Source organism: Falco cherrug, chromosome 1 (genome assembly GCF_023634085.1).
Source record: "Falco cherrug isolate bFalChe1 chromosome 1, bFalChe1.pri, whole genome shotgun sequence".
Lineage (NCBI taxonomy): Eukaryota > Metazoa > Chordata > Aves > Falconiformes > Falconidae > Falco > Falco cherrug.
In genome coordinates, this window is record NC_073697.1 from 124643409 (window position 1) to 124762919 (window position 119511).

A 119511-nucleotide genomic window follows, 5' to 3' on the forward strand; every position below is an offset into this window, starting at 1 on the left:
TTCTCCTGTGTCTGCTCAGTCATTCCCATGTGAAATCCCCCTGTGAGTCACAGCAGCTGCTGGATCAGATGCTCCATGCTTTCCAGAAGGCTTTTCCACTCTTCTCTGCTCCATGCTGCTAGGTGATTTAATCATTATGAGTAATCTCTGTCATTCCACATGTTAGTATCAAAGTTATCATACCTTATGCTTCAAGGTATCAGCTGACAGCCAGAAGGAGCAGGGGGAGAGTTCTTCACGCATTTGCAGCATCTCATAATTTCAAGTGCTGAGGTGCTGTTTTGTTCTCTGAAACCAAGCTCAGATCCCAGTGGCCCTCTGAAATGGCAGAGGTGACAGAAACTCCAGTAGAACGGGCGGTTCTGGAGGCAAACAGCAAGAGAGAGGGAATTCAGAGTGGAGTCAGAGGAAGCAAGGGAAAGGACAGTGAAGACATGCAGGCATTTTGAAAATGCCAGCTAATAAAAGCGCTTCCATTTCTGAGAGAGACCGATACTGGCAGGAGAATGCAACCTCTATACGTGGAAGTAATCCTTTCGGACGTAATGTCAGGGTAAATAGCACGCAAAAAGATGTAGCTCATCTCAGTTTCTTAGTTTGGTAAGCAAACCAGCAAAACTTGTTATAAACTACAGATAGTTCCTCTGAACAGCCGTTTTCCTTCTCCCTCCCAGGTGGTGGAAGGACTCGGAACTGCTCTAGGTGAGGTGCAGACACTGGCCTGAGTAAAGGATCAATCACTGCCAGCTCTGTGCCCCACATACTTAAAGGAATAAAAATGGTCGTTTCATCCCAAAATACTGACTTTAAAAGTTCCAGTGAGGAATATAGGTGTCTTATCCATGAAAAACATTTGAAAACTGGGTCTAAAATGAATTCAGAAAGAATAAAATTTTCTTGCAGGAGATCCAGGAGAAATAGTTCTGAAGAGCTCAAGCTAAGGTATGAGCTCTTCAACCTTGCTGAACTCCAAAGCTCCCAGTAATTTTAAATCCTGCCAGCCCACCACAGACACTTCCTTGTAGATCAGGCATGGATTTTTCTCCATTTCTAGTCTTCTCTGACAAGCTAAAATAAAGAATATGGATATTTCTCTTTCTGTGACAAAGCTACTTTGTGTCTTTGCTCTAGAAGATGTCCCATGTAAATTCAGCTTTGTTAACATCTGTACATGATCCAAACCACCTAGCACAAAATCAGAGACGAACCGCATTTCACTTGCTGCCCAGGTGAACTGCCCCAGCAGCTAATGCTCTACAGCAGATCTGCCACGTGAAGCACGAGGCATTTAAATCAGATTATACAAGCTTGTGAAGGCTAGACACTCCAGGGCTTGCACTTGTGGAAAGCAAACAATTCTAGTCCCTGACCCAGTCTGGCCATTTTCTGTGTGAATTTGTCGGTCAAGAAAGCAAGGGACTTGCACAGTGGGGAACAGTGGCAGACAGCACCGGCAGCAGTGGTGCAGTCTCCCTGCTGATTTCTGGCTACCCAAGTTCTGGCTTTTTTGCACCCCAGATAACGAAGAAAGACATTTCCTGCAGAGTCCACTTTGCCTCCCAGTGCCTGCTTTTTACAGTAAATGCAGCGCTATTTATGTAACTGAAAGTTTACATGGATGTTCATACGCTATGCAGGCGGTATGTGACGCTATAGTGAAAATACACATGTGGTCAATGTGTCACAGGGCAACAGTGCACACCCGCACGCTCTCCAGGGCCCACAGATTCCTCTAAACCTGCACCTGAGGCCACAGGACGTGTCCCAGGTGGGGAAAGGTCTGGCAAGAGGTGAATTTTGTCTCCCTCTTCTCCTTGTGAAGCCTCCATAAGCTGTGATTGCTCTCAACAGGCCCGCTTGCAATTCTCAGCAGTTCCTCTTGTGGAACGCACTGCAGAGGGAATCCCCCCGTTTTTTAAAGATCACGTTTCCTACGCGGTTGCCCCTCCTTCACACATCAGAAGTTGAATCATACAACAAAAGAGGCATGCGGTGAGTAAACTACCTTTCTATCTAAGGAAACTGGGGACAGCCCTGAGGGGAAGGAAGGGGGTAGCATAAGTGAAGCAACAAGAATGGTACTGCAAGCGTGGCAAGCGGAGGCTGAATTTCAGTACACAGTTCCTTCCAGGAAGATTTCAAAGTAGTTTACCAAAAAAAAAACCCCAAACAAAGAAACAATACCCCACCACCAGAACAAAAAGAGGGCAAACCGTGGCACAGAGAGAGAGATATGACTTACTCTCAGGTCTCCCAGCAAGGCAATAGTTAAAGCAGTATCTCCAGAGTCCATTGTCCTGTCTGGTAGGGTGGTAGGGCACAGCAGTCAAAATGAGATGCTTCCTTAGCAGCCACATGGGAAGAGCTGTGAGCGCAAATGGGCAACATTTGCTTCCCGTCACTCCTGGACTTTCCAGGGACAGGAAAGCTTAGGAAAGAAGTGGCAAAGAGGAAGGAAAAAAGCAAAACAGAGAAAGACCTTATGCACCCTGCCTTAGAGATGAAGCCTGGCTGCTGGGGTAAGAGGATGCAGCTGGGTTAACACCTGACTCAGGACTGAGCTATTTGGCTTCCGCTGCTGAGCTGAGTGACGCTGAGCCCACTTCAGTGTCCTCTCCAGGGAACACCACCATCCTCAGGCAGGAATAGCCCTTTCCCCTCTGCAGCAGCTGAGAGCCATGCTCCTGTGCCAGGAGATGGGAATGGCATACCTAGGAGGTTTTGGAGGGCTCCCCAGACAATGGGAATGTGGAGAGGAGGGAAGAGGCTGGGAGCTACCCAAGACTCGGGTGACTTGGGCAGCTGGGTAGGTGGAATGACAGTATTAGAGAATAAGGTGACAAATTTGAGAGAGCAGGGTGGCAGCAGGCAGGAGTGGAGGGACCTGTGCCAAGAGGGACAGCAGGAAGCCGATGACTGGAGTGTGATGGTTACGCAGGGCAGCTGGAGGGAGAGGCCAGAACAAAGGGAGGCTTTAGCAAAGTCACCAGGTAGGCAAGTCCATGGGGAAAAGCGAAGTGAAAAGAGGAAAAAGAGGCAGGAAAAGGGCAAAACTGAGACTACCAGGGAGGCCAACCAGAGTCAGAAGCACAGGTAGCCCTAGGACAAGCCTGTTCGTCACCAGCTCTGGCCTCTGGCAAGAGATGCCTTGGGTTAGGAAGGTGATGCTGCTGTTGCCAGACACCAGAAAACAGCTTTTACTCTTCATTCATTCATCCTTTATTGTTGTAGTCCAGGTTTTAGGTGCATCTTGCTGCTGGCCTGGAAGGCAAGGACTCGTGCCACCCTTGTGCAAGCTTGGCTGTTTGTTATCTTCCCTGCTGCGCAGCTATGATTTTCTTAATCTGCTTCTACTGCTTATGGCACGTGTTTTTTTGGTTATACTTCGCTGGTAGGTGTTAATTAGCTTCTCAAAAAGTAAGCAACCAGTATTGTTTCTATGTTTTGTTCCTTTGTTTTTAACTTTCTCCTTCACTAAGAGGCAATAAATGTTCACTTTCCCTTAGCAAGAACTTTAACCTTTTTGAAGGAATGCAAAAGTGCTTTTACCAGTTTCACTTTGCAGACAAGAAGCACAAAAGGAGAAACTTTGATAGGATTTTCATTCACTGAAAACTACTGTTCTGAGAGGACTTGTAGAAACTCAGCAGTGTTCCACATTTCTGAAGATGAGATGAGAGCTGTGTCAAGACCGCAAAGATCACCTAGTTTTAAAACTTGGACTAGAGCTCAGGAATGACTGGCTTCCACATCTGTATCAAGACCACCAGGATGTGCTTCTTGGATGAGTATATTAATTTTATACCACATCTTGTTCTCCTGTGAGAAATGCTTTGCTTTTTTTTTTCTTTTTTTGTAAGGCCATATGGAATAATTAATGTGGAATTTATCTCCATGTGGGGCCGTTGTCTGTCTATGGTGTGAACACTGATACTCATTGCAGATTTTGAAGGTCCTTCCAGCTGACGCAAAGTGACATTGCCTTGTGCTAAACCCATCTCAGTTTGCTCAGTCATTTCTTTTTCTAAATTATTGTTAGAAAAAAAAAGCAGAAAAAAATTGAGATAAAAAGGAGCAGATATCAAAGTTAAGGAGATGTAAGGAGAGACAAATGTTTAATGTACTCTTTGCATATGTAATTGTGTTATGTGATTTCTGTGCTATAAATAGCCATGTCAGGAAAGCATGACACGGACATGCGTGCTTGCAGCTGAGCTACACCACACATGCATGTGTGCTTGCCTTTTAGTCATGTGTTTTCTCTCTGTCCTCATACCTACAGAACATAACCAGTGTGTCAGTGACCAGGGACGTGGGACTACAGGCTTGCTGATCTGACCAACGTGTTGTACGTAAGACCTCTGAGTAGTTTTGAAAAGTTGCATCGATACCCAAAGTAATACAAAACGTTACTGTCTCTTTTTGTCTTTCATTTTATGGACCTCATCTTCAGCCAGTCTGTTTCTGTGTAGGCAGTGGAGTTGTATCACCTTGCACTATGCTGGTGTAACTGATGGTAATTTTTTGCACAAATGATGAACCTAACAATTGTGCTCAGAAATGGGTCACACAAAGAGTGGCATTTTCAGTCCTTGTGGGTCCCTTAGCTTATAATTTGCGCTACCCCTTGGAAGGCTTGCCAACTTTTAGGAAAGTTTTACTATTAAGCACTTGAAAATTATTTGTTTTTTTTAAAACTTAGGAACGGGATAAAGAGCTCCCTTGGCTTTTTACCACTCTGCCTGCACGCAGTCCCTGCATGAGGCCCAGCAGCAGTGTGTTTGCTCAGCCTGGTGCTGTATCCTAGCAGTACTGGAGAGCTCTCCTCAGAGGAGCAAAGAGGAAGTACGTGCCAAACTGTTCAAAGCGTTCTAACGAAACTGTTTTCTTTTGGTACCGAGAACAAAAACTGCTTAGCTGGCAAGAGTCATCCTGCCCCCCCTGACCGAGGGCTGACCTCCCCCGGCCGCCCGCCTGTCAGCTCCCCTGCACCGGCGGCGGTGTCGCCGGTGGGACGGGTTGAGCCCGGGCCTCACGGTCCCTCAGGTGAGCACACGCCTCGCCTCGGTCACAGCTACGGACGCGGCCCCGCCAGCCTCACAGCCGGCAGCGCCCGCCGCCGCTTCCCGCCATTTCCTGTGAGTCGCCGCGGTGGGCGGGGCCCCCGCTACGGGCTGGAGCGAGCGAAGGCCACGTGATGCCTCCCGTCGGAGGCGGGCTGCGAGGGGGGGGGAAGCTGGGCGCGTCACGTGACGCGGGCGGCGGCGCGCGGTCACGTGAGCGGGCGGGTGAGGCGGGAGCGAGCGCGTGGGGCGGGGCGGGGCGGCGGGCGCGCGTGCGCGGGCAGAGAGCGGGCTGGTGCGGGCCGGGCCGGGCGGCCGCTCCCTCGCTGGCAGTGCTCGCTAAGATGGCGGACTTCCTGCCGTCGCGCTCCGTGCTGTCGGGCTGCTTCCCCGGCTGCCTGCTCACCAGCGGTGAGGCCGAGCAGCAGCGCAAGTCCAAGGAGATCGACAAGTGCCTCAACCGCGAGAAGACGTACGTGAAGCGCCTCGTCAAGATCCTGCTGCTGGGCGCGGGCGAGAGCGGCAAGTCCACCTTCCTCAAGCAGATGCGGATCATCCACGGGCAGGACTGGGACCGGGCGGCCCGCGAGGAGTTCCGCGCCACCATCTACAGCAACGTGATCAAGGGTGGGTGAGCGGCGGCGGCGAGGCCGGCCCGCCCTGCCAGGCACCGGGCCGGCGGCCTGCGGGGGGAGGGCGGGGGGGCGGCGGCCTGCGGGCGGGAGCGGAGGGAGGGGGTCCCCCGGGCCGGGGGGAGCCGCGGGGCCGCTGCCGCCCGGTCGGCGCTCTGGCTTGGGGCGCCTCACCCTTCCTCCCGCCGAGGGCGAGCGGCCGGGCCCGCCGCATGTCAGCGCCGCCGGCCCTGCCCCGCCGCGGGCGCTGCCCGGGGGCCCCGCCGTGGCTCCTGCCGGCGGAGCAGCGCGTTCGGTCCGTGAGGTCCCGGCTTGGCCAGGTCCCGGTGGCGCGATCGCGGCCATGGATGGGGGGCAGATGCACCTGAGGGGGCGTGAGGGGGAGCCGTGTCCGGCGGCGGGGGGCAGCGCCTCCGCACTTGGCCCTGCTGCGGGGAGCGCGGCCGTGGCGCTGCGGACGGGGCTGACACATCCACGGACGGAGCCCCCCTCACGGGTGCGCTGCCAGAACCGCCGCGCACGGGTAGGAGCGGCTCTGGATTTCGCTGCTGTCACCCTCGCTTATTTCGCTCTCTGATCTAAATCGCTCGTCGCGTTTTAGGTTCGGGCTGTGCGATAGCTGCACGGTCTCCGTGAGCGTCTGGGAGCAACGAAGGTTGTCAGGCCTCGGCCCCGCGCTTGACCGGAGCTGAGCTCCAGTGACTCCGAGGGAGAATGGTTATACAAAGCTGTTTACAAATCAAGCCCGGAAAAACTATAAATAGCAAGGCAGTAGAAATCATGAGCGTGTATGTTGACCAGGTTATAGTTTATTAATAAAGTAAGGTACTTCCTGCTCTGTGAAAATACACCGTAGGAGCTGCAGATCTCTTTTGGAGGCAGCTTTCCTGCAGTCATCGCTTTTGACAGTTTGAAAAATTATGGAAAGAGAGTGAAGCTTGAAAAAATACTTTGGCATTGAACAAATATGTTATTATAGAGTTGTTCGTTACTACATCTTAATGTTCTTATACCTCTCCCCATGTCTTTACGGTGGCTTATTCTTTCTGGAATTTTCTTCTTCATCAGTAAAATCAGTACTAGGATTAATTTCCCTTGTTAGTATGAGCAGAGTAATTTTTGATTTATTCCTTTATAAGGGAGGTTTAAAATACTCTGTTTCTCCTAGAGAATGTTTACCAAAACAACAAAAAAAGTGCAGGGACATCTTTAGGTGATGCAACTCCTTCTGCACTTCAGCAGTGAAACCATATTTTCTAAAAAGTGCTGTGATTTTAGTAAATACTGTCTTTGTATCTCTGAAAATGTTAAAGACAGTAGTAACTAGATGCCAAGTTTGTAAGAATACAAAAAGTAGGGAACCTTAAAATAAGCTGTCTGATGGTTTAACATACTCTGAAATAAGCTTTTAAACATACTTCGTTTGTCTTGTGTTCGTGCCAGGTAAAAGTTTCCTTGGTAGCACGGACTAGGGATTTAGTAATTAAAAATAGCACTTTTTCAGGAGTTTAACTTGTAGGATGGATATTATATTGTTGATCACGGCCATGGTTTTCAGATGGCAAATACCTTGTGTTTTGATATTACCTGAAAATGTAGCGCTTTGAATGGGTCTTTCAGAAACTGATTTCCTACTGGGTGGATAGTCCTGTTGAGCTTTGACTGTACAGAGTAAGTGCATTGTTTGAATCTTCGCAGATTTGTAGGCTAGTGAAATAGTAGATGCTGAGAAGCTCTAATTGCAGTGCTCTTTCATGTTGTTAAAGGTGTGAGAGTCCTCGTAGATGCCAGAGAGAAACTTCATATCCCTTGGGGAGATCCTGCTAACCAGAGTAATGGAGATACGATGATGGCTTTTGATACTCGGTCAGTCATGGTGGTGCAAGGCATGGTGGAGACGGCAGTTTTTTTACAGTACCTTCCAGCCATAAGAGCTCTATGGGCGGATAGCGGTATCCAGCATGCATACGACAGGCGCAGAGAATTCCAGCTGGTAAGATTTGTGTTTCAGTGTTTTTAATTGAGTACGTATGATTCTCGTTCCTGTGTTGCTTTTCTGTAAGACACTGATCCTTACAGACCTTAAACATTTTTGAGTGGCAGACTGTTGCACTGTGGTATTACAAACAGATGCATTTATCTCTTCCCCGCCCCCTTTTTTTTTTAAAAAAACCAAGAATAATAAAGAGCTTTTGACATAATTGTCCTCATTTCATATGTGAGAAAGCTGAAGTACAGAGGGCTTTTATGTTTTCTAACAAAGCTAGAAACTGCATAGTGTTTTTACCATATGGTTATTTCCACCCTTTGTTAACTAGTGTATCAACTTAAAACCAAAACAAAACAAAATGATTTGCAGTAAAGGAAGACTTTATAGTAACGTGATTTTTAAGAAAAGATATGCATGGGTTAATGAGAAGAATTTAAAAACCACTCCCTTCTCTATTCCAATTTGAGCAATCTAGCAAACATTCCCTTTGTATACTTCCTGTTTAATTTTGAATGTCTATGTTAATACTCATGTAATGAGATTTTTGTTATATCGGAGTTCTCAGCTGGAGATGGAGTATACAGTTTAATAGTGAGGCTGAGATGGAGTCAATAGTGGGGTTGGAAAGGAAGAAGTAACGTGTCTTGATTCTTGAGCTGGAGCTTTAACTGTCTGTGACAGCTGAAGTCCCTTTGCTCCATTTCCATGCAAGTGCTGCAAAAGGAAACAAAGAATTTAAGTTAAATTTGGTGGTTATTGGCTCATAGGCCTGTGTAGTAAATGCCACTGGCATAGGGTTTTGTGGGGGTTAGTGGTTGAGAACCTTAAAATAGATTAAATCTGTACTTGTAGGTGTCTTAAACCTAAGTGGCTTTGTGCTTTTATGTCTTAAAAATAACCTTTGTGTTAGTGTGAATCTGAACAATAGCTGATGATGTCTCCTGTTGAGCTATTAAGAATGTTGTGTAATCACACTCTGACTTAAATAGGTTGTGTAAATGCACTATAAATATGTATTGCACTGATCACAGAAAGTCTTCTAGAGATTGCAGAATGGGCAGGTGCTCCAGTAGCCTATCACCTGCCCAGCCTAGTTCTGAGCTATGTAAATAAGTTTCTAATGAGACCTGTTGCTCCTTGTGTTTTTCCTTCAAAGTGATAGTAAAAGGGTAATTGCTCTACTGTAGTCAAGATCCTTTTCTGGTGCATATGTCACTGTGCTGAAGTAATCTGTTTGAAAATCCGTTAAATAAAATTGTTTTGTCTTTGTTTAAGCATGTTTAGTGACTTCAGGCTAAGTAGTGAAGGAAAAGGGAGCTATTACTATTCTGTCATCTTTGAGTCTCTGAGAATTAGGTTCTTCCCATAACTGAAGCATGTACAGAGTTTCACTTTGAGTAGGATTTGAAGAATGTGCTCTGAATCTGTCCGGGAAAAAAACCCAACTGTTGCTTTCTTTTGGAAATCCCTAAATCTGTATGATGTTCTCTGCAAAAATATATATGGATCGTGTTGTGTTTTAGCCAGAACTCAAGAATATTTTTTTTAAGGGCTCTTAATAGTTGAGTACGGTTCTAATACTAATTTTTGAAAGTAAGGTAACTGCTTCATTTATACTTTACATTGCTTTATTTCCTAAATCCTTTCAAAATCTCAGCCTGACATATTTATGCCAAGTTATAAACATGAGGAAGAAAAAAAGCAAAGCTGAATGATGTCATTGTATTGCATGCAAGCAGTGTGATCAGTGCTGGCCAAGTGTGAAGTCTCAGTTTTATCCCAGTAAGCTTCAAGCGTAACTTATGACAGAGCTGCATGTGGGTGGCAGGATGGCGGGCGGAAAACTCCTGAAAGCGGTATGTATTTTTGCCGTACCTGCTGACAGGCTTTGGAGAAGAGTGTTCAGAGAGTTTAGATATGTGCTATAATATGGAAAGAAGACACAGATGGTTAAGGAGGGAGTGACAGGCGTACCCGAATCAGGAGGCAGAGCAGGGGGAAGTTGGAAGAGACACAGACGTTTCAGTTGTATCGAGTACGGACTCTTGAAGTAAGGATTCAAGACTGAAAATTTTAGCGTTGTAAAATGGGGAATAAGAGAAAAATACTGTTCTGCTTCCAGTTCAACTGCTTATGGCACAAAAATGTAATGAAAGGAGAGAGACCAGCAATCATTAGATGAGTAGGAGAGAGGGAAAAGTGGCATTAAAAAAATGTGTAAAATGCTGGGACTGAGCGTGGTAGAAGAGTATTATTTGACTCTATATCCTCTTGACTTCAGAGTGTTGAGTGAGTTTAACTTTTTTCACTGCAAGGAGTTTGACACTGCACTAAAAAACATGGTTCATATTAAGAGCCCGCAGGCAGGAATGCTGGAAAAGTATTGTTTATCATGGGAATAGGGCACTTTGGGGCAAAGGTAGAAGTGAGCAAATGAAGAACAGAGCAGTGATGGATAAGGAGTGAAAAATGTTAAAATTTACATAGAAGTTCTGGAGGAAAGGAAGCAAGAGTGTAATTGTAGAAGTCATGTGTAGCTTGGACAGATAGGAAGTACAGAGAAAGAGGATTTAAGATTAAAATTTCTGCACATATATGGTTAACACTTAAAGATGTATGTACTTTTGTGATGTAGATCATCGAGCTGTTCTTGCTTTTTTCATTTTCCTCCATCATCTTTCACTTACAATGCCAGAGATGATGCTGGGAGCCTGAAGAAATGTTGTGGTCTTTTTATAGCAGCATGAGAGGGGAAAAACAGAACTAGGTTGTATTTTAATGGAATTAGGAATCAGCATTTCCATGCCTAGTTTATTGGAGTGTCCTTCCTCATTTTGTTAACTGGAGTGGTCATGGGGATAGTCTATATGATTTATTTTCCTTGGTATAAAAATAGGGGCCTTCTGGCCACTAACAGCAGTATTACGAAAATTCATTAGGTCACGCTTGTATAGTGCTTTAAAACTGGAAAGAGCTAATTACAGCTTAGTACAATACATGCCACTTCAATACTTCTCAGGTGGTTAATATTATAATCCCTCAAATTTTATTACAAACCGAAGTAATTTGGCTGATAGTTCCACTAACACGGTTAACTAAAGACTATTTTGGTGCTCTGGCTTAGTCCCTGTAACTTACACTGAAGATTCCGCTTATCCTCAAGCTTTCTCTCCATCTACCGTGCTTACTTTTCTCGTGGCCTCTAGTCAGATGGCTAACGTAGATTAATTACAGAGTTAGTCTGAATCAGTCTTAACGGTTTCTGACATCTGATTAACATTTCAGGTTTCTCATTGCAAGTTGATTTCCAGCAAAAATCTCCTGAAATGACTTGGATAAACGTAGCCATTATCTTAACTCTGCAACATGCAAAGCAATTTAACTAGACATTTCCTAGCCTTGATGTTTCTACTCATGAGCTATTCAGCTGTGTAGTTGTAAAGGTTTGCTGTTCTCATTGAGATCTGCTTTGAGGCACTGGCAGCTGAGGAGCGTCTAGTGCTGTGCTGCTGCATATCTAATAACACCGCGAAAAGCACTTCTGAGTAAGGGTACCGTTGTGCGCTGCCTCTCACTTTGGTGCGTTTGCCATGGACTTGCATTTCGTGAATTTGCTGCGAGAGTTGTTAACAGAGAAGCGTTTTGAAGTAGTCTGCAGGAGTCTTTAATTCTCTGAGAATGGAAAATTGGGATGAGAGCCCAGTTGCTCAGACACATGATAAGCTTTGAATGTGTTAAAGGTTTGTTCTTGTTAAAGTTAACTTTTGGGTGGATTTGGATGTTTGCTACCAGCAGTTGTTGATCTTCAGGTAGATACTTGTCCTACTTGCAAATTACGCTGAATGTTGGTTTTATGCCATGAACCTGCAATGCACAGGGGCAGTGTTAACACTTTATTCTGTCCACATTTGCATAGAACTGCAGATGATGCAGTAAGGAAGATAGGATGATGCATTTACATCTGGATCATGTTTACTTCTGTGACATGTCTGCAAGTGCTAGATCAGATTATAGAAGACAGGAAAAGGCGTGTTCAGCTTGAAGTTACACTGCTAGTTTTGCTGCAGCTTCTCTGCAACATTTTTCTGTTGCAGGGTTGTATTTTTGAAAAGCGTTGTTCAGTTTACTGGAATATTGTATTTTAGCTTATTCTGGTTGGAATTTTCTGGGTTCTGTCTCTGAATACTGCTGGGGCTGTTGTACACATGAGAACATTAAATTAGTTTTACTGGAAATACTGAGTCCTCATATGGCCACTGCAAAGTATTAGCAAAACTTACCATTCTTTCAGGTGCCTAGGTGACGGGTCCTTGCAATGTGCTTGATCATAGAGTAGCGATCCTGTGGAGGTCAGCTCTGTTTGAAGCCAGACTATGTTGGTCATTGTTGAGGTCTTCCTCTTTCTCAAGTGTGGGTGCCCATCTTATGAAACAATAGTGCGGTCAGTCCCGTAGCGTCTCTCTGAAGTCACAAGCACAGAACCTGTAAAAAAGTATCTTACCCGTCATGCTTTAAAAGCATCTACACCATATTTGCAAGATTAAATTTCAGAAGCCTTTCAATAGCTTGTGCCCTCTGTAATGTGTTGATACTCCTGCTGGTATTCATCTTCTGCAGCCTCCTCACACCCCTAAGCTGGAGGATAGCGATGTCTTCCCCTCTTCCTTTCCCAGATCTCCTCTTGGTTCTGGGGTTGGGTGTTCAGTTGTCCCACTCTGTTTCTGCTTGAAGTGTGTAGGTGGTGCTTCTATTAGGACATGCTTGAGTGCATAAACTGTTGGTAGAAAGTTTCTCAGACTGATAGAAAATCTTTTTCGTTACAGACACCAGATCCAGTCACCCAATGTTTCTGTAAACACATGCATTGACTGTTTGGGCACTTAATCGTGTAATTCAGTGTTACTTTATTTAAATATGATGTTGTAATTACACTGAATATTGCTTAGATTTCTGTGGGGAAAACAAAAAGCTGCTGCTTTGTATGTGTTGAAATAGGAACTGTTTTTCCCAGTCAATAGGTTTGCCAAAGATCAAATCACAGGATAGCATGTGTACAGTGAGCATGATTCCTTAAAGCCCTTGGATAAGTTAGAGCTACTTGCCATCTTTCATCTGTTATGTGAAAAGGATTTATCAAAGATTGTTGCTATAACTATGGAAAGAAAAGTGCTTTGCAAATTTATATTTAAAAATGAGTCCTTCAAATCCTGAGAAAAGACTCGGAATTCTTGAAGGTTTGCTGTTTTTCCTGCCCCAATGACAAGATAATGCTGGCTTTGGGTTCGTATTAATAAGGCTCTGTATAGGGATTAACACTGGAGTCAAACATTAAGGAGGCTTGAGTTCCTTTATTCTTGGTTTGTTGCCAGAAACCCTTCAATGTGTATACTAGTGCTCAGGTAATGGGAATCGACCATAATATTTTAATCGAGCTGAAAGGTCTTCATGTGAACTGTTATACTACATTTATCATAAAGTGCCATTTTTTAAATTGTTTTCCAAATTGGGACTTGGAGTCACTGTGCCTTAGAGGACTGTTTCTGGGACTGCCGCCTTCTCTTTCCACCACTCTTCCTTTCCTGCCTGCTGACTGTTCTTGTTAGCAGTGAAGTATTGAAGTGTTTGGAGAGGAATGGTCTTGTATTGCCAATTGATGTTGTAGTGCAAGCTAATCTAGTTCTTCTGTAGAACATCTTTGCTATAATTTTTTCTGAGTGTTACTGATTTTCTTTTTTTAAAACTTTTTTTATTTTTTGTCACTATGATTTTTAAGCATGGATGTGGCTCTGGACTGAGAGGTCTTCCAGTGGGAGCTATCTTCACCTGGACATGTCACCCCAGCACACAAGCTAAATGGAAGCATACTATCTTCCAACCAAGATTGCTAGTTTAGAGTCCTGTGTGCTACAGTTAGCTTGTACAAGTGTATCTTTTCTGTGTGGTTTCAGTGCAGCCTCTGAGGATGGAATTTTTAATTCTGACTCAATCCAGATACCTGTTTATGGGGAACCACTGCTTTTAAAATGTGGACTTTCACAATACAGTGTGGGGGCAGAGCCATGTGTTCTTATACATACTCTGTCTTTTACAAGCTATGTCGTGTTGATAATCATATGCCTTAATTTTCTGAACCTTCTGTTGTGGAAGACTAAAAGGTGACCTACTTTTTGCAAAAATTTGGATTTCTATAACTGAGCCTTGATTAAATAATGGTAAAATATGTAAGTGCCCTTCTGAATATGCTGTGCACACCAACAACCTCTAACGACTTCAGAGGAAGAGCCTTTCTCAGCCTTTCACACATCTCAAATGTGTGAACCTGTTCTCAGCAGATTCTTTTGAATTTACGCAAATGTGTTAGATGCGCTTTTGCTGCTTCTGCTGCTTCCAGTGTAACATGAGACCTTGGTACAGACATTCATTCAGAGCCGATTCCTTGCTGGCTACTAAGGTGCAAGATACTACATGTTAGTACCTGTAGAACTGTCTCATTACATTACTTCACAGAATTTAAATGTAGCAATGGCTATGCCATTCTCTGTCCGTTTGGAAATGACTTACTAAATATAAGCCCGATCTACACTACAAAGTTGCAATATTCATAGCTGTCAGCAAGTCTCCATGCTGGCAAAACATGTGGTATGAATGCAGCTGTGATCTTCCATCTATATAGCTGAAATTAATTTTGCACCTGAGGCAAAGAATATAGAATGATCTTTTTCATATGTAAATATGGGATCCTTTAGGATTAAGATGCTGTGCCAGGGGCTGTGTTGATTTGTGCTGCTGTTCCCTAAGTTGAGCTTACTGTAACAAGACTTCAGCCTTAGAGGCTAGTTAGGTCTGCTCTCACTGAGCACATACTACACTCAGGTTGTATTTGGATGACTGTTTTGGCTGTCTTTATTGACCTAAACTTCAGTTAATGATAAATGCTATTTATAAGTTCTGAGTTCATGCTGTACCTCATGCAGAACTAGCAAAGTGGTAGGAAACTTTAGCTTGTGGTAGCTGAGGAAGTTGCTTAAGAAAATGTGAGAACGTAAGTGCAGCTGACCTTACTATGCACGAAAAGCAATAGAATAACTGTACTAGTTTTCATGTGGAAGGCAAGATACCATACCAGTGTTGTGCCTACTGGTGCTTAGTGGTTTTTTTGTAAGTATCTACATTTATTGCAATGTAGTTGAGAAGTTCAGAAGGTGTAGAGCCGTGTTACTGATGGTGCTAATGGAGTCTAGCTGATGCCAAGTGGTGTCTTGTATTGCTGTGGAATATGAAGCCTTTTTTCATATCTTAAAGATTATTAAATGGGTCATAGAACACAATATTAGTTAACTCTTTAGCCTCAAACGATAAATATATTTAATCCAAGTAAAAGTCTTGGAATAATCCCAAAGACTCACCGTTATACTCTACAACCCTTATACTCTGCAAACAAAGTAGTTTGATGGGTCAGATTTAAATTATTAATAAAATTCTTTAAGACTGTATCAGCAGCTAAAGATGGTCCTAAATTATTTCCAGTATCTTCTTCACTGGCATGTCTGCATTAACAAGAAACATCAGGTAACAGAGCTGGAAAAGTTGAGGACTTCTGAATACAGAAAATACCCCCAGTTCTTTATCATCACAATAATGGGCAACTTCAACTATTTCAGAGAATAATTTTTTTTGACTCTTAACAGGCAGTGAGCTGCCTTTTACAACGCTTAATTCACTGTACCATGTTGCACAGTTCTTAAAAATGCTTAAATGTTTTTCCAGTGCTTCATAGTCTCCTCAGTTAAAATAAGTGGATTATAATGTAATGTTCCTCTTCAGTGACATAAACAAGGAACTGGAAAGACCCCAAATTCTTTTCATGGATAAGAGGTACAGGAATGCATAATCATACATGAGTTTCTGTATCTTTTTCCTTTGTTCAGTGATGTCCGAGACATAATTTTAAGCAAACCAATGGGAGTATCAGCAGACCACCTGCAAGTGCTTCTCACTGGGCACATGATGGTATTTGATCAGCCACTGGTGACCAAATAAAGAGGACACAGAATTTCCAGGGGAGGAAACACAGTGGGCTGACACCCATCTGTAATTCAAAATACCTACACAGAGTAGCATGTAAAAAAAAACTTGGTGCAGGGTCATCTACTAAAATTCCACATGTGGGTGATATTGGGACCTTTCACTGTTTTCACTAGCAAACAGTTACATAGTTGCTTTAGTAATTTATTTCTAGTTTTTCTGGTTTTAGTTGATTTCTAGTATGACATTCTACAAGTGATGTGAAATGTTTGCAACCTCTTGGATGTTGCTGCTATTTAGGAGTCTTGTGTACCTTACTTTGAGTGCCTTAGACACAGGTTTTAACGTTTCTAAAAATATTAACATTTATCTAATGGTACATGCAGGTCTTTCACAAGACCTGGTAAATTATCACTGAATCTTTTTCAGATAGCTTGTAACAGGATCTTATATATTAGTATGTCACCCTTTGCAAACAGAAATACCCGAACTTAATTGAAATGGATTCTGCTAATTGAGGCAGAGGAAGGAACTAAAAAGCATTTGGTCATGAGCGTTTCTCATGAGGCTGAAACAGGCACCAAATGTACTCTAAGATTGAATCCTAGGGATACTTCAGTGCATGCACTGGTGTCTAGTGTAGGGTTCTGCTTTTGAAGTGTAGTGATTCAGTTTACAGTGTATGCAATAATGGGCTTTTCAAGCATCTTAAAGTTCAATCTGGCCACTTTTAGTGCCGATATGTTTTCCACATGCCAAATATTTGTCATGTTTTTGGGAGCCTTTGCCAGTCTTGTACAACTTGGAAGCAAGTAAAGCTCTAAATGATGGATGGCAGATTTACAGACCCACTACTGCTTCAGTGTTAGATTAAATGCAGTTTGAGTAGCAAACACATGAAGTCATGGAGCCAGTGGGTCAGTGCACTGAACGAAGAGCAAATGTTTACAGTCTGGTTCCAGTCTGTTTTGTGTGCAAAACATCTGAAGTTTATATAGATGCTTCCCAAAGTGTAAATAGTAATTGGGAGGTGGCTGTTTCATCTTGGTCAGAGCATGTTTTCATATGACTTCTAGGTCTGCGTGTGTGCCGTGACTTGGAATATTTGTTTCATCAGTGAAATTTGAAAATCTTTTGCAAAGTATCGGTGTCTTTCCTAAGGTAAACTTTCTGGAAGAGGAATTTAGATTGTAAATACTTACTAAGGGAGAGAGTAAAAAGATCTTTAAAGAAAGAAAGTGCACCTGATCTTGTGGACAGCATATCCTAATTTGTTTTCATGGTTTAATTTCTGTTCAGTTTCTGACAAACAGAAGCATCTTTATTAGAAGCTCTGGCTCTGCATGTGTTGTGCCCCATATGCTGTTTATTGCATTTCTTAACCTGGCTCTGATGTCTAGGAGGGGCTGCAGTAGACTTGACTTTGCTTCCTATTTGGAAGCATTGGTGATCCTAAGGAAAATTGCGTACCAGGAAGAATGCTATGTATTCCTTGCATTTTTAATTCTGGGAAAGAGTCTCAGCAGACTTTTGGGTTTTGCTCTTGATTTGTACAAATGGAGTATCACTTCATACAACTCGAAGCTATGCAGTTTCTTAAAATTCTGAGCTGTTTATAGAATAGGGCGCATCCTGGTTTCAAAGTAGTCTTTCAGAATTAGTTAGAAAGACAATAACGGAGTGCCTTGTGTGGAAGAAATTGTAGTTCTGTAGTTAATGGAATGCTGTTTCATGCCTAAAAGCTGTAGTGAATTTTCATATTTTTAAGCAAGCTTTGTTGAACAAATTGCTCTATGGTATACTAGTGCATGGATTAAGTTCTTAGCTTGATCAAGTCTTCATTTGGTTAATTAGAATAGCATGTTATATCTGAAACTATAGAAAGGCTCTGCTGATTGGAGAAAATCTGAATCTGACCTAAGTGAATGAGGCACTATGAAAGTAAGTGCAAAACTGAATTCAGTGCGAGAAGGAGAAACAGCTGGTACTGGAGCCTTAATTGGAGTATTTTGCTCGCAGCTGTCTGGGTATGGCAGCTGGAGCGATGCTCCTGGGTACCCGGCAGCTTGCAGATGCAGCTGGGTAGTTGTAGTGCGAGAGCTCACATTGGCGTGCTCTGTCTCCCTCCATTTGTTATGCACATTTTGAGAATTGTGGATTAATTGGATTACGTGGCAAATAGGGGATAATAGATTAAGGGGTTACTATTGGGTTAAAACCCTTCTTAAACCTCTTCACCTTTCTTTGTTAATGCCATTATGCAACATAAAAATGTCAGTCATGAAATAAACTTGGTGTGGCTCCTCCCTTTCTTGGTGTGTTTGTAGCTTCGTGCTATTGAGCACTCTCCACCCAATGTGATCCAGCTGTTCTGAATACAAATTCCGCTCTCCTAGCAAAAGATTTTGCAAAAGTTCACTTCTATGAGTCAGGACTTCAACCTTTCCTTTTTTTAGGGCAGATACTCAGTTTGTGTGACCCAACACGTCAGGTTTCACTTCTATGCCACGTGATGCTGTCCTGATTGCTTTGAAATAAGTCAAATACAACTTAAGCTACAAACAGGAAGCACTGAAAAGAGGAAATAGGTTAGTGCTCTGAGGTGGGATGAGCTGTGATGTCTTTGTGACGTGTATTGGTAGAGAACAGGATTATTTTGTACTTCTGTACCAGCAGATGTGGCCTGCATCTGAAACTCTTCGATCTTACCAAGAAGCGGCAATTAATCCCAATGTACTTAAACTTTACCTATGAAAATGGGCAGATCAGATTTGAAAGATTATTCAAATGGTTGAGCTGGAGAGAAAGAAGCTGGGAGATCCAGAAATGTCTGATCCTGACATAGGCTGTCTGTGCTTTAGCCCTTTGAAGTCTGGTCTGCTCATGGTTCCGCTGGCGGCAGTGCCATTTTAAAGCAGTTTGCCCTTCCTTCTTTGGGGGGGGGGGATTAGTTTAACACGGGAGCAGTTGGCTGCTGTGCACATGGCTGCAATAATGCTCATGTGGGCATAAATGGGGACTGCTTTGTTTGGCGGGAGTGCCAGTTTATGCTGGTTTTACCATAACTTTGGCCATAATTGACACTTAGAAAAAGGAAACATGCTTCTCTGCAGGAAATGTGTTTTGTGTTAGTACACTTAAGTATTTTGACCCAGACTTGCAGTTTGGTAAGTAAATGTACTGTTGCTTACCTCAACACTTTCCACTTAATACCTTTAGCACCCTTATTAAAAATTAGTTATTGTATATGCTTATTGTGAACTCTCAAAACACTGCTAATAAAATTGCTGCTTAAAGAGAGAGCCCTATATCTAGTGTTAGAGCATAGGAGTGGCAATTTGAAAACAAATTGTTTCCCTTTGCCTTAGGAGAACAAAGCAAGTTGCTGAATTGTTGCTATAAAATAGGGAAAGTATCTGGTTTTTCAATTTAGTTCCTTGAATAAACAAGTTATAAGTATGAATGTGTAGAAGTTTTGTCCTATTCTGTTGACTGGGATGTGTTTGAAAGAGGAATCCTCATTAGAAAGCTCTGGGAAGAATGACTGGCGAGACAAGTTAATTTGTAGAAACCTGAAAGCTGTGAAGGGGGAACCAAGATTATTTTATTTACCTTTAAGACTGAGGCCAGTTAAAGAAACCAAATCCATTCAAGGTCTCAACATAAGGTGTTTCAACTTCTGTGGTCTAACAATCAAGAAAATTGTGGATTTGAGTACAGTAATATAATTAGGGCTAGGTGCATTCATGGTATAAATGTATCATCTGGATCATCTGCCTCTTTTGTGGAGTGTTAATGCCATCGCTCATTTGGGTGGAGGGGGAGGACGTTGTAGTGCTCTGATACCTCTCCCACTAGGAAATCTGCAAGGGTTTGACTGAAACACTTCCTTATTTCTGTGCTTGTTACTAAAATTTCAGAAGACATCTGGTGAAACTTCAGTAGTAGCACTATTGATTTGCTATCAGTCAGCTATTTGCTAAAAGTCAGTCGTCTTTTGAATCAGCTTGGGGTAGGGTGTGAAGGAAAGAGATTCTTTTCTCTGGATTCTTTGCCAAAATCTTCAAATACAGATTTATCTGCATTGTCTCTAATAGAAAAAAACCTATACATAATGAAGTATGTGCTGTAAGAATTACTGAGGTGTTGTAAGATGCAGAATTTTAAGGCTCTGGTTATTCCTTCATCATCTTTCTTTCTTCAAGCTGTTTTTCCCATGTTGTGGATGGTTTGGTTAGCATGTCAATTTTGGTATGTACATGCCAGCCTAAAAACATTATAGTTACCCCTTCTTATGCTAAACTAGGCTTTTAAATAGCTTTTTTTGTTTGTTTCTTTTTAATTAAATAAAATAGGAAGTCTTGGTTTCTTTTTTCCCAGATACTCAAGTAAGGTCAGGAAGAGAAAATGTTTGCTGGTTCCTATAATTCTAGAGTTACTAAGTTATATCTCTTACTTTCTTTAAATATCTGATTTGTTCTTTCAGATACTTAGTAAGTCTTGTCAGTTCAGTATGTTCCATTGAAACTGCAGCCAAACATAGATGGTTTGATAAATTGTATGTTTCTTTCTTTAAACCTTGTGATGACTAAATCTTTATTTGATGCTTTTTTTTTTATTAGTATTAAGTGATTGCTATTGGAAAAAATGTAGTCTGTGTTCCCCTAGAACAGCTAAAAAGCCATTTGGCTATGCTAAGGTTTCAACAAATCATATTTAGATTGCTGACATTGTTATCATGGAAACCAAATAAATTGGTGCCACTTCCTGGGTTTAAAAGATGTGTTCATCTGTTGTGTATTTCATGTAGGGGTTTTTCTGTTGTTTTTTTCTTGTCCTCCCAAAAAATATTTTTGTGGTTACTTTGCTTTAGGCACTAACTAGCAACATTTTAGACAGTAATCTTTCTTGTTGCCATGTTTTGTTTATAAAAGATAACTGATCTGGTTTACTTCAGAAGGCCACACGAGCAGCTGCAATATGCTATTGTCTTATAGGTAAATGACCAATATGTGCTGTTATCCTGTCTTTGTAGAAGTGCATTATATAAAACTTGAGATATTTCATTGTATGGGCATGAGCAAGACTATTTAAAATAAATGTGATGTTGTAAGGGAAGCTGCTGTTGTAACCAAGTACCTTGATAAGAATATGAGTTGGTTGTGTTTTCTTGTAAATCATTTGTATGTTCATGATGAAATGACTTGGCTTGGCTTTCTTCAGTAAGGATCACAAGTCTTCAGGAGGCACACAAGCTGTTTTGAATCAAACCTTTCTGAAAATGGAATACTTGACAGTTATGAATAAAGTTATTTAACAGTCAACTTCCTGTGGTTTACATGCATTTCTGAATCAGGAGGAGGCTGAAGGGCTGCAGCTGAGATGTGTATAGGGAGTCCTGTACAAGCAAGCAATGTAATTGCTTAAATCTGGTATTCCGATAAGATTTATTTTAATACTGTATTAAAAGAGTAAAAGCATAGTCACCTAACACTGGAAGATCTTTGAAGCTACTGTATAGGCCATTCATTCTGTTGTATTGGGGTGTGTTCAAAAAGTTTGCTTTATTGCAGTATGTCAGCATGCATATGAGAGATGCGCTCAAGCTTGCACTTGACTTTGTCACTTCTCTTGGCATCTTTGGGCCTACTCATTAAGTAGAAGGAAGCGGGCAGTGAACGAGTAAGGCCCAGTGGTGTGGTTCCTGCAGTGTAACAGGTCATTGGTAGCCTTCGACCACACTGCAGTTCAGAACTGCTCAACTGTAAAAATTACTTTAAAGGAATCATCTGCATTTAAAAAAACCCCAACAAATCCACCATTTGAATTTCCATCGTATGTGCACACAGAACATGGGTGTGAAGACAACGGGAATGTAATGGAGAACTATAGAGTTTTTTAATGGGGGTAGATCCTGCAGTTCTCAGTGTCCTAGTGATTTTGTCCTTGGTGTGGCTCTTCTGTGGCATGACGGCAGCAGATTGACTGCTGCAACATTCGCATGGCAGGGGCTGGACGCGGTGAGCCACACTGGAGTTAGTGGGGCAGAGTGGGGAAACCCAGTTTCTTTTTTCTAGTCATCGGGTAAACCAGAGAGTTTACAGTTTGTCTAAAGGGAAATTTTAGAATGCGACAACTGTCTGTTGAATACAGCTGTTTAAATATAGCTGCTGTCATTGATTTACAGAGTGAGATCTAGTTCTGTATCTAATATCAAGAAAAAAGTAGCCTAACATAGAAACTGTCTTTGGAACTGTTGTTGTACAAGGTTGTGAACAGATAGTTTTCTCACTCAGTTTTAACGGTTGCTGGCATTAAAGCTTTCCTTTGTGTGGTAGGTTTTTTCAGTGGGTTTATCTTCATTATTGCGTAAAATACACAGGTTCACCCCTTTAGAAAAAGATCAGAAGTTTTGCTTTGTTGCATTGTAGTGCTGCCTTTTTGAAACTCATTTAAAATGGGACAAAACACTTCAGTTCTACAGTAGTGCATTCTGATAAAAATCTGTTGTGGTAGTTTGCTGTTCGAGAGTGTCTGTAGTTAGCAGAACTTAGCCTGCTAATATGAAGATGTGCAGGTCAGATAGAAAATTAGTGCGCTTGAAGCTGTTGTAAATTCTTGATGCCATGCAAATTTATAAAAGCCAATGACAGAACAACTTTCAGCCTTAAATACAGGGTTGAGTCAGGTTGACAGCATTTCTTGGTATGTTGTATTAGTTGTCTGAATAGCTCTTCGTAAGGGAAGAAGCCAGTGAGTGAGCTGAAGATGTGGAGGAGGGAAACTGCTATGTCACTGCTTTAGGAACTGTATTATGCTTATAATTGATTGCTTTTATAGTTTAATCTCTTAAGTTTCAGAATGGCCACCTTGATATTTGTCTACTACCAGCTTTGGTACATGACAGCCTACAAAACTAAGCAGTCTTCTCTGTGAGCTTTCTGGCAGTTACTTTACTGTTGGATGTATGGCTGTAGAGCATTGCTGTTGTTGCAAGCCGATGCATTTTGCATTTGTGTTTTCAGGAAATCCCTTCTTTTGGGAAGCTGCTTCTGGGTTTTTTTTCTGACCTTTACAGGCTGTGACTGACTTGTCTGCTCCGACTGCTCAATCCATTGTAATAGCAGTAAGCCCCGGGACTTAAAGGAGAGGTAGTAACTCATGCATTCCAGTACTGTGGAGTTAATGCTGGTTTAGGGAGTAGCCATTGCCATAAGTTGTATAAAAAAAGAGCTGTCTAAGATTAAAATATATATATATGCATACGCACACATACACGCGCACACTTACAGCGGCTGAGGCCCAGGCATTCTAAAATAATTACCTCCACTTAATGAGCCTGAAAGCTGGCTGTGATTTGTATGTAGTCCTGTGGGGGATGGACGGAGGGTTGCCAGCTCCTGCTAGGACCTAAAAAAGAAATCAAGTCTGACCTTAAATTTAATTTTGTCTTAATATTCAGCTACAAACAGTGGTCTTAGTACTGGGGAGGCCCGAATTTGATCCTGTTACTCCTGCTTGGGAAGCTTGATGGATTTGTGCATCAAGGTTGTGTATCTTTATTATAGGAATGCGCTTCCCTGCACGCTTCCCTTACAGGATTGAGCCTAGAATGGATTTCTGAAGTGCTGAAAAAACACACAGGTGTAATATACAGCCACCATCCTTGCAAGCAGTTGCTGGTGTGTGCTGCCAGGCTTTAAAAATGGTTAGTGTTACTGCTGCAGTTTGTCACCCTAGAGAAAATCACTAGCGTTAAGCCAAATACAAGGTAAAAAAATAAGGTGGTAGAACTGTGTTGGACTCTCCCTGCAGGTGTGTTGAGCACAAGACATGTTTCAACCAGAGTCCCAGTCTTGCCTAATGACAAGTTGATGTTCAAATTGCACACTTAAAGGTGTGGTATCTACTTGTATTATGTAACTTTTTTTAGTACCTGGAAAACTTGCAAAGGTACCTGGCTTATGTGTTTGCCAGAACCCTTTTTGGACTGTTACTTATCCTACACTACTTAACTGCTGCTTAGATGACGCAGCTTAACAGTTGAGGTTTGATATTTTTCCTAGCTAAGTTTGCAGAGTTCAGATTCGAGTAGGGGTGCGGAGGGAAGTCATCATCAGGGTGTCATTCTTGTTCTGATTCACTTGTCTGGCTTAATGTAGTCACCCCAGCCTTGGATGCTTCTTGAATTTCTCATCAAGAAAATTCAGTTAGAATTCTTGCTCTTCCATCCAGAGAGTGAAAACACAGATGGTTTCTTTTCTGTATTTACTATAAAGTAAATAAGCTACAGCTTGGTAATCAAGAGCTTTCAACAGGCAGCATGTTTCTGCTTCTGTGGTGATGCTGAGAATCCTGAAAAGGTACTACTTCCCTTTGCAGTGAATTCAGTTAGTACATTACCTATTGCAAGTGAACTCGGGTTCAGCAGCAGCCTTGCAAGAGTTCTTCCTTGATCCCAGCACCTTAACGGAGTTCTGGAAAGCTGACTGTAGTTCAGTCTTTAGTTCTGCATTACTGGAGGGGTTAAAAACTGCAGTTACTGTTTGCAAGGACAGCGATGGCTTGAACCAAGAAGATAACCTGTATAGTAGATGTGATACCATACAGTATGGCAGCACAGAGCTCTGTTTGTTACTCCCAGAGTAAGGAGTTCTTGTCCAGCTTGGTCTTTGATAGGAAACTTCAGTGAAATGCTTCATCTGTTGTGGCTTCTTATCCTGTAGTCTGCTAGTCATTTGCCATGTTCGGGGGAAGTACCTGTGTGAATGGGATTGTGTGGCAATGCAGTTAAATTAATTTGCCTCCAGTGATTAATCCCTGTACCTGTACACCTCTATGTGCAGACTCTACAAAGGGTTAGAAGACTCTGTCTTTTCATAATGAAGGCATGGTTGTTTCGTTGGTACTCCCTGTGGATAACACTGTAGAATTTATTAAGCAATTCTAAACTTGGAGACAATTTAACTATTACAAATGTGCCTGCGCATGCTTTTACGCTTAAATGTTAACTGGCCTAAGAATAAAATGTCAGTTGTATTCTTTGGATAGCCGCTTTAAAAAAAGGGTAGCGATTAAAGCTTAAAAGACTTAAATCTAGATTTTGGTAAATTAACTGGACTTCAAAACGTAAACTATTGGGATCAAGTATGCTGCTTATTTAAAATAACTGTTTGCTTTGTTTTAGGGGGAATCTGTAAAGTATTTCTTGGACAACTTGGATAAACTTGGAGAACAAGTAAGTGTGGTGGGGTGGGGTTTTTTTTTTCAGTCTTGAGTTTTAAGTAGTCTTTGTGATCTCCGAGTTTTAAACAGATGAAATGTAATCAGTTTCTACTCAGATAACTTTAATTAACTTTGACTGTCCCATTATCTCAGCATTTCATCACTGACTGTCAGTAACACAGGGCAATGCAAGGGCCAAGAGATTTTCTGGAAATAAAAGTTCTGTAGAATTCGAACAAAAAACAAGTTGCAAAAGCTTGTTCAGTTCAGAAGACTGTTAAAGTACTTCTACGCTAATTGATATCCAAAGATGACTGCCTTTGTTTTTACATGTCCACTTAGGAACACTTAAGTTAAATCAGTGCGCAGGTAAGTGGTACCTTTCTGTAGTATCTACCGTTAAAGTAAATAAACTTGGTACAGAATAAAATCTGTTTCCTCTGGGGGAAAATCTGAAACTTATGTAGAGTAGTTTTTGATAGAAATGTTGGTTATTGCTTGAGTAATGAAGTTGTATGCCGATATTCAGGAGTCGTGTTTTGCAGAAATGGCATGTGGAAAAACTGCCGTGAAAATGGGATGCTAGCTTGAACTCCATGGGGAGGCAGTTTCTCCACAGCGATTTCCAGCTGATGTCTAACAAATGGTGAAGGAATCCAAACCACTTCAATTGAATTCTGTTACATCATGCTTAATTTCTTTTTTTTTTTTAAACAGATAAAAATTAGATTTTAAGCCAGACTTTTTCTGCTTTGAACTGTCATTTTTCTAACTAGAGCACTGGTGATCATTTTGCAGAACGCATACGCTTCCCAGATACCTTGCTTGAGAACTCCAGTGCTTGCTCTCTGAAATGTTGGTTTGGTCTTGAGTTATAAGGCAGTACAAGAACTGCACTCACTTTAATGAACTGCTAAACTTCCTGCTAATGGTGGATTTCTCATGGTCTTTGAATCCAGTGCCACTTCAGTTTCAAATGTTGTTTGTTTTGTTTCCACCCCCACCCATTTGAATGAAGATTTTTGCAGCCTCATTTCAGAGTTCTTTATTTAGAAACCTTGGCCCATTCTTTGATTAAAGCATGAAGCTTGAAGTCACTAGGTTGTTTTTTGGGTTTGTTTTTTTATATACATTTTTATGTACAGAGGCACTTACTGTAGGTCTGATGTTGCTGTGGGAATGCTGAGATCTGAATTGCAGCTTTTCCAGTTTAAAGTTAGACCAAATGGTTTTTGAGATACAGAGGGGCTGGACTCTTCAAGACCTGCTGTCATATAAAATGGTCTTTGTGGAAAAAGTGCTAGCTAAGTTTTGTTACTGAGTGAAGGTGGTTCTGGTTTTTTCTTACCTGTATACAAGACTTGTGTAGTGATTATTTCCCCAAACAATATTAATATAAGTATTTTACTGGTTTTATCTGTTATCTGATAAAACTGAGCTGGCCTGCAACTAAATTGCTTATAAACAGATAGACCTGCAATTCATCTGCCTCTTGCCAAAAGGGAGCTGGTGATAACAGCATGTAGGGGAAAGAACTTAATGTTCAGATTTAATCAGATCAGCAAAATAGGAGTAGCTGGCTGGCATATACACATAGGATCGGCTGGATTCCTTGCAACTGTTTGTTGTTATTTCAACTGCCAATGTAGACTGTCTGTGTTCAAAATATCTCATAGAGACACATTGCTTTCCATGTTGTGATTGGAACTTACTCATGCCTTAAATTCTAATTTTAATTAGCCAAACAGTGATGTGATAGCCAGAAGAGCTACCTGATAACCAAAATAAGTCATTTAGAAGAAAACAGACTGTAGTGAATTTGAGGAAGGAGATAATTCAGGAAGAAAGCACATGACATGAGTCAATATAAATATGTATCCTTGGGAAGAGCTGCACAGAAAATAAAATAACAACAAACTTAGCTCCCCCCGCCCCCCCCCCCCCCAAAAAAAAAAAAAGCAACCAATCAAACAAACAACAAAACCCACCAACAGCAACCAAAACTGGAAGATGGTGAAAAAGAAAGTGGTCAACATGGAAGATTGGGCAAAGTGTAGAAAAGGAGTGTGCTTGGGGGTGCCTGCAGAAAAAGTACCAATTGATAATGATGAAACATGGAAAGGACGTCAGAAATAATACTCATTGCCATCCAAGGAAAGTATTTGCCTAATGCTGCAGTCTTCAGATACGGAGAATTTGGATCAACAATGAGAAAAGGGCTAGTTCGGAATTGCTACATTGGCAAGCTGCTAGAATCCCAAGGATCTGGGCATGAGGGAGAAAACACAATCATCCTTCCAAAAGACAACTAAAATACTGGGAGTTTTCTTAGGAGTTGCTGTATTTCATTTTCTGTAGCCAGATGATGGCTGTATACCAAACACTTGACTTCCAGTGTGCTCATTTGCAGGCTTTTGCATCAGGGTAGCCATTATCTCGTATAAAACATGGTAGATCTTCTGTGCATGTAGAGCTTGAAAGCACTTGAAAGAATTTTTTTTGTGGTTGCAAGTGTGGAAGGAATTTTAAATGAGTAATAATACTTGAGAGGGAATTTGTCAGGAATTCTAGGGATAAGCTCCTTGTTCTTGAAAGCTTTACTGAATAAACATTACAGGCCAAGTCCCAGAAGAGTTTGCTTCGTGCCTTTGTTTCAATATTGAAGGTATATAGGGCTTTGCCTATTATATTAACTGATTTTATTTATTTACTTACTTTAATAATTTCAATCACTCCTGAGCTTTCCTAAGACTTTCTGATTTTGTCGGAGAACTTCAGACTAACTTCCTGAGTAATAACAAAAGACTATATGTTCCTGCTTGAAAAATGGCGTTAAGTGTTGAACCTGTGACATTCTCTTGCCAAAATGTTGTCAGTCAGCTTTATTCAAAATCCCTTCACATGTGCCCAGTGACATTCGATACAGTTACTGCCCTGTTCCTCTGATTGTTCCTCCTCTCTTAACAATTCTTGGTAGAAGAGACCCAAGATAAATTTAATAAATAAAGAGAAAAATCTCAATATCCTTTAAGGATGCTGCTTTTAGTCAGACAAGGTAATACTAATAGTGGTAGTACTATAGCAAAATGTGCAGGGTGGGGAGCCAGTGCTTCAGAGAGCTGCTTTGTAATTCATGCCACGATAGAAATCAGTGCCTTAGTCATGGGCAGCCTGAATAAAGAAGCCTGGGAGTTCAAACAAAAATATCTCTCTAGCTAGTTTAACTTTTGAGCTTACATCATAAAGCAAAGTGATACTTGAGTTTTTTGAACATTATACTCGCTTCATTATGTTTTAAAATTGCTTTCTTAAAGGCTGTGGATCAGACTTGCCCAGCTGCCTTAAACTTGGAGTACTAGTATTCAAATAGCCATGTAGTTGTGTGTTTGTTCCCCCCGGCCAGCTTACTAGTTGAATCAGGCTTTCTGGACCATGATCTTAAGCATCTTTATAAAAGCTCTAAGTCTGGTAGATCACTCACTAAAAGGAGACTAAAATTCCAATTCTGAAACCCAAATCACTCTCTCTGAAGTTGTGAGAAATGCTGGAAAAATGTAAGGAAGAGTTTCCATAACGAGTGAACAACAAAGCTCTAAACTTCAGTGTCAGCCAGCTGTCTGTTACAGATGCACATTTTAAATAGCAGAAAGACTTGGACCATATGCAAAAGTGTAATTTTAAGAGTGAAGAAATCCCCAACATGAGTCTTGGATTTCATGCTGTCGAAAGCTGGCTAATAAAAATTATTCTTCTTGTTAGCATCTGCATCTGTTGATGACTGTTCATTTAACAGTCAAAAAAAATAGTAAAAACCCACTTATTCTGCCTGTTTAATACTAGGGGAAAGGTGGGCTGGAGAACTTAGGGATACAGCTGTCTTGAGGGTCCTCCTAGAATGAACTGCTGGGAAGAGGCTGCTGTCCTCAGCTGCCTGTTTCTTCTCCTATTCTACTAATTGTACAGTGTGTTTTGGACAAAATCTGGCTGTGAGCTCACAGGTGTGGCACACAGCTAATAGAAGTCACTTTTTGGACTGATAAAGCTGGATGCTGAAGATCCATGGCACAAACACAGCAAGCTGCTTAGGTTCTGCATTTCTGGCATGATTCATTGCCTTAAAAATTACTTTGTGGAGCAGCTCTTCTTTGTCGAAGCAGTTGTGCAGTATGCACCAGACCATGGGAGGAACGGAGTACCCACAGTTAGAATGGGATACTGCCGTGGTTACTGATTTGAGAAACCTGTTTTAGACCCCATTTGCTGCACTGCAATGTTGGCAGCCAGCGTGTTGCCCAGCTTTGTGGGAAGAGGGTGAATGAAGCATAGACTAATCCAGAGTGACAGAAACTGGCATGAGGAATTGATGGTACACCTCTCAGATTGTTTGTGGATCCTTGCCATGTGGCAAATGGAAAGCTTCAGTTCTTGGGGGTACATGTTTTGATTTAATATTGGGTGTGTTTCCTGCTTTGGACTCTAGATCTTTCAGAAATCCTTCAGTGTCAGCATATAAATATGCATACATGTGTATGTTTATTCAAAACCTCTTGCAGTTCCTCTGCAAGCTTTTCTCTCAATTGCAGGTCAGCTGTGATCACCATGACTTATATCCTAATCAGCAAACTCTCTCCTTTATTTTATTTTTTTTAGGATTATCTGCCCTCACAGCAAGATATACTGCTGGCACGAAAACCCACAAAAGGGATTCATGAGTACGACTTTGAAATAAAAAATGTTCCTTTCAAAATGGTTGATGTAGGTGGCCAAAGGTCAGAACGGAAACGGTGGTTTGAGTGCTTCGACAGTGTCACATCAATACTGTTCCTTGTTTCCTCGAGTGAATTTGACCAAGTGCTCATGGAGGATCGGCAAACAAATCGCCTTACAGAATCCCTGAACATTTTTGAAACAATAGTCAATAACCGGGTTTTCAGCAACGTCTCAATCATTCTCTTCTTAAATAAGACGGACTTGCTTGAGGAAAAAGTACAAAAAGTGAGCATCAAAGACTATTTTCCAGAGTTTGAAGGGGATCCCCACTGCTTAACAGATGTCCAAAAATTCCTGGTGGATTGTTTTCGTACTAAACGTCGGGACCAGCAGCAGAAGCCCCTCTACCACCACTTCACCACTGCTATTAACACAGAAAACATCCGACTAGTTTTCCGTGATGTTAAGGATACTATCCTTCACGACAACCTCAAGCAGCTTATGTTACAGTGATGTGCAAAAAGACATTTTTATTTGAGTAACTTTTGTGTGTTGTTTTGGTTGGTTTTTTTAAACTAGAAGTTTACAGCAGGAGTAGAGAAATCCAGATCCTGTCAGACTTCTTGATACGTGGCTAAAAGCTGCTGCTGAACACATTATTGCCAATTTCTGCAGAAATTCAGACTTAATCTCTTCCAGTGTAGCTTCAAGTTGTCTCAAGTTGTAACTTTATAGCAGACCTACGTCTAAGTTACCTGTAAAGTGATAAATTTGACATTTTACGAACAGAAGTATTATCCTAGAAAATTCATTCCACCTTCAGAATGCAAAGTCCAGACTTCAGTGAAATTGTTGCAATTGTTAAGACTGTGGCAGTAATGGAAGGAGGGGGGGGGGAAACTTTTCACATCCGACTTTGTTATGAAGACTGTGATACCATAGCTGACTTACGATTTCTCAGGTCTATTGTTGGTTAGAAATCCCATAAATCACTTGCTGGAATCATCAGTTTGAAGCTAGGACTCCTGGGTGTAACATACTTCCTCTTTAAGTGTAACTCTTCGGTGGGGCTTGACTAGGAGATGCTTTAAAAATCCTTGGATTGGGAGTTTCAGACGTACCTGGCAGGAAGTACTAACGCGGGCAGAAGTCTAGTGGCGAGGAGTTAGTGAGTGGCACAGTACACGGTTTCACTATCGCATTGTGCGTCCGACTTGGAGCCATGGCAAAGCACAGAGCACTATGATACGGTCCTCTTGAAATTTGGATGTGGGAAGGGGGAGCAAGCTGAACTTGTATTTCTTATCTTCGCTAACCAGATGTTACGTGTAGGTACCTTACCTGTTCTTGAAGCGCTTTAATATAGCACTGGTTTATTTTTACTTTCTTCATGACTTCTCACAGTGTGCCTCATCTTAATCAGTAAGTGTTTGGTTATGGATAGAAGTACTTGCAAACCTAAGTGCCTCCTTGTGTTCTGTCCTCCTATGGTATTTTCAGTGGCCTTACGTGAGCATATGTGTTCCCAGCAGAGGCCTTGTGTAGCTGACACCGTGAAGATGAACGTTTTCTTCTGAAAAAAGAACATGTCACAGCAGAACATGCTTCAGCTGATGAGGTTCTTTGAGACTTGCCGGTTGGGTCTAGCAATCCTAAGTGTACTTGAGCCAGATCTGTTGCACAGCATACTCCAGAGTGCTGCTTGTGACTAAGAATATTTTACCAAAAGTTCCATTGCATTTTGGGGGATGTTTTTTTGGTGGGGTGGGGTGTTGGGTGTTAACTGTTGCTATGTGATTTAAAATAAACAGTAAAATATCCTTTGTGCTCAGAAATCCTCATATGCCACACAGCACGCTACAAAACGGGAGTAAGCGTGTGTTTTAAAAAGTAGTGCCGCTATCAAGTTTCCCCCAGACTGTAGTGTCACGTAGGCAGTTCGGCTTGCCACTTTGCCCTGGGGAACCAGCCCATTCCTGTGGATCGTGATGCTGCCCAATACTCTCTTAAATGATTTTTATTACCATACTGCACGTGTGGCAAGCAGGGTGACATACTGTTCTCGCTGCTTGGAGCAGTGTCCCTGTTAGAACATAGGAAAGCTGCCTGTCTTCTGAACTTAGCCTTTTACTTACTGTGATTCTGAGTTGTATTAACATCTCTGTACCTCGTTCCCCTGTCAGTAGAAGGGGAATAGTGTATTTTTATTTAGTTAGGTGCTTTGAAAGACCTTTATTTTTTTATATCAACCAATGAATAGTCCTAGATTAGTCTGCGATTTCTGCGATAAGGCACTATTTTGAGAGGAAGGAATTCTGAAAAGAGCTTGGGAGAAGTCACAGTGCGTAACCTTAACATAAACATAAACATAAAGTCTGGGTGCAGCACTGATGTCAGGAGGATTAACATAACCTTTAGATAGGGATATCTAATGTATATTTTGCCTCCTTACTGGACATAGATATGATTACTTCCGGTTTGATGTGTTCAGGTCATATGTGAGCAATGCAAGAAGGATGATGAACTAGATGTGTGAAGGCTAGTGAGGCTGTTTAAAGGGTTGGACAACATGCCTGTAATGGAAGTCCAGAGGTTCTCAATTTCCCTCTTTGGAGAGGGATGACAGGTTGATTTGGTTGAGCTGTAAATGATAGGTGAACAGATAACAAACCTCTGTCTAGTAGCCTCAAAGTCCAGTGTTGGAAAGCAGAAACTGAACAAACCCGTGCCTGTGTTAGTCAACAAAAGGATTAGTAGGTTTGGCTTTTTCCTTTGCTGACAGTTGTGTGAACAAGTTCTTTTTTTAAAAAGAGACTTATCTCTGCTCTGATAAGTTTAAAAAATATTAAAATAATTAACTATTAAAATAATTAATTTGGAGAGGTCTGTAGTATGTGTTTTGCAGGATGTCAGACTAGATGATTGCAGAGAAGACTAAAGACTGGATAATGAATGATACAAAGATTACCAGGAATTTGTCTAAAAAAATTTATGTAAAATGCTGATAAATTTTATGTCAAGGGACCTGTCAATTTACGCAAGATCCTCAAAACTGATGTCAGTCTAAAGATAACAGTCAGCATCACCAAGGTGCTGGGCACTTCTGATGTTAGCTAAAGTGGGAAAAGTATTGAGCAGGCTTTTCCCCTGAACGAGTACAAAAAACTTTTTTTTTTTTTTTTTAATCTTTTCAGATCACTTTCCCTGTGAGCACTAGGGCCTCTAAGATAGCAGGGTGGACCCGGTGGTGTTGGGCCACTTCTGACAAAAGTAGGCCCTGGTAGATAAGCACTATATGAATCTCAGGCAGAAATGAATTATTTTAATGAAATGACTGAGTCAGATCACTTGCTTTTGATTTCCCACTCCCGCTTCTTTAGAGGGGGTGAGACAGCTAACCTTGATGTAACTGTTTACATGGTTCCTATGTTAACATACTGGCTAAACAAACTGAATCAACGTTTGGCTTTTCCATCTTCAAACTTACCCTTCATTTGCTACCTGAAAAGGAGCACAGCATGTACTGTTGTATTTCTTTTTAGGTTTGTTTCTAAATATTATTTCTTCATAGCAGGATATAATTTTTGTGCAAGAGCTGCAGGATTGATGTTTTGAAGAGACTGATTTTTATCCCGAAGCAAACAAATGAGTCACAGTTGGTTAGTAAGAGTGAAGCTTGTTCATGTAAACCAGTCTGTGGTACAAGGTCAGGATGTGTTTCTAGTGAAGGTGGGAAAGCAGGTAGAAAATCAAGTTTCCCAAATCTTTCCTAGTTCTCTTTGATCGAGTAAACTCTGTTAAAAAGATCACTGATCACTGACCGCATGGAGATATACCACTGTCTTGTACAGCCTTCCTGTACTTGAAGGTGAAATTGGTGTTTTAGTGACTGTTCCCTTGCTGCAGTGTGTTAAACTGAGTTGATTGATACCTGAAAACGGTGGCTGTTCATCAGGGCTTTAAAATTTTTAATTTTTTGTTATATACTGTAAGTGGGAGCATAAGCCATCAGTTTGTGTAAAACTTAAGCTTTCTTCTAGAATATCTGCTCTTAAAAAAAAAAAAAAGTCAGGTGGGTTCGTTGATCTCAAAGGCTGTATATTGGACTCATTTGTCTAGTAAGTAGCTTTAAATTTTGCCCATAAGAATTATTCTAGCAAACTGCTCAGATGGCTGGGCTTTTCAAGCTTCACGACACTTGGCTAGTAATAGTATTTATGATCAGTCCCAGATAGCCTGGCCAAACTGTGTCTGCTCACCATGTTTGGGAGCAACTCACTGCTTAAAGACTGAGAACTGTGCGCCTTTAACACGTCCATTGCCATTGGAAGACTTCTCTGGTTATTTCTCTTTCAAGACGGTTGCAGAAGGTTCATTTTCCAACAATAACATTTCCTGATTCAAAATGATGGAAGTTTTATGCCATTACCGAATTGTTCACAAGTTAACTTTACAGGTCTTGTCTATTTGATGGTACCATTAACATAGTTGTTTTGTTTGTTTGTTTAATTACACAGCATTGCAATACAGTGCCATTTTGCAATTTCTTTGCATTGTACTTGAAAATAAGTTGAATTGCAGACTATTTAAAACTGCTTTCCTGCGCTTTCAGTAGCAGTGAGAGCTTACCTTACGTGAAGCCTTTATGTAAAAATATATTTTGTAACAACCTCATAGATCTTTAACAAAACCAAGATTTGTATTAGCTTTGTATAAATGTTTGTGGCTTACAATTTTATATGTTTAACTTTTTATAAACTTTCCAGGGACTACTTTTTATTGTAAATTTTTTTCTCCTTTCTTTAGTTTAAGATTGGCAATAAATTATTTCTAAGGGAAGTCTTAGAAGAAAAAGCATTGCTTCCTTTTTATAAAACGGTAAAATTTGATTAATAGCTTAAAACCTCTTACACTTGCTTGTACATTGCTCTGTACATACACTCCGAAAGTGTTGCCTTTCAGCTATTAATATTTGCCTTGTGTACAAAAATTACTGACGATGAATAAACATATACAGCCTGACGTTGGTATTATGAAATTATTTTTCAAGTTAATAATGTGTGGAGGCAGCCAGCTGACTTTTTTTTGTTGGTTGGCTAAGGCCAACTGTTCTGCTCCTGTCACATCTTGTGTTTCAAATAAGATGTGTGATGCAGTTAGTCTCTAGTCTCAAGGAAGCCCTTTGCTGAATCTCATCCAGATTCTCGTTCAGCCTGATTGCTTTCTCTGCAGTAAAGGTAGAAGGGAATTGCTGACTTGCATTTGACAACCAGTTGGGTACTCAGTATTTAAAATATTGATGACACTTGCGTGTGTTCTGGCATAAATGGTGAGCCTCTGTATAAATTATGTATCTCAGTACTGCAGACTTGGATTTTATTATTTTCCTTTTTTAAGCTGTTTTCACAATAAGCCAGCCTCTGCCTCCTCTAGAAATGGATCACTGGCTGTTTTGCAGCTGGCTGCGATATGAAGCAGTGTTTTGCAGCAAAACATTGATTGCTCCTTGTCAGTTTTTATAGGCCTGAGGATGCTTCATTTCCACAGCAGCCCTCGGATTTGGCTGGCGTGCTGTGAGCACTAAATCTCTGAAAATACTTAGGCCAGGTCATGCTTGTTTATAAAGTTTAGTGCTCAACATCAGTATTTGTCTTGATAATTGGAACACATAAACTGTAAAAATTCTTGGTGTATGTGAATGTTGCTGTGGATTAACGGGAACCCCAGCCTTCGCACTGAGGAGAGCAGTTTGCTGTGGGAAGGAGCCACCTGTGCTGACTGAAATTAGGAGTTAAAAACCTGTCAGATGCCCTGAAACTTCACCCAGCCCCACAGAGCCATTTTCATTCAGGTACTGTCTGTTCCTGGGGGGGGTGGTGGTGGTGGTGGTGTTTCTGAGGAACTACAACCTCATCTCTGGACTGCTTTTTTGCACTGCAACAGTTACATCAAATAAGCACTATTTGTGGTGTTGCTCTGACTTTGAAAACCAATCTCTTTAGGGTTTTTTGAAACTTTTTTTTTTTCCTTGCATCTGATTTCCTGTGATGTAGTCAGCTGCCTGAGGAGTAAAACTAACAACATCTAGAACTCCTTAGCAGATCATGTTTGCTTTTGCTTTTGCACCCAGTATCACAAGTGTAATTGCATCAAGGTTCACCTGAGCTTCTAGTTAAGCTCTTGTTGTCTAAAGCTCTCATTGGAAATAGGTTCGTGGTGGTGTACTGTTCCGCAGTAAGTCACAGGCACCGATAACCTCACCGCACTGATGTGCCTGGTGGCTGACGGCAGTGGGGAGAGCCGCAGGAGGGGCAGGGAAGGAGCGCGCTGCAGGACTTCTGTGAGCAAGTGAAGGTTTCTTCACTTTCCAAAGCTCTTGACGGAACAGAACGCCGAATTGCACGTAGTGCTGAATGTAGGTTGGGTTTTCAAGCCTCTTCCTTCCTGTAAAAGTGACTCGGGGGATTACACAGTAACTGACATCAAGGAAGGAAAATGGTGTGGAGCTCTGCCGAAAGCTTCCCCGGCTGCCACAGCGGTGGCAGGAGCGGGTTCCAGCGCTGACCTTCGGACTCCCGGTCCTGCAGGGGCTGGGCTGGCTGTTAAGCTGTAGAGCAGCCGAGGGGCAAAGTGCTGGAGGAGCGGCGGCCGGGCGCGCAGAGCCCGGTCGGGGAATACAGCTGGAAATAGGATGAGCGTCTGTGCTGGCCCAGACCCTGCTGGTTTTTTTTCTCTAAAACAACAAAAAAGGTAATAGCATTGAGTTACTTCTGGCCAGTCCACCTAATAGAGCGATCAGTGCTGTTTTCCATACAAGCTGAAATATTATTTGCACTGTGCGTGTTCTGTGAATTACTAGATTAAATTAATAAGGGTCCAGATAGACAGAGTCCCACAGGGTTCTGCGACTGTTTTATTTGTGCCTAACTTGAGATAGTATTGGGTTTCTTTGCTGGCTCCCTTGTGTTTTCATGCACACTTAAAAATGAGGGCAAGACTTGTTCCTGCTGGAGTGCAGCTTCCACCAGCAGCAGCTGTCTGGGCCCTGGGACTCTTGGCTCACTCTGGCTCTGAAGAGAAGCTCCTGCAACACCAGAGTGAGCCCCGCTCCAGCCTCTGAAACACGCCGTGGCAGAGACAGTCCTTATGCCCAAGTTCAGTAAACAGGCTGCAGATGACTCGAAGATAAGGAATCAAAACATCCAGCAGAAAGATGTGCACTGAGACGGGAGACGCAGCCCCCACCCATGCGTGTAGCCAAGGTGCTGCCTCTGCTGGGCTCTGGGGGGGAACCGGGGGTTTTATTAATTGTCAAGGGCGGGATCTGACAAACATGGGTTTGGGGTAGGCTGTTGGGAGCAGAGGTCCGCTTCAGTGCCTGCCACTTCCTCTGGAGTTGGATGTTCCAAGCTGTGAGCCGCGGGTTGTGCGGTGGCTGCTCCTCGGGCAAGGAGGGCTGCCAGGTGCTGGGGGTAAGGCAGGAGCGTGGCTGTCAGCAGGTGCAGGAAGTGAATAAAAGGCATTTCTCTGCCTGGATGGTTTGAAACATGGTGACCCAGTAAGATGATGATGATCAGTGCGGACTGATTTTTATTAACTTTGGATTTGGAGAGCAGGAGGAAGCACAAGACCTGTGCATCCAGCAGGATCAAGAATGAATTTTCCCCACTTCCTGCTCCAATATGCAGTATAGTGGATCTTGGATCCTGTGAGTATAAAAGATCCCAACTCCCTTCCCAGGCTTCTTCCCATTGGCAGACAGTGATGCTTAGAGCCAGAATCTCTGCCTGATTTCCAATTCTCTCTCCTGTCCGGCACCAGGCCAAACCTTGGATGGCTTTTAGCCACATTGCAGGCTCTGCCCTGTGTTCTCTCCGTTGCCTGCAGCCTGGAAGACAGTCCGCTTCCCTTAATGCAGAAGAAAGCCACTCCTTTATCATATTCAAAGGGGAAGCAGTAGTGGGGGGGGGGGGGGGGCACGGGCATGGATTTTAACATGAACACTCCCACACACAGCCCTCTGCGCTGATTGAGAGAATGAATGACTGTTTCCATGTTTCCATGTTGACCACGTACCATGCAAACGTTTGTGGGTTGACACCAACCGTGACTAATTTCTCTCCAGGAGTCACCACGCCAGGCTGCTGCAGCACTAAGCACTTCCACAATTGTTAGGTGTGAGCACCAGCCCTGATGTGCGGCTCAGCTCTGAACACTGCGCACCCGCTGTCTTTGCTTGGGAGTTATTCCTTGTTTTCAGCTTTTATCACAAGGAAAGGCAGTATCTATAAATTATATAGATCTTTATGCAGTTGCAAAATACTAGACAGTATTTTGCACTTTTTCCTGTATGAGCTGGATTCTCTTATATTAATCCAAAGTCTAACTGTGGGAGCAGCTGTGAATTGATGACCATTTCCTGCTGGAGCCTCCATTTTCCCTGAAGAAAAAGAAAGCAAACAAAAAACCTTCCATGAAATCAGCATTTTCAAAGAGTTACTAACTTAGGATTTGCAGGGGAGCAAGTTGAGCAAGCCTTCCGCAGCAACAGCCTACTTACATCACGTCTGGCATTTGCTAAAAATTGCCTAGAATTAAGGAGCAAACTTCCTCTTTTACTCATGCAGATGACCCGCGCAGATTCTCCTTCCCCCTCTCTCCCATCCTCACTTACAAAACCAGGAGCAAAGGGGATGTGGTGCCGCCCAGGCACCAGCTCCATGCGGGACGGGTGTGCTCAGGCAGGCTGCGGGCGCTGGAAGTGCACCGGGAGCGTGTGGAGCCAACATACCAGCTGCGTGATGTAAACCTGGGATGCCCTTTCTAAAACCACAGCCCACCCAAGCTCAGTGTTTCTTGTTTTATCGCCCGCTGTGCTCCACAAGCCCGGCTGCTCTGGGAAGGGGACACCTGCCCACTGCGGCTCCGCCAGCCCTGCAGCCGAAGCCATGCCAGCTCTCCTTCCTTCTCTGCTCCCGATGGCTCTCCCTGCTGATGGCATGACATCTCTGCTCACAGCAGGAACCCCTTCTGACGTTCCTTCTCTCCCCTCTGCAACACTCAAGGAGAAAAAGTAACTAAATACTTCTTTCCCAGCATGTAGCAAATCCCAAATCCTAAATCCTCCTCTTGTTTCCAGTGAAATGTTGCCTTTCATTGCACTTGTAATAAGGCAGTGCAGGATCATCTCTACTGTGTTTTTATCTGGGGATGCCACTGGGGTAAAGGAACATTTTTACCTGTACAAATGTCAGCAGCAAGTCACCATGGCTGTTTCCTTGTGCCAAAGCACTGACTGACACCATTGCAAGACTTCGTCCTTTAGAAAGGCAACCCCAATTGCCTGAACTGGTAGGTGAGATAGATGTAAAGTATTTAGACATTTAATCTTCAAATTAATTGGCAAAAGTAGCTGCTCTCTAAGAGGTTAGCAGGGCAAGGTGTTTTGGTTTTCCCTCTTCACAGAAGCAGGAATCAAATATGAAAGCATCTGGTAGACAGCCAGCCATGTGGCTGGAGCCAGGCTTTCCACTCCGCGTCTCCATACCCTGTCTCGTTTGCTTGCAGCAAGATGAATGTCTGTGATGATGCCAAAGGAAGGAGAGCAGAGGAGGAAAACAGTTGGGTACCTTCACTTACGGCCGTGGCTCCCCTGGGAGGTGGAGGTCAGTGATTCCCGGGGCAGGCGGGGAGCCTGCTGTCCCTTGGATGAGAGTCACTGCCTGATTTTGGGAAAGTGTTTCGGAGCTAGCAGCTTCAAGGGCCATCTGTAATCAGCAGGGAGAGAAATGTGCCACCAGAGAGCGATTCTCAGCCTGAAACTGTGTCCCAGGCAGGCCGGGTGAGTCACTCCCCAGTGACCGGCGCAAGCTTGGCCACAGCACTCTCATACCCCTGGTGAAATGAAAGCATCTCCGCCCCAGCACCTTTGTGCTGTGCTTCCCTGATAAATAAAGCCAGTGCGGGGTGAGCATGTGCAGAGCACTCTTGAGATCCATGGAGGAAAAGTCCAGACCACCTTCTCCCTGAGGATTTTTTCAGTGCAGGGTCCTCCAGTACCCCTCCGTGGCAGGACTTCACCCATCCCATCGCCATCTCGCTTTTGTGACAGCCACAAGCCATTGCAAAGAAATGGCTCCAGATCTTGGCAACGGTGTAGGAAATAACCCCATATATTTTACAGTTCCTTAAAAGCAAAAGAATAACTAACTCCTCATTTAAATTCCCATTTCCATAGCTGGAACTCTTCGGATCACACATTTCTTTAGCATAGGCTGAGTTTTTCCTCCATCTTCCAGTCAGACAGGATTTCTGTTTGTGCAGACACGAATGGCACCCCATCTTTCTGTCTCGCCCACCATGGGTGAGCGCACGGGAATTGCTCCGGATGCAATGCTTATGAAAAATACTTCAGAGCTCCGAATGCAATGCTTATGAAAGACACTTCTGAGCTCCGAATGCAATGCTTATGAAAAACACTTCTGAGCTGAATGTATTAGTAAGAAAACCAGCAGATCTACAACACACAGCTAGTTTGACTGAAGTGGCGCGGCTATTTGCCGCGCACAGTTCTGTTCGAGCCCCGTGCAGCTGCAAAGCGAGTGGGCAGCGCCATGCCAGCCCTACACCACCTACGTGCCGAAAAGTGCCGGAAACATCTGAGCTGTCTCTGCTTGCTCCAGGCCAAACCATCGCAGAGGAGCGGCGAGGCGGAGGGAGAACCGCTGTGATCTGAGCACAGGGACTGGATTCCGGGAACATCTGAGCACTAAATATAGCAGCCGTGCTTGCTCAGCAGCTTGGGGTCCGGCAGATAACAGCCCGCTCCAGGAGAAATGACACCGCCCTAAGGGGAGGTGTGAAATTCAGTATCACCACATCGGCAGGGCTTCCCGGGAATCCCTGCCTTTCCGCTGGTTTATGTCTCTTTGCAGTGCTTGAGAGAATCATGACATTACCAGGGGAAAAACCAGAACATGAATGCACGTATGTTGGAACCGTGGGTTAAACTCTTCCTCCTCCAGCAAGCCTAACTAATGTTTGTAGAAGCTTCTGAACACAAAAAGCATCGTAAGTGTAAAATATTAGAGCTTTTGTTTGTTGGTTTGTTTTTATAAAAACACCAAAGAACTCTTAGGTGTGTTGGGGAAATGCTGCTTCTGGCAGGGCAATAGAGGGGACACACCTATACAAACCAGTAAGCCCAGGAACACCTCCTGCTGTAAAGTTTCATAGAAAAAATGTCTCCTGGTTGCATGCATGGAGGCAGGCAATCCCCCAAAGGGTTTCAGCTCCGTGATGAGAGCGTGCTCACAGTGTCTCATCACTCACAGTGCTGTTTTCTCCCATTTTTGCAAGTTCTACACAAGTTCTCCAGAAAGGGCGATGCTCTAATTACGAAGATCGCAAAGGTCTCCTTCACTTGCTGCTGCTTTCATGCAGGTGTTTTAAAACGTTTGGGTTAGCAATTTTAAAATTTGCTGTATTAATAAAATACGTTCTGTCTCTCTCGTGCACGTATTTTAAATTAATAATTGCAATCCTGTTGTAAATACATGCTGGGAGAAAACAGGTCAGCTTGCCGTGTGCCGGCACACCTCCTTGCCTGGGCTGATGGGCTGTGCTGGGGATGCGGTGCTCCTTTCTGAGCTGAAAGCTGAATTACAGCTTGCTGTCATGGTTTTGTCCCATGCCGATGTTTTTTTTGGTGCTGCCCGTTGTGGTTTGTGCGCTTGTGGCCTCATGTGTTGCCTTGGTTGGATGTGGTGGCAATAAGCAAGGCGCTTACTCTGCGGCAAGAGAAGATACCTAGCATTATGGTAATTATTGCAAACATCTGTATTGCTGTTACACATTATTTTGGAGCGCTGCTGTGTAGTTCTCTTTTCATTTATTTATTGGTGAAGATGGCAAATATCAATGCAACATTACAAGGAATTGCGAAAGGTTGCAAGCATGGCAGGGACATGTTATAAATGCCATTTAGCAGTGAGCGCATGTATTTTTCGCCTGAGAAACCGATGGAAATTTGAATTTCATTACAAACTGAAATAAGTGGGATAATTACAGTTCTGAGGAAGGGCCGTGAAGCGAGTCGGCTGGCCTAATGGGTGGGCAGAGGGGACTTCGGACTCTTTGTCACTTGTCAGAGTGGAGATATCCAACAAAAGATGGTTCCTGGTGCCTTGTGCCGCAGAGAAGAGCCGTGAGCGCAGTTCGACACTGCCCCATCAGCCCCAGTCCCGCTCCCGCAGCTGATGGATGCTGGCATTTCTGCTGGCATCGGTCGTTCCATTGGAGCCGGCAGGATGATCCGAGAGCCACAGGCTCCTGCTTCGGGAGCTGGTTGAATCACCCTGATCCAGCTGCGAAGTCCGAGCTCTGCCGCCGAGGCTGAGTTGTTCATTCCCCACATGGATGCCGTGGGCAGCTGGAGGTTTTACCTTTTTCTTGAGCACAATTATATAGAATTCAAGTTCAAGCTTCAGCAGTAAAGGCCAAACTCCTGTCGAGCCTGTCGAAGACAAATTTTCTCTGGGTATAGTAATAAAATCTACTGTTTGAGCATTCCTGGTGGTGATTTTTATCTGATGTGGTCTACTAGGAATTTTGCAGAGCCCACTTAGTTTCCAGAGGGAGACTTTACACATCTGAGTAGCAGTCACCAACAGATTCAAGCATCTAAGTTTCCTACTCTTCTTTTTGCGTTTGTAAAGTAATATTTCAATGAACTGGGAACCAGAAAACATATTTCTGGGCTGGCTTTTCCTGAGGCCCCGAGTCTGCTCAGGGAGCTTGGTCTTGAAAGTCTCTCTTTGGAAGATGATTGTCTGAATGCTCAGGCTGTCCTGCTTGGCGACGTGCACCGATGGATGTACAGCTGTCCTGTGTGGTCACAGTTCTTCTGTAGATTGCTGCTTAATTCCTGAAAACAGCTTTTTCATAGGTGGTTGGGGTGGTTTTTTTTCATGGGATGTCTTGAAATATCTAGAGAAGCGGCCCAGAGGTGCTTTTGGTACTGTGGGAGGAACAGAACCCTGGTAAGTCTTGGAGTATCATTGTTGGATAAGGTTCTTCGACAAAGTGGCACAACATTTAGGCGTCAGAAACTACAATGACTTTCAAAATACGAACACTCAGGTCAGGAACAGGAAAACGGGCACACGGCGCTTGCCCTGGAGGTGCAGTGCAGGCGGGGGTGCCCGGTGCCTGGCTGTGTGTCGTAGGCAATTTTTAGAAGGCTGATGAATTTCCAGCTGATAATGTTCTAGATCCCTTGGACAAGGCAGGGACATGGGTCGCGCTGATTCACCCTTTCCTTTACCAATTTTCCCAAGCAGAAAAAACGAGGGAGGGGAATTCCTGACAAAACACCCGTGCCCTGTCGCTTGTGAGTGAATTTTTCTGGTGGAGGGGGGCAACAGTGGACTCAATTGTTTTCACATACTGAAAATCATCGTTACGTGTGAATGACTGGAAACAAGATGTAATTTTGCCATGAACTGAAGGCAAAGACTGTGAAGAGGTAGGGAGGGAAGGGGAGCCAGACCCCGAGTGGCCTCGCACCATGCTCAGGACATGAGTTTCCGTGAGGTTGCTCCTGTTTTTCCAGGCAATGCTCCTCCAGGAACCTCCGATGCCCAAACCTTCCTAGGCATAAACGTGCCCTTAGCTCCTTCCCTCACAAAGCAACGCCTGCATTCGTTAAAGCCTGCCGTGTTAATTCCCACGGACGCGATGCTTACGAGGATGTGTGGGGCGGCACAGGAAGGGTCCGTGGGCACGGGCAGTGGCTTCCCATGGGGACCTCAGTGTGGAATAAAGCTTCAAAAGCAGAAAAGCAAGGATGGCAGTGCAGGCTGGAGCCAGCCTGGAGGCTTAGCTTGTCCCTGCCGTGGCACGCATGCCTCCATCCTCCGTGGGCTCCGTCCCCCGTGGGCTGGCTGCGTCTCGGCAGGGTCGGGGCCCTGAGGGCTGTGTGGCGGTGGCCCAGTGGGGCTCTCGGGGCTGGAGCAGGTGGCTGGCATCTCCCCGGGGCCGCCTGCAGTGTGCCACGGGGCGGGCTCCGGCGTGTGTGGAGGCTGTGGCACCCGCGGGTGGGAAACTGTCACCCTACCGGTGTTACCGTGGCTGTGAGTGGAGCAGGGCATCGCGGCTGGTCGCCGCGCCCAGGGGCCTGCGGAAGAGGGCCTGGCTTCGTGAGGCTCGGCGACCCTCGCCCACGGCTGCCCCGTCCCGTCCCGTCCCGTGGGAGCGGTCCCCAGGGGCCCGGCGGGCCGGGCGCAGCGCCGCGGGGGGCCGGTAGGGGGCGCGCACGGGCCGCGCAGCCGGGGCGGTGCTGGGGAGCGGGGGGGGTGGGGCGCGGGGGGACCCACGCGAGGCAGCCGCCCCCCGCCCCCTGCCCGGCGTGTCCGTGCGGGTGCCGCAGGCGGTGCCACAGCAGGGCACGGGGTACGGAGCCTGCGGGGACCCCAACCCTCCCTCCTCTCCCGCAGTGCTGCGGCGGTGCTGCCGGCACCCAGTGCCCGGCCCCCCCCCCCGCGACCCCCCCCCCCCCCCCCGCGGCCGCCAGCGCCCCCCAGCGGCGGGGGCGGACGGGGCCCTTCGGGCTGGAAAGGCCCTTCGAGTCCAGCCACCAACCCAGCGCTGCCAAGGACACCCCCGACCCGTGGCCCCAAGTTCCACATCCACGCCGTGCAGGAGCCCCCCCAGGGATGACGACCCCACGACCTCCCTGGGCATCCCCATCGCCAGAGCATCACCACCACCAGAGCATCCCTACCACTAGAGCATCCTCATCACCAGAGTATTCCCATCACCAGAGGATCCCCACCACCAGAGGATCCCCATCGCCAGAGCATCCCCATCGCCAGAGCATCCCCATCGCCAGAGCATCCCCACCACCAGAGCATCCTCATCACCAGAGCATCCCCACCGCCAGAGGATCCCCACCACCAGAGGATCCCCATTGCCAGAGCATCCCCACCACCAGAGTATCCCCATCACCAGAGCATCCCCATCACCAGAGCATCCCCACCGCCAGAGGATCCCCACCACCAGAGGATCCCCATCGCCAGAGCATCCCCACCACCAGAGCATTCCCCGGCCCTAGGGCCTCCTGGCCACTGGTGACCACCAGCGTCCTCCTCCTGGCAGGGCTCCGTGCAGGATCCTGCCCCCAGCAGCGTTGTGCCTACCCCACCAGTGTGTACCTGGCCCTGCCTGGCAGCCCCCCCCACTCATGCTGGGGTTACATCAGTGATATCCATCAGGTCAGCCCCAGCCCTTCAACTTCCTTGCAGGATGAATTTCACAACTCCTGTGTTGGTTTGTGTTTCAGCTGTTGCTGTAGATACTGTAGCTTCTGCCTTGTGTGTGTTTTCTTGTTTTTCTCCTCTTTCTACAATCTTATGGACGTAAAAAACTGACGGAGCGCATAAGTTGAGGGTTTCCAAAGGAAATTGTGGTCTGAGACATGCAAAGAAATGTCAGTGGTAGAGAGTTATACTTGTGGCTAGTAACTGTTTATTTGTTTTGCTAAGTAGAAGCAGGTGTTAGAGAAGACTCAGGGTATTTGGGGAAAGGCAGAAGGGCTGCATGGCTCACACCGGTTGGGGGTTGAAAACCATCGAGCCAGTATGAACTGTACTGTTTCTAAACACAAGCAGCAGAAGGCAGTGGAGGGAGAGAGTGCATTTGCTTCAGTCTTTCACCATGAAGATGAAAACCTTTCCACTTATTTTGTTTTCATTTAATGTGTTACATCTTGAAGACCTTACTATCCAGGAATGCATGCAGACGAGAGCGAAACGGTGGCAGGAACCCAAATGCGTTCACCAAAACCCCTGCGAGCGTTCAAGGAGAGCCCCAAGTGCTTATTAAAGTGCCTTGTTGTGCTGCAGGAATAAAGCACATCAGCAGGGGGTACAGTCTATGCAGAAAAGCTCATGTATTTACAGGGTTATTTTCTGTCATTTACTATGGACTATTTGAAAATTTACTGTCTGACCAGAAACTACCAGTGCACTAAAAATTCTTCACTGAAAAGCTAATGTTTGTATCATCTCTTGGCTGACACCGGTTGCTAACGTGATGCTACAGTATTTGGTCTCTGCTGATGCCACGTGTATCCAGGAATGTTTGTCTTCATCACTCGTGAACACTTCATTTCTGAACGGGGTCTGGGCTGTGCTCCGTCCCACACAGCTGCAGGCAACTTGAGCGGTTTAATTCTTTGCATTTTATAAGGCTAATAATAAAATTGCAGGGATGGGAGTCCGTACAGAGAAGGAAAAGGGTGTTTGCAGGTGAAAGGGGCAACCAGGGATGAGCAGCTGGGGTTGGGGTACTGGCACTATGTGGGGGGGTGGTCTGCGAGCACGCGATGTCCTGGGTCTCCAGCTGCCAGGACCTGGCAGCACGGGCTGCACGGAGGGGAGCAAAGTCCAGCCGCATCTCAGAGTTTGCACGGAGGTCAAGAGAAGGTGCCTTGAACTTTAATCCAGGTTATTTACATAGTTCCTTTTCTAATCAGGTTCACAGATTTAATTGGCGCTTTGTGTGAGAGGTTTAATTTCCTGTGTCAGGATGTTATTTTTAATTACTGGGGCCAGAATTTGGTTAGGCTTCCGTGTTTCTCTACATCAGCCAGGTAGGATGCTTCCTCCTCTGGGCTGGCAAATTGACTCCCTCATACCGGGGCCCCAAATCGGGCTGATGGGGGAGAGTTCCCACAGCGCACAATTTTCAGGATTAATTTTTACTCTCAGCTTCACAGATCTACTTCTGTGCTCCCTTCCTGGTCTTACGCACTGTGAGCAATTAAATCCTCTAAAGTATGTGTGAATTATCTGCTATTAAAAGTACACCCTGGAGTACACCTATATGTATTTTAAAAATTACTCTTTCAAAATAGAATCACTGTCACATTTTGATATGTGTTGCTGTTGTTTCCTTGCTTATTAAAATTTGAATTGGACATAAATATATAGTTTATGTCCAGTTACCCCTTTACACGCTGCTAAGTTTGGCCCCCTCTGCTGAAGGTGCTTTTAACCAAGGAGGAATCCAACCCGTAGCTCGGGCTGGAAGATCAGCATCTAGCCCTTGAAGATAAACACCATGGTGGAAATTCTTGTCTCATTTAAAGCCGTGCAAAAGAGATTGAATAAAAATTGTGGAGATGTGAAGATACCAGTGTAGATCTGGGAAGGAGAGGGGTTGTCTCGGTGAAAATGATTCGCGAACTGAAGTTTGAACGGGGTTTTGTATTTTAAGTGCTTGGGTGATCCGTTTGCAGCGGGATTTGCTCCGTCTGCTGCTGGGGGAGCGGGTTTCCACCTTCTCTTTGCTGAGCACCTTTGATTGTGTTATTGGAAGAAGCTGTGAAGGGCTCTGACCCCTCAGCAGCTGAGGCAGGAGGAGAACAGCCAGCAAAAGGGAAAAGAAACAGAAAAATTGCCTTTGTGCCTGCAGACTCCTTCCCAGGTACACATTTAATGCGTTTTTCTTCTGGCAGAGTGTGGGGAATCGCATGAGTTACCGAGGGAGGGAGGTCTTGCGAGGCTGGCGGGGTGTCTGTGTGGACGAGGGTGGGCACAAGAGGTGCTGGAGGGGTGGCTCGGGGTTTTCCAGCGAAGGCAGACGGGACCCCTTGCCGGATGATGCACAACCCGTGTTCCAGCAGAAAAGGGCTGTGTTTTGTGAGCAGCAGGGGAACGACTGCGTGTCCATCCTGCAAGGGCTTGCTGGGGGTTGGGGAGCAGGTTCCTGGGTGGTACGGAGCTGGGGGGTGGGATGTGTGTGGCCCCCTCGCCTGGGCTCCCCACCCCACTCCTCCCCTCGGCAGGACAGGGATGGGGACAGGGATGGGGATGGGGACAGGGATGGGGATGGGGACAGGGACGGGGACGGGGATGGGGATGGGAGGACTGAAACATGGCAGTCAGCTCTGCGCCGTGAGTGCACACGCTTCTGCTTCAGCCTTTTCCGACCATGTCTGGAGGGGGGGCCCAGCTTCGTGCTGGCTTTCCCTACCAGCACCGAGCTGCCTGGTGGCCTCTGCTCGGTGGGACCAGGTGGTGGGAGCCCACACCAGCGGCACGAGGGCCTGCAGCACCTGATAGCACCCAGGGGTGCCAGCCGTGGGGCTGGCTGGGGCCGATAAGCCCATGTGCTGCCACGGGGGCATGTGCGGGAGGAAGATACGAGGCGGGAGGGTGTTCGGTGGCTGCTGCTTGGTACAGGGAGGCAAGCTGGGAGCTCGCACCGGAGCCCGGGGGCTGCAGTGGGAGAAGGGAGTGATTTCACGGCAGGCAGGGAGCCCTGCCGGCTGTGGGAAGGAGCTGGCTTTTCTGGGGGTTCAGCTTCAAGCAGAGCATGGGCTGTTGCTCCGCGCGTGTTTTCCAGCGTTGAGTTTCCCAGTGTGCATTTTGTAATATTTGGCCAGCTTGTCCCCCAGAACTGCTTTTGGAGGAGCAGTAGAGGTATGTCCCATCCTGCACCCCCAGGGATGCATCCCGTCCCGCAGGGAGGCTGGCTTCTTGTGCTGGGATGTGGAGGGCACCCTGCTTTACCCTCCTCTCCGTGCAAACTGAACCTGTTCTCACACCTGGTACGAGTTCCCCAGGGGAACGCGACGTGGGAATGTTAAGGTGTAGTAAAGCTGTGCCAGCTCCTGCCCACAGATGCTGCGTCCTGTGTAGAAGTGGTCCGTGTGTGGAGGTGTCCTCACATCACCACTGTGCTCCAGCTGCCGGGGCCAGCTCCAGTGGGACACACAGCTGCTGCCTGGCCACCGCCAGAAGCAGGGATGCAGACCTGCGAGGGGAAGGGCTTGGGTAGCTTTGGTCAAGTGCTGTGTCTCGGGCCAGGTAAAAAGCTCCAGCAGCACATTTGTCCAAGTGGCGGTGTCAGAATCAGACCTTGTCACATATCTTCCTATCCTTCAGGTGATCTGTGCATCTGTCACTGTGTTACTTAGTCATTAATCTACAGTCAGTTTATACCCACTGCAGGAAACCTTCCCTACCATCACACATGGCCTGGAAGTGAAGCGGGGCGAACATGTTTGGGCTGCTGAGCTGGGGGTCCAGCACTATGAGCAGAGCTGACCTTGTTTGCTCAGTCGCTAGGGCAGGGGTTAGGAGGGCGCTCAGCAGGGGTTAGGTTGGTGCTCAGCAGTGGTTATGAGGGTGGTTGGCTTAGGCAGGAGCATCACCCTGTTACTGTGCCTGGGCAGCACTGGGTATGGAAAGTCACCCCTGGCAACGCTGGTGCTGGCTGCCCCGTGCCCCCCGTGCCTGCCTGCGGCCATCCTCGGTCCCCAGGTATAACTTCACAAATGCCCTTTGCTCTTCACTGATGATTTTGTCTTTGTTTCAACTTGCAACATCTAAAAAAAAAAAAAAATACCAGCCACATTAACAGCAAAATGCAAACGCCTTGATGTGCTTGAAGTGCTTAAAATGCCTCATTTTGATAACTTCCCATAGCAGAAGTGCAAACTTGTGGAGATTAAAGCAAATTAGCAGAGCAGAGAGGCAGGACGGTGGGTACCGGTGTGGCTGGGGAGAGCAGGTAGCTGAAGTAGGAGCACAGGGTGATGCTCAGCACCCTGAAGGGTGATGCTCAGCACCCTGCTGTGCCATCACCCCACTCGGTCTTGCTCTGGCTCCTTGGAGCTGCTTTGGACCGTTCCTCTGCCAGGCTGACTGCAGCAAGCAGCCGGCAGCGGATAAAGTAGAAAAAGACGTTCACGACGTTAATGAAAGCTTTGACAAAAAGGAAGCGAGGGAAACTATTGTCTCCTTGGCCTTATTCTCATAATGTCTGTGTGTAATAAGTCTTTTGGTTATGCTTGCGGCTTCTGTGACAAAGCAGTGATTTAGGGGGCTGTCTTTACAGAGGCAGAGCGGCCCACATGGGCCAAAGTGCTGGTGAGTAATATTTTACCACAAATTGTTGTAACTGGAGCTTGACAACTGCAGTAGGAAGGAGGGTGGGGGATTGCATTTGATTTATTAGACGACTTACTGCAATTTGCAAGAGCGAGCTTTATGCTAGTGCAGCCACGGATTTGCAAATCCTGTGAGTCAAAGTCCCTGTGAGTGAAACTGGGGAGGGGAAAACTGCTGTGTTTTGCTGCCAGGACCCCCAGAGGTGGCCTGGGTCGGCGGGAGGCGTGCAGGCACCGTGGCTGCTCACCAGCTCCTTGAACTGCCAGCATCTCCGGGTGCCCAGGAGCCTTTCCCATGCACGGCCGGTGCAGTATGCCAGTGGTGACCAGGGGTTCTGCCTTTTGGTGTGGACATCGAGTGTCCATAATTCCTCTGGCCAGCAGCACTTTCCCTCTCAGCCTTCAGATGAAGCCGGAAGTTAAAGGGATGTTTTCCTAAATCCAACCTGTGAAGCATCTTTAAGATGAGCTTGAACGAGGGAGGAAGGCTGCTTGCTTGGGCTTGCATCACTGTGAAAATTCAGGTCATGTTTACTACGGGCAGCTGGAAAATGATGATCTCAGATGCTAACGAGTAACATCTGAGGGGAAGCCTTAAAACATTGCACTGTTGTGTAAGCACCTACTTTACTTTTTTCCAAAACCAGTTTAGCTATTTTTAAAGATCCATTTGTCCCCTTAAGTACCTGACGTCGGCTTATCTAAAATAAGTGAAAGAGAACAAGAGGTTGCCCTTCCTTTCAATTCCAAATGGAAAAATGGGTTTGTCGGTTTGGGGTTTTGTTTTTAAAGACCCCGAAACAACAAACAAACCCACTGTACAGCTTCCTTTCTGCTTCAGAAAGGATAGCTACCTACAGTCTGAGGGCTTTTTGTCCTTCTGCAAGCCGACCTTGTGCAATTTCCTTTATTTACATTTGGCTGGCACCGGGCTCGTTGACTCTAAGAGCTTACACAACCGCTTTGAGAGGAATACCGAGGCTTGGAGAAGTAAGTTCTGCCCCGTGTTGTCCTCTTTTTTACTGGTACAAAGTAGATCTACAGTGCTACTGAATAAAAGTAAGTATTCTTATCCAATTTTGTACTGGCCTTAGTGCCTTTGTACCAGGAGAACGGAGGAGGTCATGGGTAATTAATTTAAACCGGGTGGGAAGGATTGCTAGGAATAGTTGCTGTGCAGGGAGACAGCCGATAGTGTTGTTTGACGTGCTTTTGTTTGTCAGCTGTGTGCAGCCTTTGTAATGCTTTTTCTGGGGGGCAGGGGAGGTGTTTTTGGGGAAGTTGTTGCCAATAATGTTTGTTCCCCGCCGTCATTGAGCCAGAGTCCCGTCTGGAGACAGATTAGTTTCCCAGGACTTTGGTATTTGCCTTAAGCCTGCTCCACTTGCATGCATGGTCACCTGTCCTAGGACTTCTGCAACAAGAAGGAAACCAAACTGTGCCTGATCCACATCAGTGGTGTGATGGTTCCTTCCACAGGCGGTTCCTTTGCACCTCTAATACACGTGCTGATATTTGGAATTAAGCAGCGTTACTCCTTGGAGGGTTTGGTGATGCCAGGAGTTACGGGCTACGCAGGGAAGGGTGCACCTCAGCTGGTGTAAAAAGAAATAAGGTTTGAGGGGGAAGAGAATTGCCCTTTACTGCGACTGTCTTGCTATTTGGTAGGTTGATTTTGGATACATAAGCTGCCTAGCCTGGCACAGAGAAAGTATTCTGCAAGTCAAAGAGATAAAATAATTACATGATTGCGTGCTTCTTTAAGACTTGAGGGCAATGTTCCTAAGTGCCACCAATTCAGTTACCACTCAGAGGAAGAAAAGGCTCCTAATCAGGCCTCCCCAGTAAGGGTTTATAAGAGTACCCTTGAGGTCAGCACTAATCCACAGCTTCCAAAGCAGAGGATTGCCCAACTCCAGGGTGAACACACTACTCCGGGCTGGGGAAGTGGCATGTGACAGCCATACTGGATGCTTTCCCTGCGGGGAGGGGTAGCAGTGGCCAGACCCAGCAAGAACCCCGTGGGGTGATGGGTGAGCCAGCCTCCTAGGGATGGAGAAGAGGGAGAAGAGGAAAGTTTCTTCATTTTCTTTATTTCAAAAAAAAAAAAAAAAAGAAAAAGAAAAAAAAAGAAAAAGTTTATTGCAAAACTCAGTGTTTTAGAGTATTTCCAGAGTCCACTAGGTCTGTTACAAACAAATCAGTAAATCCTGCTTTGAACGCATTAAAGCCTGCTTCTGGGTCTTCTGCGCCCGCACACACACATACTCACTCGCTCCCCTGCTCGTGCCGCTACACAGACAGCAACAGAAACGTACTGTGAGGTCAGTGACAAACATTATTTGATCTGTATTGGAAATTTTTGTAAAAAAAAAAAATTAAATTACAGTAGAACCTCGTGAATCTGCAGAACAGGGAGCTTCCACACACACGCAAAACCTGGAGGCCTTATCCCACTTCCAAGCAGAGTTGTAATAGCAAAGTGCTGTAGTGAGGTCTCATATCACAAAGACTTCAATAATCTTACAATTATAGTCTACAGAACATTTACCAAAATGCTTGAAGTATCATAAATTAACAATAAATAAAAACTACATCTTAATGCAACATTGTTATTTGTTCATTTACTCACTGATTCACAAAACTCTAGTTCTCTGTAAGGGGTCTTCCAGTCCTGGGTGCAATGCAGCGAGGTTCTGCTGGCCATGATAAAGTGCTGAGGCAGAAGAAGGACACGAGACCACAGGTCTCGGGCAGTGAGGATGAATAGCTCTAGCCACTTGGTTGCAAGAGTGCCTGTCTTTTTTTTTTTTTTTTTTTTTTTTGACACCTAAGACAGAAAAAACACATCAAGCACCTTCCCAAGAGGTTGATTTTTTTGTTGGTGGTGGTGGTTTTCTTTTCTCAGATTGTCCCACATTTCTATGGCTGGCAAAATACAGACAGGTCAGCATAGCAGTTAATGCATGATGCCACTTCCACTTAAATACACAGAAATGTTTGGGGGTTTTCCCCCTCAAACCAAAACAGACTTGTTTTATTTGTCCCCCTGAGTTGCCTAGAGGCGTTAAGATGCATATAGGTGGGGTAAGCAAGCTTGCATCACTGGGAGGAGGAATCTCTCCCATTAAGACTAAATGAACAGCTAATACATTGTCTTTTGTCATTCCCTTCACGCCTTCCACGTGCACAAGCTCCAGTTCATGTCTCAATGAAGTCAGCAGGAAAAAAAAAAAAACCCAAAAAAACCCTCGTGCTGACTTTGGGGGAGCAGGGAGAGCCAGGGAAGGGGGTACGGCTCCGAGCAGCAGCCCCGTGCCCCCAGGGGTGGCAGGCTGCTGGGGCTGGGTGACGTGGGGCTTCCCATGATCATTCTGTGATGCGGCAGAGATTCCCAGGTGCACCTCTTAGCGAAGGTTTCAGGTACATTAAGACATACTGGGCCAAATCCTCCCTGCGGGGTTGGGCTGGTGGCAGCAGCAGAGCCAGGTCCGTTGACACCAGCTGAGGCCTTATGGAAGGAGATGCTCGAGCTGTAGTTTAGTATTTTTTTGTTCCTTTTTAAATAACAACTGGGTTACCTAAGACCTACCTATTAAAAACAGCTACACTATGCTGTAAGAGTAAGTTTCCCAACAATTTCACAAGCTAGCAATACAAGATAGGTATTGAAGAGATGGATGTCAAGACAGCTTTCCGCTATGCAAAAGATTATTTTTCCTCTCCAGTTTAAACTAACCTCCTTTAACAATCTGAGAATAAATTAATAAATACTAGTTAAATTAGAAACAGTACATCAGATCTGACTATCAATAGAAAAACAGTCCTAAGGATACCAGTTGGGAGAAGAAAAATGATCTTATGAAGTATGTGCAGTAATAACTGGCCATAAAGACATACAGAGCCTTATGACTTCCCAGCATTTGTGATGTTCAAGTTAATTAGAAACCATTGCTAATGTTCTTAAGTCAGCTATCTAGCCTAGCCTCCTCCTCAAATCTAAAACATGAGTCCATATTCTTCCAGAAGAAGAGTCAGTTGGCTACTGGCGGTGTACAAAAAGCTCGTCTCCAGTTTGTATCATCAGTTTCTTGCCTGCATGGTATTTGTGGTAGGGGATGGATGAGGACAGGCAGAGGCTGAGCTGCTTCTGCTGTTGCTATTCTCAGTTTGTGTGGATCGGTCAAACCTTTACTTATGCTTGTTATTGGGAAAGCAGGAGTGTGCATCACATCTTCATGCTAGACAGAAGTTACTCTTATGTGGCTATCCGTATTTTTCTATGGAGCTTTCCATTGTTGGTTAAAAAAGTTCTAATAATAAAAAAAGTTGTCGGTAGCAACTGTTCACATTTAAAATTTCACATTCCCTTTAGAATGTAGTTTTAAAACGTGGAGCAGAGCTGACATTTTCCCCAGTCTTGAGTAGATTAGATTGAGAAGGAACGGTTTTTTATGCCACGCCATCACAGCCTTTTCCTGAATTTTCTGCTTTTCCAATATCCATTTCAATAAAGTCATCTGGTGGATCTGGGGCGACCTCCACCACACTCTCCTGTGTGCACTGCTGCTGGCGGTGGCACAGCCCAGCCTTGCACGGTCTCACCAGGGACAGAAACACAGCACCCAGGACCATGCCAGCAGCACAGGAGTAGAAGGCTGAGCTGTAGTTCTGTGTCGTATCCACTAAGACACCTAAAGAAAACACACATACAGCAGTTAGCCACAGCTGACTCTCTTTCACCCATCCATTCATCCCTCCTATAGGATTTTTAATCCAGGTACCACTGCATCATTTGATTTGCAATCACAAGCTACTCAACAACAAGCCGATGCCAACTGAAAAAAGTAAAAACCTTGTCTCCAAGGGTACAGTGTTGTCCTCAGGCAAGTCAGAAGCCTCTGGGTACCACTAAGCCTGATGCATCTCAGGCATCTGTGTACCGCGATAGAGACTTCACCTTTCTGCAGCGAACAGCAGGAACACGCAGTGAGAGCGATTTGCTTCTGCCGTTCGCTAGAGCCTGAAGTGATGCCGGGTTTAGGTTTCTAACAGGATCAGGGCAGCACTGCAGTATTTTCCTTCTGAGGTTCCTCAGTGGAGACTGCCTCATCTGTGGGACTCTGCAGAGCTGCATTGCAGTAGTCTTCTGGCTCCAGGAGTCTAATACTAGTTGCACAGCTTTTAGGGTAGCACTACGGTTAGCACTGCCAGAACACTCTCTAGACAGAGACCAGCACCCATAGCTATCAAATATACCAAAAAAAAGTTAAGACTATAAAAAGTTTGAGTTACCTGCAAGGGGTGGTCCAGCCAACCCAGCTAAGCTTTGAATGAAGACGTAGACTCCAGCCGCAGAAGACATCTTGGCGATGCCAACCACATCGTCTTCTGCCAGGAGGGGAATATGCGTGCCCGCCACCGTTCCCAGCATAAACCCAAAGAAGATGCTACATGTCATCAAGCCCCAGAAGTCAGAGGCAAAAGGGAAGGCAAACAACGCTACAGACAGCAGAACAACGCAGATGAGCTCGATGTAGATCTTGCGGATAGGCTTTTTGTTGAGGACCCAGCCAGCTGAAATTCTTCCAAAGACCTCTGCGATGGCCATGGCTGACAGTATGTACGCAGAGTGGTCCTTGCTGATGCCAAGGCTGAGGCTCAGGGGAATGATGTAGAGGGAGGGAGCGAAGAAGCCCAGGGTAGCGAACAGGCCAAAGAATGCATAACAGATAAAGCTATAGTCTCTCATCACAGAAAAGTCCAGTAGTTTGGTTTTTGGTTCTGGAGGGGTGCTGTTATTTTCAGCAAGTATCTGTACGTGTTCCTTTGGTTCTTCACTTTTCGGCTCTGCTTTGGTGTTTCCAGGCACATTGCTGGGTGAGGTAGTTATTTCTACTCCTGAGTCTATGGACTCTATTGAGGTGCGTGTTTGCTCATTTTCAAGCATGTACTTTGTCTCCGTGGGCTCTTCTGGAGGAGGCTGTGCTTTCACTTCTTCTTGCTCTTTGATGACAATGGGTCGCAGCAGTGATCCACAGATGACGATGCTTAGCTGTAGCACCCCGACAGAAAGCAGGCTGTACCTCCAGCCAATCTGCTCCTTCAAAGCAGTAATTGCTGAGGGAAGAGGGCAGAAGAAAGTGGAACTAAAAAAGCCCGTAGTTACACTGAGGAGCTCTTTCAATGTACAGCTAGTGAAGTAATGGGAGCTTCATCCCTAGAGGGTCCGAAGCACCTCAGCTCTCACAGAGGCTGAGCAGGGGTCCCTCCTGGTCCACCCAGGGATCTGACACCCACATTCCTCCCACCAGCTGCAGCAGACAAGAGCTAGAAGCTGCATGTAACACCTGGCTAGCAGAACCTAGCCTCTAGGTAGTCAGTTTTGAGGTCCCAGCAGGTTTGGGATGCGCAAGCACAAAGGTGGTGTTATTTTTAGTGAATGAGAGCAAACCCAACACTCTGGTTTCCTCTCTGAGCTGACCCCACCCTGAAACCAGCTACTAGAGCTGAGAGACTTCCTCTGCTCAAAGGTGCATGTCACTGCTTCATTGCAAGCCTTCACTTGCAATCAAAGCAGCTTTGCAACAGGTTTCAGGCACAAGCAGGCGCGCGCAGCAGCAGACCACCTGAGCTGCAGAGGTGACACAGTGACTGGCACACAGTGTCTGGGGACAGGTGCCCAGAAGGCTGGAGCAGTTTGGCAGCCTGCGCCGAGCACAAGCCCACTAACCTTTAGGAACAGTTATGTGTATTGCAAATGTTTTGAATAGCTGAAGTCTTAATTTTCAGCCTGCTAGATCTATGCAGGGAACCTGGCAGGCTGCATATTGGTCAGGCACGTCCTGCTCCAGCAGATCATGCTGGGGAGGGCTCAGGCATCCTTAGACCAGGTCTCTGGCATTACTTGTAACCCTGCCACAGGCACAGGAGCAACCACCTGTGGGCTTTAGCAGCTCATGGGAATGTCCAGGAGCACCAGTTCTGTACTGATGGCCTTTGGCTCCTATTTGCTTGGGGAAAAGGACTGGAGCAACGCTGTGCTTTAGGCATGCACGTATGAAGCCACAGCGTTTGGGCACTGTACCTGGTGCAAAGGAGAAGACAGCAAAACATTCCCCTGTAGATGCCACTGCTGTGACCAGTGAACGTCTTTTGTCAAAATACTGTGATAAAATGGTGACAGTCGGGAGGAAAGAGAGGCAGTATCCAAGGCCTGTGAATAAATGCCAAAAATTGCCATAACAACAAGTAAGGGAGGGGGAAACACCGATGCAAGAACACGTTAAGTCAGCTTTCCCAGTGGCGAGATTACAGTATCATTTCAGCCAACTCAGCAAGTCATCCTGGAAAAAAAATCATTGGGGAAACCAGAATGTTATTTTTTTAAATTGGAGGGGGAAAAAAAAAAAACAAACACCAAAAAAACAAAACCAAACCAAGAGGCCCAACCTCCCAAACCTGCTAAATAATGCCTTCTGTTCCCAAACAGCCAGCAGGGTCCGCTTTGAGGACCTCATTTGCTTAAAGAATTTGAGCCTGTAGCAATTGCTCCCCTAAGCAAGGTAAGCTCCTGGCCATGGATGTGAGCAGGACACCCAGGCCAGACTGGGGAGGGGGAGAAGTATCAGAAAAAAAAAAAAAGAAAAGAGACAGAAGGAGAGGTTAGAGGATTTGACCCTGTGAACAGCTTTCATCTCCCCCACAACCCCCGTCAATCAGAAGCAATCAGTACAGCTGCACTAGCATGGTGGTCTGCAGGACCAAGTCCCAGGGTGGTCCCCAGGGTGAGACAGGGCAGAAAGCCAAGCCTTGAGCCCAGGCTGTCACCCGTACCAGGACAGAGAGGTCAGCTCAGAAGGGGCAGCAGCAATTCTCAAGCACTCCCCACACTATGGAGAGTAAAAAACAACCTGGCCAGAGCCACGCTTGCAGGAAGCCACAGGAGAGAGCAAAGTGTTCGGCTGGTAGGGGAATAGGACAACTCACCAGAGACGACACCGATGGTGACATACATGTCCACAACAGTGTGGGCAAAGGAGGCGGAGACCATGCCGGTGCTGATCAGCACCCCTCCGGCCATCACCACGAAGCGGTGACCAAAGCGATTGCTGAGGACAGTCGACAGAGGAGCTGGATGCGCAGGAGGGGAAGAAAGCCATGGTCAGCACCCAAATCTGCAACTTCACCAGCTATCATCTCCTTCAGAGGCTCTTCTTGTACCCCTGCCCAGGTCCCCGTGACATGCCACCTCCCTTCCCAGTTGGCCTCATAGCAGAGCATCCCCCCGGAGCCACTGTGGAGCACTGCACAGCTCATGGCACTTAGGATGCGCTAAAAAGTCATCAGAAGAGACCAAGACAGGTGCGGGGCAGCCTGGGATGAACCTGCAGCAATATCCACAAACACCAGTGCATTTCAGTGAGGCTCAAGTAATTTCTAATCCTTTTCAGCACCGTTACGTTTTAAAACTCTTGGTTTTGCCCCCAGTGGAGAGAGCTGAACGGCCAGGCCAGGCTCAGCGACATGGACCACATCCCTGTACCATGCAGAAGCACACGAGATGGGGCTCAAAGGGACTGCCAGGCTGACAGAGACATTTATTGTTATTTCAGGGACATGCAGCCTCTGGGCTTTATGGCTATCACTTATAGTGAAGCCATTAGAGACACCAAGAGTCACAAGTACCAGGTCCTCATATGCTGAGTCAGCAGTACAACTGCCCGCTGTGCTTGTGCTGAACCCTGCTGCTCTTACCTGTGAAGGTCTGTACAAACACACATATGGATATTATCCAGGATATCCTGCTGTTGGTTTCGTCAAAGCTTTCCATCAGATCATTGAAGAAGACGCCAAACGATTTTATGATGCCGTACGTTAGAGCTTCCACAAAGAAGAAAGCAAAAGCAATTGTCCAACCCCATCCTCCATCAGGCACTTTAGTATAAACATTTGGAGCCGTGCACGGCATTTTTACAGCTTTGACAGTCATTTTGATCTGGAAAAGAGGGGAGAAAGAGCCAGGCATCAGTTTAAGGTTAAATTTGCTGGAAGAGGCATGGCCTAGCAGCCAAAACACCCCTAAGGCACTTCTAGCTGGTCCCTGTGCTGCCCAGGGATTTAAATGCAGGAGCTGGGCTGAAGTTTCTGCCTTGGTCACCCCATGGGGCTCATTTCTCCTGGTGCCCTTTGAGCCCAGCACAGAAACTGTCTGCTCAGCACCCAGGCAAGCTGTTCCCATCAGCACAACCCAGCGCCTGGGAGCTGTCATCTGTATTTTGGTGCGTGGGGGTGGATGGATGCAGTTCGTGCAAGATCCACCACAGGACCCAGCGTGGGCTGGCAGAGCTGCAGGAGCTCCCCAGGAGCACCAGTTCTCCTCACCATGTCCTCCTGCCCAGCCTGGGGTGGCCAGTGACATCTTGGTGCCACCCACCTGCTGTGGGATCAGTCAACGGCACAACCCACCGTGGCACCCTGCTGTGTCCTGAACCCACTGGGCAGCCGCTGGCACTCGGGGTGACAGTGACTCCTCGGGAGCCTGCCCCTCCTCCCCCCCCCCCCCCAAAATAACTGCTGCAGGGCTACCAAGCCGGGCTGCCCACAGCGCTGTAGCCTCACAAGAGGCGGTAGGGACACCCCTGCTGCCACCAGCTGCCTTTGCTGTCCCCTGCAGCCCTCGGGGTCACAGCTGCGCCCAGGGCAGGAGGAGGCTGCGGCCCTAAGGGCTGCAGGGGAGCACCCTTAGGAGGGGAGCACCCTGTGTACCACTGGGGGGTCTCTCCAGCCCCGCTCTGTGCCACCTGGGGATGCACTGGGGCAGGTTTTGTCCCGCACGGGGCTCCTGGCCAAAGCCGAGCCCTGCCACACCTGCAAGGCAGGGCACCCCGCGAGGGGACGGCGAGGTGGCCGTGGCCGGTGGCCAGTGGCCGTGGGCTGCCTTGGCCCCACGCCCGTGGTGTCCCGGGCACAGCGTGAACCTGCGGCTCTTGCGGGCGGCGCGTTTCCTCCCCGTCCCCAGCAGCCACCAGGCATTTCCCTCCTCCATTTTATACTCCAGATCATCGGCGTGACTTTCTCGGCAGGGAAAGCCAAGGCGGCTCCGGCAGCGCTTCCCCATCCCACGGGGGAACTTCTCACGGAGGAGCAGGCGAGTGCGTGCGCGGTCCCGGTGACACCGGCACCCACCGGGACCCGCGAGCGGCTCCGCGGGAGCCAGGGGTGGGGGCTGCAGACACCCACCGGGGGCTCCCCAGAGCGGGGCAGGGGGCTCTGCACCCCGCCGGCCCTTCTGCAGTGCTGCGCGGTGGGTCCAGGCTGGTGGACGGCCCCGGGAGAGGGGGAGCTCTGCCGAGGGATGGAGCGAGGCGTGGGCTCCAGCATCCCCCGGCGCTGCCTGCGCCCCGCTCTGCGGCAGCCCGGGCCGGGGGCTGGGGCAGGACCACCGCCGGGTGCCCGGGAGTTCGGCCTCTGCCCAAACTTTGTGGGAAGTGCCTGGACCCCCCCCCCGCCCCGAGAAAGGCAACGGGGCTGCAATGCATTCCTGTGTCTCTGCACAAGGAGCGGGGGAGATTAGATTAGAAGGAAGCACGCTATTTAGAAGCAGAAAGAAAAAAAAAAACCACCACCACCAGCACCAACCCAAACCTTGGCGTACATGATACACGTTTAAAAATTAAAAGAGATTACGGTGGGAAAAATAATTAAAAATTAAAATGCCGGAGCTCAGGGGCCCGGCGTGCCCGCCCGCCCACCCCCCCTCGCCTGCATCACTTTCCGAACATTTCAGACCTGATTTCTGCATCGCCACCGCCGCACCGGCTCCTCGGCGTGCGCCGGGGCCGCCAGCTAAAAATAAAGGGATGCGGAAAAGGGGAGGGGGAGGAAAGCAAAAAGGCAGGGAAAATAAAAAGAAATAATAATAATTGGGGTGAAAAAAAAAAAATCCGAACAAAGCCCACCCGCCCTGCCCTCCCCTCCCCCGGAGCCCCCGGGCGGGAGCCCACTCACCGGGCGGCGGGGTGCTGCGGCGGGGCTAGGGGCTGCCCATGGCCAGGGCGGGCGACCCTCGGCGGCGGGGCGGCGAGAGGAGGCGGCCCCGCTGCCCGCCGGCCTCCGGCCGCTGCTGCTCCCGCTGCCCGCGGCGGCGGCTGCTCTGCGCTCGCTCCCAGCCCTTATATACCGGCTGGAGCCGGTCTCCGCCGGCGGCTCCGCAGCGCCATGTGCGCGCCGGGCCCGGCTCGCCCCAGCGGCGGCGCCGGCACCGCGTGTGCGGCGGAGGGCGGCGCTGCGGGAGGGGGGCTCGGCTCTCCCGGCGCCCCCGGGCCGGCACCTGCCGGAGCGGGCTGGGCTCCCCCGCCGCGCCTCAGCCCCCCGCACCCCCCGCCGAGCCCGGGGGCTGGCGCGGCGCCGGGCGCAGCAGGTCTCCGCCGGATCGCCGGGCCGGGGCTGCGCTGCGGGGTGGGCGCTGCTGCACGGGGGGCGGCGGGGGGCACCAAGCTGTGGCGGTGCTGAGCTGGGGCGGGGGCACCAAGCTGTGGCGGTGCTGAGCTGGGGAGGGGGCACCAAGCTGTGGCGGTGCTGAGCTGGGGCGGGGGCACCAAGCTGTGGCGGTGCTGAGCTGGGGCGGGGGCACCAAGCTGTGGCGGTGCTGAGCTGGGGAGGGGGCACCAAGCTGTGGTGGTGCTTGTGGGGGGGAGTGCCCCACCTGCCCGTGCAGCCCTTGGGGGGCAGGCGGGAGTCCCATGGCAGGGGCTGTGCCGGGTGGGTGCCCCAGTTCTGAGTCCTTTGGTGCAGGATGGGCCCAATCCCCTTCTGGGGAGGGGGCACGATGGCGCCAGTGGGGTGCGGTGGCGCGCGTGGGGCCGCAATGGCATGAGCAGGCAGCCAGCACACTGTCCCGGCACGCTTCTGGCCCTTTGGGCAAGCTCGCCTTGGTCTGGCCAGCTCCTGCCCTCCTGGCCCTGCCGCAGCGGGATGCCGCGGTGGGATACAGCACCGGGAGCAGCCGGGTTTAGGCTGGGCAGCCGCCATCCTGCTCAGCGTGTGAGGTGCTGGGGCTGGGATGGGGCTGAGCACACACCAAAGCCCTGCACGCCGTTTCTGGACATGCTGGCGTGCACTGGGCCCAGCCGTGCTCTGGCATGGCGGGCAGCGTGTGTTGCATTTTTAGGGGAAAACATCTCCTTTACGTAGGGAGGTTAAGAAGTAGTGATTTGTGAGTCAGACTGGAAGCAGGCGAGACCCAACTCACCACCTATGTGGACGGGGAAGGAAGGGAGCAGGGGGAGCAGACATCTGGCACGGAGAGCACGGGGCAGGAGTCCTTCCCATGCCCAACAAAGGGGGATGGACCTAAAGCCATGAGTGCTTTCGGGTTTCCCCTGTATTTCCCTGAAATCAGTAAAAAAGAGGAAAATCTGACAGCGTTGTGTTTCCCATCTCAGTGCGTCACAGCCACTGCCATCGCTGCGTGCTGGTGCTGGCCTCGGTGTGCTGGGCACGGACAGATGCTGCTGGGGAGGTTTTGGAGCCTCACACCATTCCTTGGGGCTCATGGTGAGTGACCTGTGCCCGCAGGTGACAGCAGAGGGCTCAGGGTGGGGTGCTGAGCAGACCCCTCCTCGCCTGCCCTCCCGTGCTGGCCCGGGACCCCAATCGCGGTGTTCTGTGTTCATTTGGAACCTGGTGGTTTGGGTTCACGCCCCTGGAAAAAACACCCAGGTTAAAAAGCTCCTCCAGCGCCTCACATGTCAGCCAGGACTGCTGTGTCTGCGTGGGCGGGCGTCCCTTCTGCTGCTTCTGTTGGTTTTGTCGCTGGGGGGTTGCTAGCGGGGCAGCACAGGTGTGGGTAGGGGGTAGTGGGGGCAAATTCTACAAACTTCTGACAAATGAGGTGAATTAGCTATTGCCTTCACTTGGGGGCTTTGAGAAAGCTGCCGCTGATTTCTCACGGCAATGCCGGTCCAGCGGCCGCTGGTGATGCTCACATCCTCACAGGGAGGTTTCGACACCTTCACCCCTTGCAGGTTTGTCCTGAACAAGCTAAAATCCAGGTGCTGGTCATGGGGGGCGATGGGGACTGTGCCCGGTGTGTCCCCGGGGAGCCTCCTACCGCCCTGCCCTGCAGGAAGCCCCTTCCTCCGAGGGGTTCTGCCTCCCAGGGGTACGGACGAGGGGCAGCCCCCGCGTCTGGCCTCCAAGAGCCGATAGATCCCGTTATACAAGCCTTTCCTTGAGAATGGGTCACCCTCCCAGAGCTGTAATTCCTCCTGGCAGCGACAGTGCAAGTGGTTATGGGACAACAAAGGAGGTTTGTGCCTCCAGGGGAGAAATAAGAACGCAAATATCTTTGGCATGAAAAAACAAAAGCGATTTACTCCTTGGTATTTCTTGTCAATACTTTGCATCTGTCTCCGCTTCACCTTCCCATTCCTTTCCTTTGGGCTTTCCAAGTGCCGTAAGGCTTTGGGGAGCGGTGGGGGCCCCAGGGGCCCCGTGAGAGGGACGGGGCTGGTGGCTGCAGCCTCTCCAGCCCAGGGCTTCCCAGCTCCCCTGGAAAATCCTCGTTCCCCGTCTTGTTTGCCTGCTCCGGGGGGATTTCCCCTTCTGCAGCCTGGCCTTGGCTTGGCCACATCTTGCCGGGTCCCTTTGCCCCGGCGCATCGGCGGTGGGTCAGCCCCGTGCCCGGCGGCGGCTCGCACCGGGACGTGCTTCTCCATCCTCCCAGGGGCTCCCACGCCGCCCCAGCCAGGGGCCTGGCCGGTCCGGGGGTCCGTAAGCCATGGCGGAGGAGGGCAGGTGTCCTGGCGGGGGGCATGAATCAGCCGGGAGCTGGAAAACAGGGCGGGCTGCGAACAGGCAGGGAGCGCGGGCCCCTGCCTTCTGCCACCGGATGGTCAGGGACTTCCAGTTCATTTATTCTGCTGGGGTTTGCCCAGCCCTGCTCGGCATGGGTAATGTTTGCTCTGAAAGACGGGCGAAAAACATTCTCCTGTCTCAGGAGCTGGCAGAAATCCTAGTAAAGCTGCAGAAGTATGTTTTTGTCGGTGCTGCTTGTTCTGTTAGGGGAACTAGTATAAACTATTCCAGTAGAAAACCTTTTCCTGGAATGAAGTTTTGACTCTCTTCAGAGCATTGTCAGGACAGCTGTAGCGGGAATGGAGCTTTGCTGGTGACATGCTGGGCACGAGGAGGCCTGACGGGGCAGATGCAGAGCTCATGCACCCCCTGCCCCATGGGCGAACCCCTCAGAAGCACCTGCTGCTCTTTGCTGCGCTCGAATCAAAACTTAAAATCTGCGCGTGCTTAATTTGCAAACAAAACACGGATATTTTTTTCTCCCCACCTCCCCTTCCCTGGAAGCCTGGCCGTCCCTGCCAGGATGTGCCACCATCCATCCCCTCCGGGCTGTGGCTGGGCATCCCCCTGTGGAGTGGAGGTCAGCACCATGAGCCACACCATGGGGGCACGTCCCCGTCATGGGTCACTGGGCAGCCGTGGGGTCAGCACACAGCTCGAGCGATTGCTTCCGCTTGCCTGCCTCAGTTTCCCTGACCCTAGCTGGCACGAGAGGCGATGCTGGGACCCCGGGGGGGTGGTTGTGGGATAACAGCGGGTGCCTGCTCTGGTTTAAATTTCTCACCCCCCCCCCGCTGCATCCTTATCTCCTCGCCCCTGGCAGCCCGGATGGGGATGCCTGCTGGGGATGGGGATGCCTGCTGGGGTTTTCAGCAGGAGAGCAGGGCCAGTGGCGCGGGTTTGGGCCGGAGATCAGAGCTGTGACACCCCAGTGGGGTGCGAGCCCCCGGTGCTGGCAGGCCACCACTCGGCTCAGCTGGCACAGCCGGGTGTGCTTCAAAGGGCGGCAGGTTTTTCTGGGCTCCGGCTGCTGCTTTGCTCTCCAGGCAGGCGTGAAAATGCAAAAGAATGTGAAAAATGTGAAAATGATCGTGCTGGCCCCAAGATTTGTAAACTTCTGGTTAATGTGTAATAAATACATGACAGATACTCCCAGTGCTGGGTGGGTGACCGCGGCTGCTCAGTGGTGGTACAGCCGGCGGTGGCATCCCTGAGCCGAGGGGGCATCTCCCCTCCCCTGCCCTGAGGCCAGCCCGGGGGGGTGTCCCAAGCAGCCCTGGCTGGAGAGGCTTTGGGGCTTTTCTGAACTGGTTTATCTGGTTTTGACTTATCCCTTGTCTTTCTGTGAACTGCCTCGTCTGGCTTGCTAAAAATGCCCTTTATTTATTTAATTCTTCCCTGGTACAGGGTGGGTGCTGTGAAGCCCAGGCGCACAGCACCCTGTCTGAGCGGTGCTGGCACTTGGCACTCACAGCCCAGCGCCACGCGGTGAGGAGCGTGGTGCCAGTGCCGGTTATCCACAAGCCTTGGTTCCTGGGCCTGATTCTGCTCGGGTAATTCATGGAGCTGGAACCACCAGTGCAGTATTTCCTGCTTGGCACGCAGTGAGGTGCCACAGCAACTGTGCTCCCACCATAGTTTGCCATAGAATCTCTTCTGAGTCACTTTTTTTTTTTTTTTTGGCGGGGGGGGCAGTGTCAAAAATAGCTAAAAGGTGGTCCTTCCAGCTCTGCATGGGTCTGGTTGTAGCAAAGCTATAGGGCAACAGAGATGCTGCTGAAGCGCAGGTCGTGGCCTGGTGGGGACCGGGGCTCATCACAGGGAGGTTCCCCCAACTGCCCTGGCACTGCCGGAGGGTGTGCACAGCATGCCATGGGGGCACAGCCGGCACTCGCCCAGGAGTTCGGGTGAAAAGGGACAAAGAGGCACCTCCATCAAGGAGCTCAGAGGCCAGTGCGCTGGAGTTGATGCCAAGGGGTGGCCTCACACTCTGCTGGGGTTTGGGTGTACGGTGGATGAGGATGGTTCTGCAGGAGCCTGGCAAGACCCGCGCCAGCACATCCCACCTTCCACGGGTCGTGTTCCACCTCTTCTTCAAATGGCTTCTGGGCATCAGAGATCAAGAGGTTTCACCTGACGCTAATGCATACATTTCAGCCCTGGGTGACTTTCCCCTGCAATTTAGAGAGAGCATCCTTTGAAAATGGTTTGATTGGTTTTGTTAGCCGTGTCATCCCAGCATCCCTCCCCAGTGTAAATGGAAAGGGCAGAGGTTTGTGGGCGAACATGGGTTTGGCTCCCTGGGTTTTTGCTTGGTTTTCTGGGTGGCTGCAGGTGCCAATGGGGCATCCCTGGTGCACAGTGTGCCGTGCAGGGTCACTCCACCAGGGACGGGATGGAGTCCAGCATGGTGCTGTGTGGAGGGTGCTTAGAGAGGCTGGGCTTGGCGGGGAGACCTGGCTCAGCTTGGCAAAGGGGCTCAGGAGCTGCTGGTTGCCGGTGCCCCAGGGTAAGATTACGTGGTAAGCTTAAGCATGAGCATCACCTGCCTTGGGCACGGCTCACCTGGGGTGGTTTACCTGCGGCTCAGCTGAACTTTGTCACTTGATTTTTTCCCTCAATTGAAACCAGTTTCAAACTAATTCCAGTGGTGGGTGATATCCTGCTCCATCGCCCTGTGGAGAGCCCCAGCCAGAGGGCTGAGATGGGGCTGAGGTCACCCTGGGCCATGTCCGGGTTAATCCATGCTGCTCCGGTGAAGCTGGTGGCTCAGTTCTCTGCTTTCCTCTGTCCAGCCTGGCTCAGCCCCTGAGCAGGGGTGTCGGACCAAAGCAGGGCTGCTCCTTTCAAACACCCAAAGAAATTGCAAAGGAAATTTTTAATGGGAAAATAAAGATGACTTACCCGTCATCTTACATGTCCAGATGCCTGATCGCAATTCTTCTTGTTGTTTGGCAGTTCAGGGCATGAGGGACAAGCTGTGGTTTTGCAGTTATGGTGCAGAATATGGGAACTTGGCTTGTGCTTTGTTTGGGCAGGTCTGTGCAGCCCCCTCCCGCAGCTCAGCCCCCTCCCACAGCTCAGCTCGCTGACCCACCGCATCCCGTCCCTGTTAATTAATGTACGGAGAATTTCAGGGCCCTCGGGTGGAAGTTTATAAATTGATGCTCTGGGCTATGAATTATGAATGGAGTCATATCCCTGATCACTGCAGTGCTACACTGATGGTCCTGAAGCTGCTGATCTGAGGTGACAGCTCAAAGCTTTTAAAGATGTGAACAGCAAAACCTGGGAATAATTTGCTTTGCCAGCTACAAACCTCTTGGCCTACAGATGGGGCTCATCATATTCCCTCTCCTGCCTCCTCCTGTCTTCTCCTCTTTTGTTTTCCAGTATTGCCTTCTCTCCTCACCTTCCCAGTTTGTCTTCACAGATGTCCTGCTTGGCTGTGTGGACCATCCCTTGGGAGCTGCATCCTCCATGGCATGTGCCTCCCCCAGGGTTGCTGGTACCAGCTGGGGACATCTGCCACAGCGCTGGTCCCAGCTGGTTGCCACAGGCCACCGGCCATCCCCACCCAGGCGCAGGTCCCCACACCATCCTGTGGCCTGTGCAAGCTCCTCACACTGGGCTCGGTGAGGTTTTGGCACATCCCTGCAGCTTCATCTCCCTTTGGCTATAACTTTGTGCCCAGGATGCTATGTCATCTCATCTGGGCTCCCTTTCCCACAAAAGGCTGGATGTGATGATCCTTTGAGGTCCCTTCCAATGTGGCCTGTTCTATGATTCTGTAAGACGTCGTGTTTCACGGCTCCATCTCCACCAGCGGTCTTTGGGGTGTTTGTCCTTGTCACCTCTCCACCACTGGAGGCCAAATCCTGCCTGCAGCAGCCATATGTGCTTAAACCTGTAAGCGTGGGTATTTCTGGGGTTTGTTGCCTTTGGGATTTGTCTGGATTTCTGCATTCTTGCCTCTGGGAGCGGCTCCCTCCCGGTGCCCGATGGCCGGCAGCGCTGCCTGCCCTGGCTCCCCGGCAGCAGTGGGGCAGTGTGAGTAGAGCTTCATCCCAAAAAGGAGCTTCACAAACCTGTCAGTTCTTACAAACTCTGGCAAAGCTCTGCATATTCCCCGCCATGGTGCTGTGCACCTCACAGCGCTCGGGTGGGAGGGAGCAGAGGTGCTCCCCAGGGATGACAGCACCGCGGGAAACCATCCCAGCCCAAGCAGTGAATGCAGGAAAGGGACACTTGTCCTTTCCAGTCCTTTCCAGCTGAGCCATGGTGAGCCAGGCAGCGTATAATACAACTTCAAAGGCAAAGTCGTGGCGTCTGGGTAAGGTGTCCTGCCCTGGGCTGGGGTGCAGGAGCACTCTGGCAGGTCCTGATTGCATCTTGTTTCTCTTGCACAGGGGATGCTGTAGCCGTGCAAGGTGAAGGATGGACTGACAGGCGCTGGCAGAACCACAGCAGTTGTTTATCCGCCTGAAGCAAGGGAGGGCAGCGCAGTCTGCAGGGAAAGAGCCATTTTTCGGACACAAACATCCTCCTGCAGCTACAGTGAGGGGAGAGGAGCTGCTGCCGCAGATTGAGCACGCTTCTGGAGGGGAAAATACCACTTTGGTTTGGTGTCTAATTAGATATTTACCAGGAAGGAAGGAAAGTTAAAAATAGGGTGACAGTGACTTCAAAGGGTGTTTTTGACTTCTAAGAATAACACCTTTGCTGGCACCGATTTCAGGAATATCAGCTGTGCCTGGGTGTGAAAGACAGAGGAAATGTTGCAGCTTGGTTGGTAGCCAAGGGAGAGAACCCAGACCTGCAGCCCCTGGCCTGGCCGTGCGGGAGCAGCTGCGCTGCGGAGGGGACGTTTGCATCGCTGCAGGGGCACGTGGAGAGCTCAGCTGCCTCTGCAGGGACGTAGCGGAGGGAGTTTGGGGAAGACGAAGACCCTGGTGCCCTGGCGTGTGTGGGAGGGGATGTGTGGCACCATGGGGAACCCCTCTCCGTGGGCAGTGGTGGTGCTTGTCATGATGCTGGCGGGACTCCTGGCTCCCTGTGTGGCACACGAGCAGCCCAACTTCATTGTCATCCTGGCAGATGATGTGGGCTGGGGGGATCTAGGGGCCAACTGGGCAGAGACGAAGGAGACCCCACATTTGGATGAGCTGGCTGCTGAAGGGACAAGGTAACATCTGTCTCCCCTCTCCGACCCTCTCTGAGCGTCCTTGGTTACTCCGTCCCGCAGCAAAGGGGATTCACTCCCATGGGACTGGCAGGCAAAGGGATTTCATGGACATGGTTTTGGGTGCACAGGGAGGGTGCCCAGAGCCCGGTATCTTGGGGTGCAGGTCCCTCCATCTCTGCTGGGACTGCGAGCTTCACTCCAGACCCTCATCCATGGGGCAGAAGGGGAGGCGGGCAGGGGAGCAGGGAGGGATGCGGCAGTGTTAGACCATGCAGGGGCTTGCGAGTGAAGGGTCCTTTCATTTTCTAGGTTCGTGGATTTCCACTCGGCTGCATCCACTTGCTCCCCATCCCGCGCCTCCCTGCTCACGGGGCGCCTTGGTGCACGCAATGGGGTGACCCACAACTTTGCTGTCACGTCGGTCGGTGGCCTCCCCCTGAATGAGACCACCCTAGCTGAGGTCCTGCAGGAGGCTGGGTACAGCACGGGGGCTATAGGTAACACCTGCTGTGCCGAGAGGGCACCCGGGGCCAGGAGGTGGTGGGAAGGGGACACACAAAGATGCCCATGTCTGTCCCTTGCAGAGGAGGTACCGTGGCTAGTTAGGTGAAATGCTGGCAACTAAAGGGCAGTCTAAAGGATCATGTGGGAGAGATTTTGCATATCCCACTTGGATTTTGCACATTCCCCTTAGGTTTTGCAATCCCAAGCTTAAAATCTTCATTTCCAAACCTGCAATACTGCCTGAAAGTCAGGCCCTCCCCAGTTCTCCATTTAAGCTCTAATTGCTTCACCTCACAAGGAATGCACCGGCTTTTCCTTCACAGGCATGGCTGTGCACGGCAGCTCTGCTGTCCTGCATCCCACGCCAATGTGATGCCGCTGGTGCCAGCATGGTCAATACTGCTGACCCCTCCTGTCGCCGTGGACCCCCCCAAGCCTGCGCGAGCCCCAGCTGGTCGTGAGCCCTTTGCAACGCTGCTCCTGTGGCTTGTGCATATTGTGCTGGCAGAAAAGCCCTTGGTTTCTCCTTTCTTCCGTAGCTTTTGCAGTTCTCCCTCTTGGATTGATGCATTCGGTGGGAGTAAGCATGTGCTGGAGGTCGGAGGATGAAGGTGGTTTGGGAGGGGTTAGAAAGTCATCTCTGAACCAAAACACATGAAAGAGCCTTTTAAGTCTGGAAACAGCCAATTTGCACAAGCACGAGATACCTTACGCATTTTTTTCTGGGTTTCTGCAAAAAAAAGAAGGAATTTTGGAAACGTGGCCAGCACAAACAAGTAGCCGTTCTTGTTGCTAGATTGAAGCCCCCGGCACTGCGGGCACCTCGTGGGTGATGGCTGGTGGCGGCTGTAGTTGCGTTAACCTCTGAAATGATGTTCTGTGGCTTCCACACAGGCAAGTGGCACCTGGGACACCACGGCCGCCATCACCCCAGCTTCCGTGGTAAGGGCTGTGCCAGCAGGGACGGGCCGAGTGCCCCGTGGCCGCCTTGTCCCCACTGACACCCTGGCTTGCTCCTCAGGATTTGACTACTACTTGGGGATCCCCTACAGCCATGACATGGGCTGCACAGACACCCCCGGCTACAACCTGCCACCCTGCCCGCCTTGCCCGAGTCATGGCACGACTGCCAGGTATGGGGGTGTGTAGGGGGGTCGAGTGCCAGCACTGGGACGTGGGTGTTTGCACCAATGTCCCCAGCCTGGGGAGCTGCCCTTTGCTGTGGTCACCTCCCCTTATGCTCTGTGCACCCAGTTTCCCCCCTGTGCACTCCGCAGCAGGGTGCAGGTGGGGGAGGTGGGTCAGTCCGTGGAGCACCCTGTGACATGGGGACATTGGCATTGCTCCCTTTCTTCTCTGCTTCTCGGCTTTCTGCAAAGCCAGGAGAGCAGGCAGGCTCCATGCCTGCTGCCACACTGGTCCCCGCTCCGGTGATGAGCGTGGGGTGGCTTCTTCCCAGCAGGGTGGTGAGGAAGGACTGTTACGCAGAAATCGCCCTTCCTCTCTTCGAGAACGTCACCATCGTCCAACAGCCCGTCAACCTCAGCAGCCTGGCAGCGCGCTACGCGGAGGAGGCGGCGCGGTTCATCCGGCAGGCAAGGTGAGGTGCCACATGCCACCGCGGTCCCCTTCCCCAGGAGAGCTTGTGGGTCACTGCAAGAGTCTTCTGCATCACCTTGGTGGGATGCTGGGGGGAACGGGTGCTGCCCCATGGTTCTTGGGGAGCAGATCTGGGGTCTCCGTGGCTCAGCTTCCCGTCCCGCTGGAGGAGGGAGAAGCCACCGAGGCTGTCCCCGGTGTCCTGCAGGGGCTTGCTGCGGAAGCCTTTTGGTGCATCTCCTCTAAAGGGATCATGTGTTTTTCAAACTATCATTTACAAGGAAGATTAAAGCCTTGGAGCTGGGCTGTGCCTCCTTCCTGGGGGTAACAACGAGATCCCGGCTAGTGGCACTAGCCACTCTAGGTGGCACGGGGTGAGGTGGCAGCCGGGTGGCTGTGCCGGGCAGTGGGGCTGCCTCTGTGGGTGCAGGCAGGGGCATGGGAGCGGGTGCCCACAGCCGCTCCAGTGGTGGGACCAGGGCAGCAGCCAGAGGTGTTTAAACCCACCCCGTACGTGGGGTTCAATCCATTTTGAGGATAAAGCGCTCCGGGATCCCTGGGCTTCAGGGTCTGCCTTCCCCAGCCGCACAGGGAGATGAGGAGCCCCAGCACGCTCTTCCCTGAGGAGCAACGTGGCTCCTCCGAGATGATGACCCCAAAGCCCTGCTGATGGGTTGCGTAATTTTAATCCCTATTATCAGCGGATTATGAGCTGTGACTTTGCAGAATGCCTCCCGCAGCACGAGGAGGGGAAGCGCTGCTGGGCAGCCGTGTCGGAGCCCATCCCGCACCTGCATCCAGCGATAACACAGGCCCAGGGGAGGGCCACGGTGGGGGGGTCCTGTGGGTGTGCTTGGGGAAAGGTTTGTGCAATGGGGGCAAATGAAGGGCTGAGCAGGGGACAGTCGGCGGGGAAACGGCTCTTTATAAGCCTGGGTACCGTTTTGCATGCACAGTACCTATGGTTTATGGTACCAAGAATCAGGCGCAGTGTGGCCCGGCCGCGTGGTCAGGATGTGTGCATGGAACAGGGCTGGAGGGTACCGGGGCAACAGGCTCAGGGCAGCAGCGGTCACTCCTCCCGTGCCTCCCCCCAGCCCTCCGTGCTGCGAGGAAGCTGTTAGGCTGTGAAACCAAGTGCGTGAGCTCCGGGTTAATAGGAAAAACCTTTAAACTCCCAGAAGTATCTTGGGGTTATCTGCGTTCACGGAGAACAGGATTAAGCAGGTGCCTGCCTTTTCTCTCCTTCTCTTTGATGGCTTATTCCAGTTTTCCTCTGCCTGACTCATTCATTACAGGACAACAAAAGAACACCGGATTTGTCATCTCGGTGTTTTTTTAACTAGTCGTGTCAAGGTTGAGCAATTTGTGGCAGTGAGACTTGGCTCTGCTCGGGACACTTAAGAGTGCAATGAACAGGGGAGGAAAAGTCAGGGATGTTTGTCTTTAGTTATTGATTAAATGTTTGCTCAATTTTGGGGAGAATTCTGAAATGTCGGTGCGAAAGGCAAGCGGAGTGTTCAGCTGAACACCGCAGTCATGAGTCTGTCTGGATGCTGGAGCGGTGCTCCTGGGTGGGATGTGAGCTGGGGGAAGCAGCTTTCCCTGCTCCAGGATCTCTAGGGAAAAGGTGCCACATAGCCTTTTGCAGCGGCGATTTGCAAGGGGTGCGCCAGCACCCCCTGAACCCCAGCGTTTTGGAGGGGCTGGGCAGGGTGCTGCGGGGACGCAGCCCTTTGACAGGGCTCCAGCGCCACCGGGGAAGGATGCGGCTGCTCCGGGTGGGGATGGGATTTACTCATTTTCCATCCCCAGGTGGGTGACGGGTGAAGGAAGGAAGTGCCGAAACGCCTGTCGGAGGGCCCTGGGCGCTTGCTGGAGGCAGGGATGGGGTGGCCGGAGCCGGGCGCGTGCGCGGGCTGGGACACGTCCCCGGGATCCGGCCTCTCCCCACCGCTTGCCATCCCACCCTTCCCCTCCAAAGTCCCTGAGGAAGAGCAGGCCTCGTTGGAGGAGATAAATATAGCTGTAAACAAGAAAACAGGACGTGTCCTCTGATGATTTAAAAGCAAACAGGCAGCGGGGCAGCGCACGGCAGGGGAACGTGCCGCGCTCCCGGTGCAGGGCTGCTGGGTGGCACTGGGGCCGCGCTCGGGGTCACCGTGGGCATCCTGCTGCTGCTCATCCTCCGCTGAAGTCACCGGCGGGGCCGAGCGCTTGGGCGGGGGGCGAGGGCCGAGACGGGCCGGTGAGAGCGGGGAGGGAGGCGAGCGGGTGCCCGGGGCGCAGCGTCGCGGGGTGTTGGGCTGGCGGCCGGCACGCTGCTGGGGGGGGAAGGGGCAAACCCATCCCCAGTGGGAGGACAGTTGGCAATGAGGGGACACCGGGGAGAGCTTTAGGCAGAAGTGGCTCACGCCGGGCCAAGCATCCCTCTGGCAAAGGGAGTGGGTGCCCAGAGGGTGGGTTTTCCCCTGGGAGCTGCGACGGAGCAGGGGTGGCTGCGGGGCTCTCGGGAAGAAGGGCCGCCTGTGTCTGTGTCCCTAGGCTCGGCAGTGCCACCACCCCAGTGACCTGCCATCGCCTTCCCCTTCCCCGAGCCGGCTGAACACGTTTCCCCCCTCCCCTACACAGCGACAGCGGACGCCCCTTCTTCCTCTACCTGGCGCTGGCCCATATGCACGTCCCGCTGGGGGTCCCCCCGCCACCCCCAGCCTCGGGCAGGGGCATCTACGGAGCCGCCCTGCGCGAGATGGATGCCTTGGTGGGACGGATCAAGCAGGTCGCCGACGGCCACGGAAAGGGCAGCACGCTCCTGTGGTTCGCAGGTACAGCAGAAAACCAGCTGCAGGGGCTGGGATTGATGCCAGGGGTGCTCCAGCACCAGCACCAGGGTCTGCAGGGGGGGCGGTGGGGGACACCCATGTTTGTCCCCTGCCCTCGATGCTCTGCAGATGGGGAGCAAGGGGCAGCTGCAGCTGAGCTGCCCAGGGCCATCACCCATGGGGATGGGGGTCCCGGGTGGCTGCAGCCGCTCAGCTGGGTGCCCACCCCGCCACCTCACTTCGGCCACAGGGCTGAACCAGCAGGGCTGTGCCTAATTAAACCACAAATCCTCATTCATTAAGAAGCCCAAATCCGCTCTCACTGAGCAGCCTCCCTAATGAGGATGTCTTGCTCCTGACAACAGGAACCGCTCCACTGCTCATTACCACCCAGAGCTGGTGGCAGCCCCCCCCCCCCACGCCCCAGCCCCACTCCGGCCCCCCACCTAGCACCCAGGCAGCCACAGCCCTTCAAAATAAGCTTTTAGAAATACAAATAAATAAACCTGCTGCTGTTGCTAATGTGGGAAAGCTTCACAGGGATGGGGAGGAGGGGTGGAGGGGTCACTTGTCCTTGCACACCCCCTGTTGCGGAGGTGCCCCCTCTCAGCCCCCTGGTCCCACTGTTGCTCACAGGGATGCTTCTTTCTCTTGCAGGTGACAATGGCCCTTGGGCGCAGAAGTGTGAGCTGGCGGGGCGCCTGGGGCCGTTCCTGGGCGCCTGGCAGAGGCAGCGAGGTAACCCCGCAGTGTGGTGGGGGTCCCTGTCCTGGGGGGGCTGCTCCACAGAGCCCTTCACTGCCCATCGAGGGGCACATGGGGAGCATTTCACCACCAGCCTTTCCGCTGGCTGCTGCCCTGGCCTGCGTTGCCTTGAAGAAACCCCAGAATAATTATTTATTCTTTTCTTTCAAGCAGTCAAGTTTTCCCCTAAAACCACTGCTGCGGGGGGGGGTTGGGGGGGGGCAGTGCAGAGCCCTCCTGGTCCCTGTTACCCCAGAGCCTGAAGTGAGCAGGGGCTGGTTTTGGAGATGGGATGCTCCCACCGCCCAAGCACAGGGGCTGTCAGCTCCAGTGGGGTCTCCCAGTCCCCGGCCCCATCCCACCCAGAGGAGAGTACCCGGCCGCCCTCCCAGTGCCGCGGGACTTTGCTTTTCTTTCTCTCCACCGTTTTGTTGGGGTTTTTGGTGGTGTTTTTTTTTTATCCTGCCTTTCCTCCTTTTCCGGCCAAGCCATCTGCTTGGTGGGTTTGTTTCAGCCAGAGCAGCCAGAAGCATGCATGAGTCAGGCATTTCCCACTTCTGCTTGTATTACGCAGTGTAAACGCGCCGGGCTCGGTTCCCCTCTTTGCTCGGGGTCAGCGGGGAGGGAGCAGCGGTGGAGGGGCCACGGGCGGCCGCGCTTCTTTCCTCCTCCGCTTCCTGACACCCAGGCGATGCAACCGTGGCCACTTCCCTGGGCAAACGCTGCCGCTGGGCTGGCTGGCTTTCCCATTCCCAGAGCACTTCCCTTCGCCTGGCCCCGGGGATGAAATTGTAACCTTAATTTATTTTTTTTTTTAATTTATTTTTTTTTTAGTAAACAAACTCTGCTGACGACCTGGGTTGCTCTTGAGCAACCAACAGTCACAAGCTGGAGCAGATGGTACAGGCAGTCCAGTGTTCGGGAACAAAGCTAGGAAAACACGGCCCCTTTCCAGCCTTTCCCTGTGAAAACACCCCGAGCCCTCGAGCCCTGGCTATCGCGGGGGGCTGGGAGGAGGTCGGGCTGGCAGGGCTCTGGGAGCTGGCTGCAAATACCAGCTGGGACGGGTGACTTCTGAAATCCCTGGGCCGCTCGTTGCACGGATGTTTTGAAAGCCAGCCCGCTGTTACTGTCTGCTGCCGGCTGGTCTAATGCTGCCAGCGCCTGCTGGTGTGGGTGCTGGGTGGACAGGGTGCTGGGCCAGCCCATCCCGGGGGTATCGTCCCCCAGTGGGGAAGAGCACCCTGAGGAGCGGGAGGGCAGGGGGGGATGGGCTGCTGGGGACTCCGTATGTTCCACATACCTTTGCTTTTACTTTTAGGGTCCAACCCAAATTCCAGGGATGTTTTCCATTGATTTTGGGTGGTCACTGGAGTTGGTCCTTGCTGGGAGAGCAGCACATCCATGTGGGCTGTCCCCCTTTTCTGGTTGGGGAGCTTCCCACAGCCCCCAGCTTGCCCTGAAAACCCGTCTCCCACCTTGTGGCCGGGAGCCCAGCAAGGGCAGGTGCCGGGACGGAGGTGCAGGTTTCAGGGATGTGGTGCTGGGTGTGTTTTGCGGCAGGTTTCGGAGGCTCCAGACCCGGTGTCCCTGTGCTAAGGATCTGCTGTGCGTGGTGGGATTGGGACCAGGGGTTTCATCCCAGCACGGGGATGCTCAGTTCAGCTTTCCTGGAAAGCCACGGCCTCCACAGTCCCCACAGCAGCAGGGCCGCATCATGCCCCCTCTGCAGAAAATTCCCTGGCTGGGTTTGGGGTGCTTCAGCCCCTTTTATTGCCCAAAATGTTCCTGGGCAGCTCCAGCATCCCGCCCAGCCAGAGGCACTCAGGTGGCTGGAGGGAAATACCCACCCGGTGTCTTCCTGGAGACCGCTGAGCGTGCATGGAAAAGCCCTTGAAACGCAGCTGCCTTACTGGGAGGATGAGTTATTTAATATGCTTGCAGAGATGGGGATTGATATTAATTGCTGTAATTGCTATAATTTCCTAGGGTGTCCAAAGGCAGGGGAGGCACCTCGCTTAAGCCGTGCGTGATGCGCATTAGAAGCGCTGTGAAGTTTCCAATAGCCACAAGAGATGCTGGTGCTGGCTGTGTCCCACCGCTTCAGGCCCCGAGAGATGTTCAGTGTGGGAAACCACCAAAAGTTTGGGTGGGAGCAGTAGGGACTGGGGAAGTGCCTGGTCCGTGCTGGCAGGATGGGCAGTGGGGTCAGAAACCCTTCCCCCGGACTATTCCTCGTGCCGCAGCGTCCGTGCCCTACGTGTCCTCCTCTGCTCCGGCTTTGTGGGTACAGCAGCATCGCTTGGGAGCGCAGGATCAGCCCGTAGCATCAGGCAGTGATGCCCAGCGAGGCCGGGCTGGCGTGGGGACCAGTGCAGGGACTCGGAGGAGTGTGGGGTGGCCGTGCCACTGCGGGGACTTGGCCTCGCTCTTGGCTCTGCCCGGAGGAAATGGCTTTGGGCAAGCGCCGTTGCCATGCGCACGCTGAAAGGCGGCTGGACAAAGGCTGCGCCTGGGAAGTTTGCTCGATGAATCCGGTTGGGATTTTCTGTTTGCCCCATTCCCAGCCCCTTCCCTCCCCCAGCTGCCTGGGGCCCTTTGGGCTACAGCCAAAGCAGAGGCTCTCTAACACCCTTCCACTCATTTTGAAGCTCGGTACTCCCATTTTGGTGCTCAGCACCCCTGTTTTGTTGCTCAACATCCCCGTTTTGTTGCTCAGCACCCCCACCTCGATTGCTCAGCATCCCAGGTGGAGGAAGGGACTGGGCAGCCCCCCAGTGCCATGCACCTCAAACCCAAGGGCAGAGCAAGGGCATTTTGGGTGGTGTCAGGGAAACAGCTAACAGGTTAATTAGCCAGCGGGAGGGTTATCAAGCAGGCTGGTATTTTTAATGAAGCTGGTTTCCAGCAGGCTGGGGGGGCTGTTGGTGTTCTGCCACATGGAGAACAGCACCCTGCCTGCATCGCCGTTGGCAGCCTCTGGCATAAATTCCTACATTTCCCGCCTGCCCCATATTCTCATCTGACATCAAAAGTGGATGGAAATGTGGCAGCTCTGGCAGCTGGCTGCCTTTCTCATCTCTTGCTGGAGCAGAGGAGAAACACAAAGCAGTGTCAAACGGAGCCCGCTTTCTTTCCCCTGTCCTTACTTCTAAATATTCCTGTAACTGTTTCCCCTCCCCTGGCCTAGCTCCCTCTCCAGTGAAACCATCCTCCTTTGGGGTCATTTACTCCATCTCTGCCGCCGAGTCGTTCCATTCCTGGGGAAACTCTGGGGTCAGGAGGTCTTCCCACCGCCGCAGAGCTCCCGAGCAGGATGCTGAGCACTGCCCTTTGCTCTTGCAGGTGGGAGCTCGGCGAAGCAAACGACCTGGGAAGGAGGGCACCGGGTGCCGGCGCTGGCGTACTGGCCCGGCCGCATCCCTGCCAAGCGGACGAGCCAGGCTCTGCTCAGGTAAGGGCCTGTCCGGATCGCGTGGGGCAGCCCCTGCGCCCCTGTTTGGAAGGACCCACCGTCCCCACGCTGTGACCCAGGTGACAATCTGGATTTTGGCTGCAGCAACTGCCGGCGCTGGTTATTGCCTGCCCTGTGCCAGACTCTGTACTTTTGTCCTCTCTCAAGCCCGTAAGACTTAATGCTCAGCAAAGAGGAGCTGAAAGGGCTTTTTGTGAGGCTGCTGGGTTGGCGTTCGCTGCCACCGGGCTCCGTGTGCCTCCTGGCTGCGGTGGCCGAGTGCCTCCCGATAATTAAAAGATGACGATGTTCTCTCTCTCCACCAAGAAGCAGGCTTAGGCTTTGTGGTTTGTGAATGGCTTGATGTGGAGGAGGGTGCGGTTTTGGGAAAGGCTGGCCGGAGAGATGGCGCTTGCAATCGGCGCAGGATGCGGCCGGGCTGGGAGGTAGCGAGCGACTTTTGCTGTTTCCAGCAAGAGCGGAGGGGAAGGGCTGCTGCTGCTGCTCGCCTGGCTGGGAGTGCTGCGCTGCGGAGGGTGGCGTGGAGGGGCCCTTGCTGCAGCGGTCTTGCACCTCTCCTTGCGGCAGCTGCAGCTCTGCATGCAGCACTTGCTGCTCTCCTGTGCAGCAGTTGCCCCCCTCTCCACAGCCCTCCTCTGCAGCCAAGGCAGGGGGGGAGCACAGCCTGGGCTGGGGGCAGCGTGGTGGGATGCCCCATCCCCTTCCATCCCCTGAAGCACACTGGTGGAGGTCAGGGTGGCAGGACTGGCGGGGGTGGGGTTGCTGGGCGTTGGGAAAGAGTGTCCCAGCTGCTGGAAGCAGGTCCTGGCTGGTGGGCCCTGGGAGGTGTTGGGCGTTTCTATGGTCCAGGAGATAAGCTGGAGCCATTTACTCCTCAGCTGGCCTGAGGGCAGCTCTGGGCGCTGGATTTATGCAGGTGGGGGAAGGTTTGAGGCTAAACTGGGTGACTGTTGTCTGGCGGAGGGGACGGGTGCACGCAGCACGCTGGGCTTCACCTCCCAACCCTTCCCCACCATGGGTGAGTGGTGGCCTGACCCCTGGGACGTGGGGCAGAGCTGCCAACCTGTGCGTGCTGGGGCAGCACGGTGCGGGGCCAGTGCCTGACCCTGTCCCCCTGGCCACCAGCCCCCTCCTCATGCCCCTGCGCATGCTGTGGCCCCACTGCCAAGCCCAGGCATTCTGCTTATCTCCTCGAAGACCTTATCTCCTGCATTTCCCAGCTCCAGTCCAGCAGGTTGGACAGCTGGAAATCCCAAGAGCTGGGGGCCCTGGGGGTTGGGGGGTGGGCAGCACGGGCTGTGCTGCACGCCAGGTGCTCAGAAAGCAGCTCTGTACTTCCCCGGGAGTCACAGCACACCCAGCACCCTCCACAGCACAGCACTGCTAGGGGGCCATGCCCAGCTGGGGCAGGGTGATGCCCAGCTGTGCAGGATGATGCCCTGGCATCAGTGAGAGGCACCCCCCTGTCTGGGGGGCAGCACAGAGCCATCCTGGGGGATGCAAGTGATGGCTCATGCTCAGAAAGGTGTCACCACTGTGGTCCTGGCCATGGCCTGAGCTCTCAGGCAGGGCATGCAGAGGGATGTGGAGGGATGCGGAGGGATGCGGAGGGCACAGGGGCTGATTTGGGCTTGCAGTGTGTCAGGGCAGGTGGCTTTTCTCTGCACCTTCACCCCTGGGGGCATCCCTCAAAGGACAAGCATGTGAGATAGGGCAGTTGAAGATTTGTCCCCCCAGCTGATGGAGAAGCCCAAGAAGCTGGGGAGGGAGTGACATCTGTGCGCGGATGTGGCTGGGAGAGCTGTGCACACAAGGGGGGACTTCTGTCCAGTGGGACCCCCGGGAAGGGCAGGGGCTGGGCAAGGGCAGGCACTGGCCGCCTGCATGAACCTCCTTCTGCCCCTGGGGTTATGAAAACGGTGACAGCCTTTGCCGTGTGGCCTGGGAGAAGAGCCTGCCCGGACTGCCTTGCCTCTCCCTGGCAGCCCTTGGCTCCATGTCATCCCCAGCACGGGGGGGTGGAGGGGTGAGCGAGGGTGAGTGCGCCCAGGGGCCGGGGAAGCTGAAGCCAGCTGAGAAATGCTGATGCATCGCTGCCGACCTGCACCTGCACGCTGGTTTCTGCAGAAAACTGCCTTGTCGGCTTTTCTTAATCATATTTAATTGTCGGAACCACCCGCTGTGCGTCTGCCCTTCCCTGCCCCAACCCAGAGTAGGGCACAGAAGAAATAGGTCAGTGGGGTGGCGGAGAAGCAAATTGCACCACGCTGGCTGTGCTGGCGGCGTGGGGCTGGGCAGGCTGGGCAAGCCGGTCGGGGTGTGGGGAGAGATGGTGCTGCTGCCTGGGCTGCCTGCACCGCGCCATCGCCAGGGCCCGGCACAGCTCCCCGCCGCCGTCGTGCCCGCGATGCTCCGGCCAGCGCAGTGCCGCAGGCAGCTCTGCCCCTCGGGCAGCCGGCAGGCAGCTGCTCATCCCTGGGCGCTGCCGGGCCCTTTTCCCCTGGTGTTTGGGCTGGCAGCAGGACACTGGTGTGACTTTATTTATTAAATCCCTCTTGGCCCAGGGCAGAGGGTTGGCGGCGTCGCTTCCCCTTTCGCTGCAAGCACAGCTTCCCCAGCTCAGCTTCCAGGATGTGCTTGCTGGCACAACCTGTGCTTTGATGCCAGCTTAGACAAAAACCCTATTTTTTCGTGCCTTTTTCCATGGGTTACATCTGCCTGCAGCTGGGAGGATCTTTGACCACCTCTGCCCTCAATCATGTTGCCCTCCCATCACGGTGACAGTTTCCAGCAGTCCCATCTGCTGGGTTGGGACCACTTGCTGCAACCATGCAAGCATCCTCATGCGCCCTGCTGGGGGCCAGATCCTGAGGGTGCTGAGCACCCATGGGACCAGGAGCATGCTGATCAGGGCCTGCCCTGGGCTGCCGTGCTGGGTGGACCTGGGCTGACCTCAGCAAGGTGCTGTGCTCTGCCTTGGGTGCAGCGGGGAGCCAGAATTTTTTTCGGCGCCTCCCAGCTTGCCTGGCTGCTGGGGCCGTCTCCGCGAGCGCGCCGTACCGGGGCTGCCTCTCAGCAGTGTTTGTTCTTATTTGTTCTCTCCGTCTCTTAGCAGCTAAATTAAAACTTGTTGAATGGGAGAACCGGGGGCCCTTAAGCCCTGGGTGCTTTTCTCTCTTCTCACGCAGCTGCATTGCATGCCGGGCAGGAGAAATGTGGTGGCAGGAGCACAGTGGCAGGACTGTGGCAGTACCCTGGTGCCCCAAAGTTGGGGGACCTGGTGATTTTGCCTCCAACAATTTCCTTGCCCCAATTGACCCCCCGAGCTGCTGGCACAAGGGTTGTGCAGCCAGAGGGATGCAGGATGAGGGATGCAGAGGGATGGTGGCTCTGCCGGCTCATCAACTCCTGTGCCGCAGCCTTGTCCCCAGGGAGGGCAGCACTGTGATGTGTCACTTGGCCACACCGATGTGCTGCTGCCCCCCGGGACTGTGGGTCACCCGTCGTGTAGGTGGTTCCTTTTAGAGGTGTGGGCTGTGAGAGGGAGGGATGCTCTCGGTGGCAGCAGGGGGGGGCAGACACTTGTTCCTTGCTGGAGTGGGATGTGGGGGGTGGGGGGCAGATGTGGGGGCTGCCAGCAGGCTGTCCCCATCCCACTGGTGTCGAGCCTGGACCCACTGGGCAATGTGGCTGGAGGACAGGGGAGCTGGTCCCAGGCTGGGCAAGGGGCTGGCAGCAGGGCTGGGCGCCCGTCCCACCCCAGCAATGACTTTGCTCGACCCGCAGCCCCTCTGCCCCAGCCCCTCTGCCCCACGGGGACGTGCTGGTGGCTGGGGGGTCCTGCGGCCAATCTCTGGCCCCCGGGGCCATGCGTGGCAGGAAAGCAGAGACTCTCCCTCTCTGCATCCCCATGGAGCCAGAGGGACACCGGGTCACCCGTTCCTTCCCTGCATCTCTCCATGCTGGGAAGCGACCAAGGACGAGCCCCAAGCACTCTTTTGCGGCTGAGGCCCCTGAAAAACCCGAGAGGTTTACGGTGGAAATGCTGACGGGCTTTTTGGTGGGAGTGCACAAAATAGCACCGCTCTTATTTTCCATTCTGGCTGCGATGGCTCGTGCTGCGCCATGCAAAAGCGAGACCACATTTTCCTGGGGCGATGGGATCTGCTGTCATTGGCGTAAAAAGTCCCTGTGCTAGCACTTTCTCCGGAGGGTGACCTGCTGCCTTCGCCATGTGTCCCGGGGGGGAACACGGGAGGGCGGGAGGGGCCACCCCGCTCCCCACCGTGCCCCTGCCCTGCGGGTGCGGGATGTGCCGGGCGCGGGAGCTGCAGATCCTGGCTGAACCCGCAGCGCCTGGCGAGCAGCCGGGGTGGGAGCTGTGCGAAGCGAGGGCTTGCCAGGGCCGAGGCGCTGCTTGAAGCCGGTTTTAACCTTTTGTGCAGAGCTCAGCTCTTGGGGTGGGCGCTGGGAAGCGGCTGCCCCCCCTCGAGGCACTCGTCTGCTGTCAGTGTGCCCCCCTGGGTGAGGGGCTGCGGGGTGCACGTGGGGGGACCCTCCAGGGATCTTTGCTCCTTGCTCTGATGAAAGCCACCTCTTTCCCCAGCACCCTGGACATCTTCCCTACGCTGGTGGCCCTGGCTGGGGCAGCACTTCCCCCAGACAGGCGCTTTGATGGCTTGGACGTGTCCCCGGTTCTCTTTGGGTGGTCGGATGTGGGGCACAAGGTAAGGCAGAGCCACCCCCCCGCTGACATCCCCCTCCTGACAGCAGGGCCCACCACCTCCGAGCTAAAACAGGTAAGTGGAAGGTGATAAAGGCTCAGAGCTGTGGGAGCATCATCACCCCAGCCTGGAGGAGGACAGCCAGATGCTGTACCAAGACTGAGCTCCAGGTGCCAGGGTAAAAGGGCTTTTGGATTAAGGAAGAGTTGTTTTGTGCTTTGTTCATAAATCTGGGATTATAGGTAAAAATGCCAACGCGTGCAGCTTGGTGTGCCTTCCTGCGTGCCGGCAGGGCTGTGCCTGCTCTCCTGGGGGACCCCATCCCTGGGGATGCTTGGCCTTGCCTTCCGACACGGCAGTCCCGCGGTGCCCAGCATGGTGTGTCTCCTTTCTGACCACGAAAGGTACATCAGTGTGGAAAAGAAAAGATCGCAGCTCAGGTCTAGTTGTACCCACTTGACTTATCAGAGCCCTCCTTCTCCCAGCTCCTTGGCTGGGGAACATGCCCCTTGTTCCTGATGTTCAGTGGGGCAGCCCGCCCCATACCCTGAAGCTCTCTGTCCATACAATAGGAGCTGCTGACAGCTCCTTTAAGCCTAAAAAAGGCAGTGAGCAAAACAAGCAGTATGGCGGTGCATTTTTCTCAGAGTTGCACAAGATTTTTGCAGAACCAAAAGAAAAGGGGGGGGGGGGGGGGAAAGTGGCTTTAATAGCAGTCCCACAGATAAAGCCTGATTTTGCTTTTAACGTCCACCCTCCTGTGAGCACCATGAGCCAGCTCCCAGCGGGGATCTTGGATTTGCTTTCTGTGTCCATCAGGGTTTTGGTATTTGCTTCGTATTTATGGAACCCTCTGCTGAACCGTGAGATAAAGTGGAGAAGCGGATGGGATACAGCCAGCACGCTCTGCTGTACTCGGCATTAACCCTGTTCTGTGTACATGGTGCTGGAGGGGGGGACCAGTGTTTCGCTGGGGATGATGGTTTGCTGGGAACGATGGTTTGCTGGGAATTACAGTTTGCTGGGAGCAATGGTTTGCTGGGTGTCAGGGTGCAGTGGAGGGGCAGAGCCTGCGCCAGCCATTCCTGCATGTTTCAGACAGGAATAAAGTCCTGAGCTGCGACACACCGCCAGCTCCCCAGCCTTCCCCAGCATCACCCCAGCCTGGTGCTTTTTTTTGGGGGGCTGTGCTGCAGTCAGGGGTGAATTTCCATTAACATCTATGGGGCTGGGAGTGCACAATTCCCGCCCATCCTGGCAGCACGGCAGGGTGGGCATCCCCAAGGGATGTGACCCCACACTGCTGCGGGATGGGGTGACCCTGGGCGACACAGAGCCGCCGCCTGCTCCAGCCCCGCGGGGCAGGGGGGAGCAAGCACAGGTCCCCCTTCCCCCCCGCTCCTGGCTCGCTGCTTTTCATCTCCGGCACCCACCCTGACTGCGATGTTGCAGGGTTTTCCTGGACACAAATCCTCCCCAAAGTGGTTCCTTTGCTCGCCCCACCACCCAGTTTCCACGCCACCGACAGCTGCATCCCTCACTGGGGTCCCCAGGGCGGCTGAGGCTCCCCAGCACGAGCTGCCGGGGCAGCATTGCTCAGCGCCCCAGCCTGCGTGCTCAGCACCAGCCCAGCTGGCAGCAGGGCTGGGGCAATGCCAAGGTCCTGTTTTGAGTGAAGGCTACTGACAGTAAAAATAAACGCAGCCTACAAAGTGTATCAAGGGTGTAAGTGCCGGACAAATAAGCTCTTGCCATTAACTCAGTAGCAGAGGGGTGTGGGCTTGCTCCCGGTGTGCTTGTTCACTGGTGCAAACAGGCTGGAGCCCTGAGTTCAGACAATGGGTTTTCTGGGGAGAAAAGGCTTTATTTTACCCTTTTCTATTTTTTTTTTTTTTTTTTAAATAACGAAGTCACAGATCGCTAGTAGGCTTGCAGACCTGCGACGGTTTCTTGACAGGGCTCAATGGAACAATCTCCTTAATTATGCAGTAAATTATAACAGATTTTCTTAGTGTGGGGTTTTGTGAGGCAGGTTTGGGAACGTGCTTGTTGGTAGCAAGGGAGGTTTGAGCGCCTTTACACCGAGATGGCAGCGTCCCAGCAGTGCTACTCCAGGTGTAGCCAAAGCTTTAAGGCTGGAGGCAGATGCATTGGTTTGGTTCCTGTACCTCGGCTTCAGGAGCCCTTGAATATTTTATGTTTTATAATAAAAAAATGTTTTATTGCGACTGAGGAGAGTCAGCATAGGGGACTCTGTAGCAGAGGTTTCCTCCTTGCAGCAGGCTTACATTGCACCACCTCTTCCACTTGACACCCTTAATTCTTTTCCCTGAAACATGATTTTTAAACTGAATTCTAGAAGGTGATTTGTTTTTTTTTAAAAAAAAATTACCATGCCATGGAGGGCAATAAAGGAAACCGACAGCATTGGGAAATACACACACACACACAAATCCTGGCATTTCTTGGATGAGTAACCAACCGGCCCCCCGAGACAGTGGCCACATCCTGATCAGGCTGGACGCCGGTGCGGCTGCGCGGGGTGCCTGGTGGTGCTGTGTGCTGGGGCAGGGCTCTGTGCCGGGCACCTGTTAAGGCATCACCGTGCTGATCAGCTGCGAAGGCTGTTACTAAACTTGGCACCGCAGCTGCCTACAACTTCAGCAGATGTTTCTAATTTTTAGCACAGTGGAAATTTCTTGAATCACTTTTAAACTCAATTCCCAGGGAGGAAACCTTAAGTGACTCATCCCTCAATGAAGCCATTGGCTCGGCGGCAGATATTATCCGACAGATGAGCCCGCTGAACCGTCCAGGTCACTTGTCTCCTCGCTCCCGTGTGCCAAAGCAGTCGTCCTGTGTGGATCAAGTGTCCTAAGGAGAGAAAGGGCGAGATTCGACCCACCCTTCCCTTCTTCCCTGCCTTCTCACCCCCACTCCCGGTGCTGGGACGGCTGTTGTCAGGGCAGGGAGCGCCCGCGCAGCGGGGTGAGTCAGCGGCGCGGAGGGCCGGGGGTGATGTTCCACCACCTCACCTACCCGTGCGGCTTCGCCTGAGCTCACCCTCCGCTTGTGCCTGCTGCCGGCCCCGGGCAGTGGGTCAGCCCCCCTGGGGGTCCCTGCCCCCGGCAGCACTCCCAGCACCGAGCTGGGCATCTCATGGCGTGGGGCAGTGGTGGGCGACAGAGCACCCGAGACCCTCCCAGCTCCAAAATACTCTGCCCTGCTCTGCTGAAAGCCCCGCAGCTTCGTGATCGCTTTCTTGCAGTAGAATCGGTCCGTGGAGGTAAATGCTGGGGGTCCTGCGTGCGGGGCCAGGAAGGCACAGGAGAGGTGCTGGTGTTTCCCAGTTTCACCACAGCTTTCAGCGAGCAAAACTCATGGTCGGTTGCTCAGACTCCAGGGGCTAAGTGGTGTCTCTGTATGCGGGCACACAGGGGTGGGATGTGGTCTCGCCTGGGAGGGAGGAGGTCTCAGGGAGCAGGTTTCTCTGCGGTGGGCTGACGGGCACGGTTCTGCTCTTCCTTCAGGTTCTGCTGCACCCCAACAGCGGGGCGGCTGGGAAGGACGGTGGGATAGAGGCGCTGCGGCTGGCTCAGTACAAGGCGTTTTACACCACAGGTACTGTGCTCCTAGAGATGGTGAAGTCTGGGGAAAAACTTCTGCAGTTCTTGGTTCCCTGCAGAGACAGGTAAAAACCAACTCAGGTTAATTCAAGCAAGAGCAAACCCAGTGAGGGGCAAGTGTGTGCCCACCTGTGTCTGCACGCTGGCTTTGCAGGGGCCGTTGGCCTCAGAAGCACTCTCGGACTAGCCGCAGGACACTGGCTCCCAGAGCTGGGACATGGTGGGACTGAGCCATCACAGATGGGTGAGGAATACAGAGGTGATGCCTGGGCAGCCTGGGACTCCAGTGTTTTTCTCTCCTTTCCTCCCTAGGAGGGGCGATGGCTTGCGATGGGAGCATTGGGCCAGCTGAGCATCACCAGCCACCCCTCATTTTTAATCTGGATCATGATATGCAGGAGCAGCAGCCTTTGGACGTGGCATCCAGAGAGTATCAGGCAGTGCTACCTGCCATCAGCAGGGCTTACGCCCAAGCTCTGGAGGACATCACAACAGACAACGTCTCGGTTGCAGATTACTCCAAAGACCCGGCTGCGACGCCCTGCTGCAACGTGCAGCACGTGGCTTGCCGCTGCCGAGCGCCCGGGTCCCACGCAGCTGTGCCGGCCCATCATGCGGAAAGAAGAGCAACGTGGCTTTGTCTTTAAGCAAAGAATTGCTCAAGCTGCTCGCTCCTTTCCTGAGTCTGGTTTCTGTGAATGGGGCTGTTGTGTGTGTTGGCTCTGGGCTGGCCACGGAGGAGAGGGGTGGAGGCTGAGGTCCCCTTTGCTCTGTGCTGTGGAGCAGGGAGGTGAGTTAGTCGTGGGTCTGTGTGAGCACAGGTCCCCTTCGCTGCCGAGCAGGACTGTCACCCTGGCAAAGCGAGGCAGTGCAGTACCTGGTGGGTCTGGGCAGATGGAAGGAGACAGGTTTTTTTGTAGGGCTTTGGCTGAGAAACAGTCGAGTCTGGAATTAAAACTACCTTCTGTGAGAGAGGCTTTGGGAGAGCATTCCTCTGGGAAATTCGCTTGGCTTTCCTGTCAAGTGGACCTTACAGGAGCAGCTGGTGGGAGGAAGGACCTACAGCCTCTGAGCAAACGCCCCTTCAGGTGCTGAGACCCCGGCAGCCCGTGGCTGCAGAGAGAAAACTCCCGGCTGGCATGAGGTGAGTGCTCTGGGAGATGGAGCACCTGCCCTGCCAGCTGCCAAGTGGCGTTTGTTAATGGGGTTCTGTCAAAGACCCAACTGTCTGTAAAAGAAAAAAGGGTCCTGGGCTCCCCCCCCCCCCGACAGCTGCCCTCCTGGTGGCAGGATGCTTGACTCGTCCTCTGCGCTGCCGTGGCAGAGGTCAGGGACTCCGCTGAGACAAGCACCCAAGTCCAAGTCTTTGGAAAAGGCTTTTTTGGGGAAGGGGGGGAGAGGTTTGCAGTGCAGAACTGGGCTAGCTGCTCCCCATCAACTCCGCATGGAGAGACTGGTGTGACTGCACGCTTGTTTTTAGGGGGGTGAGGGAGAGGTCCCTGCCCCCAGGGCTCCCAGAGATCAGGGCTCCGGGCAGAGAAGCTGCTCCTGCCGATCCCAGTGCGATGCCGGGGTGCAGGTGGGGTGAAACAGCGCTTAGAGGGCCAGTTCTGGGCAGCTGCAAAGGCAAAATCGAAGGTGCAACCGAAACTTCAGAAATCACCGGGACTTCTCAGCAGCTGCGCGAGGGCTTCCTGAAACAGTTTGGGCTCCAATTTACGCACCCAGATCTTTCTTTGGACAAGCCGTAAGTGAACGTGCGTGGGCTTGGCCAGGTGGGTGCCGTGTGGGAGCAGCTGTCCTCACGCCAGCCCCCCAGCCCCCTTCTCCCACTCATAAAACTTAATCAAGACTGACATCTTTAGGGCCCCACAAAGAACAGCAGGAGCACGGGCAGCGAGCTGCCAGGGCCAGACCGTGACTTTATTCTGTCTTTAAACGTAGCAAATGGCATCTTCTCTAGTATCACTGCAAAAATACTTTGCCTGGGTAAAATATTATGTATATACTGTACAAAGACATAAGTTTAATATATCTTCCTATAAGTACATTTATACACATAAACCGGCATAAATTAGAAAAGGGACAAATGGGTATATAAAATTCTGGTTACATACAAATCTGATTAAATTAGCATTTACATTGTGGTTCTAACATATAGTTTGTTAAATATAGCAATGTGCATACAGTACATTGACACCCCACCCAGCCATGAATTAAAACAAGGGGATAGTGGGGCCAGGTATCCACTTAAAACATACCATAGGAAAAAGCAGGAGATATATATATATTTTTTTTTTTTCTCATCTTGGGGGACTCACAAATCTGTTCTTCGAAATTCCTGGCTTTTCCAAAGCACTTCCCAGCAGCTGTCCTAAGCGCGGATGTTTGCTTCTCATCATGACCTCTTCGCTTTGCCCGGCTGACCTCCACGGCACAAGATTATCTACCAAAATCAAAACAGAATTGGCCTTACTTTTCCCAGCAACAGGGTGTGTTTCAACTTGGTTTTACACACATGGGAGGAGAAGGGGGAGGGATGTCCTGCAGTGTTTTACTTTCCATTCAAAGGCAGATTTGTCAGTGGTTTATTTATTTACTCTCCCCCTCCCCAAATTTACAGTCCTGGGAACAGGAACCATCTGGCTCGGTGATGTGTGTCTTGCCCCTAGCTGGCCCTGGGCTGCGCGCAGCCACACTTGCCATTCGGCTACTGGGGGGCAAGTCCATTTGCCTTGCTAAGTCCTCCCCAAAAGTCCAGCTCCTGGCACGGCTGGGGGGGAAAGGCGCATGCTGTGCATCACCCTGTCTCTCCGGGGTCTCCAGCTGGAGCCCAGAGTTAAACACCTGCGTGTCAGACTGGATCAGGTGAGGGGAAGCCGAGCCGAGGTATCAGCAAAACCTTCGCGTGAAAGAGCAGAGCGAGCGCAGAGAAGGCCAGGCAGCAGTGAGGACCCTGAACCGCTCACATCGCCCCTCCTGCCACGGGAGGATGCTTGGGCAGAGCGGCAGGGCTGCTGCCGCACCCCGGGCGGGTGCCTCTGCGGACACTAGCCATGGGCCAAGGCACAGAGCTCCTCTTTATCAGCTCCAGCCTTGCCAGATGTGACCTGCATCTCCCAGTGATGCAGATGTGACCCCGCAGCCCCAGCTGGAGGAGGGTCTGTGCCAGCTCCTCCTCTCCATGGGCTTCAGGACTATCACTTGCCCAGTTTTGAGGGACAAGCATTGGAACTTAAGTGCACGGTTCCCGAGGGACCTCGGGTAACCACGTACCAATGTACCAACAAGCTGGGCTTAACCCTGCAAAGCCCCAGCTGCCCAAAATGCCTGTCTGAGCACCAGGGCAGGAGCTGCTGTGAGGAAGAAGAGGCCAGTCAGGTTCTGCCAAACTTGCTCGTCCCCCGTGAGACTTGATTACCAGTAGAGCTTCACTGCAAACTCTGCAGCTTTCCTCTAAGTCAGCTGTTAAAAACCCACCCCGATGCTTAAAATCATTACTGTCGCATATCCGTGCAACAGAACGAGTGAAAGACCCTTCAGCCAACAGCGAGGAGGAACTTGGGCAAATATCGGTCCCGTGGAGCTGAAGATGCATCTGCAACCTGGTCGCTTCTCTCAAGATCTGTGGTTTGGAGCAGCAGGGATGCGGCAGAGCCCACGCAGGGGCACTGATTTCCCCCCGCCTGCAGACAGCGGTGCTGCCAGGGTGGGGATGTCGTGCTGTCGAGGGTGGCTGCGGTGCGTGGGCTGCTGGAGCTTGTGCTCCTGCCCGTCCTTCCAGGGAGCAGGCAGGAGTGGGAGCTGCCCCGAGGAGCTGGTGCCGGCTGCTGCTCACTGCCGCGGGGGGAGTTTTCGTTCTGCCCTGTGCACCCTGTAACCAACACTGCAGGCAAGAGCCACAGGCAGCAGCATCCTTTGGCAGCACAAGCAGCTGCCCAAGCAGTTTTGGAGGTAGCCAGAAGTCGATGTGAAAGAGATTTTTGAAAAACTAGCTGTGCCGCAGTGAGGGGAAGCTGTCTTTGAAGAGCTGAGTGCTGTATGCAGTCTAGCCTGACTTAATGAAATGGCTCTCCCGATAAAGCCTTCACCTCTCGTCCTGAAGCTGACAAGCTTCAGCGTGCAGCCAAATCCAGGATGGATCATGTATGCCCAGAAAAGCACTGAGCAATCTGCTGGAAGAAGTCACCTTTCCTACCAAATCCCAGAAGTTTTAAGAAAATCCCCTGGTTGCATTCCTCAGGTCCACACGGGCTGTCTCGCTTGCTGAATCCTGTAGGATTTCTTTTGTCAAACCTCACTGCACTACCCCAAAACTGTCTGACCATGCCTTCGTGGGGAGAGCCACCGAGGTGGCTCCCGAAAGTGGAGCTGGCCAAGCTGTGCCCTGCCTGGCCTGAAGCATGCACCAGCAGCTCCCGACACTGCTGGGAACCTCACTGACACTGACAAACCCACAAAGAGTGGCAGCTGCTCGGGCAGGTAACCAGAAACCAGCTGTAATCGCCGCAACTAGAGCTGGGTTTGCTCTTCCCATCCCGCAAAGCCTTCTGACCATGCGGAGCAGGGGTGACGCAGCTGCCTCCCAGAGTGTCTCAAGCACGGCACCTTCTCCTCACCCGCAGCTTTAGCCTGCTGTCCATCTCAATAATGCCTGAGTCCTTTCTGAGTAAGATCAACAGTGGGCCTGAAAGCACTTAATCCACCCCATCAGTGCAAGCAAGAGACGTAATTGAACTTGTTTAACCTCTTGCCGCAGGATCCTTCAGCAGTCCTGGCACAATCAGTAGCAACATCCACATTCGCTCTTGTTGAGGCCACTTTTTATGAGCCCTCCTTGGACTTCTCATCTCTCCTCTGATCTGTCCCTCCTCCTGTTTAATGAAGAGACAGTTTTTGAGAATCAGCAACTGATTTTATGTTGGACTGAAGCTGCTTTTCCTCGCTTTTGACAGCTGAGCCTCTGAAGTCTTGCTTGAGGTCAAGGGAAGGCAAGATGTTTCAAAATGGAGAGGAACTGCTGGGTCTGAGCATTGCTGTTTCTCCAGAAGTATGTCTAAGTTCAAAGCCATACTCGTGGCGTGGGCTGTGGGTGAATATTCCATTTTGTCACAAGTTTTGAGGTTTTTAAATGTCTTTTTGTTGCACACTGGAAAACAAACAAAACCCTTCCCATGTTTCCGCAAAGCAGAATGCTGTCAAAACATTTTTGTTGGATAAGGTCAGGTTTTCTCTCCCTCCTTCTCTGCACAGAAGTGACCGATTCCTGAAACCCCCCTTGAACGCGTCATTGAGACTGAACATCTCAGTGCTGAGAAAACAGCAAAGTTCAGTGAAATTCAGAGCATCAAAACATCCCAACCAACTCCCTGTATACACTCACGCAGCGGGAGCCAGCGCCGCACTAGCTGGTACACCAGATGCAAAACACATTACTGTCAGCAAAGGAGGCGCAAAAGCAAAGTCCTGGCTGCAGAGACTTTATCTGGAAGCTCCAATTGCTAAGCCACCATATCAGGGGGTATTTTTGGAAAGCGCTTTCCCTCCCACACCACCTCCTCCCTAACATTACATATGTAAGTTGCTCTGTCAGGTTAATTACAGCACAGGATTTTGAGAGATCAAAGTTCATTTAATAAAAGTACCTGCTGTTGTACAGCAGGGGTTTGGGGCTGCTTTTATAGGGCATAGTCGCAGCAGGAAGGCTCATTCAGGAGCAGCGTGATTCCTGCTTGCTGGCATTTGCTTGTCCCCAAACCACGTGTTCAAGAGCAGCTTCACCAGAAGCAAGCAAAAGATTTCTTTCTGGCCCTGCTGCTCCTCCCAGGGTCCTGGGCCACCAGCTTCTCCATGGCCACAGGGCTTTGACCAAAGGGGAGACATTTTAAGCATCCTTCTTGGGTAGTGGAGTCAGACAGCTAGAAAACTCCTGTTCTCAGTTTGCAGCAGGTTATGTTACAGGTAACAGAAGAGAATTAGTTTTACACCACTTGAGTTGGGTTAGGTAGTGTTGTTTCAAAGGGAAGCATGAGCTAGTCACCTTTCATCTAAATAACACTTCGAATCAGTTAATAGGAAAGTGCCTCACAGAGGTCAGCCTCATCATACGGCACAAATCCTGGGATCCCGATAAAGTTTTTACTTCCTCCTTTGCAGGCAAAACTCCAACAGCAGGATATGTAAAAACGGAGTAAGGGATTCAAATCTGCCAAGCCTACAACTTGAAATCCATTACAAAATTCTGCTATATTAATCCATCACTATTACGAGGACACTGCTGATTACAACCAGATCATAGCGCGATACCAACATCTGTCCATTCAGGGGTTAGATACTTTACACAATAAATATGTGTGTAAGAGGAAAAGGAGCCAGAAAGACACTGCCAGGCTTAAGTTAGATTTCAAAAAGCCAGTATCTTCTTCCAACCGTAACTGAGAAAGTGCCATATAAAAATTATAAAACAGTTTAAAACACTGTTACGTCTTTCATCTTCGTACTTGGAAAAGGGGGTTCCTTTTCAGTTAGCTTGGAAATGAAGAGACTGGTGAGGTTCAGGTATGTTCCAGTTGCATTCTGTAAACTAATACAAGTGACTGTAAATGCAACAGGGAATATTAAGTTTTTATTTCTAAAGGATGGTATTGTTCAAATTAAAGCTATTCTTGGTAACACTAGAAATCTGCACAAGGCACAAAGGTTAGATCTGGATCTGAACGTCATTCTGCGTCTGCCCTTCATTCAATAAGTTTGTTCTGATCCATCTCGTTAATAGTTTCGATCATCCCTGCCCCATCCCCAGCTCCCATTTAGTGGGGGTGTAATTTTCCTGGCACTGTCCCTATAACTTAATTAGTTATTTTAGGCTTCACAGTCAGCTGGGACAAGGTGGGGGCAACGGTATCTCTTCTGTAAGAGCTTAATACTTTCTTCTTAGCATGAGGGCTGAATCGCGGTTTTAGGGGTCTCGAATGCTCACAGGAGGAAACTCATTCTCGTCATCAAGACACACTGGTCCAGTTGCAAACTCATGCTCTGGGATAACCTCTCCTCGCAGGGCACCACCGTCCTCCGAATAACCTGTCCAAGTAAAAGTACAAAACGTTACAGAGGAATGGATGGAAGGAAGCTGGAAACAAACAGCGGAGACAATGTTATCACCTTTTTAGCACAGAGCTGCTTTCTCTGGATTTTTGGCAGAGCTCTGGGAGACTGCGGAACAGAAAGGTGTCTCAATCGACACTGCAGATTGGGGAATGGTTTACATGGCTAGCCCCTGTGGCAGAAGCTTTCCTCCTCCCGCCACGCACGTAAAGCACCGATTTCAGAATAAGATCCACATCTGTGTGCAGACCTTTAGACTTGGGAATAGAATGAGAGAGTCCCCCAGTCTTTTCCTGCAGCAATGTAGCGCTAGCTTCGTTAGGGTAAGGTGTAACAGGTTCAGGAGGATCTGCAGCGATCCTGCCTCAAAAACAGCTGAGATCTGACTTCTACACACAGGGTTTCAACTCCTGGAAAGCAGGCTGACAGCAGCTGCTGTCTGACGAACCGTGAAGCTCGGATGCGGTTACTGCTCTGCCAGCAGGGCCGTTTGTGGTACAGCTCTGCCCAAGGGGAACCGCTGGCAAGGGGTCCCGGGAAGCAGAGCAGAAAATGCTTGGCCTGTTTTTGGGGCTGGGGATGAACCAGGTAAGCTCCAGAGAGCCCTGCTGCCCCAGCCTGCATAGCACAAGTGGTGTTTCTGGTGGAACCCTGGAAGCCGGGAGACTTTCCACTTCGCCTCAGGTGGCTTTCTTGCTTCTGCCTGAGGAAGGGCAGACACGATGCTTACCTGGCATGGTCGAAGTTGAAGGCACTGTACTTTGTCTGGCTACGGTTGCTGCATAAGATTGAGGTAACGGAGGCCGAAGGTTGTTTTCTTTGTTCTCCTCCGTCTTTCCTGAGCCGAGCAGACTAATTGTACAGGAGCAAGAGAAGGGAGAAGAGTTAGTTCTGATCCCAACTGTTCCTCCCCCAGAACCGGCTAAGACAAGCACATGCATCCATGTCGCCTTGAAGCGCTTCACCCATCCACATCACTGCGTCTGGGCACTGCCTGCAGCCCTCACAGCGCTGCTGAGGAGGAGAGCATTGTGCTCCACAGCTAAAGCAGGGGGGGAGGCAGAAGATAGGGAAAGCACTACTTCAGCTAGAGGACAATGCTGGCACAAGAACAGAAGGGAACAGATTGACCACAAAAGCTTTAGGTTACAAAGGCAAACAGTGTTTCTAATCACAGAGGGGGCTCCAAAGGGCTTCCAACAGGAGCGGACTAGATGGGAAAAGCAGCCCTGGCTAGTTTAGGACGGAGTTTGAGCAGAGATATAGTATGATGTAACGTAACTCATGACCCAAGGGCCCTTCTCAGTCCTCTGATGCTAAGAGGAACCCACATTACAAAGCTGGCCCGCCAGCGCCGGACGGCTGCTCCGGGACGTGAGCAGGCGGGCGTCAGCGGTGGCTGAAGGCGGCGGGGCGGCCGGAGCACGCTGGACAGCGCAGCTTTGAAGTGCTTTTGTTTTGTGGCTTTTCAAAAAACTGCTGGCATTTTCCTGGCTGTCAGCCACCTCCCGGCTTAGAGCACATGTTACATCGCACCCCACCCCAAAGGCTTCACATCTGGAGCCAAGTAGCCCAGATGTGGGGGGAGGTTAGTGCTTAATCACATTTGCATACAAACTGAACAGCAGCACGCATACTCTGCCTTGGCACTGCACGCCTGCAGGCATGCAGCTGTGCGAGTTTTTGTTTGCAGAAGCTCCCAGCCTTGCTCCGCACCATCCTGCCCCCAAAGTCACCTGTCCGCACCCACTCACACCTGGAGAAGGTGCTCTGCTCTCCTGCCACCATGGTGGCCAGCACTCTGCTGCTGGAAGCATCTCCTAAGGCACAGCCTGTCCATCTCTGCTGAGATGCCCCACGACTGCCTAGGGATCTGAGACGTCTCTGGCTTCTTCTGCAAGCAGCCCCACGTCCCTGCCTGCTGACGTGGTTCCCACCCACGCCTGTCGGGTCAGGCAGCTAAAAATCACAAAGTCAGTTCTAACATTCTTGCTCCTACAGCTCCATTTTGTGCTTTTTGGCGAAATTTCCCTTAATTTGCTAAAAGATCAGCCTCTATCAGATGTGTCTGGAGGTGTAGTTACCTGTGTTTCTTAATTAAGACACACTCCCCTCCATCTTGTGGATCCAAGTTATAGATAAAGAGGTGTCCATCTGACGTAGTCACCAGCAGTCGAGGCAGCTTCTGAATGCTAATGAGAAAAGCATCATGAGTCCAAGCGCATCTGCACACAGATACAGCACACACCCACACTGCAGGCTCTGCAGCCATGGGCACAAGATAAGGGGCCACAGTGGTGGTGTTCTGCAGAGATAGCTGTGTCTGCTCACAGGCTGGCGTGGCAGAGGGGATGCAGATGTCAATACATACGTGGAGAGGGCACAGATGTTCCTTTGTCCAGAGATGTTCAGGCGAACAGTGGCAAAGGCTCGATCCTGGTTCATCATGCCCGATACCTGAGCAGGGAGGTAGTTGGTAGCAGCCTGGAACATCTTTCCCATGTAACCGCTCCAGGTTGGAGGCTCTTCTGGCCGGCTGAGGGGGTCACAAAGCAGCATCAGTGGGGCTACTGCAATCAGCGTGACAAGACAGATCAGGACCAGGCAAAATGATCCTGATCTCAGGAACGCAAAGGCTTCCTTTGGAGCACCTGCCCACGCTGTGCACCAACCTAGCTGGATACACAGGAAGGAGGCAGGAGACAGCAGGAGCTAACAAACCCGGAGGCCTGGAAAGGCTGTCAGCAGGGACGCAGTGCATAGCTTTTCCAGGGAGTGCAGCCCTCACGACACAAAGCCAAAGAGTTTGCAGCTGGTATTGCTCATGGAGAGTACGTGGTGAGGAAATGGAGGCCAGCTGTGTAAAGGCAGACCTCTGAGGCAGAGATGCCTCTGGGGCAGGGAGGTTAACCCAGGCTAACGCCCTCACCTGTCAGTGAGATGTTCCAGTTTAAAGATGTGCACAGTCTCCGTGTTGCTGGAAGCACAGAGGAACTGGGAATCCATGCTGAACACCAGAGAGCTGATGTTCACATACCTAGGGCCAAGCACAGGCATGACTGGTCACTTCACGGCACACCGTTCAAGGGGAACTGCTCAGGTTTGCTCACAGAGAAGAGGACCGGGAGGAAGAAGACCCATGCACGGTGAGGAGGCACCCTGCCTGCCCACTGCTGAGCCTGTGGGCTGACTGACTAGCATTTCCCTAATACCTCTGCTCAGCAGGGCTGTGGGTAGCCTCCAGCTAGTGACAAACAGCCAGAGAGGTTAAAATGTCCTTGCTCACAGAGCTGCCTGTGAAATGAACATCTGTGCCAGCCTCATACAGCAGCTAAAGCTTCTGGTACTGCAGAGGCCAGGGAGGATATCCAAAGTGCTGGACAGTGGGATGCATACGGCATCTCCCCCTGCGCAGGTTCAGCAGGGCCAGGGCGTCTCAGTCATGGCAGTTTTTGTACTGGCAGAAGTGGGTGTAAAATCACAGGCAGGTCAGGGGCAGGGAAGAGGGAAAGGTCAGGAATGGATCTACTGAAAGTATTTGAGGGAGCCTGCGGAAGGGCCACAACAGCCTACTCCTACCATTGAGTCCTGGGCTCTGCGCAAATGACTTCGTAGCTTCAAAGCACCTCCTTTGAGAGGGCAAGAGTTGGGCTGAGAACTTTTGGGACTTCATTATTTTAAATAAGAAACAAGAACGGACACAGTAAATGGACTGACTCTACCTCTGTTCTCTGCAATCGCCCTGTTCTGTGACACACTGAATTGAATCACTAAACTTGCCGGAGGCAGCTGGGCGCAGCGTGGCTGTCTGGCACAATGACATTTCTATCTGCTACGTTTGCTGTTGTTTTCTTTCTGCAAAAGATGCCAAAGCCACCAGGATCTGACGTTGCCCTTCCCCTCTGTTTACATTTCTGCTCCGGGAGCCCTCTGTGTACTTGTCACCGACAGAAGAATGAACTGACCTTTTCATCCCTCGCCGGAATTCATAGAGCTTTTGCCCCCCAGGAATGGAAAATACACGAATGACTGTGCCCTACAAAAAATGCAAATGGAAAGATCATGCAGGAGCAGGGCAAAGAGTGCCAGCCCTTTCTCTGACACACCCAGGAAACTCAGGATGTGCAAAGGCCCCTCTTTGCCAGCCGAGGTCAATCGGAACCCAACACTGGCCTCTTACAAGTCAGAGTCCTTTCAGTGCCCCTCCTCTGTTGGCTGTCTTTAAGAACGGGCAGCTCAGAGGTCCTGCTCTCCATACTTCAGACAGCTGATGCACCAGAGCAGGCTGGGACCCCCTGCCAGCCATGGGCAGAGAGCGCAGGCAGCAGAGAGGGTGCTCGCAGTGATGCTCACTCACTTTTTCGGAAGCACTTGCCAGCTTCGAGCCAGTGGAGTTGAAGGCGAGAGCAGCCAGAGGTCCGTCATGGGCAGGAATCGTGCAGGCTGTTTTCTGTGGGGCAGAAGGTAACGTGAGTGCAAAGAGGCACGTCTCCTCGGGCTGCCTAAGGGCAGGGCACTCCCTGCCTTGCACCCTATCCTCGCCTGCCCATACGGATTCACGGGATCGTATTGCACTTATGGTATCCTTTCAACATCGTCAGTATTTCTTATCTCTGCCCTGCCTTGAGCTCACTCCCCACCTGCTATGTCCACTGTGATTACAGAAAGCTCACATCAGGGGCAGAGGTCCTCAGCTCCCCACCTCTCCGGGCAGCGGGACCAAACTGTGCCCTCTCCAAAGCCGGGCATTTCTTTGTGCAGAGCCAGAGCTGGCCCCCCTGCCACTCGCTGGGCTGTCCAGCAAGCGCTGCCGCAGTGACACCACCTGATGCCTGCAGCGAGCCCAGGCCCTCGCTAGTACCTCTCGCAGCAGCAGCAGCGTGTTTTCCCCTTGTGCTCTGCTCCTCCCCTGCTGCAGATCCTCAGCTCCTGCTGCACGTACAGAGTGACAGCCTTATGTAATCCAAAGCCCTGGCATAAACAGCAGATAATCATGACTCTGCTTCCAGCCAGGGACAGATTTCCTGAGGGGGCTTGGGACACCTTGCCCTCTCTGTGACTTTGGATCTGGCATCCCTTCCAGCCCGTGGTGTGGCAACGGCAACGGCTTCAGGTCCTGCGCTGTGCCTGGAGCAGCTCCAACCCTCCCTGAGCCACCGTGGTCACACCAGTCCCTCAGGATACACTGCTGAAGCTCCTATAGGAACGCCCTATAGGAACCCCTGCCTCAGCCTGGCAGCGGCCCTCGGACTGCGGGGTAACGGGTCATGTTTCCCTGAATATCCCATACTGGGAGATGGACGTCCTGATCTCAAAAAGGCTGTCTGCTTCGCATGGCGTCCAAGCAAGGGGGATGGGGAATGTGCCTCCCCAGGCAACTCCCTGCAGTCGAGCTCGGTGGAGTCTATTTGTTCATCCTTCCCAAAGGCCCTGTTGGATTTGCTGTGGTTCTGTTTGTTTTCAGTCCCCGCCGGTATCCAAATGGGCGAGCTTCACACTTACCAAAGTATTTCCGTCGTAAAGCGCGATCTCTCCGCTGGTCGCACTGCCGGGATAAGCCAAGTAGGAGTTGGCGTGGTTGATCGAGAGAGTGCACAGACCTGGCAAGGCAAGGACACAGCTGAGGTTGTTTGCTGGTGGAAGACGGAAAGCAGAAATGTGGCCATGGACACCGCAGGGGGTTCGGGCTCTGTCTCCTTTTGGGTCAGTGTCCGGCAGCTCTGGCAATGCCTCGGCGTTGGGGACACCTGCTGGTATGGGACAGTACGGCTCCCTTCTCCGGCCAGCGTCCCCAAACCCTGCTCCGAAGGAGCCCAGGTCCTGCTTTTGAGCATGTTCTTGGCTTCTCCCCCTTAATCACTTCCTTTGGGAAGGCAGGAGTAGGTGCATGAAACACAGCAAGGGACATCTTGGTCTCAGGGCTAACAGGACTCCTGTCCAAGCATATCTGAGCACCTCCAGATGTGCACAAGGTGTAGATGCCAGGTCAGAAGCTCGGATGAGCAGCACAGCATGGACTCAGCCCTGGTATGAAGCCTGGCACATGAAGGCTGGCAGGCAAGGCAGTGGCTGTGTGGCTGCGTGGCTGTGTAGTACTGTTTCCTTTTGCTCTGAGCAGAAAAGGGAAGCAGAGAAAGACAAAGCGAATGCCATAGCTGTGCAGGGAGTTTCCAGCTGACAAGGAACTTAAACCTAGCTAAATTTTAACCACAGGGGGAATTCTTCCCCATAATAGCCATCTGCTTTTATGCTAACGTGAGCATAAGGGTTCCCAAACACCCCTTTCAAAGTGAGCAGGAATTACAGGAGGAGACAGGGATGGATGGCTATGTGTGTGGGTACGTCCATCTGCCTGTCCCCCAGGTGACCTTGGAAAAGAGCATCTCTTCCTGCCTCTCATTTCTGTTGCTGGCTGAGGACCCATCCCAGTGAATCCTGTCACATACAGAAACGTGTCTCGCTTGCTTCCTGCACCATGTCTGCGTGCTCAGAGTCCTCCCAAATCTGACTCAAGGCTTCAGCACGACCTGAGCTTCCTGGCCCCTGCCCGGGAGTCCCACCTAGTCCCACACGTGGAGGAAGCCACGGGGTTAAAGGCTGCTGGGGATGCTGCAATACTCCCCAAACAGGACACCCGCACGTGTGCACGTATATGCACGGACGTGCGCACACATGCCGTGCAACCCGTCCTGTCAGGACACAGCCCTGGCCCAGGCCCAGCAGCAGGGAAGGATCGGCTGAAGCTCTCGTTTTAGGTCATTGTTTATAACTAAACAAAGAAACCGCAGCGGAGCCAGGAGCTGCAGGATCAGCCAGGGGCCCCAGGGATCCACTCCCTATCAATCAGAGGCATTTACATCATGCCAGGGACAGCACGCACCGCACCGGGGAGAAGAAGAGGCATAGCAGCAGCAAAGTGCAGGCAATTAAAAGGCATCCAAAGAGGGAAGGGTAAGAGTCAGGCAAAGATAGTCCCGGGACTTTGCTCCTGATGCGCATCCTCTCTTTTCGGGATGGTCTTCCCCCGGCCCAGGCAGCACAGGGGGATCAGCGCAGCCCGTTCTCTAAGCAGAGGATCTAGAGAATGCTCGAGCTAAACAAAGCAAGCTCTGAGCCGCTGGTGTGAGTCACCCGCTCCCTCTGCTCCACGCCTGGCTGGGAGAGGCGGACGGGAAACCAGGCCAGGGGAAAACACAAATGTGAGTGTACTGGGCTGACCTCAGGGACGCACAAAGAACAAGGATCACAAGGGACACGGGCAGCCTTTGAAGATGCTCCTCTGCTCTCGGCAGCCCCACAGCCCTGACCAGGCTTGGTGCATGCAGTGATGGGCTCAGGAGGGAGGAGGCAGGCTGGTGCTGCTCAGGATGGCACCTCCGGGAGTGCCACATCACGGGTAGCTTGTCAAGCAGCATGGAAAAAGGCAAACATGTCTGAGAAGCCTGGCCTTGCCCTCAAGCTGGCAGGTCCGGGCACATCTGGGGCTTGGGGGGAGCCATGCGAAGTGGTTTCCAAAGCTGAAGTCATCCCTGAGATATGCCCTCGTGGCACACATGTCACCATGAACACTGTGACCTCCTTGGTGCAAATCCTGCCCCTGACATGAGTCACATGAAGAACAACACGCTTGAGCACACATGTAGAACAACAGGCTTGGTCACTGTAGACACTTTCCTCTCCTGTGTGGAGGAGGCTGGACCAGGAGCTGGGTCCTGGTCAGGAACAGCCAGAGATCTCACTGCGACTGGCTGTGGGTGTGTAGCAAATCCTGGTCCTCACCGTGTGGGTGTCACTGTGCCCAGGGAGCACACCTTGAGGTGGGGTGGCACACTTGTCTTGCGCTCCTACAGCCCGCTGGCGCAGCTCCCCACTCTGAAAAGGGTTACACACAGAGCGGTGAGGCTGGACTGCCCTGACCGCCTGGACACACCATCCTCAGGGGCAAGTTTAGGACCAAAGCAGATGGTCCAGGGACAAAGGGAGCACGCATGGCGCAGCACTTGTCACTCAGCTCATTTCAATGAGAGCTGCTGCAGTAAAAGGGTTTTAAAAAACTAAGCCCATATGAAGTCCTGTGATCCGCAGCAGCCTAGCCCTGGCCCAGCGAGTGCTGATTGCTGTCGCTCTTAAACCATGACCTGACCATTCAACCCCACTGCAGAACAGCTTCAGGCCTGGGTATCCCTGCCATTCCTGCTGCTGCTGCTCTGCAGGACTTTCTCGGGAAGGTTTTAAACTTTAATTATATTTGCAGTATTTAGTATGTTTAATCCACACGGAGAGGCCATCTGTTGAGACCTGAAGTAGGTCAGGGGCGCCGCTGGAAGAGCATCCCTTGAAAGCCCAGAAGCCAAGTGTGAGTACATCAGCAACTTCCCAATGAACCACCCATCAAACGATACTGCAGCCTGTGACCGACCAGGATATCACAGCAACGCACAGCAGCACTGCCACAGGCACTCAGCCAAGTTTCCCTCTCCATGGCTAAAAATAGCACCTCTCCCATGAGCAGGAAAGCCGGATTCACCCTACGCCACACAGAAAGGTTCTGTTCTGCAGCCACCTGCCCTGCCCCCTGGGTTTGCTGCATATATGGAATAATATCAGGTAGCAGCCCAGGCTCCCGTGAGCTCCCTGGCAGGGAATTAGCGCTGTGCCTGGCTGTGTTTTCTGCCCCGGGTGATCTTCACAGCACTAACCACTTTAGGAGCGGACCCCAAGCCCGTAAGTAATCACAGGAGCTTTCTACCTCAGCAGAGCAGGGCATGTCCATGGTGAAAAGAGAACCTGGGTTAACCGCAGGTCTACAGGGAGCACCGAGCTCTGCAGCACAGTGTGACGCTGCAGAGCTGACTCATGCTGGCAGCATGGGGAAGCAAGTGGGGCTCCTTTGTCCAGGGAGCGAAAATGCCACGGGACTCTGACGCAGGGCACGGTGAAGGAAGGAGAGGGAGTCCCGGAGGAAGAATTTCAAGTTGTCCTATATGTGGAGGGTAACTTGCAGTCCTGGCCTGCCTTACAGCTTTCCGCTTGTGAAAGAGAATAAAGGCACATTGCAGGAAGCTGTGAGCTGCACGGACATTGCACGCGAGGACAGGAAGGGACCGAACCTGGGGGGTGAAGTCAAACCACACTGACCATTTCTGCTCTCCTTTGATGCATTTGCTCAGGGCAGAACAGGGTTTTGCTCAGGGCAGAGCAGGATTTGTGCTCTCCCAGGCCCAACTGACTGCCTCCATGTATTTCTGCCTCCCCAACACTGATTTAGGATACACAAGCCACAGGCTGGTTTAAATTCTAACACAAGTGTGGTTCTACAAAGCTCCTGCAGAGCTGATCTCTCCCCTTCACACAGTTCTCCCATGCTTACCTGTTGTATTTGGAGGTGTATCCATAATAGTCTTCAAAAGCTTCATGTCCTTAATGTTATGGATGTAAATTGACTCCTCCAGGCAAACAACCAGCCTCTGCAAGGACACAAAGGACATGCACAGAACCTCACCAGCATGTTGCTGTTGCTCCCACGGTTGACAAACCCAAACCTGACAGTGATGTCAGAAAAACTCAACAGGAATTTCTCATGCACTGACATGTAAGAGAAACATTATCTCTTCTGCTTCTCCACCCCCCCTCACTGGACAACCTTTGATTTTGTTTGACTGCCTTTGAGAGCTGTCTGCATCTGGTCTTGCTTTAGAAAGCAGACAAACCGTCATGACTACTCTGCTACTCTAAGAGCTGATCTTCCGTTCCCAGAATCCAGGAACAAGACGACACATCAGGATTATACTCTACCATGGGTCTTGATTGCCATCTATTCCTAATCCATCTTTTCTCTGCAGTTCTTTTCATAGCAAATCACTTTTTGTTCATAAAGATCTGGCAGCAGAGAGGCTGCCAGTCCTGCTTGTCAGTATGCCTACAGACGGAACTACGTGCCCCTTGCCCTGACTTTTTCTTGATTTGGGAGCGAACAGTTAAGTGATGGGCCTCCCACTGCTGCTAAACCTAATGCATCTGTTCAGCAAATTAACGTTTCTTTTCCCATTCAGCATCAGTGGGCAAGACTCTGCTTTACGTGCCCTGCAGAACTGCATAAAAAATGGGCTAGGAAACATTTGTTCCAGGACAGTCACATTTACACCACCTTGGCAGATGGGTAAGGTGTTTCCAAGTTCATGTACTTGTTCCTCTTCTACTGAACTCGTCAGGAATACCCACCCAGCCGAGAGGCAGCCGCTAAGAGAGGAGCTGCCGGGTGATGGGGAGGAAAGGCAGAAAGGAAAAAGGAAGCCTAATGCTGTAACTTTAGCACTGGGCCACCATCTCCGTGACCACTCTGCTTTGTGCCTCAGCTTGGTCCAGATCTCTACATGTTACCACAGAGGCATTTTGCATCGCGGCTTTTTTTGGGACCAGGCTTTGGATCTGGCTGAAAGGTTGTTCTTTCTAAGTCCAGCAAGCTCACAGCTCCACCTACGTTAGTGCCAAGTGTCCAGAAGCACCAAAAACCTCCCAATAAAAATGTAAGGCCAGACTCCATCCAGGCTTCTGAAGTTGGAGCTCCCGAATCCATGTACAGGAAGCCTCCACCTCTTCAGAAATGAGGCCACTTATTTAGTATCTAAATGCGGAGCTCACTCACTAACTTGAAACACCCACATTAGAAAATCTTTGCCTTGCTCCACCATTATTCTCAGATCAAACTCTTTCCCACTTCTATTCCTGCTAACCACAGCATCTGGGGCTGTGTCAGAGCCATTTTGCATTTCCAGGAAGACTTTGCCTTTTCTACAGTAACAGCCATCAGCTTGCTAGCAGAGACTGTCACAGTAATATTTATACAGCTGACTTCGGCGAAGCCACCACGTGCTTTCCCAGAACTGCAAACTGCACTGCTGTTGATGTACAGGTGAAAGGAGGTTTCCAGATGATGGCAAAGCAGCAGCCAGAGATGCTGGCACCGACAGGGAAAAAATCGAGGAAAGTGATGGGGGTGGGAGGCAAACAGGTGAAGGAGGCCTGCAGAAGCTCTCTGTGAGTTGGAGAGGGCTGGTTCTCTGCCTCCTGCGCCCCACGCAGCCCTGGAGCGCATGCTAACATCAGTGCAAACCATGCTGAGATGAGGAATGGGGTTTATCCTCACGGCGCACACAGGTGGAGCCTCAGAGAAGGTGCCTGGTGCTGTGATTGCCACACAGGGCTCAAGGCACTACATCTTGTACACAATGTTACTGCTCACCAGCATTTTTCTTCAGTACTTCAGTTGGACACGATTCAGGTTAGATAACTGAATTGTATGTTGAGGACTTAAATGTGCTGGGTATGGAAACAGCCAGAAAACATATCAAACCTCTCCAAAGAGCTCAGCAGGGTTTCTGCAGCAAATGAAAACTCAGGGAGGTTACAGGAGAGCTTCTCACCGGTCCCACAGCACAGCCTTATTCCTCACTTCGAGACGAATCACGATCTACCTTAACACACTTAAGAGTTACGTTGGAGCTTGGAACAAAGAGTTCCCCATGGTCAACAACTGAGTGTTTGCACACTTGTTTGCACAATGAGGACTTCTTCACAGAGATCAAATGGAAACATGCACCATTTGTTTGAGACCCGTTCCTATTTTATTTGCCACCATTTCCCCATGTTAACACCTTGCATGGGATTTGGCTTTTTGTGGACTTTTAATGAAAGTACAGCTTTCACACAGAAGCCCAGGCAAGGGGTTCAAATGTCACAGCACACGCAGAACCTGACTGCCACCAGTTTGATCCTGAACATAAATTGAAATGGTGATTACTCTTCTGCCTACCCAGCTATCTGTAGCATCCTCACATCTCTCCAGGTTTGTCTGTGTTACAGCTAGAGGATGAGCTTAGCCCAGGACTTGAACCCAAGCTCGTAAAGCAGCCAAGGAACACAGATGCAGTGCTGGGTCTATGCATCACCTTAGGCAATCTCCAGAGCAGCAGATGGGGAAAAGCCTGAACTTATTTTATTCTCACACTAACCTCCTAGAGCTGCTAAGCAGAACCTCCCAGTTTATTTTTATACATATACATCTATCTGCAATTCAAAGGAAGTCCTTATTTTGCCAGCTCCATTGTAAGTTTAAGTGAAAAAAATCAATTTAGGACAGATTTAATTGTAGTACAGGAACTTCTGGTCAAACACAGCTTTACTGGAAACTCAACCCAGCGTTTCCTTATGGGAGAGCCTTACTGCAGGACTCACTGTTGCTGAGGAGAGGCTGATTATATACAATTACACAGACTGCTTATTTCTTCATTGTAAAACCTCCTCTGCTTCTTACGGCATATACTTTGAAAATAATTATGGACAAAAAGAAAAGATGACTTAAAATCCTCCAAAAGGGCTCAGGGCTGCATGAAGCTGTGTCAGTTCAGAGAATAACACTCTAAAAGCCGCCTTTTAAGTGGCCTGAATGTTTTCTATACCTTTAAAAATCAAGCAAGGCTGCTAGCAGTACTTGAGAAGCAACCTTTCACTTCATCCACGGAGTTCAAGTTACTCCTGGGCTTTGTTTCTGCATTTGAAGGTCTCATTTGCAACCAAGACGGCAGAGGTGGGCCTGAAGTCAGGACGTGGAATCCAAGGGAGGGAGGAAGATGAAAAGGTGTTTTTTTGGCAGAGCTGCGTGCAGAATAGGCAAGAAGGCAGACAACAAAAAGTCTTTGTGTAACTGCTACGGAAACAGGACTTGGCTTCATTTTACTGAAAGAAACAGTTGTGGAGATGATATCCACAGCCACCCTGCTCCTCTGTCAGAGGTCAGCAAGCCTGAAGTGGAGCTGGTAGGGGAGGACAGGCACCTACTCCTCCAGTCCCACTTCACAGTCTCTGTGCAAACCTACCCAGGCTGACACTGCTCTCCTAGGCAGCGGGGCCCCAGCTAGAAAATCAACACCAGCGAAGAGCCAGAGTGGAACAACCCTGCCTAACCCCCAGCCTCTTACCTGACGATTCAGCCGGATGGACAGTATGTTACTGGAATAGCTGTAGTTGCAGATCTCTGTCCCTTTCTTGAAGTGGTAGACATTCATTTGCTGTGGCCTGGCATGACTGACCACAACCACAAGGCTGCTGGAGAACAGACGCTCCACGATGTAAACATCTGGGATTTCATCTGGGCACAGAAGGAAAGCAAGACAGAGTCTTTAGCTTGGCTTATGGTTAGTCTGATTGCAGCAACAAGATTCGATTCAATTCAATTGGGAATTGGGCTGGAAGGCTTGGTGCTCAGGTGTTCCACATCTGCTTTTGTTAAACATTTCTCATACCTGGCACAAAGCATTTAGGTCAGAACAAGAAAGGGTTAATGAACCTTTCCCTGAAGGCAGAATTTAAGCCAGCCCCCCTTTGATAGAGCTGTTGGGCCTCTCCTGGGCAGGGCCCTGCAGCTGAAACTAATTCGTGGGAAGGGGATATAAAAAGGAGAAGCCCACTCAACTTGGTCAGGGGCTTTTTTGGGTGGTATGAGAAGGTGGGGTGGTGAAGGCAGTGGCAGCTTACTGAGGTAAGGAAGATGACATGTATAACTCACTGCTTATTCTGCATAGTGTCTGATTTCTCCCAGTCTCTTTAGGGAAGGCTGACATGTTTAAGCAACCCCCCCTCCCTGTCACTGGGGTTGTGGCCTCTAGAGAACTCTAGCATGGCTGCGGGGAAGAGCAGTGTGGTATGTTTTGCAGTGATTGTGCTTGGGCTGACTCCCCTTGTGTTGAGAAGGCACCATTAGAATGGTCCTGGTGGACCTGTGCATAAATCATAAGGGGTTATGAGTTCTAGTTTAAGTAGCCCTGAATGCTGCTCAGTGCTTGGGCTGTGCTGCCCTGGCAGCATGTGCACTTTTCCACAGCTATAATGTGGGGCTGCTCGTGCCTCAGCCCTTGAGTGTGGCACCAGCAGGGATCTGTTTCTCTTTGGCCTGACTCTGGGGGCAATCTGAGCTCTGAAATACTACTTAATGTAAGCCTGTGGCTTGCTGCTGTAGAGCAGCTTAGTTACCCTGTGAGACAAAGATGAATGGAGCCTGGACTTTGTTCCAGATGATGCAGCTATGTCTGGTTGCTGAGGCTCCTTCTATAGCCACTGGAGAGAGACTAGTGTATACCAGCTGTGATATGTATCTTTACTGCATCTCGACTAAAATGCTTCTGGCCACGGCCTGAACCAGTCTAGAGTACATGCTCCATGAGGCCTGACTTGTTTTGGGCTGTTAAGTGCACTGCATGCTGCTCTGAGCACAGCTAATAGCCTGCTGTGAATAACCTTCTTAAACAGGAAACTTGTTAAAAATGCCTTGCTTGTAAATACCACATTGGACTAAAAGCCTGCAAGTTATCTAGCATCTGTGCTGGGAGTCTGAGGCCTCCTGTTTATGTATCTGAAATGTGGTAGTAGTAAACTGCCTCTGAAAGCTGGTTGGTAACAAGCTGCTGCTGTCAGACTGAGCAGTGAAAAAGCTGGATTCTAAACCTGTGGGACTCCTTCAGCTTTGTTAAAGTACTGCTGCTTTAAGTTAAAATTTAGAAGCTTCTCCAAGGTTGTAGCTAGCTCTAAAGGCTGCTGTGCACAGGGCAGTAATCGGACTCGTTCCTCTCCTGATAGAGGTACAGCAGGTACAGATGCCATCTCTGCAGCAGGGTGAGGAGAATCACCCCCTCGAGGCAGACTGAAGTGCAGTAACACAGGTGAAGTCTGTTGGCCAATATTCCACCACAGTGAAACAGGAGACTTACTGCTTTCGTGAACCTGGTCCAGTTGATCCACAGAACTTAAGGAAAAAAGCCTGTATCCAGTTGTAGTTCCAATTGCCAGGGAGCTGCAAAGACAAGACAGAAATCTGCTAGTTCAGATCTTATGGCCTCCAGGTGATAGCAGGAGTCCCTTGCAGGGGTTTGTGATGGTTTTGATTGGGATAGTTATTTTTTTTTCCATATTGGCTTGTACTGAGCTATGGGTTTGGATTTGTGCTGAAAAGTGTTGAAGATACAGGGATATTCTTGTTATTGCTGAGCAGTGCTTACACAGCATCAAATTTTTTCTGCTTCTTGGCAGGCTGGAGGTATACAAGTTAGGAGGGGACACAGCTGGGACAGCTGATCCCAACTGACCAAGGGATATCCCAGACCATATGGTCATGCTCCGCATACAGAGCTGCGGGAAGAAGGAAGGGGGACGCTTGGAGTGATGGTGTTTGTCTTCCCAAGTAACTGTTACATGTGGTGGAGCCCTGCTTTCCTGGAGATGGCTGAACACCTGCCTGCCCATGGGAGGTGGTGAATGAACTTTACCTGTTAAACTGTTCTTAACACGCTAGTTTTAGAAGGGTAATAGTGATAATTCTCTTCCCCCATCCCCCTGTGGGGAGTGAGTGGCTGTGTGGGGCTCAGTTGCCAGCTGGGGTTAAACCATGACATGGGTGAAAACGAGTAGTCCCAGGTATAGTGATCTGTGAAGGCACAACTTCAGTTTCAACTCTCAATCAAAAGCATATAAAGTAACAAAGGAGTAAAAATAAAAACCAACAAGTAAAAGAGCCCAAGGATCTGGCTGTCAGTCTGAGGCCACTGCAGCCTACAGAAGGTAAATATCCCTGTGAGACACCAAACTTGTTTCTCCAGCAGCCACGGGACCACATGAATGGATGAGAAACAGGCATATCTCTACCTGGTAGGCTGCAGACAGGACCTTTGGGGCATTAATGGGGGCTGCTTCCAAAGCCACGACCTGATCAGTCTACATAGACACACAGATTTGTGAGGGCTGTAGAAGCTTTGCTCTCACTGCTAATGGCTGTGGGCACAAGCATGTGGCACAAGGTGTGGTGGTGCCAAGCGCTGGCTTTGCTCGGTTCCAGATATAGCAAGCAGCAACACCTAGGTCTTAAATCAGCAGCCAGCCCAGAATACCAGCGCACTGGTGGCCAGCAGGTTCACGTCAGCAGCACATCTCCACCCATCAAAGCACCCTTTGTTTAGACACAGCAAATGCAAAGCAGTGCTGGGAATAATGGTATTTCCAGGTGTGGGGCTGGGGTCTGATCTGTATCTCCTACCCCAGGCTCTGGGCTGCGACCACCAGACCCTGTGTGTGGCTCGCTGCTGCAGGATGGGTGTTGTCCCGCTTGGAAATGGCTCTTAAAATGATGGATGGGCTCTGAAGCAGGTAAACCACAGGTTAGACACGGTGTATGGGTGGGAGGCTCCAAGGAAACCCTCCTTATCGCCAGCCAGTGGTGGGGCCGGAGCCCTGGGCCACTTGGCCACCCACACAGTGGCCACGGTGCGGGTCAGCAAAGGCCTCCGAGGAAGTCACTTCTCTGACCTGCCGAAAACATGTCCCAAACCGGTGGGGAGGGGGACCCCCGTCCCCCGCAATGATTCCCCTCGGTGTGCGGCCTGCCAGAGGCCTGACCGGGGGTGTCTGTGGGGAGCCGGGGCCCCCGAGTGGGGCAGGGCTGGGGGCCCCACGGGGCCAGCCCCGTGTGGGGAGAGGAGCCTGGCCCCGGGCCCCACCGAGCCAGCCCCGAGGCGGGGCGGGGGTCCCGCGGGGCTCACCCCGGCAGGGCCGGTCCCGGGGGCCAGCCCCGCCCCGAGCTGCCGTGCCCGGCTGCAGGCCCCGGAGCCCCGCCGCGCTGCCGCTGCCCCCCGCCCCACGGCGCCCGCCCCGCTTACGTGCAGTCCTGGTTGTAGGAGAAGCAGCTGAGGGCCGCGGGCCCCCCCGGGGCCTCGGCCGCGGCCTCCATGGAGCGGGCGCGGCGGCTCGGCCCGCTCCGGCCCCCGCGGCGGCGGCACCTCCCCCGCGCCGGGCCCGCTCCGCGGCGCAGGCGGCAGCCGGGGCGGGGCCGCCTCCCACTGGCCGGCTCGCCGCCGGAGGAGCCGCCCCGCCTGCAGATAGACTCGCGAATCGACCTATCCGCGAGGGGAAGGCGGGGCGGTCCCGCCCCGGGGCTGGCGGAGCCGGCGGCTATTGGCTGGCGGGGGGGGGAACAGCTGTGCGTGGCCACGTGGTGATGTTGTGGTTGCATCAGACGGGCCCGGGCAGATGTTGGGGGAGCACGTCTGGGGGCTTGGGCGGCCGTGCGGGGAGGGTGGGCGGCCTTCTGGGGGGCGGGGGGTGCTGGGGGCCGGCCTGGCGGAGGGGTGATGGCCCCGCTGCCCGGGGAGCAGCGCTGCGCCCATCTGTCTCCCTGGCTAAATACTGCTTTCAATTCAGTTTTCCTTTTTTTTTTTTTTAAAACATATTTTTTAATATATTTTTTTACAAAATTAACACTAAACTCGCTGCCTTTGTGCACAGAACTGCTTTACTCATGTGACTAAAGCCGCTGCTACCTTGCAGGGTTGAATCTACCAGGGGAAAATACATGGAAAAACAAACCCCAGAGCCAGTTGCTAAATGACAAATGTTCTAGAAGTCAGTACAATAACATTAACAGTGCACAGAAATGCAGGCAGAGCCTGCAAACCCCCTAATTAGATGAGTAATCCTCATGTGAGTGCTGAAGTCATTGGCCCTAGATCACTTGATGTGCACCACAAGGCTTTTGGAAAAAGAGCCACATGTAATACCATCTAAATGAGGCAGATTCCATGTGGACACATATATCTGCCCAGATTAATCCCCCTTTGCAGCATGTGGGCCTTCAAGTGTCTGCAGTGTTCCCCTGTTACAGAGTTTAAAACCTGCAACTGTGAAGATGATTGATATTTTTTGGGGAAGAAATTACGAAAATGCAGACCTTCCAAACAGCATTAGCTTGGAGTGAGGCTGATGGTGGATCATTCCCTAGGACATAGAGCGTGTGAGCGACGCTGCGACGGCAGCAAGGGAATAATTTTAAATTCATCAAATTTTGGGGGAAAACATCTTCTATTCATAGGGGCCTAGTGGGAAGCTCTAATAAAACCCAAAATGAAACAGAAGCTGGTTTTGAATGTCCTGAGACTGCCTCTGTGGATCAGCGTAGTTTGATTTTGGAACAGAGATGTCAGACAGAAAATGGGGTTGTGGAGCAGGAAGAAGCTTGAAACAAAACCAGAAACCCTCCAACAATCAAAACCAGGGAGCCAGTGCCTTGTACTTCAAAAAACAGTTTCTGAGCAACTTCTACAGCTGGATGTTTGCTGCTTAGGTAATCACCATGAGCTGGTTCTAAAATGAAGCCCTGATAAAGCAGAGCCAAGGAAGGAACTGAGACTTCGGCAACACAATTATTTTTGTAGCTTGACTGATGCAACCATGTTGGTCAATCTCCCTCTCAGCCAGCTGCCTATGATGGCTATTTATTTAGTAGAGGTGGGAAAAACAAACTGTTCTTGTCCTCTGCTACACTGTGAAAACCTTTGGCGGCCTTGGGAGCAGCTGTTGCTGTTGAGTACTGCCATGTCACAGTGATGGCTGTTGCTGTTAAGACCATGGCCAGCACCAGGGCAAGGTGCTCCTCTGACTGGACTAGCTGGTGTGTGCTGGTGAAGCCCAGCCTCACAAGAGCCCTTGGAGACCTCAAGGTCTGTGCTCTGACAGGTTGGGGTACTTGGGTTCTGGGCATGAAATAGAAGCTGAAGTGCTGTGTGTGGAAACCGTGGGTCTTTCCGATACAAAAATGAGGTGTCTGATGTCCCAAATGTAAAGAAATAGCTAAACCGATTTTTCAGGAGCGCAGCTTTGGAAGGAGGTAGTAGTTAGATCCCAAGATCTTTCTTGGGATCTGGGTATATGTCACACCTGGGGAAAATGGTCTGGCAGACACAGCAGAGAGCCATACTAGACACCAGGAGGATAGCTCTTGGCTCTGATGCATGCATTTCCTGGGAAGAATATACCAGGAGTTGGATTCCCTTTCCTGACAATCCTGTGATTGCTGTAACTCTGCTTTGTGTGCAGTACCCATTGACAGTAACAACCCCAACTCAGCCATTAACTCTAAAACCAGTCCAGAGTGTGGCCATCTGATTGTAAATATTTTTCTATGCAGAAAACTTTGTGCGACAGATTGTTGGTTTGCATTCTCCACCCTGGGTGTATGGGTGGAGGAAATGGAGGTGAAGAAGATGGGAAAGCAGCTGCTGTGCCTAGAAGCCATGGGATCCTGCATGTTGCCATTAAGCATGAAAAGGCTTTTAGGTACCTTTTGATAGCTTTTAGGCTTATCCCCGGCTCAGTGTTTAAATTCCAGCTATGCTCTATCCTCTCAGATAAAAGCCTGCTCCTACCATGTCTGGTATTTGAATGAAATTTGCTACATTAAGAAAGGTCTTGGCCAGGGCTAAATCTGCTAAATATCCCTCACTGGTATGCGTGATAACCCGGGCCTGCTGAGGGACTAGAGCCTTCCAGGGGAAAAATAGGCAGGAGGGAACAGGCAAAAAAGTGAATGTCTATTAGGGAGAGTGACTTTTTCTTATAGCAAGGAAACAGTCTTTTGCGTGTGAAAGGAGTGGGGAAAGGTGGCATGTAGGCGCTTGCTTTGCTCTTATCTATTACCCTTACCAAGAGGTGGAGGAGGAAGAAGGGGCAGCAGCTCAGCCAACGGCCAAGCACCAAGGGGCCAGCCCGGGCTCCTCTCGGATCTCCGGACAATAAATGCTGCCATCTGGTGCCGCGAGGCTGGCGGCACACATCGCTCGTGCCGCCACCAGCACACGGCGATGCCCCTGCACGGTACTTGTTCACAGGAGAGAGCGGTCCTTGCTTACTCTTTGGATCATCCAATGGGTTACCTGCATCGCCACTAGCTTTTGGTACTGATGTAGGAAAACCCACTGATTTTGGAGTCGAGTGGCCCCGGTAATAGAAAGCTATAGAAAGAAATGCGGAATTTAAACCTCACATTCACCTCTTGCTTTGAGTTACTTCTTGTTTATGCCAGGACAGATATATATTTTTTTCCCCTCCTATACAGTGGAAAAATGAGAAGAAAGCAGGGAGCTGGACTGTATATGTCAGAGGCTAATCTGAGTTTGGAAGAACCCTGATCACAAGATCTAGACACCAGAGAAGTCATCAGTTCAAAGGCTTTTTTTTTTTTTGATATCATGATTCCTGTATCAAATATAAAAATGTGGGAAAGAAAAAACAACGGACAGAACATATTTATGACAGTTATCAGCAGACTCACTTGTCTTGCTAAATTTTCTGGACAGATGCTAACCTAGTGTGGGGAGGGAAAGGGGTACACAGTGGAAGTGTGCATGCCGTGAGCATACACGGAGTCTCATTGCACTCCGTTTAAGGTTCAGGAATGAGGAAAGATGCATCGAGACCTTGAGAGCCATCTGCTGGCACTTACATCTGTCAGGGTGATGGAAGGACAAGAGCGGTCGTGTCTGACTCCAGAGCCAGTCTGAATGTCACCAAAGTTTTGAGAGCTTTGCTTCTTGTAGTTTTTCCTTTTCAGTTTTAGATGCTGACCCTGAGCCAGCTCCTGCCATTTAATGAGCTGTCGTTTGTGAGCAGCCCTTTCAGAAGTGTTTGCCAAGGTCAGGGAAGAGCGTGCAACCTAATGCTGCGTTTCCTTGTAAGTTGGATTAATGCTCCTTATCTTGTCCTCGCTCTGGCAAAGATCCCATTTCCCTAACTAGCATTAGGACATCACACTTACCCTGGTAATGGATTATCTCACTGGAGGCTTTCACAAATTGGTTTGACGTGCTGCTCACAGGAGTGGTGCAGGCTGAGGGTGGCTGATCTTCACGTCTCTTTGGGGTGCACATTGGACTCTTTTAAAAAGTTGTGGAGTCTCTTCAGCTGAGAACCGTAAGACCTGTACCACAGAGAACAAAGGGGTTAAAACTGAAAGTGGGGAGAGAGGAACTTTTGCCTTCCCCTTAACTTCTGGGTACAGCGCTAATTATAATTCCTCTGTAATTATCTAAAGACCAAAGAATGTTCTGATATGAGAGATCAGAACAAGTCACATTGTGAGAGGGAGACTGGGAGCACACAGAGGTCCTGACGGACAGAGGAACATTGGGATCCTGCACAGCCTGGTGTGACCAGACGAGAGGAGCAGCTCTCCTTAGTGAGGCTCTGGAGGGATAACATGGGGAGAGACAGGCTCACTGCCCAAGCTGCTAGCACGTAAGTAATTCTCATGACCTGGGTGTCTTTCTCCTTTCATGCTAGAGGAGACAAGGAGGGGCTTTGAGGAGAAACAACACAAAACATTGGTATAATAAATGCATTCATAGCAGAAACAACTTGGCTCTTGTTCAAACAGAGCGTGCAGAGAGGCATCTACCCTGTCCGTGGGACTGTGGTGTACACAGAGCCAAGGTAACTGTAGCCATCGCTAGCCACAGCCTCCAAGTTCATCTGGGTGCAGCTTCACAACTTCTTTTGCAAACCATACCGAATCAGTTCTCGTGTGACCGGCATAAACCTTGTCCAAATAATTCAACTACCGATTCCCATGACTGGAGCATACAAACATCTCATGAGCTTGGATTCTTCCTCGGCCCGGAAAGTGCTTTTATCCTCATTCTGCTGGGGGAAGCGGAGATGGAGTGAGGCTAAATGACTTTTACAGGAGAGGCTGGAAATTAGTAGCAGAGCAGGAAACTAGACCTACATCTCTTAATCATCTTGCTGCTTCAGATTTAAGGGTTACAGTTGGAGAATGAAAAAAGGCTATATCGTATTCCTGCGGGCACACAGCACATGCCAAGCAAGCCTTAGCTGACATTTCAAAGACCTATTGTTTTTAAAGTGGGTTCCTTCCATCTGGGAAATTGTTCTATTATCTTGGGGGGAGGGAGGCAGAAACTTGCATCAGAAATTGCTTGATTCTGTAGCAAGTTTGTTAGATGTCGGTCCAGACATTGTTTGGATGTCAGTCCAGACCAAGAATAGTGGATCTGACCGACTGCATGATGTGTTTACTTTGCCACCTGCTTTCAGAGGCAAGCACATAAGCAAATGGCTGTTTTGAATGCTTTTATGTGTGCATTTATCGTGCAAGGGAACTGTGTCACAGATGATGCACAGGGAGGGAGCCCTCCCCAGACTGCTTCTATGTTAAAAGCACGGGAACTGAGGATTCTTTTCAATGGGGGTATTTACATTCTATTACAAAACAAACACTGGTAGCATTTCACATGCGTTCCCGGAAAAGAAGTCAACAGTAACTGTACACTATCTCATTGCTCTTTAATTTGGTTTGCGTCAGAGATCTTAAAATCAAGAATCACATTTGCAGATGCTTGGGCAGTTCATGAACCGCTGAAGCTGCCCAGGGGTTGTATAAAGTTAAGAATGCAAAACAAAAATGGTTCACATCCAAATTGCAGGAGGCAAAGACCTGCTGCTCTCCCATCTTCTTCCCTCTCTGGAGGCCTGAGCCTTGCAGGGCCTTTTTTTGTCGTGCTTTGGATGCTGTTTTCTGTTTCCCAGCTCTTGTGAGGCAGCCTAGCACTCTGACTGCATCTGTTTCCCACTCTGCTAATCCCTGTCCTCACTCAGAGTCCTTGAAGTCCTTCAGAGTTGTACATAGACACCTAAACAAGGTGTTTCCAATAAATATTGTCAGGAGGGTGCTTAAAAACTTCTTGCCTTGCTGTTGAGGTGCAGATTAATTACCAGTCTAGCTACAACTCCTTAGGTCAGAAGAAAGAGGGAACACTGAATTCAAGTTAAACATGGTTGGACGACAGGTGGAACATCATTATCTGTGTTAGAATTTAAACATGATATCATGGCTTTTTCAAAGTGTTATGGAGCCTGTCCTAAAGCAAACAGAGGAGAGCTATGTGACATATCTCAGATAACAAGGGCACCTGGCTGGCTGCACTGCCTTCCTCAGCTGCTGAGCTCTTTAGCATTTACTCAGGAGGTAAAATGTTCCCAGCGTTACCCCTTGGGTGCTGGAAGCCTTCCAGCTGGGAACCACACTGAGTGTATGATGACGGGCTGTGTTGCATCAGGCAGGTCTTGCAGATGTAAATGGATTCCCCGACTGGCCTCTCTTTAAGATCTAGGCACTTCAGGGCATTTTTTTCTTGGCTTTTGGATACTCTGTTTTGAGTCTTACCAGTCATTTTCTTCTTCAAAGTAACATATGGAAATGATTTGAGATCTGCCGTTCAAAGCAAACTCGTTTTACACTGGGGACCATTTCACACAACTGTCTGCCCAGCTGACGTGCAGCAAGACCAAAGCCAGCTTCCACGCACCAGCCTTTGTGGTCCAGAGTGGCTTTTAGCCCATGGTGCAGGTCACGATGGGGTTGGAGCAGGAAGCTTAAGCGTTAGCTTTCAGACTGTATTTTGTGACCATATCAATTCCTTGCTCTGTTCCTTTATCACCTTTCATGTGGCAAAATTACAGATGTTGATAGCAGATTTATTTACACTGTAATTCATCCAGAGGCTCAGACTACCTGGCAAACATTGTGCCTTGCTGGGCACTGTGTGGCAAGTACCCTTTTCTCTCCTTGCACGCAGGTACATTGAAGTGTCAAAATGAAAGCGGTCAAGTTCGTACAGTCAACTCCAGAGTTTGGCCTGGAACCCAGAAGCCCTCAAACAGTCTATTGTCAAACAGGAATATGTTTTTTTTCTGTCTTTTGGCTCCTAATTTATGGATCTTCCTATGAATCACACTGCATAGTCTCAGTGAGACATGGTGTGTAGCAGCAATAGGCAGTTATTTTGTATGCTAGTTAAAGCTTAAACATACAAGAAGACATGCCCAAAGGATACAGTGTGAACTCTACCTCTGACATCACCATAGTCCACAGTGAGCTCACAGATTTTTAGTTTCACTGACTTTCTGATTACTGATCGATGTGGATTTTAGGGCTGTTGGGGCTGATGGCAGCTTCAGTTGGTAGAAGAACCCTTTCTGTACCCCTAATGCTTCTTCATTCCCCATTCATCCACCCCAAGACAGCGCACACACAGCAGTCTCCCCGATCAAGAGTGTTGCTGCCAGGCTGTGCCTCTTTGGACCCTGCTTGTACCTCAAGGGCGATGGATTTGCACGACTTGACATGTGAAGCTGTGTGTGGGACACAAAAGTGGCTGCTTCAGTCTGACACTTGTTAAATTTGTTTGCTTTCAGTCCCAGTGGCTTGTCTGAGCTGGTGGTACCTCATGGGCAGAACATGATGCAAAGGTGGGATGGTATCTTCAGTGCAAACCCCTGCTACTGTAACTCCTGTGTAGGATTCCACCTACCCAACAGGTGCTGTTAACCTTGCTGCCACTAAAGTATCTCTCAAGAAGCCTTTTTTGTTCTATGCACACAGCAGGGGTAGATGACTTCTGGGCTCTTATTTCTCATCTTGGCTCATATAATTTTTTTCTCCCCCTGAGCTCCCCAATCACTGCCCACTGTTATTCCTGGCAGAGTGTGATTGCTCATGGAGGTATTTTTTCTGGCCTAGTAATCTATGATTTTTACCTTTTTTTTTTCTTTCCCCATTTTCCTTTCAGATGGATCTAGCGACTCCTCAGCCACTTTAACTTCAGGCTGCTTTTCATGCCCTTTTAGCACTGCTCCTTGTGCCCTCTCCCCATGTCATCCTCACTGTTCCATGCCCAGCCTTCTTACCTGGCTACCTTGCCCTGGATCTCCTTCCCCTCAGCTAACCTGCTGTGCCAGCGTGCTCTCATTTACTTCCTCAGTGAATGCTGCAATGCTCTATGCTTGCAGGATTAATAACGAGTCAGTATCTCTGTGGGGTTTAGCAGAACAGCAAGCCTTCACTTCTTTCCTTCCCAGTGACCATTCTTAGCTTCTATTACTGTTGATCACCATGTTGATAAATAGCACCATAAAAATTAGAGTAATAAATTCAGTCTTTGTAAGAACTTCTGGGAAGCTTTGTTAAAAAGCAAACAAATTATCTTCCCACTTGGGATATTTCAGATGCTTTTTACAGACAAATTTATTGGTCTTTTATGAGACCAGGAATATGTATCCTACATGGCTTAATGCAGAATGGAGATGAGCCAAATGCTTAAGAATGATGAGGTGGCATTATCACTCAGTTGATGAAGGAATTGTGATGATCTTGAAGAGGGTTCCTGTTTTTAATCATGAAAATAGTGCTTTTGACTCCCTATGAGGCTGAGGCAGAAGCAGCTAAATACATAATTCTAAGAGTAGAGCACTGAACAAAAATGAGCGGACATACTGGTCCAGGTTCTCCAGGGCAGTTAGGTCACTAACTCCTCTTAACTTGCAGGCACCTAAGTATCTCTAGACACTTTCATCCAGAATCTGCCCAGAAATACCATACTTCAGGCAGTGTTTTTTTGGTTTAACAATGAGAGTACTCAGGCTGCTAAAATGCAGGAAGTCCTATCTGCAGCTTTCTGCAAGTCCATGCTGTGACACATGATGATTCACAGCCCCTGCCTGGGGAGTCATCTCCTCTCATCCATGCTCAGACTCTGCCAGTATTTACCAGTCTCGAAAACTGAATGTCCCACCACTAAGGACATGTGATGGTTACCGTCACTGAAATCACTACCACGCTAACCCACAGTGCTTGCCATTGGGGTTTGAACCAAGACTACTAGATTTGCCTAAAAAAAAATATAACGGTGCTTTAGGACAGGCTCTGCTACAGGATAGGAGATGAGACTGAATTAGAAAAATGATTCTGTTGAGTTCTTGTTGAGTGTAACCAGAAACAGCCCGTACAGTTCCCCACCTTACCCCTCTTTATGGTGACTCGCTGGCTGTATCACGCCACGTCTCTTAGGCTTGCGTTGGTATATTCTGCTGGCAGAATGGGCAGCTCTCCTCTGCTCTTCAGCAGCCACAGCCTCAGGCAACAGACTGCTACATGAGAAACTCTAATGCATAAAATTGAAATGAAAGTTGTGGGAACAGTGCTGACGGTAATGCAAGTTATTTACTCTGAAATGTTTATTACTTAATTAGACAGTTAAGACCAGGGTCTGCCTGTAATTCAGACCAGACCAAAGGGAACAGGGTTTTGTTTGTTTTTAACTTCTCTTACATCTTTAACACTGTAAGAATTAACACATGCATATGTATGAACATATGCTTATGAGAAGCATGATTTAACTTTCAAAGATAAATCAGTGCTGACTCACGGTGAAGGAGTTGTACAGTTAAGAGGGACCTCAGGCTGGCATCACAAGGCTCCTTTTGAAAGCCTGTTCTGTTCCCTTCATTAGACTCCGGCCTTGCCATCTGAACTCCCTGGCTCCAGAGCTCAGGAGAGGGTTGCATCAACAGCATGCTGTACAACAGTATACTTGTT

General features: G+C 50.1%; 4 protein-coding genes across 11 annotated transcripts; 2 read left to right on the plus strand and 2 right to left on the minus strand.

Annotated features, from left to right (window-relative positions):
* The first annotated feature begins 5322 nt into the window (after positions 1–5322).
* Positions 5323–34667, plus strand: GNA13 (G protein subunit alpha 13). Its single transcript, XM_055727677.1, has 4 exons — positions 5323–5690; positions 7462–7688; positions 24898–24948; positions 29586–34667. Exons 1-4 carry the CDS (start codon positions 5408–5410, stop codon positions 30156–30158), a joined length of 1134 nt encoding a protein of 377 aa, XP_055583652.1. The 5' UTR covers positions 5323–5407; the 3' UTR covers positions 30159–34667.
* A 15718-nt stretch (positions 34668–50385) lies between these two features.
* On the plus strand, positions 50386–86820 carry ARSG (arylsulfatase G). 5 transcript variants are annotated; one of them, XM_027815973.2, is made up of 12 exons: positions 50386–50661; positions 67872–68647; positions 68957–69144; positions 70046–70093; positions 70173–70284; positions 70611–70751; positions 73382–73575; positions 74230–74310; positions 77662–77770; positions 82398–82518; positions 86046–86136; positions 86454–86820. In XM_027815973.2, exons 2-12 carry the CDS (start codon positions 68439–68441, stop codon positions 86786–86788), a joined length of 1629 nt encoding a protein of 542 aa, XP_027671774.2. In that variant the 5' UTR covers positions 50386–50661; positions 67872–68438; the 3' UTR covers positions 86789–86820. The 5 variants fall into 5 exon arrangements, with proteins under 5 accessions (XP_027671774.2, XP_055583718.1, XP_027671775.2 ...); XM_055727743.1 differs by lacking the exon at positions 50386–50661 and adding an exon at positions 59668–59752; XM_027815974.2 differs by lacking the exon at positions 50386–50661 and adding an exon at positions 61309–62160.
* SLC16A6 (solute carrier family 16 member 6) lies at positions 51725–60759 on the minus strand. Of its 3 annotated transcripts, none has more exons than XM_055727722.1 (6): positions 60613–60759; positions 58360–58600; positions 57592–57735; positions 56690–56818; positions 54898–55722; positions 51725–54296 (listed from the first exon to the last, which is right to left on the minus strand). In XM_055727722.1, exons 2-6 carry the CDS (start codon positions 58592–58594, stop codon positions 54055–54057), a joined length of 1575 nt encoding a protein of 524 aa, XP_055583697.1. In that variant the 5' UTR covers positions 58595–58600; positions 60613–60759; the 3' UTR covers positions 51725–54054. The 3 variants fall into 3 exon arrangements, with proteins under 3 accessions (XP_055583697.1, XP_055583701.1, XP_005446730.2); XM_055727726.1 differs by lacking the exon at positions 60613–60759 and adding an exon at positions 59583–59669; XM_005446673.4 differs by lacking the exon at positions 60613–60759 and having other exon boundaries at positions 58360–59160.
* A 1223-nt stretch (positions 86821–88043) lies between the features above and the next one.
* Positions 88044–110103, minus strand: WIPI1 (WD repeat domain, phosphoinositide interacting 1). Of its 2 annotated transcripts, XM_055727759.1 has the most exons (14): positions 109946–110103; positions 108008–108090; positions 106223–106392; positions 102616–102712; positions 98748–98845; positions 97603–97695; positions 97211–97281; positions 96175–96282; positions 95617–95781; positions 95330–95437; positions 93976–94097; positions 93121–93221; positions 90889–91015; positions 88044–88587 (listed from the first exon to the last, which is right to left on the minus strand). In XM_055727759.1, the coding sequence occupies exons 1-14, from the start codon at positions 110014–110016 to the stop codon at positions 88445–88447; spliced, it is 1557 nt and encodes a 518-aa protein (XP_055583734.1). In that variant the 5' UTR covers positions 110017–110103; the 3' UTR covers positions 88044–88444. The 2 variants fall into 2 exon arrangements, with proteins under 2 accessions (XP_055583734.1, XP_055583741.1); XM_055727766.1 differs by lacking the exon at positions 90889–91015.
* Between the last annotated feature and the right edge of the window lie 9408 nt (positions 110104–119511).

Coding starts and splice junctions, on each gene's coding strand:
- GNA13 (XM_055727677.1), top strand. CDS start 5,408: ATGGCGGACTTCCTGCCGTCGCGCTCCGTGCTGTCGGGCTGCTTCCCC. Junction 5,691..7,461: donor CTACAGCAACGTGATCAAGG/GTGGGTGAGCGG, acceptor ATGTTGTTAAAG/GTGTGAGAGTCCTCGTAGAT. Junction 7,689..24,897: donor GGCGCAGAGAATTCCAGCTG/GTAAGATTTGTG, acceptor GCTTTGTTTTAG/GGGGAATCTGTAAAGTATTT.
- SLC16A6 (XM_005446673.4), bottom strand. CDS start 59,023: ATGTCACTGGCCACCCCAGGCTGGGCAGGAGGACATGGTGAGGAGAAC. Junction 56,819..57,591: donor CACCATCGGTGTCGTCTCTG/GTGAGTTGTCCT, acceptor ATTTATTCACAG/GCCTTGGATACTGCCTCTCT. Junction 55,723..56,689: donor TGTCTTCTCCTTTGCACCAG/GTACAGTGCCCA, acceptor CTCTTCCCTCAG/CAATTACTGCTTTGAAGGAG.
- ARSG (XM_027815973.2), top strand. CDS start 68,439: ATGTGTGGCACCATGGGGAACCCCTCTCCGTGGGCAGTGGTGGTGCTT. Junction 73,576..74,229: donor CACGCTCCTGTGGTTCGCAG/GTACAGCAGAAA, acceptor TTTCTCTTGCAG/GTGACAATGGCCCTTGGGCG. Junction 77,771..82,397: donor ACGAGCCAGGCTCTGCTCAG/GTAAGGGCCTGT, acceptor CTCTTTCCCCAG/CACCCTGGACATCTTCCCTA.
- WIPI1 (XM_055727759.1), bottom strand. CDS start 110,016: ATGGAGGCCGCGGCCGAGGCCCCGGGGGGGCCCGCGGCCCTCAGCTGC. Junction 98,846..102,615: donor TACACCTCCAAATACAACAG/GTAAGCATGGGA, acceptor TTGCCTTGCCAG/GTCTGTGCACTCTCTCGATC. Junction 97,282..97,602: donor TGGCAAGTGCTTCCGAAAAA/GTGAGTGAGCAT, acceptor CATTTTTTGTAG/GGCACAGTCATTCGTGTATT.